At 37.2% G+C, this 114979-nt stretch overlaps 5 protein-coding genes and 1 non-coding gene across 6 annotated transcripts; 3 read left to right on the forward strand and 3 right to left on the reverse strand.

Annotated features, from left to right (window-relative positions):
* Positions 1–23557: 23557 nt before the first annotated feature.
* On the forward strand, positions 23558–48823 carry LOC104588859 (RNA-binding protein 2-like). Its single transcript, XM_010246981.3, has 7 exons — positions 23558–23718; positions 23851–23966; positions 47042–47178; positions 47260–47557; positions 47680–47741; positions 47906–47987; positions 48482–48823. Exons 2-7 carry the CDS (start codon positions 23888–23890, stop codon positions 48583–48585), a joined length of 762 nt encoding a protein of 253 aa, XP_010245283.1. The 5' UTR covers positions 23558–23718; positions 23851–23887; the 3' UTR covers positions 48586–48823.
* Positions 48824–55347: 6524 nt separating this feature from the next.
* MEF21 (mitochondrial editing factor 21) lies at positions 55348–61910 on the forward strand. The gene is made up of 2 exons (XM_010246982.3): positions 55348–58341; positions 58394–61910. Exon 2 carries the CDS (start codon positions 58474–58476, stop codon positions 60094–60096), a length of 1623 nt encoding a protein of 540 aa, XP_010245284.1. The 5' UTR covers positions 55348–58341; positions 58394–58473; the 3' UTR covers positions 60097–61910.
* Positions 60486–71043, reverse strand: LOC104588877 (protein kinase family protein). The gene is made up of 7 exons (XM_010246998.3): positions 70752–71043; positions 61529–61646; positions 61364–61422; positions 61010–61074; positions 60813–60906; positions 60666–60746; positions 60486–60597 (listed from the first exon to the last, which is right to left on the reverse strand). Exons 1-7 carry the CDS (start codon positions 71004–71006, stop codon positions 60508–60510), a joined length of 762 nt encoding a protein of 253 aa, XP_010245300.2. The 5' UTR covers positions 71007–71043; the 3' UTR covers positions 60486–60507.
* Positions 71044–94745: 23702 nt separating this feature from the next.
* LOC148803545 (small nucleolar RNA R71) lies at positions 94746–94852 on the reverse strand. The gene has a single exon (XR_016081666.1). It is a non-coding gene; the product is annotated as a small nucleolar RNA R71 (small nucleolar RNA).
* Positions 94853–95338: 486 nt separating this feature from the next.
* On the forward strand, positions 95339–96955 carry LOC148803546 (uncharacterized). The gene has a single exon (XM_088896638.1). The coding sequence runs from the start codon at positions 95339–95341 to the stop codon at positions 96953–96955; it is 1617 nt and encodes a 538-aa protein (XP_088752764.1).
* Positions 96956–108789: 11834 nt separating this feature from the next.
* Positions 108790–110587, reverse strand: LOC148803547 (uncharacterized). The gene is made up of 2 exons (XM_088896580.1): positions 109430–110587; positions 108790–109316 (listed from the first exon to the last, which is right to left on the reverse strand). Exons 1-2 carry the CDS (start codon positions 110127–110129, stop codon positions 109051–109053), a joined length of 966 nt encoding a protein of 321 aa, XP_088752706.1. The 5' UTR covers positions 110130–110587; the 3' UTR covers positions 108790–109050.
* Positions 110588–114979: the final 4392 nt, after the last annotated feature.

Below are 114979 nucleotides of genomic sequence, written 5' to 3' on the forward strand. Positions count from 1 at the left end.
CAGGAGGAAAACAAGGCTAATCGGACGATTTTGCACAGTTTCGGCATCATTCAGTAATCTGGGCATAACTCTCAAATCCGGACTCCAATTGGGATGATTCAAGATGCATCGGAAAAATAAGGGAGAACTCCACAACTTTCATGTCTGTGTTTTGACATATTCGGTCTAAATCGAGGTCAAAATCAGGACCAAAGTTGGAGCAAATTCACAATAAAGCCCAGTTCACAATTGAAGCCCAATTCGCAGAAAAGCCTTGTAGCAGCCCAATTTATTAAAGAAGCCCAACTCGAATTCAAGAATAAAGAGTCTCATCAGATTTAAATTTCGAATGTAATCCCAAGAAAGATAAGAAGAGTCTCATCAGATTTAAAATTCAAATATAATTCTAAAAGGATAAGAAGATTGAGATTACTAGATAAGAGATAGGATAGGATTAGATCAAAACTGATTAGGACTTTCTATTTTTGAGGATAATCTCCTAAAGGGAGTTGGAAAACAGCCCTCATCCTAAAGCTATATAAAGGGGGGGCGGACTAGCTTCAAGGAGTCAATCAGTCCATCCATCTTGGAAGCAAAGTAAGAAGGAGTCGACAACCATGAGCGACTAAGCTTTTCTTCTATAATTCAAGGGGAATTGTTAATTTTATTGTGTCATCGTGAGGTTATGTGTTTAATTTAATTTCTTGCTTTTAATTCAGGTATTCGTTGATTCTTGTGCATGTTCTTATGGAAGTTAATTTTGATTAGTCAGACAAATTAATTAATGTTGATCTTCCTACTGCTATCCATAATTCGATGATTCGTAATTGTCACAAATAGTGGTACAAGTAGCAATTAGGTTAATATCTTTTTGGGTCAATTGTTCGTGACAGCCTTTGACCAATGTATTGGCATATTTTAGCCTAAAGAGAATCAACGGAACAAGATTTGATAATTGCAGCTATCTTAATTATTTTTATTTTGGTTTAACTATTTTCACGGAGGTTATTGCTATCATTAATTGATATGGAACGCTATCGTGCCCAGTCGGTCAATGATAAGTGTTGATCGAATGCTGGGTTTGGGCAACTAAATTCGGAAAACACGAGGTTTATTATGGCTATCCTAATAAATCTAAAAATTAAATGCTTGAATTGCAAGAGTGTTATTTTTAGCCTAGGACCGGTGATCAATTGACTCAGATTGAACCTTTGGATCAGAGTTGGTAAGACTGAATATTCCTTGTTAATTGTTATTTGCTCTTCAGTTATTTTAGAAATTTAATTATTCGAATTTCCCACTCTTTATATTGTGCATTCGGCTGAGAAATTAATTACTGACTCCCTGTGGGATTTGACCTGGTACCACTGTTACTACAAGTTTATAGTAAGGTGGGACTACAATTAATTTTGAGGGCTTCGACAACCCATCAAAGTAGTTAAAAATAAATATATCAAGCAGGAATATCCTTCTTAGACTATAAAAGATAAAACCCCAAAAACTTGCTCCTGGGCTTGGAGGAAAATTAATAGTGAAAAGGCCCATTTAACAAAGGGAATTACATGGAAAATTGGAAATGGTGAGAAGTGTAGATTCTGAAATGATACTTGGGTCAATAAAAACCTCTAAAAGAGAAAGTTGATATAAATGACATCAACCATATAAATAAATGATGATGAAAAGGTTAAAGAATACATAGACTATGTAGGCAAAGAATGGAATCAGAGGAAATTATTGGAAAAGCTCCCCCTGGAACCGGCCTTAATCCAAATGGAAATCTCTCGGTTAATTACTAATGCATTAAATTACAATAAGAGGACTCAATCATGTGCAGCCTTAATCTGAATGGAAATCTCTCCGTTAAATCAACCTATAATACATTAATACTTTAAGAGAAAATGCTAGTTGCGATAGAAATACCCTTAGGGCCCTGTTTACTTTTCGGTAAGTTATTTACCCAGGTAAATGCAATTACCTGGGTAAGTTTTTCCTGGGAAACACTTACCCAGGTAAGTTTATTTACCCATATTCTTTTGTTTCTCATGTAAATAAGATAACGACCATTTTAATCATAAAAATCCATTATTAAAAGGGGCATTTTTGTCTCATTCAAGTGTTAGCAACTTTCCTGGTCCTCACATTAATCTGAAAAATGAACATGGGATTCTTGGTCAATAGGAACCAAATCCCATTGACCAACTTTCCCCCCTCTCAAAATCCAAAAAAGAACGCCCCCTTAGAGTCATTAAAAGCATAAAAAAGGTGGTTTATCCAGAAAAAATAAAAAATTTTCCTATGGCTCCTAGTTCTAAATAAGATCCCAATGAAAAAAAGTACTAGTTGAAAATTGTTTTATGAACGTATCAATTGATCCTCCCACTATTGTGAGGAGAGCCTGGGACTATATGAACGAATACATAGATGCAAATGAGGAATCAATCTCGAGAAGGCTCTCCTCAAGCAAACTCATAAATTGGTTTCAATGGAACCCCCTAGAACCAAACACTACTAAAATAAATTTTGGTGCCTCGGCCACAGAGAATGGCCAATGTGAATATGGCTGCATTGCTAGAAACCACTTAGGGTCGATGCTAAGGGCTAAGATGGGGGAAGTGGAGAAACCATCATCCTCAATTGCTGAAATGTGGGCTGCTCTTTAAGCCCATAAGCTTTTCCTTCAGATGGCTGAGATCCACAACTACCCAAGAATAATAATAGAGAGAGATTCCCTCCTCATGATCAGGATTCTACAAGGCTTGACGAAACCTCCCTAGACGTGCTCCACTCGTTCAAAGGGTGCAAGCAACTAGCCCGCAACTCTCATGCAAGATTTGAGTACGTGCACACATGTAGAGAAGGAAACTTTGTTGATGATTGGCTTGCAAAGAAAGGTTTGCAGAGAGATAAGGAGTTTGTTGATGGGAACCCGTGGGACCTTGGCTTTTTAGTTTTTCTCAATGTTGTTGGGAGGGTGTTGCCCCACTGGCGTTGACCTCCCCCTTACATTAGTGAGCACCCCCTTAAGTATTTTGTCAAGTAAAATAAGAAGAAGAAAGAAAATAAAATTAGGATCTTTCTTCCATCTATCAATTTATTAGGGCTGCAAACCAATATATTGTCTGAATTTGAATTCGGTCCTATTGAAGGTGACCCAAATTCAATCCATTTATAATTGGATCAAATATGAATGCACCCCTTCTGATTCCATATAATTCAATTTGATTTATTTAACTTAAATAAATAAATAAATAAATAAATATATATATATATATATATACGTGTGTGTTGTGTTATTTTATCTATTAGTAAAGTTGATGAAATGTTATTTTATATTTTTACTAAATTGTTATAGGTTCAGGTTCCGTGCAAGTTTTTAATTGAATTTTCATCAAATACAATATAAAAGATATTTTTAGTTCATTTATTAGTAATATAGAATATTTTCATCATTTTTAACCAAAAGGCCATGATTTTGCGCATGAAATCTAGAAAATTCAAGTAGAATATCACATGGAAACTAAGGATGGACATGGGTAGGTTCAATTACAAGGCAAAACTTGGAACCTATCTTGTAGGAGTAGTTCCAAGTTTTTAGAACTGGAACCTACCTTATCAAGATCCATTCTAGGGTCAGTTCCTAGCTTTGGCGGTTCCAAAGTCTACCTCTAGAACATATTCTTTCATTTAGGGGTGCTTAACCAAACTATGGACCTTTTCCAACCTGAACTGGTCTTTCTATTTTTAGAAAACCAAAAACCAAAACCAACTGATTAACCAGTTAACTAGTTTGGTTCTTCAACCTTTCATTTTTTTTAATTTATAATTTATAGTATGTATTATCAATAAATATAAACTACATAATATAAATACTATAAATATGTGCAGTATTTTATATTATAAATAATATATTATATATTATAAATATATAATATAAATATATGGAAACCAAACTAATACCTTTAGACTTCAATTTTCCAAAACCAAACTGAACAGTTTAGTTAACTGGACATTTTTGGTTCAGTTTCATTGATTTGGTTCGGTTTTTGGTTTTTTATGAGCATCCCTACTTTAAAGACCTACTTTCAATAATAATAATAATAATAATAACAACAATAACAACAACAATAACAACAACAACAACAACAACAATAATATAGTTCAAAACTTATATTACCTTTATTGATTAAATTGTGTAATTTAATGTGTACACTACCATAATATATTAATATATAACTCAAAACTTATCATTATAATTTAAAATTTGAAAATATTACCTTTTATTTGTTACACACATTCAAATATTAAATTGAACAAAAATGATCAAATCACTTAAGTGGCTTAATGGTCAAGTGAGACCATGTTTTTTGGAACCATAAGTGTTTGGGTTGAAATTAATCTTCACATCCTCAAAGTATTTTGGGACTTAATTATTTCAATATTTCAAGGCAAGTTTTCCAGGTCAGTTCAAGTAAGGTAAATCCCCAAACCTTGGAACCATTCTGGGAGAGGGTGGGGTTGGTTCCAAGAATTTGGAACCAAGCCCTAGCATGTAATAAATTGGGTACGGTTGATTGGAGGTCGCTTCCATCTAATTCCAACTAGAACCTATCCATTTGCTCACCCCATCTATTTGTAGAAGACCCATTTTCTATCGTATTCCATTTGTTGAAATTAGTGCCACTTAGAAGAGTTTGAATTTCCTACACATGGCATCCTGCACTCCTAGTCGCAAGGCACCATGTCAGCATTGAATCATATGTACACCTCACATGTACAACGATCATTAATAGACATCTTAATAACATTTTTGTTAGAGATTGGGTGCTTTAGCATTGTTGACAAAGAAATCTCTCCTTGTCACACTCTTAGGTTCAATCTGAAATGGCATGGAAAAGGATGATTGAGGCATATGCCATGATCCTTGCACAGGTGAGATGTACACATGATTCAATGCTAACATGGTGCTAGGGGTGAATTTGAGCCGAGCCAAGCTGAATATCTAGCTATTTAAGCTCAAGTCACTAAAAATCCATGAGGCTCAAGCTCGAGTTCAATTTGAGCTAGAGACTTGAGCTTGAATTCGACTTGGCTCGAAAGCTCATATGTTCAAGCTCGATTAGGCTCGAGCTCAAATGTGAGTCGAGCTTCCTATAAAAAATTATACATATAAAAATTATTTATTATCATATTTATAAAAAATAAAAAATAAAAAATATTGTTATGGACAAAGGAGATCTTCGTCCCAAAGTTCTTTCTATTTCCCCTCTTTAAAGAAGATTTATGATGTGAGGAAAAGGGGATGGAGTTCATGCAAGCAAGTCAGTGGAGGAGATCCTTGAAGATAGAAGCAAAAAATCTCATGTTCGAAGAGATGAGAATCAAGGGGAAGGTAAGCCTGAAGGTAAGGGAAGCGAAAAAGGGTACAATATTGTTGGAAGGATTAGAAGTGATCGAGTGGCTAAGAGAGTTCATAGCTGGAGCCTGTTCAAAAGGTAAGCAGATAAATTGGCAGGATTTTAGTACACTAGAAGGGAGAAGATATGTTGTTGAATGTAAGAGGAATAGAAAGGGGTTCTTCATAGCTTTGGCTGAATTTTTTGGTAAGGGACAAAGGCAACTGGTGTGTCTACTAGCAGGAAAACAGAACCAAGGTTGGGGGGAAATTGACTGGTTGCTCAAAGAGTTCTTAGCTCAAAGAGTAGTAAATGAGAAAAAAGTCTCCATAAGGGAGGAGAAGGCATATCTCAGCAACAGCAGAGTAGAACAAGGGCCAGTGGTCATGGCAAAAACAAAAGGCCATTGCAGAATGGTGGGAGGTCTAGAGAGAGAGGAGTGGGATAGTAAGTTTGTGATACAAGCCAAGGAAAAGGATAATGATTGGAGGAGGGTAGCTGACTTACTGGCAACTAGGTTGAAGTTGAAGATTGTTTTCATAGTAACCCCCTTCGATAACTGTAAAGCCATCCTAGATCCAATAGAGAATGATTTGGAAATATTAGCTATCAATATTCAGGCTGAGTTTGGATCATTTGCAGTCTTCAAATGGAATCCAACATCCAACTCCAAGGATTTTTTTGTCGAAGATGGTGTGGTGGTGCATGTAATAGGCTTGCCATTCCATCTATGGAAACAAGAAATAACAAAGTCTATAGTTGTGTTGTGTGGAGGTTTGAAAGGTGCTTTCTGGGGCGATCTCTATTCAGTAGCAATCCTACTAAGTGGTGTGAAGCCAGAAGAAATTCCACGAAAGGTAGAGGTACGAATAGAGGGGAGCTTTGTCTCTGTGTGGTTAGCTTCCTCCATTGAAGCAGGGTTGTGGAAGGAAGTTCGTATGGTAGGAGGGGAGAAGGAGGAAGAAGAAGCACTACGTGGACTTGTGAGATGGGGTAATTCAAATGGGAAGGGATGTTTCACTAAGAAGGGCCAACAAATTCTGGGAAGCCAAAAAGCTTTGGGGCAGTTAGAAGGTCAAACCTGGAGAAAGCAAGAAAAGGTTATGACAAATGGCAGATCCTTTGCGCAGGTGGTGTCAGGGGAAACAGACAAAAATTTTCTAGTGTCGAAAGGGAGAGGGTTGAACCAGCAACTTCAGGCAGGGAAGGTTGCTGGTTCGACCATTAAAATAGGGGGCGTGACTCTTTAAGTGGTCATGTGGGACGAAAAGAAGGGCCCAATTGAGTGGATCCCTTTTATGGTGGGCCGGAGAAGGCATCTCAAGTAAAGGCCATAAAGTTGAGCTCCTATAGTCTTGAGCCCAAGGCCCATTACAAGACAGATGGGCCGAGGGACACGTTAAGTAAGCACGTGACTAGGAGGAGGGATGAGCTGATAGACGAGATAAAGCGTCTATCTTCTTCAACCCCGAACCCCTCCTCTCGATCGAACAGATCAGGCACAAAAAAATCTCAAGACTCGCAGTCTCGAGGCTCTCTACAGTGGGTCCCATCCAACCTGGCGAACCGTCTCTCACCAGATAGGTGCAACCCGAGATACCTGAAGCCTAGTGATGAGAACAGAACAGGGCTTGAAGATTGGTTGAGTGAACAAAATAGCAATGACGATTCTGATAGAGACGAAACGCTAAGTCTGGGAAGTCTGTCTCTGAAAAGCAACAATGATTTTCTTGAAATAGAAAGTTTGCATACAGTGTTGTTGTTTTTAGAGGAAGAGACTGAAGAGGTAGGTGGCGGGAAGACTAGAAATGGTGAAGAAAATGGTTCTAAAGTTGTGATAACTCCTCCTCCCTTCGTCGAGGGAGCTGACCCTGAGTCTAATGAATTACAAGATGTTGGTGGAGAGGGACAAGAATCGGCCATGAAGATGGATGTGGGTATTCCAGGATTAGAAACATAGAGAAAGGTTTTCCAAGTGGGTAGGTCCGTCAGGAAGTGATTTTTTCACTATGTTTACTTCACAACCTTGTCCAAAAAGGGGAAAGGCTTTAAAACCATTTGACGCTTGTCAGCAAGTCATTTCCAGTGATTCTAATCCTACCCCCGTTCTATCAGGTATGGGTGCCAATTCTGTTTTAGGTACTGACTTGTTTGCTATGCCTGTAACATATATCCCAGCTTCCCATCCAGGAGGTTTTGATGCAAGAGAGAGGGTGATAGTGGAAGGAGGAGAGAGGGTGTTGGAAGGAAGTAGTAAGGGGAAGGCGGATAGAATTTGGAAGTTGATCTGTACAATGGTGGAGGAACAAAATAAAAAGGAAGGACTCATAGAAAGATGATGTAGCCAAAATAAGTGTGAGCAGGGTAAAATTCTTTCTCAAACATTGGCTAGAAAGGATGGAGAAAAGAAAATTGATGATTGTTGTATTGGGAAGGGGAGGAAAAGAGGAACAAATAAGAAAAAAAGATCTAAAGTGGAAAGGCTAATTTCAGACATTGAGGGGGATTTAGAATTCAGTGGTAAAGGGGATAGGAGGAAGGGCCTAAAATGAGGAGAATATGGCCTCTTATTGGGTTCCTTTGCTATTTTGTCTCAGTGAAAATTATTAGCTGGAATGTAAAAGGGTTAGGGAGTGCAAGGAAGAGAAGGGTGATCAAATACCTACTCCGAAGGGAAAAACCTGATATTGTGTTGTTATAAGAATCCAAACTGATGGAATTAGATGGGAGATGGGTGAGGAGTTTTTGGAGGTCTAGAGGTTTAGGTTGGAGCTCGTCTCCTTCTTGGGGAGCCTCGGGGGGGATTGTAACACTGTGGAGGGAGGATGTGGTGGAAGTAGTGGAAGAATTGATAGGTTGATTCTCAGTTTCCATTAAGTGCAAGAATGTAGAAAATGGGTGTAATAGCTATGATTATATAACCTTAGCAAGTGCACTACTATCAAGTAGTATAAAAATATCGTTCCCACGGGGATTTAACAAAATAAGTATTAGAACCACAGTCTTCCCTAATTATTTGGACAATCAAAATTCAGATTTGAGAGAACTAGAATTACTGAAAATAAAAACTAGAAAAAGAAAATAGAAGCAAGGGTGATCACTAACCGAATATGCAATGGATGAAATCGCTAGGGCTTTTGGTCCACCTAATAAATGTAATGAATATTAATGGATTCGATTAACCAAGATTATTTGTCATTCCCATAAGCTGAGGTCTTTCCAATTTTATTTAACATTCTCTCTCGATATATACTAAAACTACGCCCATCAGGTAACCCTTCGATCTCTCAAGTAGAGCTCTCAAGATGGAACTGCATTAAGTCTGAGGAAAACCATTAAATTCAGATGAATCATGTATATATATCTCTATATACCATTCAATTCACACTATGAACTATTCAGTCAATTATGTGAATTCCTCTCTCGATTCATTCACATAAACCAAATCAAATAAAAGGTGGCCAAGCTCTTAATCGCATTAAACAAAATAATTCATACATTGTATGGAAATCACAATCTTGGATAAATCATAAAGATAAAAATGTATTCATTAATAGAGTTAGGCTTTCCACAGCCCTAGCTAAAAACAAATCAGTTCATGATAAAAGAATTAAAGCAAACAAAGGGAAAGAAAGAACTCATGAATTCGCCCATGGTGCTAAGATCTCCTCTTCTTGCCGCCACCTTCTTCTTGAGGTTTCTTGAATTCTTGATCACCTTCCCCAAGTTTCTAGATTTGTTTTCTCCATTCTTGATAGATAGCTCAATGCAATTCGTGATACCCCCTCTAGGTTTGGTACCCCCAACTCTCATATAGCTTACAATTTCTTGGAGTTATCTCAAGAATGGATAATCCATCATTGATCCAAACTCCTCCTACCCTATCCTATCTTCTCTCCTCTCTCATTATCTAAACCTTTCTTAATCTTTCTGGAATTACATTTAGAAATTTAAATCTAAGAGGACTCTCGAATTCTTGAATTCGAATGGGCTGCTTTAATATCTTGGGCCGCCTCAATGTTCTTCTGCGAAATGGGCTTCAGTTGGGAACTAGGCCTCATTACGAAATTGCTCCATCTTCAGGCCCAGATTAGACTTCGATGTAGGCCGAATCTATGAAAGCCCAAAACATGAAAGTTGTAGCTTTCTCTTTTATTTATCTAGTGGATCTTTAATCAGCCCAATCGGAGCTCAGATATGAAAGGCCCAGATTACTGATCGCTATTGAAACTGTGAAAACCCATCCGATTAGTCTTGTTTCCTTCTTGCGACTTCTTTCCTTGCCCTGCACCGAAATACAAGAAATATGAGTCTAATTAAGTACTAATTCAATATAAAAGACAGAATATTAGGGGATAAAATATGATAGATTTTATTCTCATCAGGGTGTGTATGGGTCTTAACCAATGTTTATGGCCCTAATTCCTATAGAGAGAGGAATGAGATGTGGGAGGAACTATATGCAATCAAGGGGCTATGGGATGGTCCTTGGTGCCTGGGTGGGGATTTTAACGTCATTAGATTCTCTGATGAAACCAGTAATCCCCAACAGGTAATCTCAACAAGCATGAGGAAATTTAATGGTTTTATTGATGATTGTGAACTGAAGGAAATACCTCTGCTGCAAGCCAGTTACACTTGGTCCAACCTTCAGGAAACCCCTTTGTGCTCGAAGTTGGATAGATTCTTATTTAACCTTGCCTGGGAGAATAGTTTGAAAAACTTGGTTACTAGGGCGTTACCCAGGGTCACCTCCGATCACTGTCCTATCCAAATAGGAACTAAGTCTTTTCCTATAGGACCCAAACCTTTTAGATTCGAAAATATGTGGCTTACCCATCCAGATTCTGTGAAAAAAGTGAAAGAGTGGTGGGGTGAGGAGGAGAGGGGGGTAAGATGGAAGGGGATCAAGTTCCATAAGAAATTAAAAAGGTTGAGAGCCAAGATAAAAGAGTGGAATAGAGATCAGTTTGGTAGAATTGAGGAGCAAAAATTGGGCATAATCTCTCGAATAGAGAAATTGGATGTAAAGGAATCTCACAATGGGCTGACCGAGGAGGATAGAGTGTTAAGGAGACAATTAAAAAAGGATTTGGAAAAAGTGTTATTGAGGGAAGAAATCAGTTGGAGACAAAAATCTAGACACAAGTGGATTAAGGAAGGCGATGGGAACACTAGATTCTTCCATGATTTGGCAAATGGGAGACGAAGAAAGAATTTTGTGACCAAGCTAGAGATAGGAGAGGAGGTGATTACCAACCAGGGTGACATAGCCAGAAAATTTGTGGACCACTTCAAATCGATTTATAGAAGCCTTTGAGTGAGAGAACAGTCATGGAAAGGGTGGATTGGCCAAGAATTGATGGAGTGGCAAAGTGGCTGGAAAGGGATTTCGAGGAAGAAGAGATTAAGAAGGCTATCTTTCTAATGGATAGATCCAAGGCTCCGGGTCCAGATGGCTTTACAATGGGTTTTATCAAGACTGTTGGGAGGTGTTGAAAGAGGATCTAGCTGAAGTCTTCAAGGAATTTGCAGACAATCACACTATAAGCCCTGGAATTAATGCCACCTTTTTGGCCTTGATACCTAAGAAGAATGATGCCAACCACCCAAAAGATTATAGGCCTATTAGTCTGGTACGCATCTATAAAATTCTGGCTAAAGTGCTCTCATTGAGGATTAAAACAATCTTCCCTCCCATCATTAGTGAAACCCAGGGGGCTTTCATTCAAGGGCAACAAATAACAGATCAGATCTTAATTGCGAATGAGTGTGTGGAGGAAATGAAAAGGTCTATTAAGAAATGATTCATTTGTAAATTGGATCTTGAAAATGCCTATGATTTGGTGGACTGGGAGTTTCTATTAGAGGTTATGCGAAATAGTGGATTTGGGGACAAGTGGTGTAGTTGGATCTTTGGGTGTATCAATACTTGTCACTACTCTATTTTGGTAAATGGTACGGTGAGGGACTTTTTTCCGGCTTGCAAGGGTGTCAGGCAAGGGGATCCACTTTCACCCTTCCTTTTTACCTTAGTAGCTGATGTGATTAGTAGGATCATTACTAAGGCTGACAGCGAAGATGCAATTAGGGGTTGGAGAATAGGGAGACACCAAGTCCCCATCACCCACCTTCAGTTTGCAGACGACCTAATGATTTTTTGTGAATGAGGTCTTAGTGAAAAGGTAGCAAACCTAAAGGAGCTAATAAAAGGATTTGAAAGTGGTGGGTGCCAAACCCAACCAAAGATAAATAGTCTTGCTCTGGGTTAATAATTTGTAGATAGTGATGAGCAAGGTCATTCTCCACAGGGATTGGATGGATTTATTTCCAAGTAGATGGATTAAGGGGGGTTTGTAAAGCTAAGGTTAACAAGTAAATAGCGGAAAATAACAGAAAACAAAAGATCAAATCGATGGGAGAAAACTTCCGATTGAAGGGACAAGTTCAGCTTTGATTCGTAGCATTGATCCTTGATGCGAAGATAGATTCATATGTTTATGAACAAATTGGTTATAGCTATTAACAAGCTCTAACAGCCAGACTCTACTCTTATTATTCGACAACCAAAACAAGCTCTTTGATTGCTTCCCTTATTAATAGGCAGTCCTAAACAAGCTCTTAGGATTTAACCTATTAATAGCATTAAGAGGGGAGAGACCCAATTCTGGTCAGCGATCTCACAAGCTCGGACCGTTTAAACCAGATCATACATTTTCCTAACATAGATCAAAAACTTTTTTGCATTCAATTTATGTTAGTTGCCACCATGATCGAACCTACCAATCATATACGAAACTGGAGGTTCAATCGGCCATGGATTATTTCCATTGAATGAGCAAGGGACCCTTCTTGCTCAATCAACAAAAATAATCCACATAGTTAATTTGCAGAAAACACATGAATACCCATAAACAATGAATTGAAATAAAAAAAAAAATCAATTAGATCTCACAATGTTACAGAATTAAGGCTTCCCTAACCCTTCAATCAAAAATAAAACCTTACAGACACCTCATGATGAAATCGCAGCATCCAAATGAGAAAGGGGGGCAAACTCTTGCTTCTTCCTCCTTGGTTGTTGATTTCTCTCTCTGAAGATTGAAGCCCTTTTAGAGGAATTGATGCCTTGGGTGCTGGTCCCCCCCCCCTTTATATAGATTTGGGGAGAGGGCTGCTCTCCAACTCCCTTAAGGAGATTATCCTCAAACTGGAAAGTCCTAGTCTAATTTGAACTTATCCTACCTAACTCTTATCTCATATCTTTTTAGGATTACAATTTGAGAATTTAAATATGATAAAACTCTTTTATTGAGATTACATTCAACTTCTATTCTAATGGGATTCTTAGATCTTGAATTCGAACTGGGCTTCTTTAACAATTCGGGCTTGCTTCAAGACTCTTTTACGAAATGGGCTTCAGCTTGTGAAATGGGCCTTGCTACGAAATTGCTCTAACTTTGGGCCTGAATTCATCTTCGATGCGGACCGATTCTGCCAAAATCCAAAACATAAAAGTTGCGGGCCTTTTTCTTATCTTTCCAGTGCTTCTTGAATTGTCCAAATCAGAGTCTGGAATTGAGAGTTATGCCCAGATCACTAATTGGTGCCGAAATTGTGCAAAATCATCCAATTAGCCTTATTTTCTTCCAATCGCCTTCTTGCTTGCCCTGAATCGAAACACAAGAGTAATGAGTCCAATTAAGTATCAATTTAAGTGTAAAATACTGAATATTGAGGGATAAAAATATGACAATTTTTATTCTCATCAGAAAGTGTCTCTAATTTGAGAATAAATCTGGAAAAGAGTTGCATAGCAGGTATAAATTTGGAGGTAGGAGAGGTCGAGGTTATTGCGGAGTGTCTTGAGTGTTCCACCTCTGCTTGGCCTATGTCATATTTAGGGCTTCCTTTAGGGGCAAATCCTAGGGAGAGTAGATTTTGGACCCCAATGTTAGAAAAGTTTGAGAAGAGATTAATCTCATGGAAGAGGAACTATATCTCTTTAGGAGGGAGAATTACCCTAATAAGAGCTACCTTGGCTAACTTACCTACCTATTATTTGTCTGTCTTTACGATACCAGTTAGGGAAGTTAGGAAATTGGAGAAGTTGATGAGAGACTTCTTATGGGAGCCGGGACAAGAAAAAAAGGATCGCTTGGTTAATTGGGAAATTGTGTGCAGAAGTAAAGAAGATGGGGGTTTGGGAATTGGGAGGGTAACTAGAAAGAATCAAGCTCTGTTAGGGAAATGGTTGTGGAGATGGCCTTTGAAAAGAGAGAGATTGTGGCATGAGGTGGTGGGAAGCATTCATGGGAGGTCAGAGAATGGATGGGATGCTGGTGAATCGAGGCAAGCTAACCTAGCAGCACCTTGGAAGGCTATTCACAACACCCTTCCTCAATTCTTCAATTTTATCAAGTATGAAGTTTGTTCTCACAACTCTATCCTTTTTTGGGAGGATATTTGGGTAGGAGACTCACCATTAAAGGATTTGTTCCCTTCGCTTTTTTCTATTTCTTTGTACAAAAAAGAGGTGGTCTCAAAATTTGTCTCACCTTTGAGAACACCCTTGGATCCTATTTAGGATTTTGGGTTTCGTAGAGGATTTAGGGATGTTGAAATTGAGTCTCTTTCTATTTTTCTTGGTTGTCTTAATCAGGTTTGTTTGGATCTCCAAGCCAAATAAAAGGGTTTGGACTCCTAGACCCAATGGAACATTCACTTGTGCTTCTTTCTTTAAGTCCATCTCTCAACTTTCTACTCACTAACCCTTTCCGTCAAAAGAAATTTGGTGTAGGTCAGTTCCCCCAAAAATTATGGCTTTTTGTTGGGAAGTTTTCCATGGGAAAGTAAACACTTTAGACAATCTACAAAAGAGAAGACATTTTCTTTGTATTTCTCCTAATTGGTGTATCCTCTATAGAGCTCATGGTGAGGATTGTTACCATCTATTAGTATCTTGTCCCTTTTCTGCAGACCTTTGGGCTTGGCTACTTTCGTTGTTTGGGGGTAGTTGGAGTATACCAGCAGAAGTTCACATGCTCTTCAACCATTCTACCTTTTATTGGCCTACAAAAATAGGGAGAATTATGTGGAGATGTGCTCGTGCTGCCTTGACTTGGACTCTTTGGGAAGAAAGGAATCTCAAAATTTTTCAAGATAAGGAAAGGAACAGCCAAGATTTGAAAGACTGTGTGTTAAACAGGGCAATACATTGGCTGAAGACCTTGGAAATCTTTCATCAATTCCCCTTTAATGACATTTGGAGAAATTGGTCAGCAGTAGCAAGGTGTTCATCTTTAAAGGACAAATCAATTACAAGCTGGTCTCCTCCACCCGAAGGCTCAATAAAGTTAAACTTTGATGGAAGCAGCATGGGTAATCCAGGATTATCCGGAGTGGGGGTGCTTTGAGAAATGAGAAGGGAAAGATTTTGTTGCTCTACTCAGGTCCCTTGGGAATTCCATCAGGGCAGAACTTTTAGTTGCTGTACAAGGGGTCCAATTTGCAAACCAACTGGGGGTACAACACCTAATAATCGAGGGGGATTCCAAAGTGGTGGTGGGTTGGTTGAAAAATTCTGAAGAGGCTATGTGGCGATACAAGAATGAAATGAAGAAATTTACTTGGTTGACAAGGAATATGTTGGTCACTGTATAGTGGGTGGGGTGATCAGCAAATACCTTGTCAGATGTGTTAGTTAAGCAAGGGGTAAATAGGGAAGAATTATTTTGGGCTCAGTTGTGATTCTTGTTTTTCTTTTCTAGTTTACTTGTAAGTTTCAAGGAGGGGCTGCAGCTCGCGCCTCTCGTTGGGATGATGTATGAACTCACTCTAATTTGCTTGTGAATCAATAAACTTATTATTATTCATCAAGAAAAAAAATATTGTTATACATATAATAAAAATTATGTGTGTGTGTGTGTGTGAGTGTACAAGCTCGATTAGGCTCACGAGCCTCATGAATCGAGTTTCATTGGCTAGAACTTGGCTCAAAACTCGGTTTAGACAGAGATGAACCAAGATTTTCACGAGCAAGCTCGAATAACTCCTAAAAAACTCGATTCATTTCTACCTCTACATTGTGCCCTTTGGGAGTGTATGGAGTTGTACAAGAGATCCACACTCATCCTAAGTGGCACTAATTTCAACAAATGAAATTGATTGAAAATGGTCTACAAATAGATGGACCATCTACCATATGATCACTAATTCTTATGTTTAGATCAAAATAACAATTGGCCCATTGACTAAGAATCATCAAGGGCAATTGTAACCCAATGCTTAATGCATTCTAAATGCATATTGTACTCTCATTGATCAACTAGAATACAATATGCATTTAGAATGTATTAACCATTGGGTTACAATTGCCCTTGATGATTCATAGTCAATTCGATCAAAATTTATATTGTACTCTCAAAGAATCAACTTAGTTCAGGATGCAACGGGAATTCTCATATACACAATTGCAAAAATTACTTGTTTGGAGGACTATGGCAATGTTCAATAGTGTTGTGAAACCATGATATGTTGGGTTTCAAACCACGCCACACCTTCAGCCGTTTGATTGTGGTGTGGCATGGTTTGGACCCCACCATATCATGGTGTGGTTTTCACCACGCCCAAAATATTGGCCATATGTTTTTCTCATGGCCTCAACCACACCACAGGGTACTTTAGCCCCAACATTGGTTGCAGTTAATCAATTTTATTTTATTAGTTATCTTATGCATGTATTTTATATTTTATATTACTTTATTTTTTTATCAATATTAGTTTTTTAAATTTGTTATTAGTATTATTAATTGTTAATTATTATTTTATTAATTCTATTATTGTTAATGTTTTTAATTTTTTTACTCAATATTAATTTTCAATGTTTTCAACCCATCATTGACCCAACTGATTGAACCGCTAGAACCATCACTCGGTCATGACTCCAGGTGTGGTTTTAGTAAAACTCGGTGGACGGTTAAAAACCATTGACTTGGTCAAAAACCATCTGACTTGGACAGTTGGACCGTTGACCTAGTGACTTGGTCATAGGTTGCACACTAACTGTATATGCAAACTTCGGGAGCCATAACTGTGCACTCTGATGTCCAATTGAGGTGTTTTTTTTGGGTAACTTTTTGAGATCTATGCATCCCAAGGGGCCATAGGTGCCTTGCCCCTCTATTTTTTCCAAGAAAAAACCTTTTTGGTCTCAAATTGCAATTTTTAATATTTTTACAATTAAAAAATTTGAAACATGATTAAAAAGCATAAATTAAATATAAATGTATAATATATATATATATATATATATATATATATATGAATTAACATATTGTTGATGTGGCACAGTCTGACTCGTTCGACCTGGATGGTCAAACTGATGACCTATGACCCAGTGGCAAAAAAAGTTTGGCCTCTAAATCAGTTTTTAAAACATTGTTAATTTTTAATTTTTAAATTTTTATCACATGTTAAATTAATTCATACTATTGATTTGCATTTTTCTTAAAAACACCAAAAAATATTACTCTTGATTGATGACTTAGATCACCTTACATTGTGTATATGAGATACACAAAATCAAAATACTTAAATATAGGGGTGTGGCCTAAACCACACAACACTTTGCAGAACACCTATATAGGTTTGGTGTGGTTCAGGCTACCAAATTCTAACCACATTAAAGAACACCTATTCTGGTATGACATGGTGTGGTTGAGAACACACCACCTACTTTCTCGACCACACTATAGAACACCCCTTATAACTATGAAGTTGCAGTATTTCAAAAATGATAGTGTAGAAAGCAAAGAGTTTCCATTTGGATAAAATATGAAAAAATTCAAGTATTGGGTTTAATATTTTATTCAAATAAAATGTGAAAATTAAAAATTAAAATAATGAAAATGATTGTAGATTATGCTTTAATATTATTTTACTTCAAAATAAGTTTAAAGCAATAAATATTGGAGGGTGTAACATATATTAATGCATGTAAACGTTCAAAGTTGACAAAGTAAACATTTTTAAGAAAACAAGCAACCTAAAAACCAATTTGGTTGCTTATTATAGTGGTCCAATCGTCTAGTCTTGTTTGAATTTGACAACGTTAATTGGTGGACAGAATACCAATTCCTCCCAGCCTCTTGTCTTCTCTAATTGTTATTTAGATCATGCAAAAGTTGGTAAGTCAAGCCTCATTTGTTGGCCATAGTCTGAATGTAGAAAATTTGTTATTGATTGTCCATTTAGCCAATTGAGCATGAGAATCGAACTAGTCATGAGATATTTGAAAGTTTTTTTCCTCATTGAATGGTCTCCAATGCATTCTTTGGAGTTTCATACTAGAAAGTTATACATTTAGAGGCATTGTTAATTGGCCATTAAATGTCTAATTTCTTGCATTTTATTGGATTATGTTTCAAATTTAGGGTCAAAGAGAATATTATGTATACCAATCATAACTGCTTGAAGCTAGTAAGTTACACACATGTGCACATTCAGACATAGGGAGTGGTTCATGGATGTTCACATGTGCATCATTTTATAGAACCATTTGGTCCTCATATACATGTTTAACAATCTGAATTTGTTTTTAGCTTTTTTCTTTTTTCATTTATTTCTTAATGCCTAGAAGTCCAAGTCATTCTCACTAATAATGACATGCTAAAATAAACATGTGAAATATACAAACAACATAGAGGGGAGATATATTGATAAAAAACATAGAGGGGAAATGCATCATAAAAGCAAACAAGTAAAAAACTTTACCATAGTGTGAGCTCCACTAGAAGTGTTTGCACAAGATATACGAAAATAGAGTGGTTTTTTTTTTTTGTCAAGCTATTTATGTAGCTTTTGGGTTGATCATGTGTTTACTTTTTGATTCATTGGGAGTTATGGGTCTCAGAATGCCCAATTGGTGTTGTTTTCTCCTTTTATGGGTTTATCAGATCCTCCCATACAAATACCTCATATGAGTAACTGCATGCAAACAATTTGGACATAATTTGAGAGTTAAATATCCAGAAAATTGATTAATACAAAGTTATGTGATGAGGACCAAGTATGTTAGTTTTGTACAGGTATGATTTGTATGTGAGATACACAAAATTATATGTTTATAGGTATGAAATGATTTTCTTTTCAAATTAAAAATCTTTTTTGTACAAAAAAATTAATATGAACAAGCTGAAATTATATACTTATCATTATGAAAATCTCTATAGCACTTGACAACTCAAGTTCAAAAAGAAGCAACCTAGAATTTAATTGTAATAGGAAATTAGAAAATAATGAGTTAAAGGACAGAAATTTATATCCATTCAGTTTATATGAAAAGGCAAAAAATGGAGGAGTCCGGTCCATCTTACCCAATCTGGGTTCCAAAATATTGCAACAGAATTTTATCCAACCTATTTCACTTATTCTATATATACTCATTAGTGGTCAAAACAATGTCTATGGTGGCAAAGCTTTATTTCTCATAGTTGGTCAATGTTTGACCCATTCATAAATAAAGGGAGAATATTAAACTTATCTTAATTATTTCTTCTCTATTTCTATAATTTACTTGGAACTTTAGATAGAGTGCATTAGATACTAAAACATTGCTAAGATTGTTCCAGCTTGCATATGCATGAAAAATCATATTTTCATTAGATATTGAAACATTCTAGTTTAGATCTCTTGTAGAAATCAATCTTAACTGAGAAGTAGTTGGGGCATTCAGATCATTCAGATCTTCAACATGTAATTAAACGGTTAAAGATCTTTTGTTTTTGAAAATTATAGTTATTAATTTAACTATTTTTTTGTTTTTTGTTGTATTATAATTTTTTCTTGTATGTTGTAGAAAAAAAGAATGTAGATGGTGTCGAGATGAACTACTTTTATTTTTCTTTTCTTAGAATAGGAAGTGAATTGTTTTTATATTTTTTATTCTATATGTTTTTGTAGATGGATTATTCTTTTTTCTTTGAATTTGTATCAATTAATATGGAACAATATTAAAAAACAATGACTATATTTTAATGAATATGTGAATTAATTATTTTAAATAGCAAATTAAATATTTTTATATAGGTTTACATAAACTTTACATATGATAAAATAATTTTTTAAAACATAAATAAATTATCATCAGAGGCGGTTGCAAGTACTTTTAAATAAAAACAACTAATACGTTTAGTGGCAATTAAAAGTGCTACTATAAAGCATAATTAGGATTCTTAAAATTGCTTTTAGAGACAAATAAGTTTGTCTCAAATTTAATTAAAATGCCTATAAAAAAGTACATTTGGTGGCATTAATACATGCCTCTATATAATGCCTTTTAGTGATAATGCTTTGGAAGCACGATTATGTGCCTTAATATCTTAATTTTGGAGGCATTTATCAGATCTACCTCTAATATCAGTCAAGTGCCTCTATAACATTTAGAAGCAATCACCTGAGTGTCTCTAATTCTTTTTAGAAGCAATCACCTGAGTGCTTCTAATTCTTTTTAGAAGCATTTTTTTATGCTTTTAGAGGCATTTTTTGTTGCCTTTGTAGGTGATTTTTCTAATAGTCGTTGCATTGCTAGTTATGTGTAATATTTTATGAGCATTATTTTGGGTTCAACTTAGGCAATGTCTAGTTTACTGCTTTGGGTCACATTATTTTAATTCTTATTCATTTTGGGCAAGAATGGATAGAATTAAAGTATTTGGTTGCAAAATTCTTGTCATGGCCTCATTCTTTCTAGAATGAAAAACCATCCATTACCAAAAAAAAAAAAACAAAAAGAAATAACCTACAAAACTAAAATTAATTGTACCCCATGATGCTCATTTTTATTCTTCAAAGAAGCTTAGTATCAATGATCATAAACCACCAACCTTACCATTGGTATAGATGTTTACCTATGGATCTTTGGTAGTCAATTGTCCATAAGCTACTACTATCATGAAATCTTATGTTGATGGATATATATTGACCATCGGCCATCCATTGGTAAACACCTATGCTATGGGTGCTCATGGTTCGATTAACTAAACCGTGGGGCTTTTTTTTTAACCGAATAAGTACTACCAGTTTTTGGAAAACTGGTAATCGGAACCGAACCAAAGCCAGTTGGTTGACCGTTTCGGTTCGTCAGTTTTTAATTTTTGTAATATATATATAATAATAAAAAATTCTAAATATATATAAAATATTATATTTTAAATAATAAATAATATATCATATATTATAAATATATATATATATATTTATATATAATGCATATTTATTAATTTATAATATATATAATATATATAATATATATAAATATATATAAATATATATAAAATATATAGAAATATATGTATATCGATCGGTTCAGTTAACCGCCAATTTTCTATATTGGTTAACCGACACCAATCCGGTACCTTTGGTTTTTCAAAAACACCAAACCGATCGGTTTGATTAACTAATTTTTTGGTTCAATTTTGATCTATTTTTTCGGTCGGTTCGGTTTTTCAGTTTTTTTTCTCACCCCTAACCTATGCAAATGATTTATGACCACTAGCATATAGCTTCTTTGAAGAATTAAAATGATCAACATGGGGCATGATTATATGATTGTTTATTGTATTTTATGATTTTCTTAGTATATTATGATTGTTGAATATATTAGTTTGATGAAATTGTTAGATATTTTGTACTTTTGTATGTTATTGTTTTTATTTTTTAATTTTTAAATTCCATTTCTATTTAGAAGTTTCGTGCTCTTTTCTTCATTTGCCCAATTGCCAAACCCTAGGGGGTTTGCAATTACTAAACCTTTGGGGAAGTTTCAGCAACAACTATAAACTTCAAAGGGAGGTTTTAGCAAATTACCCTAAATTTTAAGGAAAAGCCTTAAAGTTGTTGCCTGTTGGGGGCCAATAGTTTATGCTATTGAGAGCGTTTTGGGAATGCCATGTTACCATGAGAGTGGGTAAATTAGTAATTGCCCCTATTTTGTTTTAACCAAAAAGAAAGACATGGGCATGAATAGGTGAACTAGGGGTGCAACTTGGACGGCCCAGCCCGAGCCCAAACTGGCCCAACTCAAAATTTTACATGGGTTAGGCTTGGATTTTCAATCCTTGGACTGGGCTTTGGCTCAATAAGTTAGGATTTTTGATTTTTCAGGTCGGGCTTGGGCCTAACCCTTAGGTAGCCCAAACCTGATCCAACTATACACATTCATACATACATATGTATATACTAGTATTTGTGTATGTGCTTTACATGTGACAAATTTTGTGATGATGATAGTATATAATATATTTTCAATTTGTTTTTGTAATTTTTTATATTTCTACATCTATAAAAATTAGTCTTATTTATCACATTTATTATGGTTAATTAATACAAAGATATGCCCAAAAATTCTTGCAAAGGTAATGAGAATTAATAAAATTCTTATTATTCTTATTTATTATGATTCATTAATAAAATTAATAATTTTTATAAGTTACCTTCTTCAGAATTTCATTTGAATTCTCGTTACCTTTGCAAGAATTAACTTCTTTATGATAAATCCGACTTCAACTACTTAAATCACTAAAAAACTTCAATGAACTACTATAAAACAATTACTTACTTCTCTTGCAGATATCTTGCCATCCAATGATTTGGGCTTTAAGGTAATAGAAATGAAAAATTAACCCACCATATGGTGGAAATAAATTAAAGAAGAGAAAACCATCTGTTGCCTTAATGATCAAGAATTAAACCAATGAAATTAGGTTAAAATTATTTAAAAAAATAAGAAAATAGTTTAAAGAATAAATTGCTCATCCATTTATAAGTTGGAAATCTCTTCTTGTTGGTTAATGTCATTGTTGAACTCCCCTAAAGTTTGGTAAATGCAATTTTTTGACACAATTGCAATTAGATCCTTCGTTAGAATCTTTTAACAAAAAGCACACAAAAATGTCCAAAATACCAATGTAGTTACTTTTAACCAAAATGTTTATTTTCCAAATTTGTTCTTCATATCAATTGCTCAAAGGTAAAATTGCAACTTTAAACTCTCTTTTTTTTGTTGTTCATAACATGTATATTGTTTTTTATGTATAAACCAACCTCAATAATAATTATATGGGTATTTTGGACATTTTCATGCCTATTGTTTGAAGGTTTGACAAAGGGGGTTTATTTGCAATTGTGTTAAGAAGTTTAGGGGAGGTGATTGTAATTACCAAACTTCAAGAGAGGCTTGGGCAACAGTCAAAAACTTTGAGGGAGGTTTGAGCAATTACAATGGTTTGTTTTACAATTAATAAACAAAATGAGGGATTTTTGTTTATTTTCCCTAACAAGAACTCGATGAGAATGTTAAATAACATTTTTGTCATTTACTTGTTTTACAATTATGAACAAAAAGAATGGAGATTTATGTCTTTTTTGTAATAAGCATTAAATGAGAAAGAAGAGTCATTTATTGATTCAAACCTTATAAATGGGGTATTTTAGTGTACTAAAAATTCCAGAAACCAATCACAGGTATTCATAATTTGTATATATGTATATATGCATATATATAATTTTAGAGTAGGTTCATTGGCCAACCCGATCCTAATCCAAGTGAATCAAATTACAATACAAGCTGGGCACAAATTGAAAAGATCGAACTTGACCTCGGACTCATGTCCTAAGCCCAAATTTTAGGACCAGACCCGAATTGACCATATACCCAACTCAATCCGCCCGACTTACACCCATAATGTGAACGTCCCCAGCCCAAAAATGCTCTCAACAACATACGCTGTAGCTCTTGGCCCCAACAGCCAAAGTTAATCCCAAATTTTAATATCATGAAAAAATGGCAAGGAGTGAAGGTCCTCGTGGTGATGGCGACGGCGACGGCGACAGGGATGAGTGTGGGCCTGTGGCACGCTCCATCCCGTTGCCATCGAAGTAGGAGCCGATATGTTGCATGTTTTTCAAACTGGTTCCGTGGATCTGGCAGACGAGGAACCAAATTCACGGTTTATGAAGTATCGTATTAGAAACGGATTTGACCAATCCAAATACTTGCTTACTATCTAAGGAATTAAAAATGGTTGACTCGCCGCGTGTCGCCTGTACGGCTCAAAGAGGGAACGGACGACGGACGGACAGACTGACGAGGTCTTTAGTTCTTGACATGCCCGTCTCGCGGAACATCACAAGGCCATTTTGGTCATTGTACATACTGTACATGGATTTAAGCGGCAATTGCAGAGCAGGAGCAGAGCAGAATTATCGAAAATAAGGGAAAAACCGAAGGAGGAGGAAAAAGAGAGAACTGAAGACGAACAGTCGAACACAGACAACAAGAGGCGAGGTAGGGTTTAAGGCTTTAAGCACTCCAACGTCCAGACAACAGAGGAGATTTTTTTTTTTCCCGCGCTCAACTCTTTCTTTCTCGAGCTACTAGATTTTGACAGGGATTTCTCTATTTATTCGCCTTCTGCAGTCATTCTCTCATTTCTTCCTGTTACGCTGTTGCGGCCATGGCGGACGGCTACTGGAACCGACAACCGCCTATGTACCCATCGGCGGGCTTACCGAAGCGCCCTCGCCCTGACTACGGTAAGCTCCCTTCATTTCTTTCCTTTTTCTTTGTACTTAAAACCCTAAAACTTAACATTTTCTTTTCACACGTCATTATTGCTTGAACTTGGATCGACCTTTGTGAGTAGATTTGTGTTGTGATATCAGTTGTTTTCAATTTCTTTGAACTTGATTTGTTGTGCGTGCCTTCTCAGAAATGAGTGTTCTTTCTTGTTTTTTATGGGCTACGGTTTTTATAAGATGAGCTTAATTCTACATTTTAGAGAGGGAACGAAGGCTTCCCAGTAAGACAAGAGGTTTGAGGAACTTCAACCGGTTTTCCTGCCAACTTCTATTTCTGAAAGTAGCTTGTCCGAGCCAGTGAAATGCAGAGTGGGAATGGTAAAAAAGGAGATTGGTTGAAACATGAAAAGTTTGTTAACTCTTACTGGTTTCAAGACGAACATTCAGATTACATCATTATTTGAAGGAAGTTTGCTGTATCCGAACTCCAGTGAATTCGGACTTCTCATATTACCCCATCTTGAGCCTCCCTGTTAAGCTTTTATACTACATAATTTTATTAGTTTCAATTCTGACGTTCACAAGTAGAAGTCCTTATACCGTTATGTGCATCTTCCCATTTCATTGATGATTATCAGAATTTACCTTGGCAAGTGGCACTATACAGTTGAACCTTTTACTAGCCCAAACTATATAAAGTTGATAATACTTGGCTGCTTACAGTGTTTGGGTATGCCATTCCATTCCCAATTCTCTTGGTGGGTTGTTGGCAGGGCCATGATTTGCTTAGTTTTATAGAACATTCATATAATAACAACATTACAAGGCATGTGGGAGGATAATGGTGTCAAGTAGGGAAGCTATGTGATCTTTGCCTGCACCTTTACAGGATTGTTGAACATGATGTTGGGATCCTTCATAAGACCACTATTTGATTGGGAAGTGGAAGAATGCATTTAATTGCCGGGCAGGCTAGAGAAAAACAAAGATCTCAGGCTCTTCAAGGGACAAGTTGTGGGTGGAGTGTAAGAATGGAAAATTCTCAGTGAAGTCATTTTTTGCAGCTTTAATCCAAAATCAACAGCAATCTGTTCAGGCTGAAGGAGTCTGGGGTAATCCTATTCCATGAGGGTGGAGGGCTTTTGCTTGGCTGGTTGCCATGGATAGTATTTTAATGGCAGAACACTTGAAGAATAGAGGTTTCAGCATTGCTAGCATATTCTATATCTTATAGAGTTGCTGATTTCATTTGGAGGTTCTTTTCTTCCTTTTCCTGAGTAAGAGGCTATCAGCCAAGGGATCCTGCCAGAATTTTCTCCACTTGGCCAAAGATTAGAGGGTGCAAAACGGCCAAACTGGTTTGGAGCTGCATTCCTTTTGCAGTCTGCTTGAGGCATTTGAAAGGAGAGGAACAAAAGACTCTTCAAAGATTAGGTTCAGAGTGTGGATAAGTTGGTGGTGCATATTGCAAGCTTATAGTCAATTGGAAGATGGTCTGGTCCTTCTATAGTTTGCACAAGTGGCTAGATCAGAATTTGGGAAAGGATTGTAGGAATTGCTTGAGTTACAAAGTTGTAGTTCTGTTTGTATCTGAGTAATTATGTTTAGCCTAAGGTCTTGCTTTAACACCCTACTTTGGTTGTAACCGTTTTCCTTTTTATTTTAATAAAATTTCTTTTCTTTTACCATAAAAAAGTTACAAGACATGGTTGTTTGGGGAATGGGTACTTTATAGTATTCTGTTGTTCTATTGATGTTTTATAGTATTACATTTTTCTGTTGCAAACTTGCAATGCCATACTAGGATGAGACCTTTTGCTATTTGGCTTTCCTTGTTTGTGGACCCCACCCTGGCAACCCAATATTGGAAACTCATTAGTTAGAGCAGTTGCATGCACTTTCTTTTGAGCCTTAAGCATCTCTGCCTCTGCTACCACCTCCTCTTTCTCTTGCTCCTTATCCTTCTTCTCTTCGTGATTTAAACATTTTCACCCTCTTTATGATCAAATCATTTTATATACTGTTGATGAGTGCCAGAAGCTATGAGATCTGAGGGCTGCACTTGGTTACTTACGAAGTTTATTTTCCTGTTTCAGTTTTAGATCATGCATTATGTATTTTTTAAGCTTCCAGAATATCTGATGTGGGAAAATGAAGAGATGATAAGGTTTCTCCAGTTGAAACAGGTTTAAATAATTGTCTTTTTAATGCAAGTCAAAATAATGAGAACAGGTCCAATCATTAACAATTTAAGATAATGAGAAAGGAAAGAAAAGTATCAGTTGCCTACAAAGAGGAAGGGGGAAAGATATTTTGGACTTGGAAGCATCTGGAGTTAATTCAATAAGTGATGGCTTAAAATTTCATATGGATGCTGGAGAAATTAACAAAGAGGAAGGAGAAATGGTGGCTGATCAGTTCTTTAAGAAGGACGTGGTTTTGGAGTTAGAAAGGATAAATGCTTGCTCTGCGGATCTGAAATGTCATCAAAAGAATCCTAATTCTGTAAGGTGATTTGGTAGGCAGAAAAATTATAGAACGATTCAGGTTTTGAAAATGTTTGCTAGATTGAAAGAGGTCCTATTTGGAGTTGGGCCTATTAAGAAGGTGAAGAAATCTAAGAAAGCTTGCAAGAGAGGTGTTGGAATCTAGTTCAAGCCTTTTGAGAGTTCTGAGTAATTGAGTAAAGTCTTTTTTTTGCTAGATTGGAAGAGTTCCTATTTGGAGTTGGGCCTATTAAGAAGGTGAACTAAGAAAACTTGCAAGAGAATTGTTGGAATCTAGTTCAAGCCTATTGGGAATTCTGAGTAATTGTCTGAAGTCTTTTTTTCCCGCTTCAGGTAATTGAGTGAAGTCTTGAATGGTGTTTGGTGGAGTTTTGTCTTTCTGTAGTTTGTTTTTATTTTTCATTGTTTGTTGGGGCCTGTTGTTCTTTGTGGGGTTGGGTAGGCTGTGCTTGACTTTGGATGTGGTTCTTGAAGTTGGGTGTTAGGTGTGAAGTTTTGTTTTTCTTTTTCTCTTGGGTGACTGCTGTCACCTTCTTTGTATCTTCTTCTGTTTTTTATATGAATTTTATTTTATTACCAAAAAAAATATGTCTCTAAATTGTGGAATAGAAAAGAGGTTCTTTTTTGTATGTCTCTAAATACACTAAGGCGGATGAATGCCGATTTGAGTTAAGGACCTGAATTGAAGTACCCCTTTGGAGGTTTTGCACCTTAAAACTTTGATAAAGATTAGAGGCTCAGCTTTCTTGAGAGGAAGGCTGATGGAGTGGCAGCGCCAGGTTGTACAAAGTTATATTTACATGAATTGCACTTGATAAATTTCTTTAAAGGATACTTGTTGAAACTTGAAAATATGCATTATTATTAATAGGCACTGGAAAGCTTGATTAATTATAAGTTTTGAGGAACATTGTCTTGCAAAGTAGGGAACTAGGAATGTAAAAAAGAAGAGACATGTTTGAAGGGGAGAGAACCATTTATTGTGAAATAGGGGGAACCTCAATGAATGTGATTGGAGGAAAGAATTTGATCAGTCCTACCCTCTCTAAACTAGCTCTATAGAAAAAGAATTACATCTTGATTGGAGATAGAATCACATTAATTAGAGCCACGCTGGCGAGCTTACCCTTATACTTGTCAACTTTTTGTGTCCCAACCAAGGTTGGACATTGGAAAGAGGTTGCAGAAGTGTATGAGAGTTTTTTTTTTTGTGGGAACTGGGAGAAGAGGCCAATAATCAGGGTGTTTATGATATCGTGCATGAAGGGTTTGGGTAATAGGAGATACAATTTTAGAATTTGCGGTTGTTTATGATATTGACAAAAGTAAATGTAGAGGATGAACACTTAATAACATTTAAAAGTGGATCAAACTTAGGTCAAATAGATTTTTTACATTTAAAAGTGGATCAAACTCAGGTCAAATAGATTTTTTCTTGCTAAGAGAACAAAAGGAATGATGTGTAATGATTGCAAGTTATTCTAGGGGAAAGCTTAATCACACAACATAGAGTAGTGGTGGTAGATGTGTGTATTAAAAAATGGAAGAGGAAAGGAATAGAAAATAGATGCTTAAGAATTAGGTGGAAAAAATCTAAAAGGAGAAAAATTAATACAATTTAAAGACAGACTGGTAGTAGAAAGAAAATAGAATTTAGATGAAGAGACTAATGGCATGTGGCTTGAAATGGTCAACTATATAAAAAAATAAAAAATAGTGAAAGCTGTTTTAGGAGAGTAAAGGAAAATGACAAAGTGATAAAGAAACTTGGTAGTGGAGTGGAGATGTTGAAAATATACTCGAAGTAAAATGAACATGCTATTAAAGACTAGCAAAAGACAAAAAATGTTACTTAGAAAAATATAAACCATTATAAAGGAAGTTAAAAAGAAAGTGAGTGAAGTTAAATTTAAGGTGTATGTTGAACACTTGAACTGTATCATAAATTAGGCACTAAAGGAGAAAATTGAGTTTAAAACCAGCAAAAATGAGAAAGAAATGGTAGAGGCTTAAACCAAGTTGGATGGCTTAAAGACAAAGATCAAAGAGTGTTGATAAACGATCAGGAAATTAAAGAAAGAAGGAAAAATAGTTATAAATCCAATAGTATTAAAAGTAACATGCACCTTCATAAAATTAGAATTACCAAAGTGAAGGAGGCACTGGTGGTTTCCCAATAGAAGTTGGAAAGGTATGGGAGAGTGGGGATAGCAATTTCCACCTTACTTGGCAGGCACCTGTTAGTGCTCGGGCATTTTTTTTTGTGTGAAAAATTGATTTTGGTGGTGGGGATGGGTTTTGGGATTTTACAATTTGTACGGGTACGGGTAGGGTATGGTGTTTGGCTAAACCCGATCCTCCCCGACCTAAATATTGTTGGAAGGCATATGAACTTATGTATTTGGCGGCGAATTTATAACATTTTTGAATCTTATATGAAGGATAATTAGTAGTTTATATGTTTTCTACATGTTTTAACCAACTAATTGGAAATTTCGATGTTCATGTTATTTTACTTGATTATTAGTTATATATAACAGGAAATAGTAGGAAACTAGATGTGGGTTCCAGACCCTACCTTCCAACCTTACTTGCCCCACACTCAAATGCGGGGTGGGTTTTGCATTTTCATGTTCTGGGAGGGTTTGAATTCTGAAAATCCAATCTACTATAGGTTTTAGGGAGGGTATGGATTGGCAGGTGAGGTCTAGGGGTGTAGCTAGGGTCTAGAATTTACAAAACCCTCCTTGAACCCACCCTGTTGCCATCCCTATGGGAGAGGTAGGCTACTAGGCTTATCATAGGCTAACTAAGTTATTTAATAAGATAATGGAAACAAACTAAATGCCATATGAATGGAGAAAGGGCACTATGGTACCTATTTTTAAAAACAAGGGCAATATAAAAAAAATGTAATAATTATTACTTATAAAAAAAGGTGTTATAATTATTCTGGAATTAAATTCATGAGCCACACTATGAAACTTTGGGAGAAGAATAATTGAGCAAAGTTTACGGCATGAAACAAATATTTCAAGACACAAATTCTGGTTCATGCCAAGGAGACCAACCATGGAGGCCATCTTTCTATTAAGATGATTGATAAAAAAGTTCAGAGAGGAGATATTTTCATATGGTTTTCATTAATCTAGAGAAAACTTGTGATGGAGGGTTCGTAGAGGGGTAGTAGGTGGACTTTGGAAAAGAAAGAGTCTTAAATGGGTATGTGGTCCTAATTAAGACTATGCATGAGGGTGCAAAAACTAATGTTAGAACACTTGTGGAAGAGACATCAGATTTTATGGTTATAGTTGATCTTTACTAAGGTTAAGCACTTAGTCGTTGTTTATTTGCACTAGTCATAAATGAGTTAGCTAAACATATTCAAGAGGAGGTCCCATGGTGCCTGCTGTTTGTTGATGATATAGTATTAATTGATGAAACTAGTGAATGATTAAATGCAAAATTAAGTTTATGGGCAACTACATTTAAAACAAGAGGCTTTACCGCTTTAAATAGCATTTTTCAATGCAAATTTATTTGGAACAGGAGTGTAAACCAGGGTACACTTAGGAGCTGTTTGGTAACAACTGAAGTTGTTGAACTTAAAGGCTTATTGCTTCTTTTAGTTGCTAAAGTAATTAAATAATAAAATTTTCAAGGGTATAGTGATTCATGCTGTTGACTGTTGATAGTTATTGTACTTATGCTGCAGGGGCCTTCTTGTCATTGTACTTTATTTTTATTATTAGTTGGCATATTTGTCAAGGCGAAGCCTAGACGGCAAGGCGCCCTTGGAGTCTTGCCTCGCCTAATCGCCAAGAAGTTTTGTATGCTATTTTATAAAATACCATTCTATTCTTAATTTTTTTATTTTATAATTATAAAATAGACATTATTAAATTAAAATAATATTTTTGAATGTTTATATTACTAATTTCTTTTTATTATTTTTTTATTTCTTAGGGTTTAACACTTTAATCAACACATACATTGCTAACTGCTGTATTGAACCCTCAAAGACTTCAAAACCTGAACCAACAAGTAAGGAAGAACTTAAAATTTTGTCTAATCAACACATTTTCTTCTTCTTCCACCTTTTCTTCTCTTCTTTACCTATAAAAATAGGGTTCAGCCCCTATTTTTTGAATTTTCTTTTCTTTCTTCTTTTTCTTCTCATGAATATGTTGATTTTCTAGAAGGCAAAAGGAAAGAAAGTCTACCTGAGAAAAAAGCGTAAGCAAAGGAAAATGAAAATGAGTGAGATTGAGAAGCTTAAGAGTGGAATAAATTACGAGGAGGAAATTGGGAAGAAAAGAAGAGGGGAGTGTTGAGAAGTACCAACCCAGGGGTGTCACAAATCAATAAGATGAAAATAATAAGTTGGAATGTAAGAGGATTAGGAAGTGCCAAGAAGAGAAGATTAATCAGGAATGTTTTTAGGAAAGAAAAACCAGACTTGATTATGATTTAAGAAACCAAATTATTAGAGCTGAATAGAAGGTGGATATGGAGCATTTGGGGAGCCAGGGGTTTGAGTTGGTCATATACACCCTCGTGGGGAGCTTCAGGGGGAATTCTGACCATATGGAGAAATGAGGAAATGGAATGTGTGGAAGAATTGATAGGCCGGTATTCAATCTCCCTAAAAATTAAAAGAAAGTTGGACGGAAGAGAATGGGCTTTAACAAATATGTATGGCCCTAAGTCCTACAGAGAAAGAGAAGCTTTCTGGGAGGAATTATGTGCCATCAGGGGATTGTGGAATGGCCCGTGGTTTGTGGGGGGTGATTTTAATGTCATCAGATACTCGGAGGAATCAAACAACCCGAATCAGGGATTAACTACTAGCATGAGGAGGTTCAATAGGCTAATAGACTCTTTGGGATTAAGGGACCCCCCTTGCTTCAGGTAGATTATACTTGGTCAAATTTTCAATCCCCCCCAACCTGCTCCAAACTAGACAAATTCCTCTTATCTCTAGAGTGGGAAGAAATGTGGGGATCCTTGATTGCAAGAGGCTTACCTAGAGTAACCTCAGACCATTGCCCTATTTGTATTGAGAAAGAAATCCTAGGGGGAGGCCCTTTTTTGTTCAGATTTGAGAACATGTGGTTCGAAGACCCTACCTTTAAGATTAGGCTAAAGGAGTGGTGGGAGACACTCAGACCTTTGGGGAGGTTAAAAATGGTAGGTTTCTCTAGAAAACCGAAGAGGCTAAAAGAAAAAATAAAAGAATGGAATAAAGCCCATTTCAGAAGGGTAGAGGAAATAAAAGATATCTTGGTGAAAAGGATTGAGGAGCTAGACAGGAAAGAGGCTCTCAGAGTCATTTCAGAAGAAGAAAGAGGGGAAAGATGGAATCAAAAGCAAAAACTTGAAGAGATACTACGAAAGGAGGAGATTTGTTGGAGACAGAAATCAAGATGTCAATGGCTTGCAGAGGGGGATGGAAACACTAAGTTTTTTCACTCTCTTGCAACGGGAAGGAGAAAGAAGAATTTAATCTTGAGTGTGGAGGAAGAGGGACAAGTGGTAAGAGAAAGTCAGGGATTACAAGGATTTTTGTAAATCACTTTAAAGAAATTTTCTGAAGCCCACAGGGAATGTTGCTAGAATTGCCAAAGATGGAAGGTGATGTTTTGTCAGAAGAATAAGCTCGTGTCCTAGAAAGGTGATTTTCCCTACAAGAAATCAAGGAAGCTATATTTTCAATGGACAAATCTAAAGCCCCTGGGCCGGATGGCTTCTCCATGGCTTTCTATCAAGAGTGTTGGGATATGATAAAATCAGACATCCTGGAAGTCATTAATGAATTTTTCTCCAAAGGGGAAGTATCACCAGGAGCAAATGTCACATTTATCACTTTGATTCCAAAGAAGAGGGAGGCCAAACCCACCAGGAGCAAATGTCTCATTGGGCGTGTTTACAAAATTCTGTCAAAGGTTTTAGTAGAAAGACTAAAAAAGGTATTACCCTCGATCATCTCTCCTTTTCAAGGAGCTTTTATAGAAGGAAGGCAGATTGTGGATCAAATCTTGGTGGCTAATGAATGTGTAGGGGAAAGAAGAAAGGGTAGAGAAAAGGGGCTGGTTTGTAATGTAGATCTAGAAAAAGCCTATGACTTGGTTAATTGGGATGTCCTCCTAAAAGTTTTAGAAAGATTCGGATTCGGAGGTAGATGGAGGGCTTGGATCAAAAGATGCTTAAGTTCAGCTCACTATTCAATCCTAATCAATGGCACAACAAAGGACTTCTTCCCGGCCAGGAGAGGAATTAGGCAAGGTGACCCCCTATCCCCATTCTTGTTTACCTTAGTGGCAGAAGTGTTAAGTAGAATGGTGACAAAAGCTGATGTTCAAGGCCTCATCAGAGGGTGGAGGGTAGGTAGAAACCGAGTAATTGTTACCCATCTCCAATTTGTAGATGACACCATATTTTTTTGTGAAGGAAACAATGAGGAGTTGGTGGAAAATTTGAGGGTGCTGCTGAATAATTTTGTGGGAGTGATAGGACTGAGGATAAATTGGACCATAAGTGGAATTGTAGGGGTCAATTTGGAGGAAGGGGAGCTAACAAGATTTGTATGAAATTTTGGGGTGTGAGATCAGAAGCTGTCCTATTAGTTACCTAGGTTTACCCTTAGGAGGAAACCCCAAGTCAGTTGGTTTCTGGAAACCTGTGATAGAAAGGTTTGATAGGAAGTTAGCCCTTTGGAAGAGGAATTACATTTCGTTGGGTGGAAGAATAACCTTGATTAGAGCCACTTTGGCAAACCTCCCCACCTACTTCCTATCAACTTTTAGAATCCTATCAACTTTTAGAATCCCTTCTAATGTAGCAAACTGCCTAGAAAATTATATGAGAGATTTCCTATGGGACCCAGGAGAGGAAGGGAAGGATCACTTGATCAAGTGGGAGCAGGTTAGTAAACACAAGGAACAAGGGGGTTTGGGAATTGGAAACATCCTTTTAAGGAACACAACTCTACTAGGTAAGTGGCTTTGGAGGTTTCCATTTGAGGGTGACAAATTGTGGCACAAAGTGATTGAGAGCATTCATGGGGTGGTTGGAAATGGCTGGGATGCAAAAGTTTCCCCTCACAGGTTTTCGGCTGCTCCTTGGAAGCAATTCATGAAATCTACCCTACTTTTCTCAATTCCATCCAGTTTGATGTGGGACAAGGTAACAGAATTCTGTTTTGGGAAGATCTATGGGTAGGGGAAACCCCACTAAAAGATATATTTCCTGATCTCTTTGCATTATTTAACCTTAAGGGGAAAGCTATATCCATGTTAGGATTTCTGTGTCCAACTGGTGTGGACTGGAATTTAGGCTTTAGAAGGGGACTAAGGGAGAATGAGTGTGAATCCTTAACCCGTTTGCTGAACCTTTCGGGCAAATCCACCTGGGCCCTTCATTGGAAGATTCAAGAATCTGGGTAGGCTCTCCAGACAACCTCTTTTCTTGCTCCTCTTTCTTCAAAGTACTTGCTTCCCCCAACCCTCTAGGTGGGACCTTCCCTGTGAAAGAAATCTGGTGCAAGCCTATTTCCCTTAAGATCCAAGCTTTCTGTTGGGAAGTATTCCTTGGTAAGGTAAACACTTGTGATATGCTGCAGAAAAGAAGGCCATATATGTGCCTTTCTCCTCACGTGTGTTCACTGTGTAAGGAAAGTGGTGAGACCCTTTCTCATTTAATGATATCTTGTTCTTTTGTGCATCGAATTTGGGATTTCTTTTGTACTCTCATTGATTGCAGGTGGGGTCCCCCTCAAGATGTGGCAAGACTCTTCAACCATGATTTCTTGAGACAGAGAAAGAAAAGAGGGATGGTAGTGTGGAAAGCAACAAAGGCAACAATCTGTTGGATAATATGAGAAGAGAGAAACAACAGAATCTTCCTGGAAAAAAGTAGAACAGTAAGGGAAGTGATTGAAAATATCAAAGTGAAAGTAGCCCATTGGGTAAAACTCCTGGACTGCTTTCAAGTCTTCTCAGTTGAAGATATTCTAAGAACATGGCCCGAAGTAGCACAATCTTCGAGAGTAAGAGATAAAATAAGGTCGGAGTGGAAACCACCTGAAGGCAATAAAGTAAAGCTGAATTTTGATGGGTGCTCATATTGGAAATCCAGGCATCTCAGGAATAGGAGGAGTATTAAGAAACCTGACAGGAGGATATTGGGTATGTTCTCAGGGCCGATTGGCAACGGAAACTCGCTGAAGGCTGAGCTACTAGCATTATTACAAGGGTTAAAGCTAGCCAAACAACTAGGATGCAGACACGTTGAAGTGGAAGGGGATTCAAAAGTAGTAATTTTGTGGGCAGCAAATAGCAGCCACACCCCATGGACGTTTAAACATGTGATTAGGGAAGTTTAGAAGATTGCCAAGGAGGTTGAGGCTGAATTTAAATGGGTCCGTAGAAGTGCAAATGGGCTAGCTAATGGATTAGCAAATTGAGACAACAATTATTTTGGGCTACATTGTAATGAGGGATAAATAGAGTGAGGAAAAGGGATCAACAGTCCCATCATCAAATTGTATAAAATGTTTACAATCTAAATCTGAATTTTAATAAAACACATATTTACTGATAAAAAAATTGTTGATTTTCTAGACTTTAATATGAAGTTTATACCTTTCTTATGAAAATTGTGGATAATTATTAAGAAAATATGGTTATGGAACCTAGGGAACTACTCTAGGATATATGTTTTATTTAAAGAAGATCCACCGCCTAGGTGGCTAGGCGACAAGGTGTCCCCCTGTTGCCTGGCCTCACCTTCGTGCCTTGAAAACTATGTTAGTTGGGTCACCTATTATAAATAGAAAGGCTGGTGCCACTAGTTCAATCCTTTGGTCTCCCAATCAAATTTTCTGTCTTCTCTCTTCTCTCTTCTTTCTTCTTCCTTTTCTCTTTTCTTTCTACTGATGATAATATGGTATCAGAGCGCATGTATTAGGCCTGAGGACAGATTAATCAAGTGTTCTTCTCTTGCTGTTTTTCTTGATTGAGATTCAAGAAACTCATCTTCAACTGGCCTAGGAGTTTTTTTTTTTTGTTTTTTTGCTTTTCCCCTCTGTATCTCTTGGTCGTGTGACAGGAAAAACCTCTAAGGTTGTGGCGCCTGAGTTCTGTGAAGGGGTTTAGCAGTTTTTCCAACTCCTGTGTGTGGGTCGTTCGATCCTTTGTGACCAGGTACGTGCTGTTTGTAGGTCTGGTATGACCTGTCTTTGTGATTGTGGTGATCAAGTGGCCTAGAGTAGGACTGAATTGTGATTGTTGGTGGAATTGTTTCAGAAGACTTCACATTGTTGCTATATTTGGTTCAATTGTGCTGTTTTGTGTGCAGCCTATGGAATGGCTTGTGTTGTCTGTAGTGCTTAATCCTCTTACTGCTGGCCAGTGTTAGCTGTAGTTCTTGTGTGCCCTTATCAGCTATGTTTGTGACTGAAGAGTGAAGTTTATCATGTCCTCTCATGTCCTTTGAAGATTTTGCTATTTCTGGTGTTTCCTCTAATGAAAACATACTGAGTGGGGGACTGGATATGAATTTTCTTATGGCTGTTATTTCCTTAGGTGGACTTAACTACCTTGAGTGGTCTAAGAAATTAAGCTTTACATTACTGCAAGGGGAAATATGGGCTATATCAATGGTAAGGTGAAGGAGCCAAAATATAGAGGTGCTGAACATGACAAATGGGGCCAAGAGTATAGTATGGTGATGTTGTGGCTTCTAGTTTCTATGCTGACATAGGCGAGAAGGAACTTCATGTGGCTTAATACAACTTATGAAATTTGGGAACAAGCTAAATCTACTTATTTTGAGCAGCCACACTATTGAAAGATTTGCCAATTGTAAGTTGAATCTTCTATTGTAAGTAGGGGGAGAGGAGTCTTTTAGTGTATTACTTAGATTTGACTTCGATTTATGAGTTTTTTTTTTGATCAGCAAAGGATAATTTTATTTGAAATTAGAGTTAAAAGAGTTTTACGACTTTGTGTGTGGGATTAGAGCTCCCACACTATTACATATTTCTGTCCCTCTTTACATTGCAGCCCAAAACAATTGTTGCCTCAAAGCCCCTTGTTTAGCAAGATAATCAGCTATCCCATTTGCACTCCTTCTAACCTATTTGAATTCAGCCTCTACCTCCCTTGCGACCTTTTCCACTTCCCTTATCACTTGTTTGAAAGTCCACGAAGTACTTCTGTTGTTTTTAGCCCAAGAGATGATCACCTTGAAGTCCCCTTCAACCTCAATATGCCTCATTCCTAGTTGCTTAGCTATCTTCAGTCCTTATAGCAATGCCATCAACTCAACTTTTAGAGAGTTGCCCATGCCAATCGGTCTAGAAAACAAAGCTAATATTCTCCTTTCAGAATTTTTGATTACTCCCCCAATACCTGACAGTCCCGAATATCCAAAAGAGCTTTCATCAAAATTCAGTTTAATTCTATTACCATCTGGAGGTTTCCATTCCATTCTTATTCTTTCTTTCACTCTTGAAGATTGTGCTACTTCTCTCGAAGATCTTATAAGGTCTATGACTGAGAAATCTTGAAAGATATGCAAAGATCTTACCCAATGAGCTACTTTAACTTTTATTGTGTCGATTACCTCTTCCGTTGTTTTACTCTTGTCCAAGAATATTCTGTTATTCCTTTCTTCCCAAATCACCTAACAAATAGCTGCTTTGTAGTTTTCCACAACCTTCCTTCTTTTCTTTGGTTGCCTAAAAAAGTCTCGGTTGAAAAGTCTTGCCACATCTTGAGGGGAAACCCACCTGCAACCAAAGAGAATACAAAATAATTCCCAAATGTGATGCACAAAAGAACAAGATGATAATAAATGTGCCAAGGTCTCACCACTTTCCTTACAAAGGGAGCACACGTGTGGAGAAAGGCAAGCAAAAGGCCTTCTTCTCTGCAGCATATCACAAGTATTAACCTTGCCAAGGAAAAAAATTTTCCAACAGAAGGCTTGAATTTTTGGTGGGATAGGCTTACTCCAAATTTCTTTCACAGGTTGACCTGTTCATGGGCTTGGCTCGTGCTTCGCTTTTGTCAATTTGAATGGGCCCGACCCGAAGCTCGTGCTCGACATAGTGTAAAGTTAGGCTCGAAGCCCGACTCGTGAACAAGTCTATTCACAGGGAAATCCCCAACCGGGATGCTAGGTGAGGCAAGAACACTAAAAAAGGAGGAACAAGAGAAGAGGCCATCTGAGGAGCATTTCCATATTCTAGAATCTTCTAAGGATGGGTCCAAATGAACTTGTCCTATTGGATCTAGCAATTGAACTAAAGAGGCACTTTCATTTTCCTTGAGCCCCCTTCTGAAACTTAGATTCCAATTGACCCCATTTGGGCCAGGATTTCCCAAAATACTTATTGTTTCCCCTTTGAAATTTGACAAAGTGTATAAATCAGGGAAAAGGTCTTTGAGTGGACTATCTCCCACCCAAAGGTCTTCCCAAAAACCAACTTTATTACCTTGGCCTACATCAAAACGAATGGAATTAAAGAATGTTGGGTAAATTTCATAAATTGCTTTCTAAGGAGAAGTTGAGGAAACATGAGGGGCAACTTTTGCATCCCAACCATTTCCATCCAAAACCATGAATACTCACAATGACTTTGTACCACAACCTGTCTCTCTCAAAAGGGAATCTCTACAACCATTTTCTTAACAGAGCTGAGTTCCTAAGTGAAATATTTCCTATTCCCAAACCCCCTTTATCCTTGGGCTTTCTAACTTGATTCCAATTAATCAGGTGAGTCTTCCTCTTCTCTCTTGGGTCCCAAAGGAAATCTCTCATGTATTTCTATAACCTCTTTGCTACTCTACAAGGTATTCTAAAGGTTGAAAGGAAGTAAATAGGGAGGTTTGCCAAAGTGGCTCTAATCAATGTTATCCTTCTACCTAGAGAGAGATAATTCCTCCTCCACAGAGTTAGCTTCCCAGCAAATCTTTCAATGACTGGCTTCCAAAAACCTTTTGACCTAGGGTTACCACCTAAAGGTAACCCGAGTAGCTAATCGGCCAACTTCTAATCTCACACCCAAAATCTCTGCAAATCTATCGAGTTCCCCTTCTCCAGATTGACCTCTACAATGCCTGTTTGGTCCAATTTATCCTTAAACCTATCATCCCCACAAAGTTATCCAATAGCAACTTTAGGTTAACTACTCCTTCCTCATTACTTCCCTCACAAAAGAAAATTGTGTCATCTGCAAATTGAAGGTGAGTAACAACCACTTGATTTCTACCTATCCTCCACCCTCTAAGCAATCCTTGGAAATCAGCTTTCGCCACCATTTTGCTTAACACCTCAGCCACTAAAGTGAAGAGAAAAGGGGATAAGGACTCTCCTTGCCTAATTCCTCTCTTAGCTGGAAAAGAATCCTTCGCTACTCCATTAATAAGAATTGAGTAATGGATAGTACTTAAACATCCTCTAATCCAAGATCTCCATTTGGTTCCAAAACCCTACCTTTCTAACATTTGTAGTAGCACTTCCCGGTTTACCATATCATAGGTTTTCTCTAGGTCTACCTTACACACCAACCCTTTTCCTCTACCCTTTCTTTTTTTTGCAACACACTCATTGGCTACTAATATTTGACCCACAATCTGCCTTCCACAAAGGCACCTTGGAATGGTGAAATGATCAATTGTAGCACTTTCTTGATCCTTTCTGAAAGAACCTTTGTAATAATTTTATATACACTCCCAACAAGACTAATTGGCCTATAATCTTTAGGGTTTTTGGCCTCTCTCCTCTTTGGGATTAAAGTGATAAAGGTGGCATTCACCCCTCGAGGCACCTCTCCTTTGAGAAAGAATTCATTGAACACTTCCAAAATATCATTTTTCAGCCAATCCCAACTTTCTCGATAAAAGGCCATTGAAAATCCATCCGACCTGGGGGCTTTTGATTTTTCCATGGAGAAAATTGCATTTTTGATTTCTTCCAAAGTAAAGTTGGACCATTATTAGAGTATTATGGATTGGAAATGTAATGAGAATGTAAAAACCTACAAGTCTCTAGTCTCCAACAATGGATTTTTGCTTTTCTTTTGGAGTTGAATCTTATGTATGATTCTATTAGGGTGCATATTTTGGGAAGCAAAGATCTCCAGTCCAAGAGGTATATGCCTTGTTGCAGTTAGAAGGCAATAGGAGAAATGTGATGAATAGGTACGAGGGGGGCTAGTTGTTTTGGTAGCTAGGGGAGGTACAAATGCATATGGTGGAAATTTTTTTAAGAAGGGTTATTTCTAGAAGAAGGTGGATGACAAGGATAAACTTTGGTTCACTCATTGTCAACAGTCCATGCACTCTAGAGAAACTTGTTGGGATCTCCATGGGAAGCCTAAGCGTGCTTGTAAGGAATCAACACTAGAACAAAATAAGAAGCTAGGCAAGCAGGGCCAAAAGAAGTATAGTTCAACAAACATGGCCTCACAGGAGAATCAGACTTCAGGCTCCAATATGAATCAAGAACATTCTTTTGGTTTTGATTCCAAGGAAGATATCATCAATTCATTCTATTACCATCTAGGGTTGTATGGAGGGCACTCCATTAGATGGATTGTGGCACTACTCCCTTGACTTCCTTTGTGCCTACATTTGGTAACCCTGGCACAACCTTTCGTGTATCTCTCATTCTTCAAAATCCCCCTATATAATTGATTTTGGAGCCTTGAATCACATGATGGGTAAGTCCAATTTATTTCAATCCTATAATCTACTTTTTAGGAGGCATAAGATGAGACTAGTTGATGGCTTGTCCTCCACCATAGTTGGTCAAAGAACCATCTCTCTCCTCTTTTTCCTTACTCCCAAATTCCCTATAAACATGTTTTCCATTAGTAGCATTAAAAATTCGTTGACCTTCTCAGTAACTTTTTTTTTTCCTTGTGTGATATAGGATTTAACCTCTAGGAAGACGATTGATAGAAGTAGTATTGTCAATTGTCTCTTCGTGTTGGAGAATAAAGTTAAGTCTTTTAGGCTTTCAGCCACAGTCTATGAGTCAGTCTGGTAAGAGTTGTGTCTATTTATGGCATAACCATTTGGTCATTTGTCTTGAGTCATTGAAAATTTTGTTTCTAGAATTATTTGAGTCCATGCCAATGTTTGAATTGAAATGTCAAATTTGTCAATTGAGCAAACATTATAGAAATCCTTTTACTTCAAGAAATAACAAAGCTGAATTTCCTTTCTATATTGTTTATTTTGATGTTTGGGGCCGTATTACTTTACCTTTTGAGATTTGTTATAAGTACTTTATCATGCTTGTATCCAATGCGGTCTAGAAATGAAATTATTGAAAATTGTTAAAGATATCCAATGTATGATATTTACCCAATTTTAGGCTGAAATTCAAATCTTTTAGTTTGACAATGCAAAAGAGCATTTCTATAGTGATCTCATGGGGTTTGTTGCTTCGTACAGATCCCTTCACCATAGTTCTTGTGATAAAACACCCTAGTAGAATGGTGTGGGTTATTACTACATAGTACTTGTAGAAAGAAAAACTACCATCTTCTTGAAATTGCTCATGGGTTGTTACTACATATGAATGTTTCTAGATGGACATTTTATTTGCTGCATATCTCATTAACTATATGCCATCTCATTAGAGTACAAGGCCCCACATCAACTCCTGTTTCCCAAATCCCAAGACCCCTTGTTTTTTGTCCCTAAGCATGTGTTTGGTTATTATTGCTTTTTTTACAACCTGTCTCCCGCTTATGAAAAACTTAACCCTCGAGCTATTCCCTATGTTTTCCCGGGTTACCATTCTTCTCAAAAGGGTTATTAGTGTTATAATCTTGTCTTCAGGAAGTACTGTCTCTATGGATGTGCCCTTTGAGAGTAAGCCCTTTTTTCCTGTTTTTCCTTATGGGGAGAGTAGGGTTGAGGAGAAACATGTTCATGTTCAACTTCCTCCTCTTCTCAGTCCTCCATTTTATGTTTTCCCTTGTTGTTATAAGGGCCTTTGGAGTTCAAGAACTGTGGAGCAACTTGAAGTTATGCCACTGGCGTCATTGGATTCTCCAGGGGCAGATCCTTCTTAGCTAAGTACCCTTATTTTCATTGATGTGTTTGATCCCATTGGTATAGATATTTCTGTTGTTAATGATTTGGACATTCCAATTGCTAAAAGAAAGGATGTCGGATCTTGTACATCTAATATCACATTTCCCATTTTGTTTCTTGTAAGAACATTTCACTTTCTTTCCATTCGTTTCTTCCATTGATAGTGTTCCTATCTCTAAGAATGTGGTAGAGGTTTTGTCTATAGTTTACCTGAATGGATAGATGCAATGAAGGAAGAAATAAGTGCTTTACATTAAAACGATACATGGGAGTTGTTGGATCTTCCTGAGTGAAAAGAATCAGTAGGATATAAGTGGGTGGGTATTTACGATGAAACACAAGATTAATGACATAATGGAAAGGTATAAAGCCCAGTTAGTGGCAGAGGGATTTACACAAATGTGGAGGTAGGGGTGTCGATTGGACTGGATTTGGTCCGATCAGATCCAACCCAATGTAAGTCCATTACATTTGGACCAGGTCCAATCCAATCCAATGAATAATTTGGACCTTTTTTGGACCGGTCCAATTCAATGTTCGGACCGTCTAATTTGTTCAATTTCATTTTAATTTAGATTGGTTTCAACCCAAAATCGGTCTATTGGCACCTATATTCTTATCTTATGTCAATGGACTAGATATTGGCTTAATCCAACTAAATCCAATATAAATTTATTACAAAAGGACTAGGTCCAGTCCAGTCTAATAAATATTTTGGACCGGATTGGTCCAATCCACTATGTCTTTTTGGTCCGTCCAATCCGTCCAAATTGATTTTAGATTGGACGGGGTCCAGTCCAAACCGGTCCATTGACACCCTTATATGGAGGGATATCCAAGATGAACTCCATTAGAGTCCTCTCATTGGCAACTAATTTTGAGTGAGATCTTCACCAGTTGGATATCAATTAGGCTTGTCAATGATACTCAAAAATCTGTGGCCCGATCCGATTTTGTCGGATTTAGATGATGTGTTTATGTAATTGGATCGAATTCAGGTTTTGCAATCTCTATCTGATTAATAATCGAATCGAATTTGGATTTGACTCTATCTGATCTGATTAAAATTTGAATACGATTATATTATAGTTTTTATTGATTTTAATATATAAATTTTATATAATTATATCTAAAATTATAAAAAGATATTTTTATATATTGCATTATATTATATATGTGTTTATATATAATAAATTCAGTATGTTATATTTACATTAATTTATTATATATAAAAGTTGAAAAGTAATCAACTTTTTTATTTCTTTTGCATTTAAAAAATTAAAGCGGAGTCGGATTAAATCCTATTTTGATCCGAGTCCATTGGGGATCGAATTGGAATATGAGGTCTTCAAATCTGATCAGATTTGGATGCAAGTTTTCAATAATAGATTGGATTTAGGTTTTGCTAAATCTGATCTGAATTTAATTTGATTACAACACTTTCAAGAATGCCTTTTTGATTAGTGATCTAGAAGAATAGGTGTATCTGGTTCAACCTCTTGGTTTCTGTGCCAAAGGTAGTGAACAGAAAGTGTGCAAATTAAGGAAATGCTTATATGGCCTAAAAGAATCACCAAAGGCTTGGCTTAGTAAGTTCCATCTAGCTTTGTAGCAAATCGACTTTAAGCAATGCCAATCCGACCATATGCTGTTTGTGAAGAGGGTAGAAATTAAAATTGTAGCCTTGATAGTTGTATGTTGATGACATGGTAGTCATTGAAGATTGTGTAAGTGAGATTCAAAAGCTAAAGGAATTCTTAGCCACTTATTTTGAGGTGAAAGATATAAGTCTCTTAAGGTATTTCCTTGTAATTGAAGTTGCTCGCCCACAAAAAGGGATTTTCATTTTTTGAAGGAAAAGATGTGAAATAGTTTAGGGACTTGTTGGAAGACTTCTTTATCAATTTATGACCAGACCTAGCATTGTGTATGCTTTGAGTGTCCTTAGTCAATTTATGTATGCCCCTAAGGCCACTCACATGGAGGCTGCCAAATGGATTCTCAAGTCTCTTAAGAAGTTTTTACGGGTGCTGATAAAATAAAAGAAGTGGGCTGGTTTGTTATTCTAGAAGCATGGGCATTTGAAGGTGGAAGTGTATATAGGTGGTGATTGGGCTGGGTTTGTAGATGACAAGGAATCGACTAGTGGGTATTATTGCACCTTTGTGGGAGGAAACTTAGTCACGTGGAGAAGTAAGAAGTAAAGTGTGGTGGCTAGGACCAATGATTTAAAAGGTACGTGCGCAGGTGAGGCGCATTTTAGGGTAGGTGCCTCACCTAGGTCCTAGGCGTAGACTTTTAAAAGGCGCACACCTAGTGCGCCTTAGCCCAGGCTGCGCCTTTTGAAAATGTTACGTTTTTTTGCTTTTTTTTATGAATCTAGCGGCTGCGCATGGTTTAAAATGTCCCTAATATTTCCACGACATATTTCCATTTCCATGGGTAGTGACACGAAATTTTACTGGATTCGATATTTCCCCAATCAACATTATCAGCACTATGTGGAGTACAAGAGATAGTTTCCACGACATATTTCCATTTCCACTTCAATGGGTAGCAACATGAAATTTTTCTAGAATTGACATATTCCCCGGTGAACATTACCAATATTATGTGGAGTCCAAGAGATAGTATTATAACATAAGTTGGGGACAATATCATAGTTATGTATACTAACAATGTTATTATCCGCATAACTTACTTGATTACCACTTTGGGCTAGCTCAATATTCATTTCAATTAAGAAGTTAAATATTGGTTTTGTGTAATAGATTATTTGGTTGATCTATTACAACTATTTACATTTTTTGAGTTGAAAATTTTCTTTAACTCATTCTATCATGAACCTCTAAATTTTCTTTTGTCTATAACCTTAGTTTCTTAGCTTTGTTTAATGATTTGAAACAAGATAATAATTTAAAAAGGTGTGCCTATGCTTCTTTTATCATTTCATAAAATATCATTCTATATTTTGCATATTTTACAATGTTTCCACCATGTCTATAATTTTTACAATATTTCCATACGATATTTCGGACATTTCCAACATGTTTCTCATATTTGGATGACCGACATTTCCACCAGCATCGACATTTTAAACCTTCTGGGCTGGGGGCTCTGCCCCTGGACCCCTGTGCCATGCCCCTCAAGGCAAGCCCAAACAAGTCCATGTTAGGGTCTTAAATTCTTAGTTCTCACACAAAAATAATGAATTTATAATTTTAATTGCTTTTTAAGAAGATATTTTAGTAGGATGAATGAATGAACAACATTAACAAATAGGGGTGATGGTTATTCTGTTTTCAATTTATGTCGCCACACAATCCTTCACTTTGGCTTCTGTCTACTGAACCTTAATCTAAGGGGTAATGACTGCTAACAGCTGTCAAATTACAAGTCCTTTGAACACACAAAAAAAGATTTCCCAACATTGAGTTTTGTTGATAAATTGCAACTTCAAAAGTAATCCATGTATGTCTCCATTGGTCAGTGGATGAACTATGTGTTTCCAAGAGGAGGCTCCATGGTATTGGTGCATGCTGTTTGTTGACAAAACATTTCAGTTATGAGATAGACTTAATGGGGCAACTTGGGTTGGTTGGGTTTTGCATTTGTTTAGTTTTGAATGGGCCTGGACCCTAACCCGAGCCTGATGTAGTTGTACTATTGAATTTCTTCAATTGGGGCCACCTAACTTGCACAACTGATTAGATGGGGTTAAAACAAAGAATTTTGAAGAGATGTTTTAGAATTGAAAGTTGCATGATTGGCAATTTGTCAGGACTAGTGGAAAACATGTAGTTAAGATTTAGCAATAACAGTAACAACTTAACAAGGGTGGGAATAAGGATACATAGCAAGAGAATTTTCACTGATTATTTAAGATTGGAAGCTATAGGCTATTACTTGGTGTAGTGGTAAAATCTCAGGCTGGCAAGCATTAAATGCAGGTTTGAGTCCTAGAGCAGCTAAGAAGCCACTGTGTGCAAAAAAGTGTAATAAGTTTGGGACCATATCCAGCTTACCCCTCCCAAGACCCCAGATGGCTGAGAACAACATCGAGTATTGGCTTTTTTTTTTTGAATTTAAGATTGACAGCCAATAGATTTTTTCAGATGCCAACTTCCATAGGGAGAAACTGGAGAAGATATTGCTTGTATGCAATGGTGTGTCTGAATGCTGAAGTACTGTGTGTTCAGAGCATATTAATACAATTTAATAAGTTGTGTAAGATGATGTGACTCTCAAGTCAACTCAACTCAGCATTAATCTCAACCATTGGGCTTCAGCTTCACAAATCCTATTCTGCCATTGTGCTTTATTAAGAGCTGTGTTTTCTGTCAAATTGCAAGCTCTCAGATCATTTATTATCACTTCAGCCCATGTTTTCTTTGGTTTCTTTTGCTCTTTAGAGCCTTTTTGAACCAAGTGGCTCCTCACTGATGAAACCATTAGTGTGTCTGGGATATTTTGTTTTTAGTGCGGCATACAAGTTTATTTTTTTGCTAACTTCAGCATGGGGCATCATCAAGATGTCACAAGAGGTGGTCGCCAAGTGCCAAGTGTTGGCACGACTAACCATTTAGTTCCAAACTTTCAATGAGTCCTGGTGACATGGTCATACAATGCTAGTTGCAGGTTCTAGAAGAGCAACAGGAGGCTTAACAGATGATGCCTTCATTGTCTTTGGGGAATGACCTGATGAATATGGTGGGAAAGGTATAATCATCATTGGATCAACCTTGTCCCAAACATATGGGAGAGTCTTTTCTAGGCAGTGCTGTAATGTTTGATGTTTATTGGATCAACCTTTTCTAATAAGGGTTGAATTCTGTATTTCAGGTTAATTTATCTCTAATGAAAAGTTATCGTTTCTGATAAAAAAAAAGGTATAATCATCATTATCTAACCCTTGTCCCAAACATATGGGGTTGGCTACATGAGTTCTGTTTCTCCATTCCCTTCAGTTTAGTGCCTTATCCATTGCTATGATAAACTTATTATAAATAGTTGTAATCTTTTTGTGTGTTAAATGCACCTTTGATCTCTTTCTCTGCTTATACTGTTTAATGATCCTTCAGTTTATAAAAAAGTAACTATCTATTCAAGCTAAGACTGTAACTAATATCACCTAATTCTTTTTAAATTAATTTCTGTTGTTACTTTGGCTTGGCTACATGAGTTCTGTTTCTCCATTCCCTTCAGTTTAGTGCCTTATTTATTGCTATGATGAACTTATTATAAATAGTTGTAATCTTTTTGTGTGTTAAATACACCTTCGATCTCTTTCTCTGCTTATACTGTTTAATGATCCTTCAGTTTATATAAAAGTAACTATCTATTCAAGCTAAAACTGTAACTAATATCACCTAATTCTTTTTAAATTAATTTCTGTTGTTACTTTGGCTATGCTGCTGATTGAAATTAAAATTTGGATGTTTAACTGCTGTAACAATCAATTCTACAGATTTTCAACCTCCTGTTGCACCATCTGGTCATGAGATGCTTAATTATTTGCCACGAGATGAAGATCGTGGTGGGACCCGGGTTTTGAAAGACACAAAGACCCTTGGATCAGCATATGATCGTTATCTGCAGAGTGCGGTATCTTATTCTACTTTATTGAGCCTTATGGTGGTTTTGGGTGTTATATATGAGTAAATACTAAATGTTCATCTTTTGCAGCAACTTTCTTCGTTTGGTTCTGGAGAAGCTAGTAATTTTGGTGGTGGAACTGGATTTGGGAGGGGGGTTGGTGGAGGAATGCCAAATCTTCCAGTTGGAGAGCCTACAATGGTTGGTGGGCGTTCAACTGTTGCTCCTGATCTGGCACCAAATGGTCGAGGAATGGGTTATGGTGGTCAGCTCCCTGTGGACTCAATGGCCAGGCCAGGCCGTGAAGTGCAACCTCTCCCACCAGATGCTTCCAACACTCTATTTGTTGAGGGACTCCCTCTAGACAGCACACATCGTGAAGTAGCTCGTATCCTTGAAAGTTGTAATCAGGCAGTTTTTTTAGCATGTGCCTTTGTGTCTTCAGCTTTCTACTCTATTTTGGAAACATGGTTTAGCTAGCTTATTATTAATCCTTTACCACATTACAAGATATATTTCGTCCCTTCTTGGGGTACAAAGAAGTAAGGCTTGTGAACAAAGAGCCTAAACATGTAAGTAGGTATTTATTGGTGTAACTTATTTGTAATGTTCATGCACATTAGGATTTTGGATGGTATGTAGGTCATACTTGATTTTTTTTATTTGTTGTTTCCCTTGTTTGTCATTGTTTGTGACTGACTTTGTTCTGTAAACTATATTCTTATCCATAATGCAGCGTGGTGGCGACCCTCTTATCCTCTGTTTTGTGGATTTTACAACTCCAGCCTGTGCTGCAACTGCTTTGAATGCCTTGCAAGGTGATGTGATCTCTCTCTTAACTATTTTTAACTATAGTGGTAGTTTTCTCTAGGTGCTTTAGGAATTGTAGTTGTGCTTAAACTGTCTGGGAGATATGTTTGTACTGATTATTGATACCGTCTTCACATTATCCAATCCATTATATACCACCGTATGGTGATGGAGAACATACTGTGTTTGTGCACATGAAGGGTTGTGTTTTTTGTGGAGTGAAGAGGAGTTGGAACTAGCATTTAGCTGTTGGGAAAGCATTTCCTCTTTTTTTTTTTTTTTCTTTTTCTTATCATCTTCATCATGCAAAGAATCTAATAGAATGGATACTTGATAGGGGATGATTCTGAATCAGTCAATATCTGGTGGCTTAAGCAATCTCATCAATCACATCCATGCGAATTGTAGATTTGGAAATTTAGCACGTCTCCCAGAATGGGAACTTTGAATTACCTATAGGAGTTTCATGGGATTCTGACTTGGCCTAAGATTCTATTTACAGGTTATAAGATGGACGAACATGATCCTGATTCTTCTATCTTGCGGTTGCAATTTGCTCGGTTTCCAGGTCCAAGATCGGGCCCTGGGCCTCGTGGTAGGAGGTAAATCAAGCTTGAGGTGGAAACATTCTGGTTTCATGCATTCTCAGAGTATCTGGTGCAGATTCCATTTATATATTTCTAGTCCATGCAGAGCACTTTTTTGATTATATGTAGTTTACCAGAAATACTGGATTGAGGTTGCTGAATGCTAAAGAAGATGTAATTGATTGAATTAAAGTGGTGGCCAAGTTAAGAATTTTCATGATTTTTGACATACAATCTAACATAGTCTTCACATCAAATGGTCTTCCTATGGACTGCAGATAATTGGTAACTTTTTTCTCAAACACCCTTTGTGGGGCTCTAGATTAGTATGTCTTCTAAGTTTTTAACCATGTAAACTTGAGTTTCAATGGTGCGTTTATCCCAGGAAATTAAGCTAAGTTATGCTCGGTGATTTACTTTATGATTAGCATAGAATTAATTATGTATGGTTTGAGTTATTACTCAATCTTGATCCTTTTCAGATTGGTGCAAGAAGATGCGTAGTGGTTATGCTTTACAAGGGGAAGAAATATCATCCACCATCCAGTGATCAAACTTGTATAGCTGAAGGCAATGAGCCTGGTCAGGTTAGAGAAAATCCAAATTCTGGATGAGAATGCTTCCAACCTAAGTGTGTTATTTCGATCACGGGCCTAAGTGTCTTGAAAGTTGGATTGCAACGGTCGCTGGTCTGGGTTATGAAGTTTATTGGTATCTGCAAGAGTGCTTACTTGTTATCCAGTTTAAAATGAATTACATCTTTTGATACAAAAACTCAGGATAAGAGATTTATCATAAAAACCCAAGGCCAGAGATTGCTTCTAAATATAATACTACCACATAGTTGCATCATTATATGCATTTGTTCCCAAAGCTCAGTTTGGTGGGAGTACAAATACAAATATGTACAGTACGAAACCTTGTATGATATGTTTCCAAACCTTAGTTTTATACTTTACATATTTGTACTATTTCCAAACTAAGCCCAAGACTTAGTTTGGGAAGAGTGCAGATAGAAATATGTTCAGTGTAAAACCTTGTGTACAGTATTTTTAAACCTGTATTTGTACTGTACATATTTGCATTTTTTCGCCTTCCAAATAGAGCTCAAGGTATACAATATAACAAATGCATGGCGTATTTTATTGGCAACAAAATGAATAGCATGTGGCACGGGTCGAATGCTCTCTATGCCATTGGATATTAATGGACCTATGGTGGGAATCATGACCGCCACTAAGCTTCTGGCCGTAGGCATAGTTTTATCATTTATGGCAGCAGCCATGACTGCCGTAAAAAAGTTGGGCACCCAAGTTTCACCTTTATTCTTTATCGGTCTCTATAGTCTGTCTTGACAATTTTTACCATTGATATATATGGATTTTCTCAAAAAAAGGAAAAATCCAAAATTTATAATATATATATATATATATATATATATATTAAGTTTTAAATAATTTTCACTTTAGAAAATTGGATCTATCAATGGTTTATTAAACACATTGATCTAATAATAATTATGGCAAAAATGATTATTTTTTAATTTTTTAGGAAAAATAAAAAATCAGAAAAATAATTTATTTTATACATTTGGAAGATTTTCATAGCAACGAGGAACTATAAGATGGATCTGCTAATGACTTGTTAAACTTATTGATCTAACAACAATTTAATGTGGCTTGTAATGAAATTTTAGTAGATTATAAGCTCAAACATTGTCTGATGCTATTATTAATAATGTTATTATATGATGTCTCCATGTTCCATAATTCTGGTATTGTTGACTGTAATGTGTTTCTTCATATAAAGAATTAGCATGCATTTTTATGCATTTGTACCTCATTCATAGTTATTTCAACTTAGATTTGGTGTAACTGATGTATTTGCGGGATTTATAAAAGTTTCCCTAATGAATCCAAGTGTATGCATATTTTTTTACCATATATATCCAATGCATATCCATGTTGCTACAATACATGATAATATCAAGCCTTGCATTCCAACACAAATCTTAGTGCAATGGTTAAAAGTAAAATTAAAAGCTAATGCTTAGTTTGTTTGTAGTACAAATGAAAAATACAATGTGTGCAAATAAACTGTAAATTCTAGTTATTCTGGGTTATTTTTTAACATTTATTTTTGTCTAGTTTATTTGTTAGAAATAAAATAATTTGCTCTCCATCTTATATGAAATGGAATGTAGGTAGGAGGATTATTTGTTTGAAATGGAATGTAGGACGGTGGTTTAAATTTTGCACTAGTTTTTAAGATGTAAAATTTGTAGTACTAGTGTGTGCAAATAAGACAAAAAGTACCAAGATTTGTATCAGGTAATGGTGCAAATCATAGTTACAAACAAATAGATGCAAAATCTATTTATATATATAAAGCAAAGTGGTCTACGTCATAGGGCCTCTCCTTGCTCCAAACCCCCCATAATGCTCTCTCATTAATCCTCTCTCTCCTCCCCCCTTCACCTACTCCCATTTTGCCAATTCAACACCCTTTCTCTCCATTCCTTAATTAACTCTATATTTTACCTATAATCTCTCTCTCTCTCCACCCCCCATCCCCCCGACTACTCACGTCTCTCACTCTCTTTGCTCACATAACTACTCTCCTTAATTAGCTCATCTCTCTCTCTCTCTCTCATATGATTCCATGCCATCACCCTATAATATTGTTCATCAATTAACGACCATTACATCTCCATATTAGGACAGTTTATCTCATTAGTGAGATACACATCCCATAGAGTAGAACCAGTTACGATTCCTTATAAAATTGGATAAAGTATTTTGGGAAGATTTTGAACAATTTTCCATTTCCATATTCCTCTTCCATTGTCAATCAAAATCTGAGTTGCATTAAAATCTTGAGTCAAAAACCTTGCACGGCCCCATTCTTGGATTGTGTAACACCACCAACGGTTAACATAATTAACACTAATTAATTTAATTAGCTTTATTTACACAATTAACAGTAAAATGGTTTAGTTAATTATCTTACTTAATTTTGTGAATTATTGATTTACTTAATTTCCATAATTATAAGTTTCCATAATAATTGTTTGCTTTACACTAATTAATTTACTGAATTTTTAACACTTAAAACCATTAATTTATTAGGTTGCTTAATTAATAAAATTACTTAGGGATGACAATTTTTCCCATCCTTTTCCAGGTACTTAACCTCTCCAACCCAATGGGGGTTAATAGGGCAGGGATGGGGATTAGTAGGGATCCTTAATCAGGGATGGGGACTAAAGTCCCTGCCTTGCCCCATTCCCAATTATATGTATTAAATATTATTTACATTATATATATAAATATACTTAAGATATTATTTATATTTTAAAATTTTCTTTATTTTAAGTAATATCTATTTTCTAAAAAATACTTTTAATTAACAATATTTTGGTGGTTTGGGTTCCCACAGGGAACCCATCTTCGTTAGGAATAGGGGATGGAAGGTAACTTTTATCTCTAGAAGTGGTCGAGGTCGGGATTTGTTTTAATATTAGGGTGAGGGATGGAGAATATGGTCCCTGCCCCAACGGCTGAACCTGCCTCGTTGCTATTCAATTATTTATCATAAACAGTAATTTACTTATTTTACTATTAACTAACAATTATTTAAATTTAATTATAGATTAATAATAATTTATTAACAATAATTATGGTTTAATTAACCTTAAATTAACAGTAGTTGTGCATTTATTATTTTAGTGTGAATTACTTTCCTTTGATCTTATTATTTGGTTTTCAAATTTTCCTATGCATTTGCATGAGGCCCTTCTAGTAGATCTATATGCAATTTTTTTTTTGATTAACATTTGCATGCAAACAAACGGAGCCTAAGATTAAAACTATAAAAATATACGTCACACTACAATTGTGGTGCTTTCTAAGGGCGTGTTTGATTTGGAATAAAAGGTTAGGAAAATTAGTATTTTTCTTTCAAACCAAACACACCTTATGAAGCATGCAAGTGATTTTTAGGCCCCATTCTTTTGGGATAAGTTTGGGGGTGAAAGTGTTAGTCAATGGAAAAGTTGATCAACTTTTTAATGTTTTTTTATTAGTGAAGTGTGGGACTCACGGAAATAAAACTTTGCTTAGATAAGTTGCCCAACTTACCTAATAAAGTTCTATCCACCTATGTGGGTAAATTAATTATCCATGGAGAGTAGAAATTGCCCAAATTGTGTAGGAAAATGACCAAAATAAAAAGTTAGGGGTCCTTTAGAAAATTCACTTACCCAATTAACATTTTTTGGCAAAACAATGTATATAAATATATTTACGGATAACACTTTCCCAAGGTAACACTTGTCTAGATAAATGCATTGATGGGCCTTGATGAAAATTAGAGTTGTGTAATAAAATGTACAAGGTAGTGTTATATAGTGTGTTTGAGACTACACCACACCATAAAAGAATAGGTGTTCTGTACTGTGGTCAAAATTTGGTAGCATGAATCACACCACATCTACATAGGCGTTTTGTAAGGTGTGGTGTGGTTTAGACAACAACTTTTATTTTGATTTTGTGCATCTTATATACACAATGTGAGGTGACCTATTTTGTCAATCAAGACTAATATTTTTTTGGCATTTTAAGAAAAATGCAAATCAATAATTTGAATTAATTTAACATGTAATAAAAAGTTAATAGTAATATAATTAAAAAATAAAAATATAAAAATATAAAAAATTGAAAAAAATAAAAATATAAAAAATTGAAAATAATAAAAATAAAAAATTAACATTGATAAAAGACATTAATAATAAAATTAATAAAATAATATTTAATTTTATTATTTAGTTAATAATAATTAGAGGTGTAAATCGGGTCGTGTTGGGCAGACATGACATGGCTTGGGCTATAGGGTTCGGGTCGTGTCGGGCTTGGCTATGGGCCAAGCCTAGGCTTGAGCCGAATCGGGCCAAATTAATTTTTTTGTTGGGTAAAACTAAAATACTTTACTTTCCTATGGGAACAAATTAAAAAAGTAGAAATTCTAACAAAGAAATGAAAAAATACTTAACAAAATACAAAATGGACAATCAATTGGAAAAATAAAAATTTTATTTCATTTAATTTTGAAACTTGAACAATACAATGGTAAAAAAATACTTAACAAAATGGAATAAAGTATACAAAAATATAATACAATTACAAATTGAAAATAAAAATTACATTGTTGAAAAAATAACAGATAATTTAAATAAAATTGAATAACAAAATTTACAATAATTTAAAAAAGTGCCACAAAACTATTGTGTGTACAAAAAAAATTGTCTTCATTTTCTTCAACTTCCACCTCCACCTCCATCTCCATTTTGATTTTGATTATTTGCTTCAGGTGAATCATAGGTGTAGTGTCATGCCCTCATTTGTCTTGCAATCTATCTATAGTATCTAGCCAATTCTTTGAAACAAATGCACACCTCTAGATTTTCATCATTCATGTAGCTTATCTTGTCATCTAGCATTATAATACCTGCACTAAAACAAGACTCTAATAGAATTGTAGACATTAGATGGGTTAGTAGATTACTTGCTATGGAGGCAAGGGCTATATATATATATGTTCACTCCACAAGGCTAAAATATCAAAAGTATTAAATCATTCCGAGTCGAAGGAATCACTTACAAATTTGCTTGTGAATAAAAATTTAGTAAATGAATTTGTTGATGAGGTGCTAGCAGATTTCTACCTCCTACTTATTAGAGACCAAACTCTATTTTTTCCACTACTGGAATTAGTTTCAAAAGTGGAATTTGCACTTGTACAAGTTGTAGATTTTTTATGCCCTACCAATTTGAGGTTCATATAAGTTATACATTTCAAATATTAAAATATTAATATTTTCTTTTTGATTTCCAATGTTAATATTCACATTTTTACAATATGATTCAAGTTATCTAAACCATCTTTCTTAATCATAGTATCTAATATTGTAGCTAAATAATAAAGAGGAGAAATGTTTTCCCAATATTTTTTAAATTTATTTTCCATTACTTCAACAATTCTTATAAATTGTGTTTTTTTTTTTATATTTTGAAAAAGTTCACTAATCATGAATAACTGATTAATTAAAAGACAACTAGTTGGATAATAAACACCCAGAAATTCATTAGTTGCATGACAAAAATTGTGTAAAAAATCTCTTATACAAATTGTCATTTCCCAATCTTCTTCATGTATAATATCATGTGGTATTTTTGCATTATAAAAATCAGTAAGAATTTGTTTGTAGGGAATACAAATTTCTAACATAAAATAGGTAGAATTTCATCTATGTTGAACCTCTAATAAAAAATGTTTATTTTTAACCATAATTATTACATAAATATTTAACAAAAGATGTGACATGCACATCTAATATGAAATAATTTTCCATTTAAACATGGTTTTAATTGAGATTTTAAAATATTTATTGTTGAATCATTATTACTAACATGATCAAAACTAATAGAAAAAAATTATTATCAATTCCATAAACATGTAAAGTATTTAAAATACTTGTAGCAATAGTTGAGCTAGTTTGTGGCCATTTAAGCCTAGTAAAACTTAAAATTCTTTTTTTTTTGTAAAAGCTAATTTTCATCAATAAAATGATTGATAACACAAATATAACTTATATTAAATTAGAGGTCCAAATACCAGAAGTAATTTGCAACTCTAGAATTGAGATTTGATAAAATAGAAATTAAATTTTGTTTATATGAATAAAAAATTTTCAAAACACCTGATCTAATAGTATTTTTAGAAACTTCTTTAAATTGAGGATTTATAGAATTACTCAAAAAATTTTCAAGTTTACTATCCTTAGCTAATAAAAATGGTTGTCCAGAATGTATAATATTATTTTGTGAACTTTTGCCTCATTTTTTCTTGTAAATATTTAAAAGTATCAAAACTTTCATGCCCAATTTGTGTTTGTGATTTTCCTTCTTCTTCTTCTTCTTCTTCTTCTTCTTCTTCTTCTTCTTCTTCTTTTTCATGGGTGAGCAAATGTTTGCCCAAGTGGCCATTATCACCCTTGCTGCAATAGCTAAAGTCACTCTGACATTTTTAACAAACAACCCTTTTTTCCTTCCTCTCAACCTCCTTTATTTTAAATAATTTCCAAAACAAACTAGTAAATTTAGTTCCTTTCTTTTTCCACGCTATTATGTTGTGATTGAACATTGTCGGCATTAAACATTGTGGGGAATTGATTTCGAGAGGAGGTAGTCATTTTTTTTAATTCTAAAAAAATAGAAATTAATTTAATTGCACACACCCGAATTGTCAATTCATAATCACAACTTGATTTTAATGGTTGAAGCCTCTAAGCCTCACAAATTGCTAACTTGAGATACTTGTACAAGCCTTTCTTATTGAAACTTGAAAGAAGTTGAGACTTGAGAATTAGAGAGTAGAGAGAGAGAGAGTATGAAAAGAGAATTGCCGAAATAATGTGATGAGAATGGTGGAGGATAGGGCTATTTATAGGAATTGAAATTAATTTAATTGCCCAAAATACCTTAAAAATTAGTCTTTTTTAGTTGTTGGGAGGGGTATTTTGGTCATTGTAAAGTCATTTATCAATTTATCCAAAATGCCCCCAAACTAGTTGTTATATAACTATTGGGGGGGCACTTTTGTTATTTTTCTCCATTCCAAAGAAAAAATACATAAATATCCCCCTATATAGTTGTTTATGGCTGCTGGGGGGTATTTCTATAAAAGACCCCCCAAAAAGTTGAAACTAGCCATTTGGGGGAGGGTCCTTAATGGGCCATCGGCTATGCCACGGCCACGGGTAGAATGACACGCATAGTTGTGCTGTGACGTGCCGGTCTGTGGACCTGAGACCCTTGGCCCAACACGACTCGCACGATCGAGCCATGCCTAGCATGACCCGCGTGCCATTGTGTTGGGCTAGTACAAAATCGTGTTGGGCCACGGGCGGCACGACCCGATTTACACCTCTAACGAAGACTACACCACAATATGATGGATTTCAAACCATGCCACACCACAACTGAACGACTGAATGGAGTGTGGTGGGGTTCGAAACCCACTATGTTGTGGGTTCACACATCCAAATGCCACCTTAGATCGTTAAGGTCAATATTCTCTAGTTGTGTCATAATCACTCATCAATTCAAAGCTTATAAACTCTAATTGCATTTTTTCACGGAAACTACAATCATGCTCTCCGTATTCAATGATACCATATTTTTTAGGGAAAATGACTGTTCAACACACCCTAAAAATTCTTAGCCCCACCGTATAGTTGGGGTAGGTGCTAACTCGGAATTGATACCAATACACGGGCAGGTATTGGTGTTTTAGGGTGGGGGTGTTTGTCATTTTGAATTGTGTAGGGTTGTAGTGGAATTCAGAATTCTGTAGTGTGATGCAATGTATTTTTCTATATTTTTTATGGGTATGACTCTTCATTTAAAACATAGTTCAAACCATGCCACACCATAACTGAACGACTGAATGGAGTGTGGTGGGGTTTGAAACCCACTATATTGTGGGTTCACACATCCAAACGCCACCTTAGATCATTAAGTTCAATATTCTCTAGTTGTGTCATCATCACTCATCAGTTCAAAGCTTATAAACTCTAATTGCATTTTTTCATGGAAACTACAATCATGCTCTCCGTATCCAATGATCATTATTATCTATGATACCACATTTTTTAGGGAGAATGATTGTTCAGCACACCCTAAAAGTTCTTAGCCCCATCGTATAATTGGGGCAGGTGCTATCGGAATTGATGCCAATACACGGACAGGTATTGGTGTTTTAGGGTGGGGATGTTTGTCATTTTGAATTGTGTAGGATTGTAGTGGAATTCAGAATTTTGCAATGTGGTGTAATGTATTTTTCTGTATTTTTTATGGGTATGCCTCTTCATTTAAAACATAGTTCATGCATACATCTACAACATAGTTGGGTACTGCAATGTGAATTTCTACAGTACAAGAATATCTTTGCTTCCCTTACTCCACATGACAAAATTAGAGGTATAAATCGGACCATGCTGCTCATGGTTCAATATGATAGCATGCGGGCCATTTTGGGTGGAGGGTTTAATAAAATAAATAGTTATTTTTAATTTTATTACACTATTTTATTTAATTATTGTATACATCAAAATTCATATAAAATAAACATTTTAAGATTTTTTTTCAATTTTTTAAATAAACCTTAGTTTTGAACCGAATCCATGGCCTGGCTTGGCCCAAGACTCAATCGACAGACCAGCCAGGCTCATGACATGACACAATATGACATGGGCCCACGTGGGTTGTGGCTGTGGGCCGTGCCAGGCCGATCCCCAAAATATCCCAAGGGAGGGAGGGATGGCCTGGGACGGCCTATACTTTACGTGGGCCCGCATGCTATGCTGGTCCAGCACGGCCCGTTTTAAAAATCAATAGCTATCAAACATCTGTCGTGCGAAGTTGAGTGAGCTTGCCATAATTGTCTGAAATAAAAACAGAAGACTCTTTGGCGTCCTTGAACTGCTCCAAGACCGGAACGGGATTCTAGTATTCTTGAACTTGTTTGTTCGTTGGGTATCTCTCCATGTTCTTGAATTCTCTGAAGATTGGTACAAATGCTTTCTTGATGCTATCTTGACATGGGTATCCAACATTAAAAGCAGCCGACGAGAGTCACGAGGCAACATTTTTGTTCACGCATTTTATCAAAGACAAGAGCAGCCATGTCTGATCTACTGCACTTCACATACATATCTGTAAGGCTATTGTTTATAATCAGGTCTAATCCAAATCCCATCTTCACCGCAGCTGCATGGGTTTGCAGGACAATAATGAAACTTTGAGTAGCGAGGGAGATTTGCGACTGTCTCCCACTCCAATCAAGCACCATGAGGATCGGAACTCTAATTATCAGAGAATTGGAGGATCAATTTGTACCCGTTTTGCGAAATTGCACCAACACGACCGACTTGAAGAAGATACACTCTCACATCCTTAAGTACTCTCTGTCGCAAAGCAACTTCTTGGTAACGAAGATGGTTCATATATGTAGTATTAATGGAGATACAGATTATGCAACTTTGCTCTTCCAGCAGATGATCGAGCCCAACGTTTTTCTGTACAATGCGATGATCAGAGCCTATACCCATAACCACTTGTATAGTGAAGCTATCTCAAATTACAAACAAATCATGAGAAACCCACAAGACAAAAAATTCATTTTTCCTGACAAATTTACATTCCCCTTCGTAATAAAAGCCTGCGCTGGACTCCTTCAACTGGATCTTGGTAAGCAGATTCATGGTCATGTTTGCAAATGTGGGCCACCTTTAAATTCTGTGGTCGACAATTCACTTGTGGATATGTACACGAAATGCGATGAGATGACTGATGCATATAAAGTCTTCGAGGGAATGACAGAGAAAGATGCAGTATCATGGAACACGATTGTTTCCGGACATGCCAGATTAGGAGAAATGAGTAAGGCGAGAGCGATCTTTGAAGCTATGCCGGATAAGACAGTTATTTCCTGGACTGCATTGATTTCAGGGTACACTCGAATTGGAAGCTACCCTGATGCATTGTATGCCTTTCGCCGGATGCAGGAAGTGGGTATTGAACCGGATGAGATTAGTGTTGTTTCTGTTTTGCCAGCCTGCGCACAGTTAGGTGCTCTGGAATTGGGGAAGTGGATACACTTTTATTCCGACAAAAATGGGCTCCTGCAGAAGACTTTTGTATGTAATGCCCTGATTGAAATGTATGCAAAATGTGGGAGCATCGGTCAAGCTTGGAAACTGTTTGCTCAAATGCCTGATAGAGATGTTATCTCTTGGAGTACAATGATCGGAGGTCTAGCAAATCATGGTAAGGTTCGAGAAGCGATTGAGTTGTTCGAGGAAATGAGGAAATCTCCAGTGGAGCCTAACAGCATTACCTTTCTAGGGCTTCTATCAGCTTGTTCTCATGCTGGTTTCCTAGCTGAGGGATTACAGTATTTGGATTCTATGAAAAAGGATTATGGTATCGATCCAAGTGTTGAACATTATGGATGTGTGGTGGATCTTCTTGGGCGTTCTGGTTACCTTGATCAGGCTGTTGAATTAATAAATAATATGCCTGTTCAACTGGATTCAACCATTTGGGGATCATTGCTCAGTGCCTGTAGAACTCACGGCAATCTTGAGATTGCCATTATTGCAATGAAGCACCTGATTGAGCTCGAACCACATGACACCGGGAACTATGTCCTACTTTCAAATATTTATGCAAGGCTGGGGAGGTGGGATGATGTATCAAGGATGCGCAAGGAAATAAGAAGCAAGAATATGAAGAAAACTCCAGGATGCAGCTTGATTGAAGTCAACAATGTGGTTCAAGAATTCGTTGCTGGAGATGATTCAAAACCTTTTTCAGATGAAATTTATTCGATGCTAGAGCTGCTGGCCGTGCATCATAACAGCAACAGCAGCAGCACCATGATTGAGGATATTGCAATTAACTTAGAGTAACAATCAATCTTGACTTCCAACAATATCTCAAACTTATTTCACGTTAATGGGTGAGCTGGCCTCTTTTAAGGAGGATTGGAACCTGCAAATTGCTCTTTTCATCCCTATTTATATTGTACAGATTAGTCAAGAATAGTGCAGATTAGGTGATTTGCATCCATGTACAAGACAGAAAGACAACCCTCCAATAAAAAAAGAAGGTATAGAGCTGTCACTATATACAAGAAAGCCCCCTTTCTGTTCTCTTTTTATCTTCTCAAGAAATTATGCCAAAAGAATTCATCAAAGGACAAGCGATTCACTACAAAAAAGCATAAATTCATTATCTATTTGGGGGTAAATGTAAGATAACAGAAGCTTGTGAAATTGATAAAGCTGAAATGCTAAACCTGGATTTATACAGAGTAGTCTTCAACAAATGTCAACACAGTCGGGATGCAGACCAGGAAGGATAAGCTGACAAAATGGCAGAGATGTACACTTCTTGATGTTCTGTAGGAGCTGAAATCAACAAATAATGAGGATCAGTTTTAGTTGCCTTACTGGTGTTTGTAAAAGTAAGGAACTACCTGTACATTGCTCCTTCCATAGAAAGGTGGATATCCATTCAGAAGCTCAAAAAGAACTGCACCTAAGCTCCACATATCAACCTGTGTAGGAATTTTTGTTTCAGTGGCCTATTATAATTTGAATGATAGAAATCTTAGCTTTCTTACCTTTGGATCATATCTTTGGAATTGCAAAACTTCAGGAGCCATGTACGATGGGGTCCCACAAACTGTCTCTGCGTAGTCACCTGGTTGTACAATTCTGTTCCCACAATAAAAGATAATTACATATTACTTTGGGGGGAAAAAGCTGGAGAATGCCCTAATGAAACTTTAGGGATCGGAATTCTGCTCTGCCGCAATACCTTGAGAGACTGAAATCCGCAATTTTTAGCTCTGCATCACTGTCTGGGCTTGATAGCAGAATATTCTGTTCCATAGGAAGAATTTGTTTTAGCCAATCTGCAGGATATTTGATCTCTAAAGAATGGATGGAGAAAATGAGTTGAAAACACTGAGACAAAAAATGCTTCGGAAATGAAAAATAGTCCTTGAGGATACAGGTCACTGGATTAATTTATGTTTGCAATGGCGCATCTAAGGGGTGGATCCACTGGGTTAATAGTCCAGATTGATGAGTTTGTGATCTTAAAAAAGCTGTGCATGGGTGTATGCATGAGTGTTTCCAAGTGTTTGGGAGGGGGGAGGGGTATCCCTACCTCTGGTTTCAGGTCTCGATGAATGATGTGGTGGGCATGTAGTACTGCTAAAGCTGCTCCTGTGGCAAGGCCAATGAAATTTATTGGATGACTTAAAAGTTCAAATAGAGAACAATTGCAGAAATAAGTAAACCCAGTGTTACTAAGTCTGTTAGGACATTATACCAAGCTGCTGTGTGAATCTTCTGGCAACCGGTTCTTGAACTCTGCCATGGTGCTGGATGTAAGAAGCTAAATTTCCCCCGGAACAGAATTCCAATACCAGGAATATGTACCCTTCAGCCTGAGAGAAAAATCAAACTCAGTGAACTTTAAGTGTGTTAATTGAGGAAAGGGTTAAAATGGTTGTAGCCTGGTTCATCTAAATGTTAAACAGGGAAGGTTGCTTAACAGCGACATAAGAATTCAGATCGGCTTGGTTCCATGTGTCTGTGTTTTATAAGCTTCAAGTGGCTCAGTTGTAAATGGCTGTATTCTTGTGTTCCATGGAACACTTTTTGTACTTAGGAAATCTGGTCAGATTTATGATTGCCCAATGCCAAATTCTTTACAGAGACCGACTCTTGTAGTAGTTTATAAGTTGCTCACTTTTCGGTTAAAGCATCTATCCAACTTCTGCTTATGCACTTAAAGTTGGTGTCTATAGAGATGATACTTCAGTAACCTCATTAGTCCAGGGTACCTAACTATAATTAAATTGCGGAAGGTAAGAACTTTAGTTTTAGATATGATCTTTGTTTTGTCAAACTATGCCATCCATACTAACCTCTTCACAATTTTATCAAATTTGTTTCTGTTCTATACGTACCCTCTCTCGAACATACCAAATGCTGCAACTGGAACAGCTTTGCTTTTGCAGCTTGACAGCTTCATAGAAGTGTCTATACCTACTTACATCTACTAGTAAATGTATACACGTGTTGCACGTGGTAATTTCAAATAATAATAATCCAAGCATGATGTATTGGTGGATTTGTTGCCTTTCAGCATAATGACTTGGCTTCAAATCTTCTTAGTTGTAGTTTATATATAACTGAGTTTTTTAACTTGTAATTGAATTAGACAGTCAAATTAATTGAACTATCACTGGACAAATTTGTAAGTATGTTTTAACCCAAGCTATTGACTTGGAGATGACCTTATTGGTTAAACTACTGACCTATTTGATGAGGTCAATGGAATATGAGCAAGATATTAATTCTCATTTTCTTTTATTTTTATATTTTTAGTTATTTTAATCATTAGTAATAATAATTCTCATTTTCACTCATATTTTTGTAAAATATGATGAATATATTATTGTAAAAGCATGCTCAATGTTTTTATAAATTTTATAAAATTTGTTATATTTTTATTTTTGCTATTTAATTTATAAAATCACAATAAATTGGCTTGTTAGATTAGAAAGGAAATCATGTTCCAATTGATTTTTAGAACATTAGTTTTTAATTTGTATTTTGGCATTGTATTTCCATTTTATCATTATTGTTGTTGTTATTATAACGATAGTAATTTTTTTATCATTGTTTTCCTCGCACTTCTGTGTTGTCAGACTTAGACCAGTCCATACGGTTGAATTGATACCTTTTCTGAATCCAAATTATTTTATATTCTTTACCCATGTGTCGCGGTTTGACATAGGCTTAGCCTTATCTACGCTTGGTAGGCTTACGTTGAGTGGAAATATTATAAATGTGCAGTATGATTATTCGAAAAAAGTGATGTTTCCTATTGGTAGACCTCCAAAAGCTTAATGTACTCTTTGAGGAGGGGTGCTCGACCTCCTTGGGTGCCTGGCCTTGGCACTCCATAAACCAATATCCCTTGCAGGGCGACCTTGGTTAATGGCTAGCTTGGCTACCAGGGTTCCTCATGGACAAACACACATGCATGGGGATAGTGCATGGACCAACATTGTGCAATGCACATGAAGGGGAGACTTTCCATGTGTCTAGCCCAAGTATGTCCCTACACCTTGCCAGCCCCATGTCTAAACTAATTGAACTAATTCGTTGCCCATAATGCACGGGTGTGTTCTCAGGCCCAACGGTTGTCTCACATCCTCGGCACAACAAGTGCCTCACAACATCGGTATAGCATGTGCCTCACATCATGGAATTCCCCTTTTGGCACATAAGAGGTTTCTCATATGTACTGGCAAGAGCCATAGAGAGCCCTAGCAATGCATCCTGAGGTCATGATCCAATGCCATTGACCTTGGTGGAGCCATCATCAGGCCGACACATGGCCCTTACACACATATTAGGCTTGTTTTGGCCCCACATGGCCTAGACGCTGCATGGGTTTCTTCCATTGCAAATCTAACATTGTGACACATGGGCAAGATACATAAAGAGAGAAAAAAAAGAAATTGTATCTTCTATTTGAACTTTGATATTAAATTTTAAGTTTTTGGAGGCAATATTTTTTTTTTGGGTACTAAATTCTCAAGCATATTTGTCAACACTAAGCACATCTCACATGTCTTCCCTTCACTCATTTAATAGTTTATAATTTCCTATTAAACTTTTAAAAGTAAAAATCATCAATTCTCAAAAGGTTCATTCAATTATGGATGTGTATGGTGGAACTCTCTTAGATTATTGGAGCCTACTTTCATTGCGCATACCAGGGATGTCAATGGATTGGGTTAAGAGGTAAACCCACATTGACCCAACCATATCATATCAAGGTTTGGGGTTGGGTTTAGATCAAACTTGCACTGACTTTGACCTATTGACATCTCTATTCATGTTTGCAAAGCTAAGCACATTCCAACATTGGAGTGAATGCTACCAATTCATATAAACAAATAAACAATGAAATGGATTATTGTTAATACAAAAAATGGGTCATTAGAGCCATTAGTTAAAAATGTTATAACCATGCACGCAATCTCCCAATTTGACCAAATAGCTTTTTATCTTTTTGGCCTCTTTGTAAGATAAAAGACCAGTCAAATCTAAATTAAAATTTTGGTAATTGGACATTAATGGACATTGATCAAATACTAGCATTGTTGATTCAATAAAAAAACATTATTTGTTAAACTTGGGCCTAACAACAATTCAGGACAATCGTACATGAAATAGTAAGACACGTGCAAGATGGTTCAAAATATTGATACGATATATCCCATGTCCCGTATCTAGCATATTGTATCATATTGACAGGGTTCTAATACACTTGTTTAAAGGTGTTTTGAGGAACCCATTTATTTTATTTATTAAATAATATGAAAATATTTATAAAAAATGAAATTTTGAAAAAAAAAACAAAAAAAACAAAAAAACGCTTGGTTTAAAGCATTGATACACCTCTGCTGATACACAGGTGTATTGATACTTTGAACCATGGTGTAACACTTGACCAACAACTTGGGCTAGGATAACCTGAACCCAGTCTAAAAAAATTTGGGTTGGGTTGGGTTGAAGTTAGGGTTAGGGTTGAAAAGTATGATCCTGACTTAACTTTGGGTTAAGTTAGGGTTGAGGCCTTGAGCAATATGGTTCAACACAAACCTGACTTGATATATATACACATACATATGTGTGTGTGCATGTATGTATATGTATTTACCATTCATGCAAGTATGTATATGCAACCATGCATCAATAAATGTATATATCTATATCATAGTTAGTTGTAGGCGCCTAGGCGCCTAGGTGATTTCCTAAGGTTGCCTTGCCTAGACGATTGATCTTTTTTACATTAGACACCCACCCAGAATATTAGGGGGTTACTTAGGCTACTAGGCGGGCACCTAGTGTTATTAGTCCATCAATCTTTATATTTTTGTGAAATATTATTAGCTGTTTTATATTTATAACATAGGACCTATTATACATTAACAGTTTTTATTTGTCTTCTAAAACACTAAAAATGGTTTTGTTTCTTGCAGGGGCATTCCCATTCCACCAAACCCACTTTGTAAAGGAAGGAGAGGACGAACAAGAACATGAACTCCACCAGATGGCTTCAGCTCGAGGTATGTGTAGTGTAGTTAGTTTTTATTTTTCTTTCTTTCTTTCTTTCTTCTTCTTCTAATCTGAACTAAATAAACAGGGGCTAATTTTTTTTTTTTTTTCAGTTTTAAGTTACAAAACAGGGGCTCTGCCCCCCCATTTTCTTGCTTAGTTTTGAGTGAAGAAACAAGGGCTTTGCCCAACTATTTTTTTGTTCATTTTATGAGGGTGACCATGTGAAATCAATTTATTTTCTATCAGTTTTATGTGAAAAAAATAGGGGCTCCACCACTTTTTTCGCCCCTACTTGTTCTTCACCTGATTTGTAAAAAAATATATAAAAATCAGGGGTTGTTCCATTAGAAAATATCAATTAGTGGAAAGTGGATGTGAATCAAATTTTGTTCATGACTTCGTGTATGATCTATGATGTATCATTTATCATTAGTAAATCAGATTTTGTTCCCTTTTATGTTCATTATCTGTTTATTTGTGTTTGTTAATTAAGTTAATTTGTTGTTTCAATTGACTTATTGCCCATTGGTATTTGGTTTTATTTTTATTAGATAATGGCAAATGGGGAGGGAAATCAAAACACTTCTAGCACTAAGAATAATGCTCAATCAAAAGATCCAATATGGAAATATGCATATTAGCACGATTTAGAGGACAAAAATGCTATCACATGTTCCTTGTGCGAAAAGATTGTCAAAAGAGAGGAATTAAGAGAATAAAACAACATTTAATTGAAAGATTTGGAGGTGTTACCAAGTCACCAAAAACTACAACAAGTATTGCAAAGGAATTGCAAGAATACATGTGTAAAAATAAGACGAAGAAATCGTTAGATAATTTCATAGTGGAGGATAATTGTGGGCCATAGGAGCAAATGGTTTATGAGAGAGAATCTCACCATGAAAGTAACTAACCTATGGAAGTAGGTAGCTCCATTTCAACTGATAGGAATGCTCAACCATTAAACCCCATGTTTTCACAAAGAAAGAAGGAAAATGTTAGAGGACCTATGGATGCTTTTGTGAGTCTAAGTTCAGAAGAAGTGGTAGAGGCAATGCACAAGGGATACTCGGTGCAAACAAGCATAGAAAGTTGGTTGAAAAAGGAAAAAAGAAAAAAAAGGTGAATGAATATGTTGCAGAATGGTTTTATCAAGCTAGAATACTCTTCAACACAGTAAAGTTGAAGGGTTTTGAGATTATGGTAGAAGCAATTACACAATTTGAGTCTGGGTACAAACTTCCAAGTTACCATGAATTGAGAGAATCATTCTTGAAAAGGGAGGTTAAGAAAACAAAATTGCTTTACAAGGAGTATGGGGCCTCTTGGAAAACTTATGATTGCACTATTATGTTTGATGGATGAACAAATAAGAGGAAAAGAAGTTTGATAAACTTTTTGGTGAATTTTCCTGAAGGTACTTTCTTCTTGAAATCAATTGATGCCTTCAATGAAATCCAAACTTATTTGTATGAATTAATTTATAAGGTTGTTGAGGGAATAGGAGAAGAATATGTGGTGCAAGTAGTTATTGATAACCACTCTGCTTATATTGTTGCAGGAGACCTTTTGAAGATAAAGAGAAAGAACTTATTTTGGACACCTTGTATTATTCACTATTTGGACCTCATGTTGGAGGATTGAAGTCTACTAAGAGTTGCATTTACAAGGTAAGACAGGTGACATCTTTTATCCACAGACATCCTCTTTTCCTTGCTTATATGAGGGAGAAAACACATGGAAGGAGTCTTGTTAGATGTGCTATTATAAGGTTTGCCACATCATTTCTTACTTTGCAAAGCTTTTTCACTTTCAAAGAGCCATTGCATTCTTATTTGTTAGTTATGTGTGGAATAAAAGTAAATGGGTAAACAAACCAGAGGGTTTAAGAGTCTCAAGTACTATTCTTTCTGTTATATTTTAGAAAAATATAAGGATTGCCCTTTTAGCTTCCCAACCACTTGTGAAAGTCTTACAGTTGGTTGATGGTGATGAAAAATTTATAATGGTGTACTTCTACTTTGCAATGAAACGAGCAAGAGAAAAGATAAAAGCAAATTTTGGTAGGATAGATAGAGAATATAAGCCCAATTTGAAAATTTTTGACAAGCATTGGAATAATATGATGCGGCATCCTTTGCACCTTGTCAGTTTCTTCCTCAATCTAGTCCTTTTTTATAAAGTTAAAGCTGAAGATAAAACATTAGTTGGAAGTTTGAGATGAGCTTTATAGATTGTATTGAGATGATGGTAACATTGAAATTCAAGATAAGATCTCCCATCAAATGGAAGAATATAAGCATATTCGTGGTGAATTTGTAAGGAAATGGCAATTAGACAACATGAAACAAAAAAACCATGTAATATCTACATTTAGAATCTTATGGTTAACTCATTATTTTTTTTATATTGTTATCTTTGAATTTGTATTCTCTAATTTAATTTTTTCTCTATTTGTCATTTGTACTTTGTAGTTGATTGGTGGCATACTTATGAATATTTCACACCAAACCTTAGGCGTATTGCATTATGCATATTAGGTTTTACGTGCACATCTTCTACTTATGAGTATAACTGGAGTACCTTTGAGATTGTAAGTAACTTTATTATTAATTGATTTATAATTATAAAAGTTAACATATTTTATTTTTGTTTGTTATGAATGTAGATTCATACCAAATAAAAAGAGGCTTAATGATCTTGTCTTTGTTTAATATAATCAAAGTCTTTGTGAGAAGTTCTTGACAAGACGTGCAATCCCATGACATTTGATCCCATTTGCTTCGATGATGTTGATGAAAATAGTGAATGGTTGACTAGAAGAGAGCCATCAAATGAGTTAGTTCATAAAAGTGGTGATCTCACATGGAATGAAGTGGATGAAACATTAGGAGCAACTGAAGCCATTGAGGGATCAAATAGGCCAAGGAGAAGTGCATATATAATTTATACATATGCAAGCAGAAGCGGAGGTAGAAGTGGTCGTGGGAGAAGTGATGGTAGGAGGAAGCCACTGAGGGATGATTTCACATGGAAGGAAGTGGATGAAGCATTAGGAGCAACTAAAGCCATTAAGGGATCAAATAGGTTGAGGAGAAGAGAATATACAGTTTATACAGATGCAAGTAGAAGCGGAGGTAGAGGTGGTCGTGCAAGAAGCGATGGTAGGGGACAAGACAAAGGAAAAAATGTTGTGCAAGAAGAAGAAGATGAAGAATCAATGTGGGATAGGAACATTGAGGATAATGAAGATGAAGTCGTAGAACTTGATGGGGAAGATGATGAAGATGATAAGGATGAGTTTGATGTTTGTGCTATTGATCATGATTTTGGTGGATTTAGTGGAGGGGTTGTGGGTTCTATCTTGTTACCTAGATACTCAAATTAGTTAGATACTTTTCTTTATTGATCATCTATAAACTTTATGTTTCGTTATCATTTTGTGGAGAATTGGATAAGTGCCATATTTTTTTTTGTTATTGTTTTATTCATTGCTTGATTTGGTTCCTACTTCCTATTTACTTCCTTTTAAATTCCTAGAATAGATAAATTTCAGTTAAGGTATGTGTTTGATTTGATTCCTACATAATTCCTTTTATTCTTTGTTCATTTGTTGTAAATTTGCAATGCTTTTTGTTTAATTTATTATTGATTTTTTTTGGTATTAAAGGCAAAGTGAGAAAAGAGAGAGCACTCAACAAGAACAATACTCAACTTTCACCTCAAATTCAAAGGTATGTCTTTATGAATTAAAAAAATATTTTTAGTATTTATTAGTTTAGTTGTTTAGTGTAGTTGGTTTGGACTCCTTTTTATTGAAAATAATATATTTAAATGTTGAACATGAAGTCATGAATACATGCTAAATTAATAATATTTTATGTTTTTAGCTTTTAATATGAGATTTATACTTGTTTGAATGATAGTTAGTGAACATGCATTCTAGTTAGCACACAAAACCAATAAAATAGCTTAGAAAAACATAGGAAAAGTAAAAACTCAATAAAACTAACATTTTAAAATTCCTCGCCTAGGTGACACCTGGGCGCCTTGTGGTCGCCTAGGCTAGGCGCCTTGACAACTGTATTTTTTCACTACAAGTATTTATGTATGTGCATATTTATTTATCTATTTATCAATTTATACGTGTATGCACATATATTTTATGTCAAAAATTTTTATTTGATGGACAATTTTTTCTAGTACATGATAATTATGTTCTTTTACACATAATGATGTTAATATTAAATTAGCATGAACCCTTACGATGTGTTTGGTTTGAAGGATATATATCTCCCTACTTTTTCCTTCCTTTCCCTACCTTTTCCTTCAAACCAAACATAGCCTTAAAGTCTAGGAAATAATTGCATTTGAAAAAAAAAAAAGTAAAAAAGTTAGGCTAACCCGAGACTAATCCCAATCTAACCTGAGCCGATCTGAACCCAACCCAAAGTTTTGGTGTTGTATTAAGGTTAGAGTTGGGGATACAACAACTTGGATTGGGTCAGTTAAAGTTGATCACCCCAATCCAACCTAACCCGGACGGACTTGCACCCCAATAAATATACTTTGGGCACTATCAGTTACCAACTTACCATTCAATTTGAGCATTTAGATTTTTTAATTCTTTAAAAAGGTTTTATCAGAACTTTGTATAATACTTAAGTTGTCCTCATTTTCACTTCAAAAAATGTCAACTTTCAACTTTAAGGAATATTTTTATCCAAATAACTCAGTTACCAACTTACCATTCAATACAGGTTGAATAATGGCACTTGCTGTCATTTAATTTCAATATTTAAAGAGATTTGTATCAAATATGTGTGGTTTTCAAATAAAAAGGGCAATTTTTTATCACCAACAAAATTCTAGAAATGCTATGAATACATACTTGCATGTTACAGTAATATAGATATAGATTTGTTTCATGAAAGGAAAAATTTACCAACAACTAATGCATGTGCCTATTTAAAACCTACAATATTTCCAATCAAGGATGTTTAGTTAATTTCACTCATTGAATAATACACAGAACAGATATAATTCTAAACCATATTGAAAAATTCTACCTTTTCACTCATTGAATATACTCTAAAGGGGGTTCTTTATCTAAATTCGAGTTCAGACCTTAGAGCGTAAAAGATACGAAACAATATTATTTAGATGTTCAAACCTCAAAGAGAAAAGGAGAACGCTAAACCAAATTGGGTAACAACCAAAGTAACCACTGATGAGCTGAGAGCGGATACCCAGGACACTTAAATTTCCTACAAAATTTCAAGAAGCACAGCCGTGTAGTAGCAACCAAACTGGGTAACAACCAAACGATCGAACTCTTAACTGAAACATACGGAAAGGGCATCCGCGTGTAGTAGCTCAAATTAAGAAGACTCAGATTATTTTGATACCTGGATTATTTCGATAAGTCGAATAATGTTGGGGTGTTTGACAGTGGACAGGAAGTTGAGCTCGCAATTCAGGCAGTCCTTAAGGTTTCTGTTGAGTTTGGAGAGGTAGACCTGCTTCAGCGCTACTTCTTCGCCGGTGAATCGGTGCTGGGCTTTCCAAACGATGGACAGAGGCCCTTCTCCAATTCTGCCTCTCACAATATAATCTTCAACTGCCACGATTTCAGACAGGTTTGCTGAAATTTCATCCTCCATTCTTCATTCTTCAGCTTCACAACATAGCACCGCTGGGTATGTTCTGTTGGTAGGTCCCCACTCCCCACTCCCCACTCCTCTTCAGTGGGTCCACGTGATGTCTACAGTTCTAGACTTCTAGTTCTTTCTCGTGGATACTGTTTGGGTGATGATAGGGACACCGGGGTCTAGAATATTGTCACGGTCGACCCAACGATCCATATGGGTTTAGAGGTCGGAGGGTCCGAGTGTGTAAGATGTTGGACCCAACGATCCACATGGTTCAAAGTATTACTTAGATACACACGGAAATCATTATTTTTAGTTTTTTTTTTCAAAATTTGATTTTTGGGGAATTAAAAAAGGGTGGGGTTTCGGGGCCCAAAAGATATAATATGATACGTCCGATATGGAGCATATCGTATCGATTTTTTGAACCTTGCCAATATAATCCAAACCGACCATCGGCATGGGTTGAGGATCTGAGCCCTGAGGTAATCTTCGTTGCCTTGGCTTGGGCTTTTTTCCCTCCTTTTTGATGGGCACCCGTTGGAGATCAAGGATGGCTTACCCAACTTCGACTGTTCCCGTGTAATGGACTAACCTTTCAATTTGCCATGTTGCACAGAATTAGACCAGGCAATTGGGTCGGGTCAGGTCAAGGTAATTTCTGGTCTTTTCAGGTCGGATCAGCTAAAAAAAAAACTAGGACCCGTGTGATAGAAGGGATTTATTAATAAGTAGAAGATGGAGTTATATGACATTTCCAATTAAATGGTAAGTTCAATTCAAGTATTGTTTTTTGGGGTTATGTCTAGTTTATCCAATTACAATTATAGTTGTGCTTAGTAAGAGTGGCCAATTTCCTATTCTCTAAATAAACTTGTATTATTTTTTGTATTATTTTAGGTAAAATTATAAATAACTCCTCTTATAACAATTCTATAAACCACTTTTGTGTTTTGACCCTAATAAAGGCTTCTCCTATGGTTTTGAGGAAAAAAAGTGCTATATTCTTTCCCTTCGCTTTTTGGTAATGAAGAAATTGAAGTTACCAAAGTACCATTATCATTGTTAATGCATTATCATACATAATTTAAAGTTTCAGCTTTACCCTTCACTGATTTATTTTGCCAAACAACTATTTCAAGGAATAATTCTCCTTACTTTTCTTGGACAAAGTAAGATAAAAAGGTTGAAGTGAAGTAAAATTAATGCATTACATCAACATTGTTTACTTGGAATGTTGGCGAAAGGAAGGTATTTGCACTTTTTTTTCAAAACATGGGAGGTTTTTGTTAAGGTCAAAACACCAGGGAGTTTCATAGGATTGTTAGAAAACTCAACGTGGTTTTTATAATTCTCCTTAATTTTAAATGAAATTTAAATTGATTTTAAAATAATTAAACTATATTTAAAATTAATTTTTAAGTTAGTAAAAATTAAATTTATTTAAGTATATTAAGTTTGTATTAAATTTAAATTCCTCATGAAATTTAATTACTATATAAATATTTATTTTTAGTGTAACTTAAGTTGGTTTTAAATTAATAAAATGTAATTATAAAACTAATAATTGTTTGATAATTTTGTATTAATTTTATATTAATTTTAAATTGTCATTAGTTTTTAATTTATCTCATCATTTTATTAATTAAATTCTTTTTATTATATTAGTAAAAATATTTTTATCGATAACAATAATTATACTGAATTATTTTTATTTTGGTTAATTAATTTTTATTATTTTTCAAATGGAATATAAATGGATTATAATTTTAAATGGAAGTAGATTATTTAGCACAATAATATAACATTGAATATCTCAATTTCAATAGAATTAATCTTTATTAATAATTATAGTTTAATGCAAATATATCTAATATATATAAAATTAAAGTTAAATTGAAATGGATATATATATATATAATTATAGTTAAATATATCTAATGTATTTTATGCAATTTAATCGAGTAATGGAGATGAGAGATAATTAGTGGCATGAGTTATTGGAGAGAGTTCGTGGCTTAATTATGAGGAGAGATTATTAAAAGAGTTAATGGAAAAGAGGAGAGAGAGAGAGAGAGAGAGAGAGAGAGAGAGAGAGAGAGTTAATGGTGTGTTAGTGATGAGTGTTAAAAGTCTTAAAGGTGATTGATCACTTGAGTTATTTTGTTCCATTTTCGAATTAGAAAATTCAAAAAAAAAAAGAAAAAGATAACTCCCTTTGAGAAGAAATAAATGATGAATAAACCACAAAAAAGGAAAGTGTTAGCTTGACAAATTCCATTTTAATACATAGATATAGATTACCCTACAATTTATCAGACTTTCCTCAAGTGATGTTACCCATCCTGGCACAGTCTTTTTTTTTCTTTCTTTTATATTAGATAGTACATATCATGTTTTAAAAAACCGGACCAGAAATGAAACCGTTTTGTCCACAGATTTCCGGGTCAAATTGTCTGGCCATCCGATCCAAAGCTCGGATGGACGGTTTTGGGGTCCAAAACTAGACCTAGAGTCATGACCGGTTTACCCAGGTCAATCAGTCCGACCGTCTGGTCTGATCCGGTTATGTTGAAGGACTCATGGTTGGGGATGGAGCAGGATGCACTTGAGACTCACTAGCCAAACAAAGAGCTTGTAGTTCTGCAGGTGATCCGTTTGGAAGTATACCAAATGACCATTTCAACTAACGGGTCAATATTGGCAGCGATTCCCGGTCCAATCTTTCAACCTTTCAATTCAGAACATATAAGAATGGCTTTTGGGCTGAAACAATTGGGCCAGAATAGGGCTCTTGGTGAAGAGAACACTTTAGACCCAGACTAGGGCTCTTGGTGCAATAGTTCGGACTTCCTGCTAACCTCTTCCTCCTCTCCTCTCCACTAACCCACTCAAATCAGGCCACCTGTCCCTATCTGTCCAACCTCCCAACAAATGTCCAAAAAACGTTAACTAAATTATTTTTTAGTTCCCTAATTATTACAATTGCATAAAAGCTTTAATGCATGCTAATTATTACAAAAACAAACTAGCGAAGGGACAAAAGTATATCTGGAATGGAACCGTTGACCTGTTGACCCATTGACCTAGTTCCTGGCAAAAAACCATTGAATCGGTCAATAATCCATTGACCCGAGCGGTTGAATTGTCAATTTGTTGGCCTGTTCAATGGTTTTTGGTCGTTTTTTCTAATTAGAAACCATCCAAACAACCAGTTCTATTTTATCCTAATCTCGGTCTTATATATATAAAATTGCCAGCTCCAATATCTCATCCCTGTCAAACACTACCAATCCGCGAAATGCATCAGTTGTTAATTTTAAGACTAGAATTATATAGAAAATATACTGAAGTTTAGGTCTGTATTCAATTAATCCACTTCTGCCACCCCAATAGCTCGGATCAATATTGAGCAATGACTCTTCAGCATCCTAAAATGCATCTCGAGGATGCGATAATGTGGCACATAATCTTGTACCCACCCAAATTTGGGCTCGGGCTTTTGGGCTTCCTGTAGTTGAGTTTCCATTGATTTGGGCTCGGGCTTTTGGGATGGATGCCTATTCAAATTTTGACAAGTAGTCTAACCTGAGGTCCTGAACCCACCCAAATTGTATCCTTATTCTCCATCATCTGATCTTTGTAACTTTGATGATGAATAGAACCTTGGCGCAACCCGGAAATAAAAACTTTTTGATGATATGGTGGGTTCAAAGCATGGTTTAAAAAAATGATTGGGAAACGGAATTGTTCTGGCCACCGGTTTTCGGGTTGATGGTTCAACCATCTGGTTTTAATAGATGGCCCATTCTGACAATAAAAATAAATAAAAAAATAAAAAAGCCGCCAAAAACCGTTGAATGAGTCAACGAGTCGACGGTTCGACCACCTGGGTCAACGGGTCATTGATCGATTCAACGGTTTTTGGTCAAGGACTAGATTTGGGGTAAAACGGAACCGATTACCTGGACGGTTCCCGGGCCAAACAGTTTGATTATCTTGGTCAACGATGGTTCGAAAACCATGGTTCAAAGTATTTATACCCAGAACACAAATTTTGTGTTTCATGCATTTTCAGTGCACAATATATCAAGTTTTTTCATATTTTTCTCTTTATAATGTGTCAAAATTAGGTAAGATAGGATAAAAACTAATGATTAAACATTTAATTTACTTGGGAAAAAAATCCATTTGAATAGCCTAATGAAAGGTTTAGAAATTGATAGAACCAGATACATTTTGATAATTTGAGCCATGATTTTAAAAAACTGAACCGGAAATGAAACCGCTTTGACCACCGGTTCCCCTATAGAAAAACGGATAAAGGCGGCGGTTTAGAGCCGGCAGTCTTTTTGACCGCCGCTATAGACAAATCTAAGGCACCTACATTCGTTTTAAAAACTGGCGCGGCGGTTATTAGTTTACAATCGGCAGATTTTTTTATAATCTGGAATTAAACCGATTTAACCTTGGACTAATATGGAGAAACACAGGGAGGGAAAAATTTCTTTCTCCCCCGCACGAATTTCCCCTTCCTCTTCGACCAAAAAAAAAAGAATTCCCATTCTTCACGAGCAAGACATAAGTTCTCGGTCCATAGAGAACCTTACGCGATTTTCTGGTCATTCGTTCGAGCAAGAGAAGAAAAGAGAAGAGAAAGTAATGTTCATTCGAGCAAGAGAAGAGGCGACTTCTGTTAGTCCGAGTTAGGGTTTCCCTTTGTGCTTGAGAACGGGGAAATTTCTGGACACTATCTGATGATGCGCATTTTGGAAGCTCCCGGCTGGCAGGTGACTAGGAACCATTCAGCTAGGCATCGAAGCCACATTCCAGGTAGGGACTATTCAGCTAGGCATCCGAGTCACATGCCAGCCGGGAGCTGCCGAAATGCGCATCATCAGATAGCGTCCAAAAATTTCCCCGTTCTCAAGCACAGGTGGCTTGGACACCTAGCTGAATGGTGACGAGATGGAGAGGTGGCTCTGACGCCTAACTGAATGGTGACGAGTTGGAGAGGTTGCTCTGATGTCTAGTTGAGTGGTAACAAGCTGGAGAAATGGCTCTGATGTCTAGTTGAGTAGTGACGAGTTGGAGAGGTGGCTCTGATGCGACCTGTAAGGACACAATGTCAAAGTGCCCGGGTTGCTTTACCCGGGGTGGGCACTCCGATGCTTAAGTTAGCGAATAAGAGATTTTAAGATAGCTAAATGTGAGAGAGTTGGAGAGTTGCAAGAACTAAATTGCGCATCTCTCCCCTGGAGTTGGAGGTAAGGCCTTTATATAGGCATTGTTTGGCATGAGCATCACACACCACGTCCAGGATCTCTAGGACGACGTGCCTAACTGCTCCGAGGTCCTCAGAGGTAGTCGTGCACATAGGCCAATCTTTGCGCTTTACTCGATTTCTCCCAAAACATTCAGTGTAAGAGCTGACTTCCGAGAGACCCGGGAGACGTGCTCGCTCCATGTATGACATTTTCCATAATTGGCAATTGGCGGTTGTGTCCTCTTCAGTTAAACAGTGATTGGGCCCAAAATGTGGCATGATGCAGAAAACTAATTTAGAACAATGGGCACATGGATCAGGAATAAAAACCAAGATGTTCAAATTGGTTGTTTCTTGACTTATTCTCTTATTTTTTGACTAGACAACTGCTTTTCATATGCATCCATGGTCAATTATGTTGTGGGCTGGCCTTTGTGAATCATCTTCCGAGGAATAGGATGATGATGCATTTAATGAGAATCTATTGGATTCTTTAGGATCCAACGCAATTGTTAATGAAGTGCTTTTGTTTTGTTAGTTTGGATTTGTATTGTGTTCTTGCTATATTTTTTATCATAAATAAATTTTTCTTCTTGATTAAAAAAATACTTTATCATGTCAAAATTATATACCAAGAAGCAACAGTTGAATCCTTGTCATTCATTTCAAAAGTAGCACCTTAACCATCTAGACACCACTAATACTTGAGTTATGAATTGCACAATTTATTATCTATATTCGTTTTGCAACTCATCGTCGAACTGAAACAGGCAATTCCATATCCTATATGGAATTTGAATGAGGATCCTGTAGTTCTATTTTAGTTGGATCTATTGATGATTTGGATCTTCCAAGGCAGCCACATGATCTTCCGAATATCCTATATAATTTAGTTTGTGGTCCTAAGGATCTTAATTTATTTTTAATTTAATTAGGTTATAGCTTGGTTGATGTTTCTTTTTGTTTTAGTTTAATAAACGCATCATTTTCCATACTCAAGATTGTTGTCATATGCATGATTTTATACTCTTATTACTGATTTGCTTGTGGTTGAGAATACTCATTTCTTAGATATTTCAATTCCATATCTTTCAGATTTTCCTTGTGAGGTTGGATTTGTTTTCAAGTCAGTTGATAATCTTGTGGAACCCAATGATTTCATGAATTTCACAAAATTTATCATGACGTATATTGATAGAGAGAAAAAATCTCATAGCCATGATGCCTTTGAAGCCAGATTTGGAAGACATCAGACCCTTGAAGAAAGAGAGGAATCCTTATATGCAAGAAATCAAACACTTCACTGTGGATGTGTCAAAGAACCGGAGGGATCCCCAAGCACTGGGTTTGTTGCTGCAGCTGTGGGCGCTGGAGTTAAATCTGAAGAGGTGTTACATTATTCAAGAAGATTTATTTTAAGTGCCTTGTATTTTTTTATATGTCAATTGGATATTGTATTTAAGCAATTTCTTTTGGATATTACAATAATTAATAATTTAATTAAAAGTTTTTTTTAATTTGCATTTTTTATTTAAATTGATTTTTATGTATTATCTGTCATGAGATCTATATTAAACAAGTACTAAAAAAATGTAGAAATCAAATTGATATAAATAATGAAAAAAAAAACAAGCCGGCGGTCATACAACTTCTGCCTTAGACATAAAAAAGACCTAAGGCGGCGGTTCGAATAGATCTAAGTTGGCGCCACCTTAAAAACAAAAAACAACAGTTTAACTGACCTAAGGCGGCGGTGATTGCTGCCTAAAAACGGAAACAACATTTGGACGGACCTAAGGCGGCGGTCTAGACAGATCTAAGCCGGCGGTCCAGACCGCCGCCTTTATTAACTTTGAGCCAGCGGTTCTAACATACCGCTAGTTTAGGAATGATTGAACCGCGTCGGACCGGACCTCAAAGGTGACGGTCTTTTCTGACTAAGCCGGCGGTCTTGACCTAGGCCGACAGTGGTTTAGGGGGCGGACTCATGACCACAGCCTTAGGTCTAAGGCGGCAGTCTATTGGGCTAAGTCGGTGGTCCTAAGTCCGCCGGCTTTAACCATTTTTCTTGTAGTGTTCTTGGATCAAATGGTTTTGGGGTCCAAAACTGAACCAAAGCCATGATTAGTTCCCAGATGAAACAGTTCGACTGTCTGGCGGTCTGGTCTGATTTTGAAAACCGTGTTTTAAACCTTAAGATATGCTAAACAAAATGTGTACAACAGTACCAAATGTACCAACGACCGATGTGCTTATTCTAATTGATTTCATTGTGGTGCAAGTTGGATTTCTCGAATTTAAGACCTTCAACTAAACTGGTTCAAGTTAAGGTTTGGGACCATTCAAAATTTAACACATATTCAATCCTTCCGGACCCAAGTTGCAGCTCCCTCTATCATTTAGACTGGCTTACATTCAATTCAGTCTGGTGGTGGGTTTTGATGTTGAAGCCGTTCAACCTAAAAAGTTTAAACTGTTAGGTAAGGTGTGGGTCTTTATTCTCTAACAATCTCCCTCAAAGCCAAAGGTATAGCTTATTCATGTTGTCCATTTCAATATTTCTTTCTCTTTCTTCTTGCTAGGTTTCTCTTTTTTCTCCGATTATATGGAGCCCGCCGAAGCTGCACTGACATAAATTTAGGCTGCATTTGGCAAGTCTTTTCGTGCGACCTGGTAACTTTTTAGAAGCCTGAAAGCTTGGTTTTGCGTCTTTCTCCATTTGGTTGGATAAAGATCTTCTGCCTAGAAGACGCAGGCCCAAAAAGATGCAAAAAGCCTAATTTTCGTCTAATTTCGAGAAGCTTGAAATGAAGCTTGCCGCTTTTAGATGCACTAGTAATTAAGCGCATGCGTTGCACGTGAGAATTTTTTACTTAAATTTTAGATATATCGTAGTTAAGATAGAAATTGAAAATTAACAAAAGTAACAATACGATTAAAATAAACTTAAATATTTATTATTCAATTTTGACATCATGGGTTTATTTGAAAAGTTAGATAATTGACCCGCCATGTAGATAAGAAAATAACATTGCTTTTGGATTAGTTTTAAATTAGGGAAAATTATAGTCGGAGCCGACTATACATTTAAAAAAAGGCTACAAGTTGGTCCATAAACCAATAAAACTCTAACAATCTACTCTACATTTCAAAATATAAAAACCCTCCCCATGTCATCGAAAGGTTATGCGGCTATTGCCAATATGGGACTCTTAATCCATATTGGACACAACAAAAAGTTTATACTGAAATTGCCCTTTAATGTTGGCTGATTGGAAAATAAAAAAAAAAGAGTTTTTAGTTTCTCTCTCTCTCTCTCACACACACACACACACACACACAATCTCCCTCACACTCTCTCACTTACAGCCATCTTTATTTGCTCAATGACTACGTGATTTCAAAATAAATAAAAATTGTTTTTGGTTTCTGTATTTACGTTCTCTATATCAATTTCTCTCATTCTCTCTCTCTATTTATTGTTCTCCCTCAATCTCTCTCATTCTCTTTCTCAATTGATCTCTCATTCTCCCTTAATTTCTAATGTTCTCCCTCAGTTTCTCTTCTGCTCCCTCTCTTGTTTTTTTTTTTATTTTTTTTTTATTTTCTTACACACTTATGTGGTATTAATCAGATCGTATAAAAAAACATGAGACTAACTTGGCATGGTTCGAAAATTATTAACACTAGTTTGATAACTGTGAGAGTGAGAGAGATAGAAGGAGTGGGAAATTGAGAGATAACTGTGAGAGTGAGAGCAAAAGGAGGGAGATCGAGAGACAGAGGGAGTGGGAGAAAACTGAAAACCTACTTCCGATATAGGTTTTATGATACGTCCAACATGGAATAAGAGTCCCATGTTGGCAACAACCACATAAGCCTATGATGACATGGTAGGGGTTTTTATAATTTGAAATGTAGAGCCAATTGTTAGAGTTTTGTTGGTTTCTAGACCAATCTGCAACCTAATTGTAAATGTACAACCGACTTTAACTATAATTTCCCCTTTAAATTATACAATTCATTTATATTATATAAAACATTTTTTATTTATCACACTTAATTTTTGTTTGTTTATGGTATCATTTTATAGAAACCACTAACCCACCATCTAAAAAAAATTTTTATTTCTATGTTGACATTAAATTTTGTATTACATTTCCATCATTGATAAAATTATTTCTTATGTATAAAACTTATTTTTGTTCAATATAATGAATGTACAATATTAGATATGTACCTAATATTTTATATTTTATAAATATATAACATTAGATATGTGTCAAAACTTTCTCTATCTTTTTTTTTTTATTTTTGTGATTCTTTGTATTTTCTATTATTAAAAAATTTATTATTTGACTATGACATTATTTAATTTCTAGGAAGATTTTGAATTTGGCATTCCATTTTCATCATTAATAAAAATACTTATTATATTTCATAATTATTTATTTTAAATTTTTATTATTTAATTATGACATTATTTATTAATCCATTTGACCCCAAATGGTTGAATTGCTTGTTCACCACCGGGAGGGAAGAGAATGGTTTTTTTTCAAATTACTTTTTAAAATATTTATTTTTATACTATTAAAATTAATATTGTGGATTTAATTACAAGAATTTAATGATGAGAAAAATATATCTTAAACATAGGATTTAATGAAAGAGAATAGGAAAATATTTTTATTTCCAAATGGTTTTAAATTTTACATTCCATTTTCATCATTAATAAAACATTTATTATTTATCATACTTATTATTGTTTAATATGTATGTTAAAAATATTTCCAATTTTTTTAATTTCTATTTTTTTAATTTTATCTATATTTTAATTTTATTATTTAATCGTGGCTACATGGATTAACCCATTCGACCCAAAATGATTTATTTTATTACCACCACTTAGATACAAACACTATTTTTGCTAGGTAGATTTTAAAAGTATAAGCTTTTATGTTATTGGAATTATTAATTTATTAAGTATAGATTTAATTAATAGAACCTAATGATGAGAATAAATAAAACTGACTTTAATATATGATTCAATGAACATAAATGCAAGTTAATAACTTAAATGCTAGATTTAATGAGAGAGAATTGAATGCATTGAATATCTTTAAAATACCTCTTTTCAACTCATTTAATATCAAGAACCGATTACCCTATTTACCCTCATTTTTTTATCAATAAATTTAAATAGAAAGGTAAATTTTATTCTTAGAAAATTCGAGATATATTCTTAAGGCCAATTATACTTTTTAAAGCAGTATAGATTGAGAGCTTGCTAATACGTATCTCATTGTTGACATGCTGACCAAAATGAACTATGCCAATTCGATGGTTTCCCATTATCTCAAACATTTGGGGCGTCAAAACTGATGCCACTCTTCTTCTTCGTCTGGTCAAGTATGTCGCTTCTCTTCCTCCTTTATCTCTGCATCTTCTTCTTTCTTCTTCCTTCATTGTTCGTTTCTATTTTTTCTTATTCTCTTACCATTTTAACCTCGGTGACAAATCGGAAGTAATTTTGGTAGTCAAGGTACAACCCACATTTGACCACCTCTTTAATTTGAACTATTGAGTTTGATTTTTATGTTCTATGGTTGTGTTTTCTGGCAAAATATTTGTTGTTTTGAGTATTGGGGTTCGGGTGTTGAATATTTAGGGTTTGAACTTTGAAGGATAGTTGGAACGATGGGGATTGATTATTTGATCTATGGTTGCAATCTTTTGTAGTTATTTGTTTATTGAATGGATTTGGGTTTAAACATTGAACGTTTAGGGTTTGAAGGGTAGTTCGAACGATGGGGTTCGATTGTTTGGGTTGTCAAATGGGTTTTGTTGGGGTCATGGCTGGGCTGGCCCAGAGAGACACGTGGTTGATTAGTCATCGCCCGACCACATCGGCATAGCTCGGCCACATCGACATAGCTTGGTCGTGTCGGCTCAGTTCGAGCACACTGGCATAGCCCGACCGAGCTATGTTACTATCGTGGTCCCCCGCCTTATCCCTCTAGCCACGTCAGCTACACGCCATGCGGATAAGCCCAACTACGAATAAGGGTGGGAAGACAACTCCGCAGAGGAGTAGGACTCTACCCCGGTAATCTCAGCGGAGAGCTCTATCCTGATTATCCCAGAACCCTAATCCGACCAGGAGTCGAACCCCTGGCTATAAAATGGTATTCCATGCTCAAGGTAGGGGATTCGATTCCAACTTCTAGCACCCATATTGTTACTTTGCTCGGACCAGCACCCTCATTGCTCAGCCCGACCATTCACCGCCCTCTCATTGACTTGAGCGTTGGAGTGTCTACCCGGGGGCAACTCCTCGAGCCTTTGACTTCTTCTCTTGATCATAGGTTACATGGCACGACACTGTCCTTGTAAGCTCGGCACCGCCCAGTCAACAAGGATTATCTGGTTGCTCTCCTTAGTTCGTGCACTACCTCAGATTGAGTAGCATCAGATTGGTGCTGTCTGTGGGAACGCATAAGAATCCTTCCCGAAAAAAAAATCTCTCGCCGCGCAGCCTCAAAACCGATCAAGATGCCTAAAAACCAGTCCGAACGATCAGCAAACCGGTCCCCATCTCGGGAGCCTCGACATCACAACTCCTTGCATTAGGAAGCTCTGTAGCCCTCGACCGTAGTGGACCCAACGCAGTTCCGAGCTATGCAAGAGAAGGTCGACAAGATCTTTGAGTTCATGCAGGCGTTGGAGTCTGCCATGCCACCTAACCTGGCTGTCCCCCCTCACGCCCTGACGATCATGAAGGACGATCCTCGGAACAATGACCCCAAAGTACGTTGGTCGAATGTGAAGGGAGCGCGGTCCGAGCGAGAAAAGCAGGACACGACCCGAAGTCTCGCCTCTACCACCCGTTCCTGCGAGCAGGATCACTACATCTAGACATGCCAGTCAGCTCGGATCCCCACCAGAGAGAGGCTCGGCAAGAGGATGCTGCCCTTCGTGGTCTCCGTTGCCGAGTCAAGTTCAGTGAAGGACTGCCCTACGCGACCTAAGAAAGAGAAGGCCACCCACATTGCGTTCCCGGATGACAGAGACACCGAGATCAGAGAGCTCTGGCAATGTTTAGAAGAATTGGAACGCACTCAGACCCACAAGAGCATGATGCCTGCCGTGACCAGCCAGCACGGGTTGCTGTGCATTACGTCAAGTAGCCCCCCAGTTCGACAAATACAACGGGAACATCGACCCTTTTGACCATGTCGCGGCACTCAAAGCTCAAATGGTGTTGCACAGCGCGTCAGAAGGGCTAATGTGCAAAGCCCTTGTAGCCACCTTGCAAGGTCCAGCTTTGGCGTGGTACTCCTCTCTGCCGTCGTGCTCCATAATGTCATAGGACCAGCTAGAGACCCAATTTCTAGCACAATTCACTGCTAGCCAAAAGCATTGGAAAACTTCGGCTAGCCTCATGCAAATCCGACAGAGGAAGGCACAGACCCTCAGAGGTTACCTGGCGAGGTTCAACAAGGAAGCACCCAAGGTCTGGGACTTGAACCAATCAGTCATAGTTACGGCCATACAGCACAGGCTCCACCCTTCCCCGTTCAACATCTCCATCTCCAAATATCCTCCTCAGACACTAGCCGGACTAATGAGCCACGTGCAGAAGTAATATCAACGTTGAAGAGGCTCAGGCGCAGCTCAGAGATGATGAGAAGCCCAACAAGAAGCGGAGAGATACCAGCGAGCGGAAGTTCGAGAGGTCGGACAGAGATCACAAGAGATAGGATCACCGACTATACCATAGATCTCGGACCCCTCCGCCGACCTACCAGAACTTCACCCAGCTCAATATTCCACATTTTGAAATTCTGATGCAAATCCGTGACCGCAACTACCTCAGGTGGCTCGAGAAGATGAAGACGCAGAGTAACAAGAGGAACCAAGACAAATACTACGAGTTCCACAAGGACCATGGCCATGACACAGAGAACTGTTTCGACTTGTGCAACCATATTGAAGATCTGATCAGGCGTGGTTACCTCAGCGGCTTCATCGAAAAAAGTGAGAAGCTAGCCCAAGAAGAGCATAGAACGGATGAAGATTGACAACTACTGCCCCGAGGCCCCCCAACCGGCGTTATCCACGTCATATCAGGAGGAACCACCGCCGGAGGGGAAAGTAGCCTCGGTTGAAAGAAATATGCTTGGCTGTGCGAAATCGGCGACCAAGGCCACAAGAAGAAGCACAACCCATCTATGACATTCATCGATGATGACCTCCGAGAGGTCTAGACACCGCACGATGATGCCATGGTTATCACGGTCGAGGTGGCTAACTTTGAGGTGTGGCAGATCCTAGTCGACACAGGGAAATCTGCCAATGTATTGTTCGAAGATGCATTCGAAAAGCTTGGTATCTATAGAGAGCAACTCACGTTGGTCAACACTCCCTTGATGGGATTCTCGGGAGAGCCCCTCCTGCCCACTAGGAGAATAACTCTTCCCCTCTTGATTGGAGACGGTGACGTCACTGCAATGGCCACGGTAGACTTCATCGTGGTACATTGCCCCTCTTTTTATAACATGATCCTTGGCAGGCTGACCCTTAACGCCCTACAGGCCACAATCTTGACATACCACCTTGCCATGAAAATTTTGACCAAGTACGGCATAGGGGTGGCACGCGGAGACCATAGAACAACATGAAACTACTATTATCTCTCCTGTGGAGGGCCACATCCAACCGTCGAGACACTGATAGCAGAGGCCTATGACTTGCGTGATGAAGTAAAGGCACAACGCGGCCAACCCGTGGAAGACCTCATCTAGGTCCCCCTCTCTAAAGAAGATCTTGAAAAAATAGTCTAAGTTAGCTCCCTACTAGATGACCACCTCCGAGAAGAACTTGTGCAACTATTGAGGAACAATGTTGACATGTTCGGTTGGTCGGCAGCGGAAATGCTCAGGATCGACCTTGAAGTTATCACACACTGGCTGAACGTTGACCCACGCAAGCTAAACCCAATCAAGTGCGCTTTTGGAGTCGGCTCCGGCAAGTTCTTGGGGTTCATGGTGACATAGAGAGGGATCGAAGTGAATCCAGAGAAGATAAAGGCCAACCTTGACATGCCATCTCCCTGGACCCATAAAGAGGTGCAGCGACTCACCGGAAGAATAGCCGCCCTTAGCAGATTTATGTCCAAATCCACGGATCGCTATCTCCCTTTCTTTAAAGCCCTTAAGCGGCTAAAAGACTTTCGTTGGACCGAAGAATGTGAGCAGTCTTTCCAGAAACTAAAGCAGTACTTGAGCTCACCGCCCCTCCTGACCAAGCCAAACCCAGGGGACAAGCTATTGATCTACCTCTCGGCTGGAGACGAGGTCGTCAACTCAGTGCTGATTAAGGAAGAAGACCGGGTACAGAGGCTGATCTACTACACTAGAAAAGTCCTCAACGGTGTAGAAACCTAGTATTCCAACCTGGAGAAGTTAGCCTTAGCTCTCGTCACTACCGCTAGAAAGCTCAGGCCCTACTTCAAGGTCCACAGCATTCGAGTACTTACCGACCAGCCTCTTAAGTAGATACTATAGAGGCTGGAAGTATCTAGTCGCCTAGTCAAGTGGGGTGTGGAACTAAGTGAGTTCAACATCGAGTACGCACCCCGACCGGCGATCAAAGCCTAGTCCTTGGCTGACTTCATCATAGAATGTACATTCACCATCGAGGAACAGGCCCTGCCACCCCTAGTATGGACTCTGCACGTAGATGGCTCATCAAACCAGTAGGGCAGCGGCGCTGGCCTCATCCTCCTCAGCCCAGACAATGCAGTGTTGGAGCACGCCTTCAGGTTCGAGTTCAAGGAGTCCAACAATGAGGCTAAGTATGAAGCCCTGATTGCTAGGCTCCGCCTTGCCTTGGACCTCGGGGCCCAAAGAATTGAGGCCTTCAGTGACTCGCAGCTAGTGGTCAACCAAATCCATGGCTTGGACCCCCTCCATGGCAAGTTATCTACAAAAGGTGCAGGAGCTAACTCAACAACTCGAGCATTTCAATATTTAGTAGATTCCTCGAACCGAGAACACCCGAGCCGACGCTCTTTCCAAGCTAACCAGCTCATCGCAGACCGACTTTGACTCGACAGTATGATTGGATACACTAGCCTAGCCGAGCATCGCACCGACAACCCTTCTCGTCCTCCCAGTACAGCACGACCCATCTTGGATAGACCCCATAACCGAGTATCTTTGAGATGGCACTCTCTCAGAAGATCGAGCAGAAGCGAAGAAGCTCCAACACAAGGCAGCCCAGTACTCCCTTATCCAGGGCCAGCTCTACCGCCGCTCCCACACTCTCCCGTACTTGAAGTGTCTCCCCCCAATCGAAGCAGACTACGTCCTTAGGGAGATACATGAGGGCATTTGCGGAGATCACCCCGGCGCACGCACATTGGCTCATAAGGCACTCAGGCAGGGCTACTTCTGGCCAATGATGAAGTAGGATTACCCCTACTTAGTTCGGAAGTGCGATAGTTGCTAGCGGCACTCCAATCTCCATCACCAGCTTGTGGCCCCCTGAAGCCGATCACTAGCCTGTGGCCATTCACCCAATGGGGAATGGACATCTTCGGTCCCTTTCCAGCTGCGGTTGCGCAGAAGAAATTCCTTCTTGTAGCAGAAAATTATTTCATGAAGTGGGTGGAAGCCGAAGCCAAGGCACACATCACCGCCCACAATGCTTGGAATTTCTTCTAGCAAGGTATTATCTGCTGCTTTGCTCATCACGGACAATGGGACACAGTTCACCGACAAGAAGTTTGAAGCCCTCTGTGCCGACCTAAAGATCGACCATCGGACTACCGTAGTGCACCATCCCTAGAGTAACAGGTAGACCAAGGTAACCAACCGAACCCTACTACACATTCTGAAAATGCGCCTGGACCAAGCTAAGGGAAGGTGTGTTGAGGAGCTGTCGAGCATACTCTGGGAATACAGGGCGACCCCACGGATCGCCACCGAAGAGACCCTTTTAGCATAACCTACAAAGCTGAGGCCATAGTCCCCGTGGAGATAGGTTCCCCAACTATCCGGACTGAGCTATTTAACGAGGGGCAGAATGACGAAGATATGTGTGCAGAATTGGACCTAGTAGAAGAAACCTGAGACCGAGCACATGTAAGAATGGTCACACAACAATAGAGGATGGCAAAGCACTACGACTCCAAAGTCAAAAGGCACAATTCAAGGCAGGCGACTTCGTCCTACGCAGAGTCATAGTCCCCGCACCCAGAGAAGGCAAGCTTAAACCAAACTGGGAAGGGCCGTATAGAATCACCAAGGTCCTCGGACTGGGCACTTATAAACTCGAAGACCTCAGAGACCAACCAATACCGAGGAGTTGGAACTCGGGAAATCTCAGGATGTATTACTAGTAAATCCACAAGCAATAAAAGTTTCTTTCCTCTCTCAAGCTACATCTCCGACCTACAGGCACATACACGCTCACCACATACACTACACAAGCACAGACCAAGTCGCACTACCGACTAAGTCGACTCCGCCGACCCCAAAATGGCCAAGTCTATAACGCCCGGATCGGCAGCGCATCGCTGACTAAGCTACATGACTCAGCTGACCATGGCTGAGCCTAAACATGGAGAAAGAATGCCCCCGCCCACCAAGGATTGAGGGAAGTTGTGGAACCCCGCACAACCGCTGATTAACGACTGAGCTAGCTGGGAAACGGTTAGCCCTAGAAGGGCCCCAAAGGCTCCCGAGACTAGAAACTAAACATCCAATGGTTGAGAGCTTGAAAACCGAAAGATCTCAAACAACTACACCTCGGTCAGTAGAAGACCAGGGATGCCGAGGCATAGCTCATCTCAGCCCATGCAATAGCCCGGCCGGCCATGCCTCGGCCAGCAAAAGAAACCGAAAGATCTCGGACAACTACACTTTGGTCAGCAGAAGACTAGGGACGCCGAGGCATAGCCCAGCTCGGCCCGCGTAATAGCCCGGTCGGCAATGCCTCGGCTAGCAAAAGAAACCAAAAGATCCCGAACAACTACACCTCGGTCAGCAGAAGACTGGGACATTCAGGTGTAGCCAGGCTCGGCCCGCACAATAGCCTGGCCGGCCATGCCTCGGCTAGCAAACTAAAATTGCACAAGTACGAAGAGGATGCCCGAGGCACAACCCAACTCGGCCCACGGATTAGCCCGATTGGCCACACCTCGGCCAGTAAAAGAAATGTGCATGAGGATACCTGAGGCAAAGCTCGACTCGATCCACGCAATAGCCCGACCGAGCATGCTTCGTCTGGAAAAAGAAAAATGCACAAGTAAAAATAGCAACAACAACAAGATGCATGTATATAGTCAACACAAAGAATAGTTGATATTCAACGTAAGATGGTCCATTACATCGTTTAAGGCTCGACATACCCAGCCAATACAAAAAAGAAAAAAAAAGGAGCACAACAAAGATAGAAAAAGCATAACCTGGAAGAAATAACTGCTCAACCCTCGGTAGTAGAGTCAACAGCTTCAGCCTCGTCCCCAGCCTCTTCATCGGCGAAACCCTATAGAGTATTCGAATCGCAAGCTCCCCAGCCTTGCAACTCCTCGGCCAGCTCCAGGTGGCGGTGAAGGATCCATTGATGAAAGACGTTGAATCCAGCTGCGAAGGAAGCCTCGGCGTACTCATCCATGTGCAGCTACATCTCCCCCGACACCTTATACTGGTTGATTGCCTCCTGCTTTAGCCTCCTGCTTTAGCCTCTCTCGCTCTGCCTTCAGCTCAGAGATCTCCTGCCTCAGCCCGCGGACAACGTTGGCTTGCTTAGCCAGCCGCGCCTTAAGCTTGGCCACCTCTCTCTTTAGTGTGGCCAACCGTTCTCCCGCAGCCTAAAGCTCGGTCAATTGCGCCTTCTACTGCAGATATTCAGAGTGCTCCCGCTCGTATAATGATCGAAGGTCCCAGAGATGATCAAACAACACGACAACCACACAAGCGTTTTGTAGAAGAAGAGTGATGAGCATTAAAAAAAAACAAACACAAGGGGTAAGTAATGAACTCACTTGGGCCTTGGACTACAGAAGCGCACACTCTAAGGCTTTACTGCCGACCCCCACCAACTCCAGAGCCATGGACATAGTCATGATCCCTCGCAACAACTGCTCGGGAAGCCCATGCGTCTCCAGGTTGTCATCGACACAACCCGACCATCGCAGCATGTGTAGGCCCGAGCTGCTGCCGCCCATCTCTGTCCCCGATGTGCTCATAGGACGACGAGCCACTTCAGGGTCAACCACCATGACGTTATCTTCCTCGGCCTCCCGCTACCGAACCCTCCTGTGCCTACGGGCCGCCCTATCCACGGATTGCAGATGGTTCGCTGCCTCGGGCCGAGCCTCGGGCTGCGCGCCAGCCCGCCCCTACCTTTGCCGAAGCGACCTCATCCGGCGAACAATCTACTCCTCGTTGGCCATCCCGATACCTACAACACAGAATGCCCAAGATGAGTAGAAAGCAAACAAGGAAGAAACAACTTAGCAAGCAAACAGTAAAGAAAACACATTGGCCACCCTTTCCATCAACGCAGCGAGCATCGACATCTCCAAGCATGTGTACACGATCACATCTATTTTGTGGATCATGATCAGGGCCAACCGCTCCTCCCAAATGAGTGACATCCACTAGGGCTATGACACGTTTATCCTCGGCTCTCGTAGCTCGGCCCGAAAAGGGAGACCCCCAGGAATGCGCACAAAGAAGAATGACTCCTTCCAATGCTTCACAGAAGAAGGAGCCCCGACTAGCGACCAGACATCCCGCCTACTCGAGAAATAGTAGTAGCCCCGCTGGTGGTGCTTCAGCTGGAGCATAAAGCTCACCATCCACAAGGTTAGCTCGATATAACGGAGCGCACAATACAACATAAGGCCGAGTAGAAACCTGAAGGAATTCGACATTAACTACACTAGCAGCACCCTGTACTAGCCCAGTACCTCGGTGACCCCCTCGCTCAATGGGAATCTCAGCCCATCCTCCAAGCTATGCTCGTACACGCATATCTCCGGGCATCAAGACGCAGGGCGTGGTGCCAAACCGGCGACCTGCCCATAGAGGAAGTTCTGCCTCCGTCCCGAAGGGGCCAGCCATAGCCTCCACGACTTCAACAGCCACAAAATCTCTTAGCTCAGGCTATAGTTCGAGCCATGAGAAGAGCTGGAACCAGAACTACTGGAGGACCCGAAAGAGGAAGAGGACGAACGAGATGAAAGAGACATATCGGGCAACCTATAGAGCTGAGGAACAAGAACCATTGAGCAATCTACCGAGCAACCCACCAAGCAATCCGCGAAGCAGCCTGCTGAGCAATTTTCCAAGCAATATTGAAGGGATGGATGGCAAAACCCTGCAGGAAGGTTGGGTGAAATTTCAAAAATTTCTTTTCTCCCATCTAGGAATCTAATTCCCTAATTTAGAAAACTGCATTTTCAATGTTCGTTCTGGTAACCAAACCGGACCAAATCTAAAACCAAGATTAAGGAGGGATGATGAGAGTAGAATTTATCATATTTTTATCCCCAATTATTCTATCTTTTATACTAAATTAGCATCTAATTGGACTCATATTTCTTGTATTTTGATCCAGGGTATGAAAGAAGGCATTAAGAGCAAAGAAAGACAAATCGGATGATTTTTCACAATTTTGACATCGTTCAGTGATCTGGGCTTAACTCGCGTCTCCGAACTCTGAATGGGCTAATTCAAGATCCACTGGAAAGATAAGAGAAAAATCCACAACTTTCATGTTTTGGGATTTCGTAGATTCGGCCTACATCGAAGTCAATTCCAGGTCTGAAGTCGCAAAAAATTCATAGGAAGGCCCAATCCGCAGTTGAAGCCCAACTCGCAGAAAAGCCTGGCTGAAGCCCAATTCGCAGAGGAGGTCTACTACGAATCCAAGAACAAGAAACTAAGAAGAATCCTTCTAGATCCAAATTCTAGATGTAATCTTAGAGTGAAAAAGGGATTGAGTTCAAGAGATAAAGAGATAAGAATAGAATTAGGATAGGACTTTCTATTTTCTGTAAAGATCAACTTCAAGAGAAAGTATGAGACCACCCCCTCCCCTTTAATCTATATAAAGGAGGGGGCGGACCAGTTTTAAGGGGGGACTTGATCACAGAATCACTCAATCTCTGGAGGGGATCACGAATTGCATTGAGCTATCAGTCAAGAGAGGAGAAAAGAGTTCTTTCTTCCCCTTTGTTTTAATTCTTGCATCATGAACTGATTTGTTTCTTACTAGGGCTATGAAAAGCCTAACCATGTTAATGAATATATTTTTATCTTCTTGATTTATCCAAGATTGTGATTTCCATATAGTCTATGAATTATTGTGCTTAATCCAATTAAGAGTTTGGCCACCTCTTAATTGATTTGGGTTATGAGAATGAATTGAGAGAGGAATTTACATAATTGACAGAATAATTTATAGTGTGAATTGAATGGTAATATAAAGATATATATATACATGTTTCATCTGAATTTAATGGTTTTCTTGGACCTAATGCACTTCCATCTTGAGAGCTCTACTCGAGAGATCGAAGGGTTACCTGATGGGCGTAAGTTTAGTATATCTCGAGAGAGAATATTAAATAAATTTGTGAAAATCTCAGATTATGGGAATAACAATTAGTCTTGGATAATTGGACCCATCAATATTCATTACATTGGTTAGGTGGACCTAAAGTCCTAGCGATTTCATCATTGCATATTCGGTTAGTGATCACCTTTGTTTCCATTTTCTCTTTGTTTCAGTTTTTATTTTCAGTAGTTCTTGTTTCCTTAAATCTAAATTTTGACTGTCCAAATAATTAGGGAAAACTGTGATTCTAATACTTATTATGTTAAATCCCCGTGGGAACGATATTATTATACTACTTGATAACTAATGCACTTGCTAGAGTTATATATTCATAGCTATCAAGTTTTTGGCGCCGTTGCCGGGGATTTAATCCTAAAATAATATTAGAATTTGTTAACCTTGATTAATTTGGACCTTTTATTTGTGTTTTTGTTTTCTTTTTATTTCTATTATTATTTTTATTTTTGTTTATTTGTTCAAATTTTTGCTGGTTCAGATTTATTAGTGCATGACACACACTAGAAGAGAAGGACTAGCAAGATTCGATCCTGAAATAGAAAGAACCCTTCTTTATTTAAAGATATGCTTAGAGAGTATCTTCACCATGGAATACCATTTTGGTATCAAAATCAGACCTTTTATAATGGCATTTGATGAGAATAGAATTTATCATATTTTTATCCCCGATTATTCTGTCTTTTATACTAAATTAGCATCTAATTGGACTCATATTTCTTGTATTTTGGTCCAGGGTATGAAAGAAGACATCAAAAGCAAAGAAAGACAAATCGGATGATTTTTCACAATTTTGACATCGTTCAGTGATCTGGGCCTAACTCGCGTCTCCGAACTCCGAATGGGCTGATTCAAGATCCACTGGAAAGATAAGAGAAAAAGCCACAACTTTTATGTTTTGGGATTTCGCAGATTCGGCATGTGTCGAAGTCAAATCCGGACCCGAAGTCGGGGCAATTTCGTAGGAAGGCCCAATCCGCAGCTAAAGCCCAACTCGCAGAAAAGCCTGGCTGAAGCCCAATTCGCAGAGGAGGTCTATTATGAATCAAAGAACAAGAAAGTAAGAAGAATCCTTCTAGATCTAAATTCTTGATATAATCTTAGAATGTAAAAGGGATTGAGTTCAAGAGATAAAGAGATAGGATTAGAATTAGGATAGGACTTTCTATTTCTTGTAAAGATCAACTTCAAGAGAAAGTAGGAGACCACCCTCTCCCCTTTAATCTATAAGAAGGAGGGGGCGGACCAGCTTGAGGTATCACTTGATCACTGAATTATTCAATCATTCAACTTCTGATCTGAATCAAGAAGCAAGGAGCAATCAGTCAAGAAGGGTTCAAGAATTCAAGAAACTTCAAGAAGAGGAGATCTCAGCACCATGGGCGAATTCAAGAGTTCTTTCTTCCCCTTTGTTTTAATTCTTGCATCATGAACTGATTTGTTTCTTACTAGGGCTATGGAAAGCCTAACCATGTTAATGAATATATTTTTATCTTCTTGATTTATCCAAGATTGTGATTTCCATATAGTCTATGAATTATTGTGCTTAATGCAATTAAGAGCTTGGCCACCTCTTAATTGATTTGGGTTATGTGAATGAATTGAGAGAGGAATTTACATAATTGACAGAATAATTCATAGTGTGAATTGAATGGTATATAGAGATATATATACATGATTCATCTGAATTTAATGGTTTTCTTGGACTTAATGCACTTCCATCTTGAGAGCTCTACTCGAGAGATCGAAGGGTTACCTAATGGGCGTTGGTTTAGTTTATCTCGAGAGAGAATATTAAATAAATTTGTGAAAATCTCATCTTATGGGAATAACAATTAGTCTTGGATAATTGGACCCATCAATATTCATTACATTGGTTAGGTGGACCTAAAGTCCTAGCGATTCCATCATTTGCATATTCGATCAGTGATCACCCTTGTTTTTATTTTCTTTGTTCCAGTCTTTATTTTCAGTAGTTCTTGTTTCCTCAAATCTAAATTTTGACTGTCCAAATAATTAGGAAAGATTGTGATTCTAATACTTATTTTGTTAAATCCCCGTGGGAACGATATTATTATACTACTTGATAACTAGTGCACTTGCTAGGGTTATATATTTATAGCTATCAAGTTTTTGGAGCCGTTGCCAGGGATTTAATCCTAAAATAATATTAGAATTTGTTAACCTTGATTAATTTGGACATTTTATTTCTGTTTTTTTATTATTATTCTATTTTCCTTTTATTTCTTTTTATTCCTGTTATTATTTTTATTTTTATTTGTTTGTTCGAATTCTTGTTAGTTCAGAATTACTAGTGCATGACACGCACTAGACAGGAAGGATTAGCTGAATTCGATCCTGTGATTGAAAGGACCCTTCGTTTGTTGCAAAGGGCCAACAAAGGAAAAGAAAGTAAAGAGGTTGTCATCTGCGAACCAGCCATAGAAATAGAAGGAGAGATGGTAGAAGGAAATCGCACCCTCTTGGATTATGCTTGTCCAAACATTGATGGGGCGACATCCAGCATTTGCAAGCCTACCATCCATGCCAATAATTTTGAAATAAAGTCTGCAATAATTCAAATGATCCAAACTAGTATTCAGTTTAGTGGGTTACTAAGTGATGACCCTAATGCACACATCGTTAATTTCCTTGAAATATGTGATACATTTAAACACAATGGAATTAGTGATGATGCGATTAGGCTAAGATTATTTCCTTTTTCATTGCGTGATAGAGCTAAAGATTGGCTCAACTCACTCCCTGCAGGAAGCATCACCACTTGGAATGATTAAACACAGAAATTTTTGGCTAAATATTTCCCACCCTCCAAAACAGAAAAATTAATTAATGATATTACTACTTTTGCTCAATTTGAGAGGGAGTCCCTATATGAAGCATGGGAAATATTTAAAGAGATGCTTAGGAGGTGTCCTCACCATGGGATACCAATTTGGCGACAAATATAAACCATTTATAATGGTATTACCCCTTCTAATTGGTCCATTATTGATGCAGCTGCAGGTGGTACAATCATGAGAAAAACTTCAGAGGAAGCATATGACTTAGTGGAGGAGATGGCATCGAATAGCTACCAGTGGGGCAATGATCGAACCAATCAAAGGGGAGTACACCACATTGATTCCTTTGCATCCTTATCTGCGCAAATAGCCAATTTAAATAAAAGACTGGATAATTTTAGTATTGTAGCTGTTAATACAACATCTAGCATCTCATGCGATTTATGTGGACAAATGGACATGCCAATTCTGATTGTCAATTAAATAGTCCTTTTATTTCCCATGAGAATGCTAATTTTATCTCTCATGCTGGCAGGACAAATTACAACCCATATTCAAATACATACAACCCAGGGTGGAGGAGTCATCCCAACTTCTCTTGGAGCAACAATAACAATCATCAAAAGGCACCCATGGGATTCCAACCACAACCGCCCCCACAAGAGAAAAAGAGCAATCTGGAGGAGATGATTTCTAAGTTCATCAACACTGCTGAAGCAAAATTCCAAAGCCATGAAACAGCAATTAAGAACTTAGAAGCTCAAATGGAGCAGGTTGTGAGCATGTTATCAGAAAGGAAAGAAGGAAGGCTGCCCAGCAACACAAAAAAAAATCCCAGAGAACATGTGAATGCCATAGCCCTAAGAAGCGAGAAGACAATCGGTGAAACCCAAGAAGACGACAAGGAAGCTGAATCGACCAATCTGCAAAAGGAGAATGAGGGAAGTACCCCTAAACTAAATTTACATGAAATCCAACTCCCTATTCCCTACCCAAGAAGAGTTTTGAAGGCCAAATTAGATAAACAATTTGAAAAATTTTTGGAAGTATTTAAAAAGATTCACATTAACCTTCCTCTTCTTGATGTGTTATCGCAGATGCCCAAGTATGCAAAATTCCTAAAGGAGGTGATGTCCAACAAAAGAAAATGGGAGGATTGCGAGATGGTAAAATTAAACGAAGAATGTTCAGCCATTCTTCAAAATAAGCTACCACCAAAACTGAAGGATCCAAGGAGTTTCTCTATACCTTGCACCATAGCAAATGCTGAATTCGATAAAGCCTTGTGTGATCTTGGTGCTAGTATAAATTTAATGCCTTACTCTATTTTTAAGAGACTTGGATTACATGAACTAACACCTACCACCATTACCCTACAACTGGCTGATCGAAGCATCAAATACCCTAGGGGAATAGTAGAAGATGTCCTAGTTAAAGTAGGGAATTTCATCATCCCTGCTGATTTCATTGTGTTGGATATGGAGGAGGATAGATCGATGCCATTAATTCTAGGGAGACCCTTTCTTGCAACCGGTAATGCTTTAATTGATGTACAAAAGGGTCAACTTACTCTTAGGATTAATGGAGAAGAAATGATATTTAATGTTTTTCAAACCCTGAAGTATCCTAACACTAAAGAACATGAAGTTTATGTAATCGACTCCATTGATGTGGTGGCAGCAGAAATTAATAAATCAAAGATAGATGACCCACTTGCAAACTGTCTCATTAATACTAGTAATAACATGCAGGTAGTGGAGGACGAAGTAGAGGAGGTAATAAACTATTTAGAGGCCGGCCAAGAAGAATGCAAGCCAAGAAAAGGGAAGTTTCTACCATTAGATGGGCCGATCTCCTCTAAACAACTATTACCCTCCATCAAAGCACCTCCAGCTTTGGAACTCAAACCCTTACCCTTTCATTTAAAATATATGTTTTTGGGAGACAGTTCCACCTTACCTGTAATCATCTCTTCTGATTTGACAGGCCTCCAAGAGGAAAAGCTTGTGAGGGTACTCAAGCAACACATATCGGCCATAGGTATGCACACACAAAATTCTGATGGAGGAAAGCTGCAGTCCCAAGGCACAACCACAAAGGAGGCTGAATCCAAAAATGCAACAGGTGGTAAAGGCAGAAATTCTGAAATGCCTCGAAGCAGGTATTATTTATCCAATTTCGGATTCATCATGGGTAAGTCCCGTTCAAGTCGTACCAAAGAAAGGTGGGATGACTGTAATCATAAATGAAAATAATGAATCAACTCCCACAAGAACAATAACTGGCTGGAGGGTGTGCATAGACTATCGAAAATTAAATGAGGCCACCAGGAAAGATCACTTTCCACTGCCATTTATTGATCAGATGATAGAGAGACTTACAGGGCACGAATATTATTGCTTCTTGGATGGCTACTCCGGGTACCTTCAAGTACCCATTGCACTGGTAGATCAGGAAAAAACCACTTTTACTTGCCCTTATGGGACCTTTGCCTTTAGGAAAATGCCTTTTGGACTATGCAATGCCCCTGCCACTTTCCAACGGTGTATGATGTCATTATTTGGTGACTTCATCGATGACTTCATGGAAGATTTCTCTGTTTATGGATCATCATTCGATGAATGCTTGATTAATTTGGAAAAGGTACTCCAAAGGTGTGATGAATCTAACCTTGTTTTAAACTGGGAAAAATGCCATTTCATGGTTAGAGAAGGAATCGTTCTAGGGCATAAGGTGTCCTCCCGGGGCATCGAGGTTGATAAAGCTAAAATAGAACTGATTGAAAAATTACCTCCACTACAATCAATAAAAGATGTTAGGGGCTTCCTCGGGCATGCCAGTTTTTATAGGTGGTTCATCAAAGATTTCTCAAAAATTGTCAGGCCCCTAACAAACCTGCTAGTTAAGGATGTGCCTTTTGATTTCAATGATGATTGTTTGCAAGCATTCAACACCCTTAAAGAGAAATTGGTTCAAGCCCCGATTGTATCAGCTCTTGAATGGGAACTACCCTTTGAAATAATGTATGATGCAAGCAATGATATCTTAGGCACAGTTTTAAGGCAAAGAAAAGATAAGAAATTTCATACCATTTACTATGCAAGTAGGACCATAAATGAAGCACAAAAAAATTATTCCACTACCGAAAAAGAACTACTTGCAGTAGTATTTGCTATTGAAAAATTCAGATCCTATTTGCTCTTATCTAAAGTCATCATATTCACTGACCATGCTGCCTTGAGGTATCTGCTTGCTAAGAAGGATGCAAAACCTAGGCTGCTACGATGGATCTTGTTGTTGCAAGAATTTGATTTAGAAATTAAGGACAAAAAGGGTAGTGAGAATATAGTGGCTGGCCATTTAAAAAGGCTGGATGAAAAGTATGTTGAAAATATTGATAATTCAGCCTTACATGATGAATTCCCAGATGAGCAGCTTTATGCGATTAATGATAATAATGGACCTTGGTTTGCTGATTTGGCTAATTTCTTGGCAGGGATTGTGATGCCTCTTCACCTGACATATCAACAGAGAAAGAAATTTTTCTCTGATGTGAAATATTACTTGTGGGGTGAACCCTACTTGTACAAAATCTGCAGGGACGGCTTGATAAGGAGATGTATTCCTGAGGAGGAAGTACAAAGTGTCATACAATTCTGCCATGACAAAGAAGCAGGAGGTCACCATGGAGCATCAAGGACTGCTTCAAAAATTCTTCAAAGCGGTTTGTATTGGCCATCACTCTTCAGGGATGTATTCAAATATGTAAGTGCTTGCGATCATTGCCAAAGGACAAGTAATATCTCCCGAAGAAATGAGATGCCCTTGAGCAACATATTGTTTGCGAAATATTTGATGTGTGGGGCATCGATTTCATGGAACCCTTTGGGTGTGGACTATGTGAGCAAATGGGTGGAAGCATGTGCCAACCCTACTAATGATGCTCGAGTTGTTATCAAATTCATGAAAAAATTCATATTTACCCGTTTTGGAACTCCTCGAGCCATCATAAGTGATGGGGGGAAGCACTTTTGCAATAGGCAATTTGAACAACTGTTAAATAAGTATGGTGTTACACACCGAATTGCAACCCCTTACCACCCTCAGACCAGTGGATCTTGAATCAGCTCATTCGGAGTTCGGAGACGCGAGTTAGGCCCAGATCACTGAACGATGTCGAAACAGTGAAAAATCATCCGATTTGTCTTTCTTTGCTCTTGATGCCTTCTTTCATACCCTAGACCAAAATACAAGAAATATGAGTCCAATTAGATGCTAATTTAGTATAAAAGATAGAATAATCGGGGATAAAAATATGATAAACTCTATTCTCATCAAATGCCGTTATAAAAGGTCTGATTTTGATACCAAAATGATATTCCATGGTGAGGATACTCTCTAAGCATATCTTTAAATAAAGAAGGGTTCTTTCTATTTCAGGATCGAATCTTGCTAGTCCTTCTCTTCTAGTGTGTGTCATGCACTAATAAATCTGAACCAGCAAGAGTTCGAACAAATAAACAAAAATAAAAATAATAACAAAAATAAAAAAGAAAATAAAAACAGAAATAAAAGGTCCAAATTAATCAAGGTTAACAAATTCTAATATTATTTTAGGATTAAATCCCTGACAACAACGCCAAAAACTTGATAGCTATGAATATATAACTCTAGCAAGTGCACTAGTTATCAAGTAGTATAATAATATCGTTCCCACGGGGATTTAACAAAATAAGTATTAGAATCATAGTCTTCCATAATTATTTGGACAGTCAAAATTTAGATTTAAGGAAACAAGAACTACTGAAAATAAAAATTGGAACAAAGAGAAAATGGAAACAAAGGTGATCACTAACCGAATATGCAATGATGAAATCGCTAGGACTTTTGGTCCACCTAACCAATGTAATGAATATTGATGGGTCCAATTATCCAAGACTAATTGTTATTCCCATAAGCTGAGATTTTCACAAATTTATTTAATATTCTCTCTCGAGATAAACTAAACCAACGCCCATTAGGTAACCCTTCGATCTCTCGAGTAGAGCTCTCAAGATGGAAGTGCATTAGGTCCAAGAAAACCATTAAATTCAGATGAATCATGTATATATATCTCTATATACCATTCAATTCACACTATGAATTATTCTGTCAATTATGTGAAATCCTCTCTCAATTCATTCACATAACCCAAATTAATTAAGAGGTGGCCAAGCTCTTAATTGGATTAAGCACAATAATTCATAGACTATATGGAAATCACAATCTTGGATAAATCAAGAACATAAAAATATATTCATTAACATGGTTAGGCTTTCCTCAGCCCTAGCAAGAAATAAATCAGTTCATGATAAGAGAATTTAAGCAAAAAAAGGGAAAGAAAGAACTTTTGAATTCGTCCATAGTGCTGAGATCTCCTCTTCTTGTCGCCACCTTCTTCTTGAGATTTCTTGAATTCTTGATATCCTTTCTTCTCTTTCTTGACTTCTTTTCTCCTCTGTTGACTGATAGCTCAATGCAATTCGTGATCCCCTCCAGAGATTGAGTGATTCAGTGATCAAGTGATCAAGTCCCCCGTTAAAGCTGGTCCGCCCCCTCCTTTATATAGATTAAAGGGGAGGGGGTGGTCTCATACTTTCTCATGAAGTTGATCTTTACAGAAAATAGAAAGTCATATCCTAATTCTAATCTTATCTCTTTATCTCTTGAACTCAATACCTTTTTCACTCTAAGATTAAATCAAGAATTTGGATCTAGAAGTATTTTTCTTAGTTTCTTGTTCTTGGATTCGTAGTAGACCTCCTCTGCGAATTGGGCTTCAGCCAGGCTTTTCTACGAGTTGGGCTTCAGCAGCGGATTGGGCCTTCCTATGAATTTTCCGCAACTTCAGGCCCAGAATTGACTTCGATGCAGGCCGAATCTGGGAAATCCCAAAACATGAAAGTTGTGGCTTTTTCTCCTATCTTTCTAATGGATCTTGAATTAGCCCATTCGGAGTTCGGAGACGTGAGTTAGGCCCAGATCACTGAATGATGTCGAAACTGTGAAAAATCATCCGATTTGTCTTTCTTTGCTCTTGATGCCTTCTTTCATACCCTGGATCAAAATACAAAAAATATGAGTCCAATTAGATGCTAATTTAGTATAAAAGATATAATAATTGGGGATAAAAATATGAAAATTCTACTCTCATCAAGCAATCTACCGAGCAACCCACCAAGCAATCCGTGAAGCAGCCTGCTGAGCAATCTGCCGAGCAATATTGAAGGGATGGATGGCCAAACCCTGCAGAAAGGTTGGGTGAAATTTCAAAAATTTATTTTCTCCCATCCTGGAATCTAATTCCCTAATTTAGAAAACTGCATTTTCAAGGTTCGTTCTTGTAACCAAACCGGACCAAATCTAAAACCAAGATTAAGGAGGGATATACCTGATATGGAATCCACGCAAAAAGCTCCTCCCAACGTAGGTGTTCATGCCAAAAGGGTGTACCAAATCGTCCCTCCAATGAAGATGACACAACTTAGGATGAGGCAGGATCAACATGTAGTTCTTCACCAAGAACCTTTGATTCTTCAGCAATAATCGAATGGGGTAGTGAGCACAGCTTCAAAATTGGTTCTTCTGGCAAGAAACAATATCAAGATCAAATCTTGATCAGTTCCAAGAATTGGAGATCGAATAGGGTAGGGCGGCAAGGGTAGAGAGAAAAAGGACTGAAGGCAGAAACAGTCAAATTGAATTGTCTTCTGTGTTGTACGTGTATATTTTAAGATCCGCCCTACTCTGTATTTATATCCTTAAAGAGATGACCTCCTAATCTGATTAGGAGTCTCTTGATCCAAATATTTATTTGGATTTGAACTCTTTAAGTGATAAGGATAATCCCTTATCTTATCTACAAATAAAGATCAGCTTATTCATAATCAAATTAGGAGTTCCTTGATCCAAATCTCTATTTGGATCTGGACTCTTTAAGTGGATAGAAATTAACCTCTTATCCTTATCTGTTGATCCCAAATTTGCCCCTATTTAATTAATCCTATTAACCCAATCCGAAATGGGCTTTAGGCCAATTAAGCTTTCAGACTCACTTCCTTTTAATGCTAACTAGCTTGTCTCTCTTTGTATAGCGTGGGACCCTATCATTTATCTAGCCTAGCCTCTGTTACAAGGCCTGGCCGAATTCTCTACTGAATACAGTGAACCCCTAAGTCCATCACTATGGGCTCTTAATGGGCTCAATATTTACACTAAATGGTCCTTGGGTCAGATGCAAGATTAGCCCATCAGGTATAACCCTCAATGATCTTACACTTAACCTCTCAACCCTTAATGATTAAACACTGCCCGACAAGAGAGGACATCTCTCTCAGCTGCAAGGTATAGTGTTGCACTCTCTACTCACATGGATCCCAGGAATTAAAACCTTTTGCAAACAATTTGCGAAACCATAATATATAAGTATATCTCTATATAAATATATTTTGCAAAACCAAATTTCAAACACATTTGAAATCCACTGCCAGCAGTTTAGGTTTCCATCAGAGAGAGTGCATTTCCCCGATCATTCACTTTGTCCGACAAAGGGGCTGATCCTGTCACTATGATCACACACTCAGATGAATTCTTGGATTGTCTCAACATACCTAGGTTTTGACCCCCTCTAAGGATCTCACTGATTGGCATATCAAAAGACAACCCAATCCGACAACTAGTGCAGTACCATAATCGAGCCTAGGGGTCAGGTGTAACATTCTAGTTTTGCCCATCTATATCCAAGGTCTAGGGCAATACTGGAATTTGGTTCGATTCAGGGTTTCAAGAAAACCCACACTGCATGTACCTCAGGTATCAACCTAGCAGCTGAGACAAGCTACCCCAACCAACTTGGCAGCACATCAGTGTCAACCTTGGCAGGATAAATCTCCCCATATCTATCCAACGGCTGTGAAGATTCTAAACTAACACGAGTCTCATATGTGTCCAGTTTAAGGGTATTACACAGATACACCACAGTAACATGAATCAAATATGTACTTTATTCATTTACAATAAATGTCATAATGTACATCATGCTGATTGGAGCTAAGGGCATACACTGTCTAACAAATACCAACCACCTTCCTCGCGAATGACACAGAGGGAGGGGTCCCCCCGTTTCTTTTATAACCACTAGGGGCATGGCCCGAGGAGAGATCAATGGTACAGATGAAGCACCTCTGGCAACCATGGAAGACTAATCGACGCGACTGATGATGTACGCGCAAAGCATAAGAAACCGAGGCAACGCCCCCGACCGGCAGTGGTTACGACCATTAATTGCGCTTATTCAACCCTCAGTGCCGGTCCAACCACCGACGTAGATCCTCGGTTGGGCTGCTCAAGAGCGCTGGCCCAACCAGAATGCCCAGTACCAACCTCAACCGAGCCCTGACGCCAGACAAGGCTACATGGCCGCGCAATAGTCCGACCGAGCATTCCGCCTCCTCGACAGCAGAACTGGGTTAGTGGTTCGGGAACCAAAATTTTGGAAGTTCTTTAGCCGAGCAACGAACCAAGGGAACATCGTCCCTCGACTTCAGAACTGGGGGAGTGGTGCTGGGGTCATGGCTGGGATAGTCCAGAGAGACATGTGGCAGCCCAGTCATCACCCGACCACGTTGGCATAGCTTGGCCACGTTGGCATAGCTCGACCACACTAACTCAGCTCGGCCATGCTGGCATAGCCCGGCTGAGCTATGTTACTATCTTGGTCCCCCGCCTTATCCTTCCAGCCACGTCAGCTACATGCCACGCAAATAAGCTCGACTACGGATAAGGGTGGGAAGACAACTCTGCCGAGGAGTTGGACTCTACCCCGGTAACTTCGGCGGAGAGCTTTATCCCGATCATTTTGGAACCCTAATCCAACCAAGAGACGGACCCCCGGCTATAAAAATGTACTCCATGCTCAAGGTAGGGGATTCAATTCCAACTTCTAGCACCCATACTGTTACTTTGCTCGGACCAACACCCTCATTGCTCGGACCGACGGCCATTCACCGCCCTCTCATTGACTTGAGCGTCGGAATGTCTACCCGGGGACAACTCCTCGGACCTCTAACTTATCTTGATCATAGGTTACATAGCACGGCACCGTCCTTGTAAGCTCGACACCGCCCAATCAGCAAGGCTTATCTGATTGCTCTCCTCAATTCATGCACTAACTCATATTGAGCAGCATTAGGTTTTATGCTTGAATATTTATATTTATGTTTCAATGATTGATGGGTTTGAATGGTTGGAGTCAACTGTGTTATATCAGTTCAGATATTTATGTTTACCAGTTGCAATGATTTATGGGTTAATGTCAATAGGTTCAAAGGTTTATTGTGTAGGTATTGAAAGTTTTAATGCTAAATCGGTTTTATTGGTTTATCAGTTCTAATGTTTCCTCTTCTAGTGTGTCCTCTTCAGTTCTAATGTTTATCAGTTTTAATGCTTAATCGGTTTTACTGATTTATCAATTCTAATGTTTATCAGTTCTATTGCAAAGATTTATCAGTTCTAATGTTTCCTCTTCTAGTGATTTTTTTTCATGATTTTATAAACATTAGGGATGATACTGTTAGAACATATCTCTGAACATGCTAAAGTGACAATTTGAAGTTTGACCAGTTTTGAGTTTTCTGGGAGTTTTTTTTCCATATCTATTTTACCGCCCAACTGTTGTTGCTTTCGATACTCAGCTGATCTACTTAGTGCATGGTTTTATGGCATGGGAGATAGGACAAAATCCTTGGCTGACCCACTAGTTTCTAGTTAATCCCTCTCTTTTATGAAGCTGAACTCTGCATTCTCACAAAGAGAACTTTTCCTTCCTTTCCCTTCCTATTCCTACCTTTTTCTTTCAAACCAAACATACAATAGTTTCTAGTCCTAGGCTGACCTACTAGTTTCTAGTAATCCCTCTCTTTTATGAAACTGAACTCTACATTTTCACAAAGAAAACTTTTCCTTCCTTTCCCTTCCTATTCCTACATTTTTCTTTCAAACCAAACACACTGGTTTCTAGTCCTTGGCTGACCAACTAGTTTGTAGTAATTCCTCTCTTTTATGAAACTGACCCACTAGTTTCCCTACCTTTTATGAAATTAAGCTCTGCATGTGAAATTATAAAATAAGTGATTTTCAAACAGGTATTTTTGCTCTATTTGGTTGCATGTAAAAGGGTCATGGTTTCAAAAAATAATCAATGGTAGTTGTAAGAAAATGATACTTATTCTAATTATTTCTTGTAAAAGGGTCATGGTTCCAAATCATTTGTTTTCCTTCATTTCATGTGTATCGAAACACTGCCTTGAAACTTCTTGTGAATTGGAAATATGTAAAAAAATTGGTTGCATAGGGCCATGTAAGAAATGATGTAGGTGTAGGATATCATGTAAGCACTGATGCAAGATATAGATAATGCTGGTTAGTTGAGACTAGAAGGATGGTGAGTACCATAAAGCATATCTGATGGTGGTCTCCATCTATGTTTTCTAACAATTAAGGTGAGAATGAGAAGAAAACACTGGCTATACAGCTCAAGTGTTTTACTAATCTAGATTTGTATCATATTTGGAGATAAAGGACTCCTTATGTCAAGCATGCGGAGAGTGGGGAGTTGCCTCAAATTGAACTCATATATGCTGCAACCATGGTTGCAACATTTTATTGTGATTAGCATCAATAGAATAAAGACACCATTCCCTTTAAGGGCAGTTCTTTGACGATTTCTGCATAGCTCATGAGCTAGGGATTTCCAACTTGATAATACAAAGTGATTCAACAACCACCATTCCCATGGTATTCATTATGTTAGATGACAGTAAAATGTGGGACATGCTAGTACTCAAGATGTCAATGGATCAGGCTTAGTCTAGTTTTAACTCGACCCAAACCCAAGCCCAAGACACCCTAACCCGAACAGGTATATTATACATTGGACAAATCATCCCTTGGAACCCACCACCTTAGTACAAGGTCACCTCATTCTTTGAAAAATTAATGATGTTGTACCATCAAGTATCAACTATACAAGATGACTAGTTATCAAAAAACACGAAATTTAAAATGATTTTAGCTCTTTGATAGTAATTAATGATTTGATTATTGTATAAATGGCCAGTAGACAGTAGTGTAGTCAATACCACAGCATTTGATGATACACCCATTATTAATGCAAATTTGACTCTTGTACAAGAAAATATTTTCATAGATTTACTAGTGATACAAGTCCAGAGTGGAAGAATGGTTTTTGGGTGTATGAAACCAAATGCTTGGAAGGAGGTTCGACAAAGTTTTTTTGCACAAGTTGGATTGAAGTTCAACACCAAATCTTTCAGTAACAAAATACAAGATCTAAAAAGTAAGTATAAGGAGTTTAAAAAATTGAAGTTCGGAAAAACGAGATTTGGCTAGGACGAAGAGAAGCATATGGTTGTAGCCTCCCCAGAGACATGGGAGAACTATTTATGGTATTTGCTAAATGCATATATGGTTGTAAATGTATATGTTGATTGGTGTCCCCTTATCTTTTTTAGGCTAACCCCAAGGCAAAAAGGTTTCATAATATGGGTTGTTCAAAGTATAACAACATTGAAATTATATTTGGGGGTACTACACCTATAAAAAGGTTTTCTGCATCTCTAGCACGTGGCATAGAGTCTCCACCACGGATGAGGGGCATGTCAACAATGATCCACCTATTGAAGAAGTTCAACAACCATCATCGGGCATTGTTGATTCACCCAATATTGATGCTGATCAAGTTTCTATTGCAACCACCAAGAAAAATGCACGTAGGAAGAGTCCATCTGAATTTTCTGAGGCAATTGTTGAACAAAATATATCAGTAGATAAGAGATTTGATAAGTTGGTAGATGCAATTAATGGAATGAATAGAAAGTCAGAGAATCATGCCTTTATAAGCAATGTTTTAGTAGAGTTGAAAACTATTGAAGGGCTGGATCATAATGGCTACCTGAAACTTTATGAAAGTTTTAAGAAGGCAGATGCAAGAGAGTGGTTTATGAACATGCCCACTAATCTTAGAAAGAATCGGGTGTTGGGTGTCCTTAATCGTTAGACTATTGAATGTTGTGTTCTACTTTTTTATGAAAACCCTTTCTTTTAATGTTTTAGGTGCACACATTTTTAGAATTGTTATGACTTCTTAAACTACTTCACAAGTGTAGGATTGAACAATGGTTTTAGTAGTTACGATTCATATGGTACTAGATGATTTTGTGGGTTGTTTGTTGAATATTATTGAATGGTTTAATGAATATCTAGTTTGGTGCTTGTTATTAGTGTTACTGTATAGATTGATAATATGAATGATATTAGGGTTCAAGAATAACCTAGTTCCAATAAGATGAAGTGAAAACTAGAAATCTTTATTCCCTCTATACTAATGTTGCAAATTTGATTTGAATTTATGAAATGCAAGTTTGCAATTAATCAAATCTTAGGTTAAAAATTATAGAAGTTAAAGGCAAAATGAATCTTATATTTATATGTTATTGTTGTGTTAGATTTACAATGGTTGATAGTCCAACCAAGAGGGTAATGTTGCAAGCAATTTTGGCTGTTGTTGTAGATGACGAAGAACAATGAATGATGTCAAATGTTCCTATTGCAAAGAAACTTGAGAAGGAAGATGAGATGTATCTCTCCAAGACACTTTACCATAATGACATTTTGACCAGGTTAAAGTGGTTGAAAAATGTCATCTACAATGAAGGTAATAGGTGTTTGTAATGTTTAGAATGCCCACAGAAGCATTTGTTAGTCTAGTTGGTGCATTGAGAGAGTGAGGACTTAAATATTTGTTATTGTGCTTTTTGGAATTTTCACAAATCATTTGTTAGGGCACTTAAACAATGTTATTGTGATGTGATGTTTAATTGTTTAGTAATGGCTACAAACCAAAGGGGACCGGTGTGTCCATATGGGCATGGACGTATGATATTGTGGATGGCTAAAACAAAAAAAAAAATACGAAAAATGGTTTTATAAATGTCCAACCGGCGATGTATAAATTTAACACCCAAAGAACCATACTGATCAATATTTTTTACTAACATGGATTGAAAATTATTAACAACAATTTTTTATTCCAGTCACATGAATATGACTTCATGTAGGCAGATAACTACACCCCGGAAGAACCCAAAGTCCACATCATTGAACAGCATAATATTGCTTATGACCATGCAAATTACAAAAAAGAGCGGATTGTTGTAATTGGGGCTTGTGCTTGTTGCTGTGCCATTATGTGTTTGATCATTTATTTGCTAATTTTAATTATCACTTTGTTAGTTTTGAAGTAGGATAGATACCAGTAGCAGTATGGTTAGTATGCCACTAACATGAATTGGTGTATGGCTTTTTCATCTTGGATATGCATTGTAGTTGCTTACTACTAAGGTATGTGAAATTAAAATTAAGGTTATTATGCTACTAATATATACGTAAATTTTGAAAGTATAAGTGGGACCTATCAATGGTATGTACATGTGGAGTCCACTTTATCAAATATGTGGGGCCCATAGTGTATGATATCCATGTGTAGACATGTATGTGGGGCCCACTTTTGGAAAATAAATTTGGGCTCACTATTAGAAACACATGGTGACCACAAATATGGCGTATAAGTATGGACTTGTATGAGTGGCCCAATGCTGAAAAATTTGTGGGGCCCACATTATGCATTTTGCATATTATAAAATGTATATGAGTCCCACATTATGTATTGTGCATATGTTAAAATGTATGTGGACCCACATTATGCATTTTGCATATTATAAAATATAAGTAGGACCCACATTACGTATTACTATGAAATGTATATGGGGCCCATATTATGTATTATGCATATGTTGAAGTGTATGTGACTCTCTAAGGCCACATGAATTGCACATTTAAACATGTATGTAGGCCCCACATGTATTAAACGAAAAGTCTATTGGCCCAGAAACAAGACATTCACATATATATAAAACATATTTTTCTCACATTATCAAACAATCTTCAAAGTTTTATGGTTTTTCCGGAAATCTATGAAAAATATTTCCAATATCTATTTAGAAAACCTCCATCATTTATTTTAATTCTTACTTCTTACAATACATTTGCCAAATAACACTTAATTTGTTTCTTGCAGAAAAAGGCAACTTTTTGGTAATATTTTTATAAAATAACTTTTTTAGAAAAAATATCAAAAAAGGGCAGGAATACTGTTCATCGTCTTCTTTGCCTCTGTATTCATGCGAAGAAATGTGTGAGATGGTTCCCCTCTACTTTTCCATGGACCTTATCTGCAATAAACCCTATTTGGTTTATATTCTGGCATGAATGATGAATCAACGTACCACCACCACCTTCCTTGGGTCGAAGCATTTCGTGTTTGTCTGGAACTGCCATCAAATTTGGAACTGGGCGAGCCATGCCGATAGGGATCTTCAATCCGTAGAGTGTGTGCTTCATGCGCCAAGGGAAGAAGGGTGCAAGCCCACACGCCTTGACAGGTGTATACGATCATGCCGATGAATAAAGGCAACTTTTTGGTAATATTTGCCTCTGTATTCATGTGAAGAAATGTGTGAGATGGTTCCACTCTACTTTTCCATGGACCTTATCTGCAATAAACCTTATTTGATTTATATTCTGGCATGAATGATGAATCAACGTACCACCACCTTCCTTGGGTCGAAGCATTTCGTGTTTGTCTGGAACTGCCATCAAATTTGGAATAGGGCAAGCCATGCCGATAGGGCTCTTCAATCCGTAGAGTGTGTGCTTCATGCGCCAAGGGAAGAAGGGTGCAAGCCTACACGCCTTGACAAGTGTATACAATCGTGCCAGTGTACTTCGGGGATGAATAAATTTTTCTGTTTCTGGGACTTGAATATCACTGATCAACCCATCATCATCATCATCACTTGAGAAATGGTAGGCAGAAGAAGAAGGAACCCTCTTATGCATTTTCTTCTTTGAAGAAATTGAGTAAGAAGAAGCCAAGGCATCTGCTGCTGGGAGAAAATGGCATATTATGAAACTCGGTGAGTGATTTCCTCTAGACTCCACCATCTCTAAACCTTCATGCTCCAATCCACGCACCCCAAGGTTTATGCTACCAACAATATCTATGGACTCTGATAACGAGAAATTGTCGTCTATTACGTCTGATGACAAAACCTCATCGTCGTCGGCGTCGGTATTGTCATCACAGTCCGTTGAATTATCATCTTCATCATCGTTGTTGTCGTCGACAAGTTTATCATCATCATCACCGCAGGCCACTTTCGTCAGAGGACGCCATCGACCCGGTGGGAGCTTGGGAGGTGGTGGGTTCTCAGCAAGGAGGCCGCTTTTCTCAATGTCATTGGGCATTCCAGGAGATCTCTCCCATGAAAACGGGATCCTTTTACTTATATCGCGAGCAATTCCTCAGGGATCTGCATCGATGGAACCAGCTGCGGAAAGACGCCTTGTTGATAGAAGCGGTGCCTTGAAGTTCAAGCTGTGGCCATGACATCTCTCATTTGAACCCTCTTCATCCATAGCATAGAGCCCAGAACTGTGAAGTCGGCAGAAACAAGTCAATGGCACCACCAACCATCCACTGAATTTGTTCTAACCATTCATTTGGGTAGCTGTGGCTCGCAGCGACAGATGAAGATTGACTAATTAACATCTTTTCTTCCTTATGGATTTATCGAAAAACAATTAACACGAATACTTCATGAAACATAAAAGTAGAGTGGAACCATCGCTCACTTTCTTCGCATGAATACAGTCAGAGAAGACGATGAATAATATTCCTGCCCTTTTTTGATATTTTTTAAAAAAAAATTATTTTATTTTAATTATTTTATAAAATATTATTTTTGTATTAATATTCAAAACAAAAAGTTGCCCTTATCTGCAAGAAACCCTATCATTCATTAATTTTCGGAGAGGCTCGTGACAAACAACGGAAAATAAGTCCAGTAGCAGCTGTTGAGTCACTAATCACACCACAGTGCCTGCCGCCCTATTTTATAGGTTGAAACTTTGTCCAGCTTGGATCTTCTCAGGTTTCAGGCTGGATACATTGCCCAGCTGCATGGCTATTTGAGTGTTTAGTCTCTCCTTGTCGGGGATGCAGCTATATTAAAAAACGGAGGTCAAATCAAATGATACTTGGCATTTGCTTGCAGTTGAGGATTTGTCTTATCTGGGACCCCAGGAAGAGCAGACACTTCAGACATTAATGGAGGTCAATGTCTCTAGCTGAATCTTGGTGAGCTAGCTAGAGTAGGTTTGAGTAGAAGGAATGCAAACGGTAGAGATGAAGAGATATGTAGTTACTGCTATATATGTTCTTGTTAGAAAGGTTAAAATTTTTTATTTGAGTAATTGTCAATCCGTGGATGCATTGTGGGCCACCAGAATTAAGTTATCTGTAGATGGTGTTGAATTGAGTCAATAAGCTTTCTATTTTTGTAGAGTATTTCTCTTGATTAAAGTTTGTGTGAGCCTCTTAATTTTGAAATTTATGATTTCAGGCATGAAAATTAATCCCAGTATATGCTTCATTCGTTTATGGATCTAAGTTGATAGTTCAAGGACCATTTTTATCGCCCATCTTTTGAAAAGAGAGAGAAATAGAAAATTGAGAGGAAGTTTTAATTTTAGGGAATTTCACCATTTTTGTTAGGAAATTTCTTTCAACTTTTTGTCTTTTATTTTCTATGAAACCAAATATAGCCTTGGGAGAGATCAGATTCAGTGGACTTGATTTTCTATATGGGTACATGTCTAAGGGTCTGTTTGGGAAGGTTTAGCTTCATATATATAGCTGTTTTTGACTTTTTGTTCAGCTGCCTTGAAAAAGCCACTTAAAAAGGCTTGTCAGCAAGCCACCTAAATCGCTGTTCAACCAAGTTGTTGGAATAGCTTATTTAGAACACCTTGCCATTTTCTGACGTTAAGAACAGTTAAACCAGTTGTTAATGTTATTTATGCAGCTGAATCAGACCAAAGCTTATCTTCAGCTAAGCCCTCCCAAATTGAGGCAGCAAATTACATTGCTTTAGGCTTTTCAGGTGGGCCCACCTTCCAAATCCAAAACTATAAACTTTCCAAACCAGCACTAACAAGGTAGAAACATTTTGAAGCTCCGTTTATGGCGCAATCAAGGGAGTAAATCTAGTCTTTAAAGTGATTATATATGTGTGTAGATGATCTAAATCCTATATTACAGTAAGTATATGTTTGGCAGTTCTCAGAAAACGGTGTTGCTGATGTGTGGTTCGGAGTACTGTTTTTTCAGAAAACAGTGCCTTTATTTTTGTTTGGAATTATTGATGCTAGGTAGGATGTTTCTTGGAGCAATAGCAATTTTTTCTGTTTGGTACCATTGCTCCAGGAAACATTTTCAGCACTGATACCCATTATCCAATACCACATCAGTGCTATATTACTGCCCTATTAGTAGTAACGAGCTGTAACTCTAAGAAACGCCAAATTTGACATTGCATCAAGCCATAACTTCCCAATTTCTAAGGTGTGATTTAAAGCACCGTTTTTATGAAAAAACAGTTCCAAATAAATACTAGTTTCCTGAAACACCGTTTTTTCCGATGTGGTGCTGATGTGGCACCGTTTCTCCAGGAAACGACAGCGTTGCCAAACAGCCGCTAAGTCAACATATGTCTGTAATTAACGCCTGTCCTGGCATTGATGTCTCCCCAAGTCTGGAGTAGATTAATATTTTGTCAAGGGCTAAAGGCTCCCTAATTAATCACTTTAGTTAGGGGAATCTTAAACTTAAAAAATCGAAGAAAGCCTCACCTATCAACAACAGAAAAGTTATCAAGGAATCAGATGTCATAATAATTAGTTAATCACCACCATAAAAAAGCTATTAAGATAATAATAATGGACAGAGAATATTAGATTACTAGTGGGGACTCATGCAATGCACAAAATTTATCAAGAAAAGTGAAATAACCAAAACGTATAACTAATGAAAGAATGCAATGTTATTTAAAATAAGTAAATCTTTATTTTAATAATTTGTTATAAAAATGTTTTACTAATTTAGTAATTTAGTATTTTGAATTAATTATATTAATATTTTTAACAAAAAATAAATTATTGCTAATTACTTAATAAAAAAATTATTTTTCCATATTATTTGTTAGTGTTATATTTTATTTATTTTACTTTATTAATGATTAAATGTTTCAATTGTTTTGTAAATATCACTTAAATATTTAAAATACCTAAATATCAGTAAATATATAAAATTAGGCTATAATTAAATTAATTTAAGCCCAAACTTAAGGTTAAAGACTTTGGATCAATCCTCATCCTGACCCAATCCACCCAAGTTGTATGCATCGTAACATTCATAATTGGATTGGACCAATCTAAGTGTAACCCATGCATGTATTATTTTGGGGGGTTTTTAACTAATTTTAGATAATAATGAAGCTAAAGTAGCTATGAAGGATGGACTTCTCCCATTGTGTAGCCCAATGAACCAAAAAAATAAAAATCTTGGGCTAAATTTTGATAGTGCATTAGTAGTTTTTAAGATTGCTTGGCATAGCCCAGCCTACACCTTAAGTGTAATAATACTTGTCTGGGCCTATAGGCTTGCCTGTGTTAATTATAAAACTATGATTTTTTTACAAATTAAAAAATATTTTTTACATTTTTATATATATTAATATAAAATTTGTTATCTAAATATTATATAATAATATTTACCATATGTGCATATAATTTCTACGTTGAGTTTAACACGGATTGTTTAGCTTGGGCCCTACCCGCTAGGGCCATCATTGAACTTTGAAAGTTCAATACTCAATTAGACTTTGAATTTAATTATCCTAAATTTGGATGTTAGAATTTGCATTTGATTGGATGTGGATTTAATCCCATCCAATTTGATTAAAATCCATGTCTAATAAAAAATTATTATTTTGTATATGTAGTATAGTTATTGTATACACATATATATTAACATATGCAAAATCCAACATAATAATAATAATAATAATAATAATAATAATAAGGTGTGGATGCAAATTTAGAAATTTCATAATTGGATGTTGATGTGGATGTAACTGGATTTGATTTGAATATTATCTGTTTACAATCCTACTACGCACATTACGTGTGGGCTTGGTGCATCTTTGAGTTAGACCTAACTAAAGAAAAAATTTGCTTGAGCATGTAAATTTATAGATCTAATCAGGTTAGGGTAAGTTATAAATGAATTGTTACTTTTAATTATTAATTTTAATTACTTATCAATACTAATTTTTATTAATTTTACAACCCTACTACCCACATTATTTGCTTGAGCTCAAGGTTGGGATAAGTTATAAATGGTCATCCCTAAGTAGGAGTCTTATGAAGTAATTAATTGTTATTATTAATTTTAAGTTATCCTAACTTTTTATTATTAATTTTAATTATCTTATTAATATTAATTTTATTCAAGTAGAATTAAATTGTATTTTAGTTTTTTAATATATGAACTACTAATCTTTATTAATATCTTAACTTTTAATATTTTTATTTAGTAATTTTTATTAATTATAGTTATTAAGTTTCAAATTATTATTATTATTATTTATATATTTATTATGTAGATAAACTACAACCGTTTTCAAAAATGGGTCAATATAGACCCATTTAACTTGTCTTCTTTGTCTTAGTGATAAAATGGGTTCTATATTTTAAAATTTCATTAAAGTTTATAAGTCTTTTGTGTAGTATAGGCACTATGCATAGTATAGGTCTCAACTCATAAAAATTATTAATTTTAATAATAATATTAATTAATTAATTAAAAATATATTAATACATAGTTATCTTATAAAATAAAAAGAATAAACAAAACAAAATACAACATTAGAACATGGGTTCTGTTTGCAATTTATTAAGCCCATGTTTAAATCAAAATAGTATTAAAACTATAAATTAACATTTTTTGTTTTTAAATTTATCAAACCCATGTTTAAGTGGAAGTTTAGTGGATTTTTAAATTAATAGTTTTTTTAAATAATGTTTCTATTTTTGTTGTTTTATGTTTGATTGTTTAACCTTAATCTACTTATATAATTTGATTTATTAATATTTTACTTTATTTTGTTGTATTTACTATTCCCCCCCACCCACCACACTCTCTCTCTCTTAAATGTCTTTTTTAAATGTAATAATAACATGTATTAAAATAAGAG

The sequence above is a fragment of the Nelumbo nucifera genome, chromosome 1 (genome assembly GCF_055504915.1).
Source record: "Nelumbo nucifera cultivar China Antique chromosome 1, China Antique-T2T, whole genome shotgun sequence".
Classification (NCBI taxonomy): domain Eukaryota; kingdom Viridiplantae; phylum Streptophyta; class Magnoliopsida; order Proteales; family Nelumbonaceae; genus Nelumbo; species Nelumbo nucifera.

Excerpts from the sequence above, each read along its gene's own strand:
- LOC104588859 (XM_010246981.3), top strand. The coding sequence starts at position 23,888 with ATGGCGGACGGCTACTGGAACCGACAACCGCCTATGTACCCATCGGCG. Across the intron at positions 23,967-47,041 it reads GCGCCCTCGCCCTGACTACG|ATTTTCAACCTCCTGTTGCA; the intron begins GTAAGCTCCCTT and ends TCAATTCTACAG. Across the intron at positions 47,988-48,481 it reads TGCTTTGAATGCCTTGCAAG|GTTATAAGATGGACGAACAT; the intron begins GTGATGTGATCT and ends TTCTATTTACAG.
- MEF21 (XM_010246982.3), top strand. The coding sequence starts at position 58,474 with ATGAGGATCGGAACTCTAATTATCAGAGAATTGGAGGATCAATTTGTA.
- LOC104588877 (XM_010246998.3), bottom strand. The coding sequence starts at position 71,006 with ATGGAGGATGAAATTTCAGCAAACCTGTCTGAAATCGTGGCAGTTGAA. Across the intron at positions 61,647-70,751 it reads GACTTATCGAAATAATCCAG|GCTGAAGGGTACATATTCCT; the intron begins GTATCAAAATAA and ends TTTTTCTCTCAG. Across the intron at positions 60,907-61,009 it reads GCGGATTTCAGTCTCTCAAG|AATTGTACAACCAGGTGACT; the intron begins GTATTGCGGCAG and ends TTGTGGGAACAG.
- LOC148803546 (XM_088896638.1), top strand. The coding sequence starts at position 95,339 with ATGGGATTCCAACCACAACCGCCCCCACAAGAGAAAAAGAGCAATCTG.
- LOC148803547 (XM_088896580.1), bottom strand. The coding sequence starts at position 110,129 with ATGCCCAATGACATTGAGAAAAGCGGCCTCCTTGCTGAGAACCCACCA. Across the intron at positions 109,317-109,429 it reads TCGACCCAAGGAAGGTGGTG|AGGCAAATATTACCAAAAAG; the intron begins GTACGTTGATTC and ends ACATGAATACAG.